The sequence below is a fragment of the Chiloscyllium plagiosum genome, chromosome 17, assembly GCF_004010195.1.
Source record: "Chiloscyllium plagiosum isolate BGI_BamShark_2017 chromosome 17, ASM401019v2, whole genome shotgun sequence".
In the NCBI taxonomy this organism is placed as follows: Eukaryota; Metazoa; Chordata; class Chondrichthyes; order Orectolobiformes; family Hemiscylliidae; genus Chiloscyllium; species Chiloscyllium plagiosum.
This window is the reverse complement of record NC_057726.1, coordinates 42968113-43093585: the sequence shown is the minus strand read 5'-3', so window position 1 is coordinate 43093585 and position 125473 is coordinate 42968113. Positions and strand designations below refer to the sequence as shown.

Sequence of the window (125473 nt, the reverse complement as noted above, 5' to 3'; positions counted from 1 at the left end):
GTGGCAGGGTGGAATGTGATGAGGATGTTAGGAGATTACAGGGTGACATGGACAGGTTAGGTGAGTGGTCAGATGCATGGCAGATGCAGTTTAATGTGGATAAATGTATGGTTATCCACTTTGGTGGCAAGAACAGGAAGGCAGATTACTACCTAAATGGAATCAATTTAGGTAAAGGGGCAGTACAAAGAGATCTGGGTGTTCTTGTACACCAGTCAATGAAGGTAAGCATGCAGGTATAGCAGGTAGTGAAGAAGGTTAATAGCATGCTGGCCTTCATAACAAGAGGGAATGAGTATAGAAGCAAAGAGGTGCTTCTGCAGCTGTACAGGGCCCTGGTGAGACCACACCTGGAGTAGTGTGTGCTGTTCTGGTCTCCAAATTTGAGGAAAGACATGCTGGCTATTGAGGGACTGCAGCGTAGGTTCACGAGGTCAATTCCTGGAATGGCGGGACTACCTTACACTGAAAGACTGGAGCGACTGGGCTTGTATACCCTTGAGTTTAGAAGACTGAAAGGGGATCTGATTGAGACATAAGATTATTAAAGGATTGGACACTCTGGAGGCAGGAAACATGTTTCCGCTGATGGGTGAGTGCCGAACCAGAGGACACAGCTTAAAAATGCGGGGTAGACCATTTAGGACAGAGATGAGGAGAAACTTCTTCACCCAGAGAGTGGTGGCTGTGTGGAATGTTCTGCCCCAGAGGGCAGTGGAGGCCTAGTCTCTGGATTCATTTAAGAAAGAGTTGGATAGAGCTCTCAAGGATAGTGGAATCAAGGGTTATGGAGAAAAGGCAGGACCAGAATACTGAATAAGGATGATCAGCCATGATCATATTGAATGGTGGTGCAGGCTCGAAGGGCAGAATGGCCTACTCCTGCACCTATTGTCTATTCTCTGATATCAACAGCTGCCATTAACACTCATCCAGATCCCATCCCTATTGCCATCAGCATTCCTTTTACCATTTGCTTTTGGTAACATTCACCATCTGTTTCACTTGCTGCTCCCCTTCCTTTCTTCAACAGTATGAAACTCATCTGTTTTCCAGCTCCTTCTAAAGAAGTCATATTGGGCTCAAAACATTAACACACAGTTTCGTAAGCGCTGCCAAACCTGCTGAAATTTTTCTAGCAGCATTTTTTTTTAAATTTCAGTTTTCCAGCATCTGCAATCCTTTGCTTTTCTGTCAGTTTTAAATTGAGTTGAGAGACCCAGGGAACACTCAATATCTGAAAAACTTTGGATGTACACCTGTGTGAATACAGCCAAAAGCTAGGAGGACAAATAGATATATTTAGTAATATTTTGATAATAATTAACATATTCAACATATTTAAGAATAGGGAACAATGCCCAGCTGTGGCACAGTGGTTGCCTTTGCCAGTGCTCAGAAGCATGAGGCAAGAATTTGAGAGTGACCTGAGGCTAATGGCATCACTGAGGCTGCAGAGATTGGCAGGGGAATCCCTGGTGAACACACCAACATCAATTTAGGGCCGGAAATGGGAGAAGGCCACTCTGGATAGAGGAGCTCTGCACAGGGATCCTCTTTCTTTCTCTTTAGTCTTTCAAGTGACGTTTGTGTCACTGTCATGAGGGTTCATCAATAATGAGAGCAGTGGACCACATGCCTTGGTGAGGGGTAGGTGAGTAAAATAGTAGAGTTAGAGTGTGTGAGTGGGAGTTAGCAGTGAGAAGGAGGTGGCATTTATATCTGCCACATCTTGGTCAATCCCTCCTTTGGAAGTTGAAATGTGCTTAAAAAAAAAATAAATAAAAACTTTAAAAAAAACAACGCACAGCAAGCAGCTTTCACTTGAACTCAGGCATCAATTATTATTGCAGATTTGTCCCAATGATGCCGCTGGGGTTTGACCTCCCAGTGACAGAAGAACTTCTGTAGTTCTGAGGCTCAAAATGGCTCTGGTCACATTTGGATTATTGTACACAGTTCTGGGCCTCATATCTCAGGAGGGAAATACTGGCCCTACAGCCAGTGTTTAGAGGAGGTTCACGAGAATGGTCCCAGGAATGAAAAGCTTAACTAATGGAGTTTTGAAGGATGGGGGGGGGGGGGGGGGGGGGGTGATTGAAACTTACAGAGTACGGAATGGCCTGGACTGAGACTAGGACCAGAGGGCAGAATCTTAGATTAAGAGAAGACCTTTTAGAATGGAGAGGAGGAGAAACTTCTTCGGCTAGAGAATGGTGAATCTATGGAATTTATTGCCACAGAAGGCAGTGGAGGCCAGCTCATTGAGTATATTTAAGACCGAGATAGATAAGTTCTTGATTGTAAAGGGGATCAAGGGTTATGGGGAGAATAGTGGTGCAGACTCCATGGCTGAATGGCCTAATTTCTGCTCCTATATCTATGGACATTTCTGGCATGGTATAGGATCCAATATGCTTGACAAAGGGGCAGAAGAAGATACCCAAAATGCCAACTGAACCATCCTAAACCTCAACCATAGAATCAGACTGCACTTCATTGATTTTGAAAAAAGCAAGAATGTATGGCTTACCTTTTTACCTCGCTGCTGTACAAATGCCCAGCTGGGAAATTCTCAGCTACTGAAAGTCTCGCCTAACAGGCAAGCTAAAAATATTCATTCCAAGCCCAGAATTTTGACAGACGCCTTCAAGCTAAATGCTTCTTAAAGAAACAAATGGCAATTTAGTTGATCAAATTAAACCCTTAGTCTGAATAATAGAAATTTCAGTTAAAATAAAAAATGACGGCTGAAGGTTTCTCTGAACACACTTGGGAGATGGATGAGAATCCAATGATCAGACTGCATATCTTCTGTATTGCAACAAAATTGTGTTACACATCACAAAGCATAACACCTTGAATGTTAAAAATATGGCAAAAGAAACAGGTAGTTAGAAAGAGTGTTAATTAAACATGTGCCCTACGAACTGAATGCAATATATAGGAACATAGGAAAACACTGGAACAGAAGTAAGCTATTCAACCCCTCAAGCCATTCAATTAGATAATGGCTGATCTGTATCTTAACTCCATCAACTTGGATTGGTTCTGCTATGTTTAATATCCTTGTCTTATTATTAATCACAGTCTGAAATTTTCAATTAAATCACCTGAATTGCTTTTTTGGGGATTAGTTTCAGAATTCCTGGACCCTTTTTGCAAATAGGTTTGAGTATGAATTCTAAGATAATGTCTATTATTTTGGATTCTACAGGCAGATGATATAGTTTCTCTATGTTTATCAGATAAAGTCTTTCAATCATCTTTTTAAAAAAAAAAGTCAAGTGGATCAGCTATTAATCTTCAAGGGTCTGCAAGGTAATGCAAGTCTAATCTTTGCAACTTATCCTTGTAACTTAAACAAATTAGCTCTAGTAGCAATCTGGTGAATATGCCCCCTCAAAAGACCAATCTATTTTTTGAGCCCGGAACGGAATTCAATCTAATCAAAGCACCAAAGAACAACAACATACATCCCTTTGTATCCCAGCATTTAAGACAAAAGCTAACCTGCCATTATCCTTTACAATTTTTGAAAATCTATTCAGTGTCTTTAAGTGACTTCTGCACTTGCATCTCTAAATCTCACAGGTGTCATATTCCACCTAATATTAAGCATTTTACAATGTGTAGGGGTCTAATTAGCTTTAGTTTCCAAAGTGCTTCTCAATCCAAGGTGCTTCCATTAAACCTCTTTACTTAAGAGCAAAGAAGTTATACACAAATGTTTAAACTCTGGTAGAGTTTTTGGCTCCTTCCATATCTCTTAACATAAATTATGTATCACAGTCTTAGCCATTATACGAGCTGGGAATTTGTGTTGTAGACGTTTCGTCCCCTGTCTAGGTGACATCCTCAGTGCTTGGGAGCCTCCTGTGAAGCACTTCTGTGATCTTTCCTCTGGCATTTGTAGTGGTTTGAATCTGCCGCTTCCAGTTGTCAGTTCCAGCTGTCCGCTGCAGTGGTCGGTACATTGGGTCCAGGTCGATGTGCTTATTGATTGAATCTGTGGATGAGTGCCATGCCTCTAGGAATTCCCTGGCTGTTCTCTGTTTGGCTTATCCTATAATAGTCGTGTTGTCCCAGTCGAATTCATGTTGCTTGTCATCAGAGTGTGTGGCTACTAAGGATAGCTGATCAGGCTGTTTTGTGGCTAGTTGGTGTTCATGGAGGCGGACCATTAGCTGTCTTCCTGTTTGTCCTATGTAGTGTTTTGTGCAGTCCTTGCATGGGACTTTGTACACTACGTTGGTTTTGCTCATGCTGGTGAGTTGTTGTCTGAGAGTGGCTGTTGGTTTGTGTGCTGTTATGAGTCTTAGTGGTCGTAGTAGTCTGGCTGTCAGTTCAGAATGTTTTTGATGTATGGTAGTGTGGCTAGTCCTTTGGGGTTGTGGCATGTCCTCATTCCATTGTCTTTCCCTTAGGCATCTGTTGATGAAATTGCGCGGGTATCCGTTTTTGGCGAATACATTGTAGAGGTGTTCTTCTTCCTCTTTTTGCAGTTCTGGTGTGCTGCAGTGTGTTGTGGCCCTTTTGAACAGTGTCTTGATGCAACTTCTTTTGTGTGTTGGAGTGGTTGCTTTTGTAGTTTAGGAGTTTGTCTGTGTGTGTGGCTTTCCTGTATACCTTTGTGGTGAATTCTCCGTTTGGTGTTCTCTGTACCATCACGTCTAGGAATGGGAGTTGGTTGTCCTTTTCTTCCTCTCTAGTGAATCGGATTCCTGTGAGTGTGGCATTGATGATCCGGTGTGTTTTTAACAAGGATAAGACAAACATAACCTCAACACCAAGGAGAGGGAAGCACTAAAAGCACTAAGAAACGATAAGAACATAATCATACTACCAGTAGACAAAGGCAGAAAGACGGTCATCCTGGACAAAGCAGAGTACATCCAAAAAGTACAACTACTTGCAGATACCAACACCTACCAAAAGAGGGAGTTTGACCCCATCCCACAGCTCACCAATAGGATAAACAACACACTGAGGAACCTACAAAAAAAATGGACAGATAATCAGGTTTGACCTACAGAGAATGAAACCTGAAAGCAACAACACCCCCAGATTCTATGGACTACCTAAAGTACACAAACCAAACATCCCACTCAGACCCATAGTCTCACTACCAGGGACACCATCACACAAACTGGCTAAAGAAATACAGCAGAAACTGAAATACCCGATCAGCGGATCCAGACACTCTATACCGTCGACATCATCAGAAATATACACATAGACAAGGAAGAAACTATGGTCTCATTCAATGTAACGGCACTGTTCACCTCCATCGACAAAATCCTAGCCAGAGAAACAATAGCCAACCTGCTGGACGTACAGAACAGACAACAGTACGGGGAACCTATCAACAAAGACTGCATACTCAAACTACTGGACCTGTGCCTCACAACATACTTCACATTCAACAACCAAATATATGAACAAATCAATGGCATATCCATGGGCTCACCCATCTCTGGGCTCATAGCAGAAGCAGTAATGCAAAGATTAGAACAAACAGTCTTACCGCAAATTCAACCCAAACTCTGGGTCAGATATATAGATGATACCTTTGTAATCATTAAAAACACAGAAATAGAGAGAACACACACCGGATCATCAACACCACACTCACAGGAATCCGATTCACTAGAGTGGAAGAAAAGGACAACCAACTCCCATGCCTAGATGTGATGGTACAGAGAACACCAAACGGAGAATTCACCACAAAAGGTATACAGGAAAGCCACACACACAGACCAAATCCTAAACTACGAAAGCAACCACCCCAACACACACAAAAGAAGTTGCATCAAGACACTGTTCAAAAGGGCCACAACACACTGCAGCACACTAGAACTGCAAAAAGAGGAAGAAGAACACCTCTACAATGTATTCGCCAGAAACGGATACCCGCGCAATTTCATCAACAGATGCCTAAGGGAAAGACAACAGAATGAGGACATGCCACAACCCAAAGGACTAGCCACTTTACCATACATCAAAAACATTTCTGAACTGACAGCCAGACTACTACAACCACTAGGACTCCTAACAGCACACAAACCAACAGCCACTCTCAGACAACAACTCACAAGGACGAAGGACCCAATACCCAGCATGAGCAAAACCAACGTAGTGTACAAAATCCCATGCAAGGACTGCACAAAGCACTACATAGGACAAACAGGAAGACAGCTAACAGTCTGCATCCATGAACACCAACTAGCCACGAAACAACATGACCAGCTATCCTTAGTAACCACACACTCCGATGACAAGCAACATGAGTTCGACTGGGACAATACTATTATTATAGGACAAGCCAAACAGAGAACAGCCAGGGAATTCCTAGAGGCATGGCACTCATCCACAGATTCAATCAATAAGCACATCGACCTGGACCCAATATACCGACCACTGCAACGGACAGCTGGAACTGACAACCGGAAGCGGCAGATTCAAACCACTACAAATGCCGGAGGAAAGATCACAGAAGCACTTCAAAGGAGGCTCCCAAGCACTAAGGATGTCACCTAGACAAGAGACGAAACGTCTGCAACACAAATTCCCAGCTCGGCGAACAGAACCACAACAATGAGCACCCGAGCTACTAATGTTCTCCCCAACTTTAGTCATTATACATTCTATGTCTCATTATTCTACATGCAGTTCTTCTGCCCAGTGTACAGTGGCTAGGTTAGTGCTCATGACGTAGTGGTAGTGCTCTTACTGCTGGGCAGAAGGTCAGAGTTCAAGCCCTATCTGCCACAGACATACGTGTTATAATACATTTGAACAAGTTGATTAAAGATATCTACAGTGGTTAATTTGCACTGCAACACTCCAAAGTCAACCCTATTTAAAAGCTAAATCTCATCTTTCTCGTACCCAACCCTATGTTAAATTCTATATTAAGGTCACTGTTTGCTGGTTACTTCCTTTTTGTTATATCATTCGCAAATTTAGGTTCATTGCTCTTTATTAAATCTAACTGGCCTGTTCTTCTTTTGGCTCAAGGACGTCCTATTACAAAAGCCAATTTGAAATAAACATTAGAGAATTTTGTTGCTTTTAGGATTCAAGATTTCCTGATTTTCTTAGACTATGAGAACACTAAGGTCTCCGAGTGTGCTTTGTCTTTACAACTAGCTCCCCTCACCTCCATGCTTTAGTATCCCACCACTTTATAATTGCTATGTGGAGCTTTATAACTGCTGAATTGGTGTCCTTTTTCCATTCCTCAATCCTATGCATAATCTTTCCATTGCTTGTCCCTGCAATGGGTCTGGCTCCGGCACTACCATACTCCATTGTGGGCACTGCCAGGACAGCAGCCAGACTCACAAATGAGGCTGACCACTACAGAACGATGGGTTTTGCGCAGGGTTTACATGGTATACTACCGAGAGGTATGAAGCAAGGAATAAAGCCAAGACATTGAGCAAGCACTTGCCGTCACCTGATACTATGTCTTTCAAAGTTGATGTTGATGCCTTAGAAAATTCATATGGTGCTACATACATAAGGAAGAAGGCCGCAAAGGTGGTAGGTGAAAGCCAACTGGAAGAACGTGGGTATGTAGAAAAGAATTGAAATTACTTTTTTTTTTATTTAATGTAAAAATTTTGATTTTGAGCGAGAGCCATCTTGAAATCTATCCAAAACGCTGGTGCGGCCACACTGGGAATATTAGAGTTCTGGTCCCCATATTTCAGGAAGGATGTGGAAGCATTGGAAAAGGTGCAGAGGAGATTTACCAGGATGTTGCCTGGTCTGGAGGGAAGGTCTTATAAGCAAAGGCTGAGAGACTTAAACCTGTTCTCATTGGCAAGAAGGCGGCTAAGAGAGGAATTGATAGAGACATACAAGATGATCAGAGGATTAGATAGGGTAGACAGTGGAAGTCTTTTTCCTTGAATGATGACGTCAGCTTATACGAGGGGGCATAACTACAAATTGAGGGGTGATAGATTTAGGACAGATGTCAGAGGCAGGTTCTTTATGCCGAGAGTGGTAAGACGCATGGAATGCGCTACCTGCTAATGTAGTCAACTCAGCCACATTAGGGAGATTTAAACAATCCTTAGAGGAGCACATGGATGATTTTGGGATAGTGTAGGGGGATGAGCTGAGAATAGTTTACAGGTCAGTGCAACATTGAGGGCCGAAGGGCCTGTTCTGCACTGTATTGTTCTATGTTAAAACACGTGGAGTTAGGAAGGGGGTTTGTCCCTGGTGAGCAAAGGGGTTTCAAACACACTTTCCAAAAAAAAAAAGGGAATCTCACTTGCATCCCTCCATACTTTAAAATCCTTTCCATGCACTTGGTTAAAATATATCTACCAGATGAAAGGATAAGGATATTGAGAGTGGTAGAATTATGCATTAAAGTTTTCAAATAAATTCAGTTCATAGTAAACTAGGCTGCAAAAAGACGGTGGACATGGTGGCAAACCAATCTGTAGAATTTTAGTGGGGTCTGAGAGTTATACTAGTTTAGTTTCTTTACACCAAAAGGAAATGTGGGTCCAGCAGGGTATACAATTATTGTCAGGTCAGTTAACATATCAGTTAATGGGCTTACAACCCAGAGATCATGAGTCCAAAATAAAATGTCACAGTTTGAGAAACCAAACTCAACTCTCAAAATTTGGAAATAAGAAGCTGGCAGATGACCAGAATACATTCAAATTGCCATGAAAGCTCAGCTGATTCAATTAAGTCTTTTACAGCCTTTGAATGAAAAAATAGGTTAGAAATCTATCTTACCACACCTGAGGAAAGAGCAGAGCTCTGAGAGTTTGCAATTTCAAGTAAACCATTTGGACTATAACCTGGTGACGTTTACTTTTTTAACCTTGTCCACCCCAGTCCAAATCCAACATCTTCACATCAAAATAGGTTTGAAGAGACTAGGACCAAGGGCACAGTTTCAGGGTGAAGAGATGACCCTTTAGAACTGAGGTAAAGAGGAATTTCTTCAGCCAAAGGGTAGTAAATTTGTGGAACTCATTGCCACAGAAAGCTGTGGAGGGCAAGTCATTGAGTGCATTTATTATGGCGATAGGTTCTTGGTTAGCAAGGGGATCAAAGGTTATGGGGAGAAGACAGGAGAATGGGATTGAGAAACACATCAGCCACGATCAAATAGTTGAGTGGACTCAATGAGCCAAATTCAGCTCCTACACCTTACAGCTTTAAGGTCCAATGTTTATGGCCTATTTCAGTTGCCACATAATATTCTGTGCACACAGGGCTTAACTCTGTATCTGAAAAAAAATGAGAGTAGCATAACCTGACCAATGTGACTTCCAATTCAGAAGACAAAGCTAGCTTTCACATGACACATATTTATAGGAATTCAAAATAAACGCAGAGTTGGATTCTGCATGTTCATGCATTGCAAAAGTAAATACTCACACTGGCCTCCAAAGTCTAGATCCTGTTTTGATGATACATTTTATTATTGTCACTGGAATAAGGAAGTTTATCTTTTCCTATCATATTGTTGTTAATAAGTTCATCTGATGCAGTTTGAAGGAAATACAATCCAACCTCTCAGTGAATTCAAGGGATTAGCAGATTGTAAAAACATTCTTATAAACATGGACACACCTGATGCTTCTGATAAATTATTTATATTCTTCATCTTCCTTTCTTAATCCAGAAATCGGAGTGCTCTGCATTCGAGAGTGTGAATAAACTATCTCCCCAAGCATCTAACACTATTCTGTTCCTTAATCAGATAAATTGCTTGTATATCCATTACATAGAAAGCGAGCCTCAGAAAGGAAATTAGCTTTATCTTTGAGTGGCTCAACTTAAGTTATCAGGTAACAATTAAATATGTTTCATGATCATTACACATATCTCCTCCAGCCACATGCCATAGACTAATTTCTAGACATTAGGAATATTAAAAAGAATATTTAGAGCAATTTATTGACAATAAATGAGACAATTTAAATAGTCAAAACTAACTATTTGATGAGAATAACTTGTAACTACCATACTTTTAAAAAAGAAGTGTCAGGAGATCAATACAATGGAGTGATGATGACACATTCCTCACAAATTGTCTCAATGCCTTTTATGCTCACTTCAAGCAGAATTTCGGCGTAGAGGTAACATCTTTTCCGACAAGTCCTGATGAATCTATCCCAACAATCACTGCATCAGAGGTCAGATCAGTTTTCCTCGTGAGAATCCAAGGAAAGCAATGGGACCAGACGGAATACCAGGCCGTGCACTCAGAGCGTGCACACTTCAACTGGCAGAGGTCTTCTCGGACATCTTCAATCTCTTGTTGCAACAGGTCACTGTCCCTGCCTGTTTCAAGAGGGCCAACATCATCCCTGTGCCTAAGGCGGCTCAGGCAGCATGTCTCAATGACTACTGCCCAGTGGCCCCAACTTCGTTGGTCATGAAGCACTTTGAAAGGCTGGTTAAGGAACTAATCAACTCCAGCCTCCCCACTACTCTTGACCCACTCCAATTTGCCTATCGGATCAACAGATCCACATCAGAGGTCATATCACTTGCCCTTCACTCCTCCCTAAAACATCTTGTCACCAAGAACAGCTACGTAAGAATCCTCATTGAAGGCTGAACTGTAGTCAACACTATTATCCCCTCGAGATGGATTACTAAACTTAGTGATCTCAGACTAAGCCCCACTCTCTGCAACTGGATCCTCAGTTTCCTGATCCACAGGCCACAATCAGTGAAGACTGGGGATGATATTTCATCCTCACTAACACTCAACACTGGAGCCCCCCAGGAGTGTGTACTCAGCCCCCTACTGTACTCATTGTATACCCATGACTGCATCACCAAATACTAGACTATTGCCATTTACAAATCCGCTGATGACACCGCCACAGTTGGTCGAATCTCAGATGGCAACAAAACAGACTATAGATGGGAGATGGAAGACCTGGAAAATGGTGCACTGAGAACAACCTAGCTCTCAATGCCAGCAAAACCTAGGAACTCAATGACTTTCAGCAGGATGTTACTCATCCCCCCCTACACATTAACAGCACAGAGCTGGAATGAGTGGAGAGAGTGTCAAGCTCCTAGGAGTGGTCATGCACAAGTTTTCTTGGACTCTTCACGTGGACATACTGATTATAAAGGCCCAACAGCGTTTCTGCTTCCTCAGACAGCAGAGGAAATTTGACATAACAGCGAATAGCCTTGCCAACTTTTATATGTGCGTCATCAAGAGCATTCTGTCTGGATGTATCACTACCTGGTATGGCAACTGTTACATTCAAGATCGGAGATGGTTATATAGAGTGGTGAACTCAGCCTGGACAATCACAAAGGCCAACCTCCCATCTGTAGAATCCATCTACCAGGCCCGCTATCAAGGAAAGGCCACCAGCATTCTCAAAGATCCATCCCACCCTGGTAATGTTTTTCAACAACCTCTACCATTGAGGAGAAGGTACAGAAGCCGGAACACCTGCACCAGCCTGTTTTAAAACAGTTTCTACCCTACTGTTGTTAGAATACTGAATGGACTCTCAAACTCTTAACATTCGCCTGTACCTGGGTTTTTGTTTTTGCTGCTGTTTACCTATTATTTACTTATCTATGATACTTAACTATATGATCTGCCTGTATTGCTCACAAGACAAACCTTTCACTGTGCCTCGGTACCTGTGACAATAAATTCAATTCAATTTGGCCGATATTCAAATAGCCAGAAAGTGAAATATACTCTAGATGCATTATAGTACACCTCAGAAATTCGCCATACCAATTGCATGGTAACTGCCTATGAAATTTAAACTTCTAATGATTATCCCCATGTTTGGAAGCCTCTGGAAAAGTCCCAAATTCTGAGCTATAGATTGAGCTTTCAGAGAGATTTGACTTATTAATTGCAACCCAGGAAAGGTTAAGAAGGATTAAACCCTGTTCTAACTCCTGGTTAACCACATCTCTGACCCCCAATAACTCTCACACTGGCACCATCACCCAATACCCAAACCAACACCTAACCTGATCTATATCCTCTTAACCACCTGTAACACCTCATTTATTTATCTGGCACTCTATCCCATACTCCTCAAACTAATGCCCTACTCTCACCAACTTATCATCTCTGTAGCTTGTCAAAGTGTTTCTGAAACATTTAAATAGCAGAATACAGACATTACTGCTGTAAAAAGAGGGCATGATTTGGCCTCGGCACTGATTCTGTGCTGGAAGGCTTCCCAAACAGGTGCATTCCTGCTTGCAACCAGAGTTGGAAGCTTGAGTCCGAAACATGGAGCTGCAGGCAGGATTACTAAAGGGGAACAGAGTGGCAATATAATTTGCATCACTGAGTGATTGTTACTCCTTGGAAGATTTTGACTTCTATCGGTCATCATTACAAACAATTCTGATTTTGTACTTTGTGAAAAATTGCTTTTAGCAGACTTTTAGTATTTGTTAAAGCATTTCCAGTTAAAATATACGATTTGCTTGGCTTGGCTACTATGAGGAAGAGAATTTAAATTAATTCCAATGTTTAATCTTTCCTTCCAATCTTTACATTTCTCGTTGGTACATTAATGAATTACAAGTAATTTGTCATGCCATGGACAACTTCATCTCTTTTCTAAAAGTACAATTTTAAAAGTGCAAATAATTCACAATTGAATGTGTTTTTCTATTTTGGATACCAAATCAAAATAGACTAGCCTTCAGTAGTGCTGAAAGTACTGGAGTAATGACACAACAATTCCCAAAACTACTTGTGTTTAATGCCAATTCTGCCATTAAAAATTAGTGTGTGTGTTTTGAGACAGGTATTGGTTAAAGTCCAACCTGCACTTGAAAATGCACCGAATAATTTGCTTTAGAAAGTACATCTCTTCAAAATATCATGCCCTGTGTCATTAAAAAAGCATGGAGACGTTGTCATAATCCCCACTGAAACTGAGTGTTAAAATAGATACTTGAAATTGCATTTAAAATGTGAACAGATTACATCAGATTTTAAACTGTTTGCTGTAACAAAAGACTCAAAGCACCATTGACTAAACACCATCTTTAGGCAAATAAAACTTTAAATCACAAAACTTCTTTTAGGACTAATGAAAACATACTTCACAGATAATCTTTACACTACTCTATAAATTGACATTTCATTCTCCCAGACAGAATCCAAGGTGATTCTTAGCTCCCTAATGTTGACTTCTCCATTTTCATTATTTTTAATTTCTTAATGGGATATAGACTTTGCTGGCTAGGCTAGCACTTATTGCCCATCTCCAATTGTGCAGAGAGCAGTTCAGATTTTGGTGGATCTGCAATCACATATGATAAGGACTGTAGATTTCTTTCCCTAAAGGACATTAGTATCCCAAATAGGCTTTATGGTTACATGATTGAAATCAGGCTAGCTTTTCGTTCCAGATGTTTGTTGAATTCAAATATCACATGAACACATGTCCCCAAAACCTGGGATTCTGGATGTTAATGCCCAGTGACATTAACAACACCACAACCTCTCCATGTAAAAGCGTTTTTCAGTCAGGTTTTCCCCCCTGTAGATTCCTCCTATTCAGGAAGCTAGGGAAATCTTCCAGTGTTGTTTTGGCTTCTAGAGAATTTAATCCCCTCAATTGGAGAGTAAACTCTCAGCCATACCTTTAAGTGGGTGGAACAAATCAAATCATACTGCTGTCTTTAATTGCTTATCCTCTCAGTTCCTGGCTGAGTGTTGTCAAGGATATGTGAGATTTTCATCCTTGCATAACCCATCTCTTTGGCAACATATGCGTTATATCCAGGTAGAAATGTTGATTATACATCCTTGAGATCCCAACTCCTTTGTGCTGGAAGTAAATAGATAGTTCTCAGTGCCAGAGACCCAGGTTCAATTCCCGCCTCAGGCGACTGTCTGTGTGGAGTTTGCATATTCTTCCCGTGTCTGCGTGGGTTTCCTCCGGGTTCTCTGGTTTCCTCCCACAGTCAAAAAATGTGCAGGTTAGGTGAATTGGCCATGCTAAATTGCCCATAGTGTTAGGTGAAGGGGTAAATGTAGGGGGATGGGTTGCTCTTCGGAAGGTCGGTGTGGACTTGTTGGGCCGAAGGGCCTATTTCCACACTAAGTAATCTAATCTAAAAAAATTGATTGCAACCCACCATTCTGGAGATTCTGTCTGTCCACTATTAGTGCACAAACCTTTGCCATTTCCTGCAAAAGTAAACACCTTGCTACTTCTTCCCAGCAAAGCACCAGAATCCCCTTTAATCTCCCACCAAGACTTGCTGATAGATAGATTTCAGACTGAATTACATTAGCACCCCAGCATTTGTAGCCTAAATTATAAACACAAAACAGATATATGAAACTTATAATACTATTTTTCTTAACAACATACAGAAAGTCTTTACTGATAGAAACACTTACACAAAAATAGTTCACAATGAAGGTTCTTAGAATAGTTGGTTACTCATCAGTCACTAAGATAAATCTTCAAGGAAAAGAACTGGTATGCGATCAAGGAAAATAATTGGTATTGCATCCACTCAGCAGGTGATATAATTTGGACAATCTTAATGGATTTCAAAATAAATAACAAAACCATAAATTATAAGTCAAGATTTCTGTACTGGTATGATCTTCACAATCCTGGTGAGAAAAGAACACAAGAAAATAGAAAGGTCATGCATAGATTTACTCATGCAATCAGACATCATTGGTTACATTGATTGCAAGAGATTTGACATCAAGCTGTGGAAGTCTCACGCTGTAAATAAGTCGATAGCACAAAGTGAATTGTGTATTTGGAGAGTCAATGAAGAGATGATGGGTTGAATGGCCACCTACACTGTTGTAACAATCATTTTAATATTGTTAGTGATTAAAATGGAGGGTAAACTAGTTTAATCATTGAGATGATTGCCCATTGTGAGAGATGCATAGAGAGAGAGAGAGAGAGAGAGAGATGACAACGAACGACAGAAGAATTAAACAGGTCCGATAGGGATCAAGGGTGTCAGGTACAGGGTCAGGAGGAGTGCAGTTGGGGGGAGTACTGTTCGTGGAGGGGTCAGTTTAATAATTATTCAGAAGTTAGACTGGATTTTCATTTGCATTTTTTTCTCTGTAATTGTTTATTTAATTCCTCTGGAAACTTAAATTCTCAGATTTGAATGGATGCTTTTGGAGGTTCGGAGCACAGGGGAATTGCCAATCAGAATCTTCAACATCCTGGACAATTCCCCTGAAGTCTACTACTTTAGGAATTCTGCAAGCTTGATACGTTACTCTTACCTACACTACAAAACAACAAACTGCAGACCAGACAATCTGGGCCATAAACACATTTCCTCTCTCAAGTGTCATTTACATCTGGAGAATTTCCTATATCTTCTGATTATGCTTCAGAAATGAGAAATAAGCCACTGGGGCAAATTACAATAGTTGCTGTCTGCAGTGGTTCGGAGGGGGTATTTGTTATAAGAATCCCAAGTACTATGACAGGTCTTTCTTTGCCTTGTGAGAAACTGCCTGCAACTAGTAGACATTGTGACAACTCATACCTTTACATGTAAAATTTTCAAAGATTCGATCCTTTTTACCACCCCTATTCTTGTTCATGATGCTACCCATTGGAATGACATGGAGGTGCCGGTGTTGGACTATATTGCTTATACAAATGCTGATGACATCCAGCTCTACCATCTGTGTTGTGAAATTGCTTTTCTGACATCCTGTCTGGAATGAATTGAAATGTCTCATCAATTTCAAATGTTTTAATAAAAACACACAATTTTTAATATAAATATAATTGATTTCGGGCAGTGAATGCAAAAAGCCACAGACAAAGATGGACACTTTCACCATATATATTACTAACTATACAGGGACAATAATTTATGGATCATTGCATTACTAACTTGATCAGTGTAGAGCAGTATTAAAGTCTAAATAGTCAGAATCTAAAGTAAAGAGCACAAGTGAGCAACCCAAGACAACAATGTAAAAATGTACTCACTGCTCTATGCTTTAAATGGAGTACAAATTTCAATAATAAATTTATACCACGAAATGCAGTGTATGCTTAAAGTAAAACAATTTGGTTCTTACATTATATTTGAAGCCTATTTGTTGTTTATTTCCTGTAACCATTATTGACTGGTACAGTAACCAGGTGTCTATTGAACACTTTGAATTTCATATCTCCATATAGATCCTGATTGCTGTTATTCTTATAAAACAGTTTACATCCTTATCTTTAGACCAAAAAAAACAAAAATAGAATTAAAGCAGGTAGTTAGTTCTCCATTAAAACATAATATGATAGAATAAAGAGGGGTTTGGATCAAATAGCTTTGTAGCAATATGAAATCTGGACCAAAACAATTCAAATAAGTGCAATGTTATTATGCAGCACAATTGGAGATGGGCAATAAGTTAGCATAATAACATTGCACTTATTTGAATCCTTCACTTTTTTTCCCCACTTAAACAGAGTCTGGTATTCATTCATTTCATCCAGAAAGGAACACTAAAAGGTCTTCTTAGGAGCTGAAGAAGATTTAGTGGCATCAGATGAAAGCACAGTTTTCCAATCAGCTTTTTAAGATGCAAATTAATTTTACTTTCCATAAAATGTATCACTGAGCATCAGTTTCCTCAGATTCTCCAATAGTCATAACGCCATAATGGTGTCGTGAACTGTAACCATTGGAGTGACTGGCACTTGAATTACATCATACTCCTCTCATTGGAATAACAGACTTTGAAGTGCCACAGAAGAGCTATTAAACTTTTGACAGATTTGATTCTGCGGAATGCTAATTATCAAGATGTTTAAATTAGATTCTATGCTGCTTCTTGTTTTATATATTTAACATTATAAAGGCAAGCAGAAAATAAAAGAACAAAGTGAAATATTTACCCCAATTAAGTACAGGACAATTTCTAATATTCACAGAAATTAAATAATGAGATGTTTAGAAATCACATATACACACACATACATATATGTATTTCCAAACAGGCAGATGACAGTTTTAAGGGCAATTATTAACAAGAAATATTGTTTAACTTCAGCTAATCACAGCTGCAAGAGTTGGAGAGTACCATATTTGCATTGAGTGGATTCTATTAGTGAAAAATATTTGTTGCTGAGGATGGGGATGTAGTAAACAGGGAATGGCACTATTGAAAGTGCCATGTCAACACCTGCAAAATGAAACTGGGTCACAATAAAAAACAAATCTTTTTGCTTCAGAAAATAATGTACAAGCTGTGCATTTTCTTATTTCAGACTCCAAAAGAGGCTGCCTAAAATCTGAAACAATAGGAAATAAATTTACATGGATTGAATGTCAAAGAGCTGGCAATACATTTATGATCAGCATTTCTAAGCTTCACTTTCATCGGATCACAGAGGATGCACCTTCTCACAGTTTGCTCCCCACTAACCCCATGGTTGTGTTTGGAACCAGCTGGATCTTAATGACTCAGAGATCCTTGATTGGGGTTGTTAACCTGGACCAGTCAGGAAAGCCCTGGCTGACCAAAGTAACCAGGAGAGAGAGAAAAAATGTAACCAGGAGATTAGAATCTCCTCAGTTCAGAGATACACGCCTCAGCGCTTACTTTCACAATCAGGACTCCCGCCCACCTTCCGAGGACACCTTCGCCCACCTCCAACACACTGCATACACCTGGACACCCCGCGCTGGCCTATTACCTGCCCTCGACCTCTTCATTTCCAACTGCCGCTGGGACATTAACCGCCTCAACCTGTCCATCCCCCTCCCCCACTCCAACCTCTCACCCTCCATGCGCAGCCCTCCAATCCCTCTGCTCCCCCAACCTCACCATCAAGCCAGCAGATAAAGGGGGCACAGTGGTAGTCTGGCACACTGACCTCTACACCGCTGAAGCCAAACGCCAACTCGAAGACACCTCTTCCTACCGCTCCCTCGACCATGACCCCACCCCCCATCACCAAACTATCATCTCCCAGACCATACAGAACCTCATCACCTCAGGAGATCTCCCACCCACAGCTTCCAACCTCATAGTCCGGGAACCCCGCACTGCCCGGTTCTACCCCCTTCCCAAGATCCACAAGCCTGACCACCCTGGCCGACCCATTGTCTCAGCATGCTCCTGCCCCCAACGCCTCATCTTCACCATGGATATCCAATCCCTCTACACCTCCATCTGCCATGACCAGGGTCACCAAGCCCTCCATTGTTTCCTCTCCCGATGTCCCCAACAGTACTCTTCCACCGACACTCATTTGTTTGGCCAAACTGGTCTTCACCCTTAACAATTTCTCCTTCAAATCCTCCCACTTCTTCCAGACCAAAGGGCACACGTCTGGGTCCCAGCTATGCCAGTCTCTGTTGGTTACACAGGACAGTCGATTTTCTGTAATTACACTGGCACCACTCCCCACCTCTTCCTCCGCTACATTGATGACTGCATTGGCACCACCTCGTGCTCCCGTGAGGAGGTTGAGCAATTCATCAACTTCAACACATTCCACGCTGACCTTAAATTTACCTAGACCATCTCTGACACCTCCCTCCCCTTCCTGGACCTCTACATCTCCAGTAATGACGACTGACTTGACACTGACATTTTTTTTTTTACAAACCCACCGACTCCCACAGCTACCTGGATTACACCTCTTCCCACCCTACTTCTTGCAAAAAATGCCAACCTGTATTCCCTATTCCTCCGCCTCTGCCATATTTGCTCCCAGGAGGACCAGTTCCACCACAGAACACACCAGATGGCCTCCATTTTTAGAGACCACCACGTGGTTAAAGAGGCCCTCCAATGCATCTCATCCACATCCCATACCTCCGACCTCAGACCCCACCCCTCCAACCATAACAAGGACAGAATGTCCTTGGTGCTCACCTTCCACCCTACCAACCTTCGCATAAACCAAATCATCTGTCGACATTTCCGCCACCTCCAAAAAGACCCCACCACCAGGGATATATTTCCCTCCCCACCCCTTTCCGCCTTCCGCAAAGACCGTTCCCTCCGTGACTACCTGGTCAAGTCCACGCCCCCCTACAACCCACCTCCCATCCTGGCACCTTCCCCTGCACCCACAGGATCTGCAAAAGTTGCGCCCACACCTCCTCCCTCACCTCCATCCAAGGCCCTAAAGGAGCCTTCCACATCCAAAGTTTTACTTGTACATCCACCAATATCATTTATTGTATCCGTTGCTCCTGATGTGTTCTCCACTACATTGGGGAGACTGGATACCTCCTAGCAGAGCGCTTTAGGGAACATCTCCGGGACACCCACACCAATCAACCACACCGCCCTGTGGCCCAACATTTTAACTCCCCCTCCCACTCTGCCGAGGACATGGAGGTCCTGGGCCTCCTTCACCGCCGGTCCCTCACCACCATACGCCTGGAGGAAGAACGCCTCATTTTGCGCCTCGGAACACTTCAACCCCAGGGTATCAGTGTGGACTTCAACTGTTTCCTGATTTCCCCTTCCCCCACCTCACCCTAGTTCCAAACTTCCAGCTCAGCACTGTCCCCATGACTTGTCCTACCTGCCTATCTTCTTTTCCACCTATCCACTCCACCCTTCTCCCTGCCCTATCACCTCCTTCCTCTCCGCCACTCACCCATTGTACTCTATGCTACTTTCTCCCCACCCCCATCTAGCTTATCTCTCCACGCTTCAGGCTCTCTGCCTTTATTCCTGATGAAGGGCTTTTGCCCGAAACGTCGATTTTACTGCTCCTCGGATGCTGCCTGAACTGCTGTGCTCTTCCAGCACCACTAATCCAGAAGCTGATTTCCAGCACCTGCAGTCATTGTTTTTACCTCAGAATTCTGAGCCCAGTGTACTTTGCACAATAAAGAATGACTTGGTGATAGGATACCAACCTCTGCTGTTATTTCACCCACCTTTAACAATATTTGATTTGAATCAGTCATTAACCACAAAAAAAGTTAAAACACAGTATAAAAGGTGTACAATGCAATCATAGTATCTCATCCTTGACTTGTTACAGTATGGGACATTAGGGGCAGGGTTTTAAGGACACTAATGTCAGGACCACACTTACTAGGAACAAGACTGGTAATGTTGCTATTCCAGATATAGTCCTCTAATTGGCCATTGCCCTCCTCATGGAACTGGGGTGTACAAAATAAATATTCAAGAGCTTGTGAAAGCATAGACCTGATGGATTATTAGGGGAATATCTGCTTGGAGTGTTGTGGGATGGGAACATGCTTAGGCATCCCTTTAGGGGACATCTCCTTCCTCCTTCCACTGGCCCCCATGCCTCCACATATACTCACAAAGACCCTAGAGGAGTTGCCTCCGTTAAGCTGCTAGCAAGCCCTCAAAATTACCCTGTTTTGGGGCCTAAGTGTGCAAATTCATTAGCAGGATGTCAAACAATTTCCAGGCTTCCTTTGGGGAATGTCCTAAGGGACTAAACCGAAAACTGACCATATCTATCTTGCAGTCTCGAATCTGGAAACATAGTTCAGGGAGAACTAGGTCCCAATAATCAAGACTTGGAGATAAAGAGAATTGCAGATGCTGGAGAGTCACAGTGGATAGAATGTGGAGCTAAAAAAAGCACAGGTAAAGCAGCACCAGAGCAGGAAGGAAGTCAATGTTTCAGGTCAGAACCTTTCACCAGGACCGCTTGAGCTGCTGTGCTTTTTCCAGCTCAACTCTCTATCCACCATAGTAATCAAGATTCCTAATGTCCATAGAGCTCTTATTTTAATTATAGAGCAAAAATACCAGTCATAAATTGGGGTATTAGACTGTTCATCTTATATTTGTCTTGGAAATAAACATTAGCATTTGAAAATGAAACATTTCTTGAAGGTATCAGGCTCATAACTAAATGCAAGTGCTCAGTTCTGTTCCAGTTTATGTTAATCTCAGAAGCAGATAATCTCCCAATTCCATTCATGCAATTGTTGCTGAATTTCAAGCAGCTTGCTGTTACAAGTTGTGGGGAAGTGTCACACAAGATCTTTACTAGAATCAGTTGAAAGATTTACAACCAATCTTATGTACTTGAACTTATTTTCAGAGATGATGGGCCATCCTTTCTGGTGCATTGTACTATTCCCTCCGGGAGAGGGGGAGGGGGTGGGGGGGAAATTCACAGCACAATTTTTTTTTTGTCACAAAATGTTAAATGCCAAATTGAAAAGTAGCTTATGAACAATTGAAAACTGAAAGTGTATATGACCACCTTCTGGAATTCCACACTCAGCATTCTGAACGACATTGATCAAAATTCAACCCGAGCTAAATACGGGCAGAAGTAAGTTTATGTTCTTTCAGAGATCGAGGGAAATAATATTTAACATAGTTAGTTCAGATATTTCAGTGGAAGGGAACTTTATCCAGGAACATAGGATCCAGACATCATCACTTGCACTGAATGAGATCAGTGACTCAAGTCTCTGAAATCTGATAAGGCAAATACCAGAGGAAGTCAAAGTAATAAGTAACTCCCAACAGCTGAGATAGGAGGTTCTAGCAAATTCTGTAAATTTTAATCATAAACAAATTGGAAATGGAGTTGGAAGTGAATGAATATCATGTCATGGGTGCCATTTCTACAAAACATCTTTCTGCAGAGTTAAAAAGTGTGGAGGGCGTTGCCGGTTTTTTACCCTGGGCCCAGTGTCAAACAGGATTGGTGGATGCAGATGCAGAAATTGTGTAAAAGAGATTTTTGTTGTGTTGTCTCTGATCCTTTTGGCAATCACCACATTTTTATAGGACTATTGTCATGTTCATGGAATCACCCCCGAAGTGGCCACCTTCGTCACATGACATGTGCTGCACTGGTTCAAGATGGCAGATCAGCATCCCCTGAAGGGCAATTGAAAATGGGCAACAAATTCTGACTAAACCAGCAAGCTTAAAACCCAAAAATGAATTTTAAAATGTTTCCCAGATGACATATCAAATAGGGGGAGTGCTCTTCCCCCTGTTGTGCCATAGTTTGTCCCTAAATAGCAAAATATGAAAATGGAGCAGCCTTCAGTGTATTGCTGCAACTTTGTTTTTATAAGCACTGCATTTTTTTTTAAATAGAAGGCTGTCTAGAACACAGTTCTACATGAGAACTGAGTGCCCAGGGCTGCACAGGGGCCATGTAGGGACATCCTACAAATCATAGAAATGAGGCAAGTGTGAAACATTATTTGCCCATCTCATGTTCAACAAATGTGGGCATATCACAAATAGTAACCTCTGTATCCAAAGATCAGGGCCAATGAACTCCATGTCCCTAGATTTTAAAGATATTCAACAAGTTAACAGAATTAGATAGCTAAGTATCCTAGGAAGTAAAATCTAAACCAATTTCACAACTTTCATATCATATAGCCATAATTGTAAACATTAATTCAGCACTGTTATCTGTATTGTAACAAAACTGCTTCTATAAACTTTTGTTTTAAAACCAACCACACTAATTGTTTAAATACTTGTTTAAGTGCTACTTTAATTCAGAGATCATTAAGAGTTTATTGACTGACTTTACTAAATTTGTCAAAAAAGTAAAATGCATTCATTCAAGTTGTATGTAGATCCTAATGTGAGTTTAAAACAATAAATTGATAGAATTGAATTAATTTGTACAAGATTCCTTTAGGCATAATTTACACCAATAATGAAAAGAGGTGGTAAATTTAAGGTGATTACTTAATGAACGGATAGAATTGAGAATTGAAGATTTGTCTGGTGCTTTAATGAACTCTTAGTTAACAATCCTAGGTGTGCATATAATATTCTGCTTGCACAAGCAAATTGACAATTGCATAATTATAGAACACTTGTATGTAGGTCCAAGCTGTACATCTAATACCACTAAAAATATAAGCTTAAAAAGCTCATAACAAAATCTACCAAACTCCAAGTATTGAAAGATGCAATTCAAATAATACCCTGTAGGTGGAGGTATCATTCAAACCATTATTACATGAAAATTTACAAATTTGGCAAACTTTTATGCACACCATTTAATGATGGAATCAATTCCGTCAAATTTTTCAATCAAGTGAGAGTCAATTACAATTTTTTTGTACAATGTTTTTGGAAACGGTTACACAATGTGTAAAGTTAATTCATATTTCATAGTTCTTAAAATTAATGTGAATAAATAGTCTCAAATTAATAAGCAGTTTCAAAATAAGTTGCTGCATCCTTAATCAAAAGCTAGTAAAAACACAATGCAAGCAAAATCATTCACATTCACAATTCAGTGTGAATTGCCAAAAAAAAATCACATTCTCTTTCTCAGTAATTCAAACAGTTTAATGTTTAAATCTGAACACTTGGTACAGAAAAGAATCGGATAAACAAAATGAAAAATTCAACTTCGTTCCAAATAGACTGCAATTAGAATAGTGCAAGGATCATTTAAAATTGTCCAACTTATCAGAATTCAGTGCTCTTGTAATATGGCTGCAAAATACCAGGCAAACATTCAAGTGATCTCTTATAAAAACTGGAATGCCACCTCTCATGTGCATTGACCTTGCGTTTTCAACCTTAACTCGGCATCAAATGCTATTTTGCTTCAAAAATATTCAAAGTTCAAGTGCTCATAATAATCGAAACCCATTGAAAATAAGTTAACCAGGATCTGTCACTCAAGTTTAGTTTTGGAAAAAAGCTTATAATCTTAATTCATGGTATTTAGTTATTTGATAAAGGAGCAAATTGATACATTCTCAACAGCTAAAGACAACACTCAAACAAAAAGAAACATGCTATTACAGATCCATTACAGATGTAGCCAGTTTATTTTTCTAAAAGTCACATTGAGTGCAGCAATTGAGAATGCAATAGATTTACACTACCAAAGAAAAATGAACTGATGCAATGAGATTGAAAAATGACAGTATGCATGTTATGTATTTACATAGCTATTATATACATGCTGTGTGCACTCACCATGCAAATTCACTAAAACACACCAATGTAATAAACAAATCATCAGGTTTAGCACGAGGACCGAGGTACAATATAAATGCAAATTATTTAAGTTGTATGTAAAATACAGCCAAATATTTCATGTAATTAAACAAAATTCAGTTTCACCTCATTAGCAGCTTCATTTTCCAACAGTACAGCATTCATGTGTCATGATTCTGACCCTTGCTATTTGAAAAGAAATGCAAGGTCTGAATGCTCTCCAACGCCAACTATACCATGTTACCAGTCCAAGATTGAAACTACAAAATCAATTCACAGCCAGCAACACCTGATTTATACTGACTGACTCATCTTCCGCATAGGAACCCTCCAACCACAAGGGATGAATGCAGATTTCTCCAGCTTTCTCATTTCCCCTCCCCCCACCTTTTCTCAGTCCCAACCCGCAGACTCAGCACCGTCTTCCTGACCTGCAATCTTCTTCCCGACCTCTCCGACCCCACCCCCTCTCCGGCCTATCACCCTCACCTTAACCTCCACCTATCGTATTCCCAATGCCCCTCCCCCAAGTCCCTCCTCCCTACCTTTTATCTTGGCCTGCTTGGCACACCCTCCTCATTCCTGAAGAAGGGCTTATGCCCGAAACGTCAATTCTCCTGTTCCTTTGATGCTGCCTGACCTGTTGTGCTTTTCCAGCAACACATTAAGCTCTGATCTCCAGCATCTGCAGTCCTCACTTTCTCCTACTGGAATCATTCATGCAGAGCACCCTGCACACAGTCTCAAAACAACCCATCAATTTATAAAGTGCCTATGAGATCACTTTTTTTAAATGCAGATTGGCACAACACTGGAATTACACATCAGTGTCAAGGCCAAGTGATGAGAGAAAGTTTCTCCAAGATTTCTCATAGAACCGTTAAGACTGGGACCTGGTTCCAATTAGGCTGTCACTTGAGTTACTGCGAAAAGATTACTTCACAATGACAGACTAAACTGTGCCCCAGGAAGTGTGGTGCTTCTACAAAGAAAACAAAGTAGGTCACTCTCTTTGCTCTTTGTTTTTGTTTGTATTTTTTTTCATGATTGTAATGAAACATTTTATCTTTTTATCCCCCAGTTTCAATAGGAGGCACCTCCTTCAGGAAAAAGCTTTTTATTTTGTCTCAAACTGTGCAAGCCACTCTTTATTGGACTGGTAGAGTTCCATTTCCCCTAACTAGTATCAATTCATTTAACATGTGCCTCATGAGCGAGGTTGCCAATTTGTGAACAGTTTGGTGGTTGTGGGTCTGATAAGACCGATCAGAAACAGGTCGGAGATTTTAGTGTGAAAGGACAATGTGCTGACCCTAACCCTATCGCCACACACCCAATTTCCATGGCAAACTAGTTTGAACACTGATGTTTAGAGAATGTAAAATGAAAAGAAACTGGATTTGTTCAAAACAACAAATGTAAAAAAAAACAGTACACAGAAGGAGCTGTGAAGCATCACAGAGGGAATAAATGAGTCAATGTTAGGAAGCTGAGCTGATTCCCAGTACATTTGCATCTCCTACATTGATCATTGTTGAACTCCTGTTAATTTGCTCTGATCTGGTTGGATGGTGTGATCAATTTGATCAAGGCTTGTAGGACTCATGGAAGACCCTGGATTGTGACCAACTAAAACAGAGAAAGCTCATTTAGGAAGACATCAAACACATAGGATGTTCATTTGAAATGTGCAAAGTCACAGGAGGTAATGCACATATCTCCAAATGACCCTTCTACCCAACCTTTCCAACAATCGCCTGCCACACATGTAGCAGAGTCTGCTGACCACGGTGAAAGATCAGCCATCTCAGAACCCATTGAACTGAAATGGAAATTAGTCATCTTCAATCCTAAAAAGGGACTGTAAGTGAAAGACACAGTTTGAGAGAGAGTTAATGAGTGAAGTCCATAGGGAAAATCTGGTCCTGACCTGAGCCTGGTCATGTTCTCCCTTCTTCATAACTGATACATTCATTTTAAAAACTGTGCTTTAAACAGCTCAACTCACAAAAGACAATGCTGAATCAGAACCTCAATCAAATTAAGAGTGCAATTATCTTGTTTGACAAAATGCAAACTAAAGAAACAACTCCTGTCAATTCTCCTCGAAGCAGAAACAAATAGTATCCATCATTATCTTTTCTGATGTGCTGACTGCAAAGAAACTGATTTTATAACTAAATCAAGAATTATTGCAACTCCAGTTATGAAGCCCATGGATGTGAACCCATAACTTAAAAAAAACACAATAAACTTAAAAGGTTCTTTAGATAAAATAAAAGAAAATGACCTACACATCTACCAATCTCGGAGAGAAAAACAGTTAATGTTTCACATAAACAACTTGCATCGGGTGCTCCATATTGGTACCAGATAATATTAGTACTATGGTAATTTACTGATGCCAGTTATTTCTTTTTAAGTACTAGATCAATGCACAAAATTCTGATAAAATATAATTATACATGCTTATCCACAACCAAATTGAAGATCTTTTAATATGATAGAGACTCCATGCATATAACACTGTACTTTACAATGTAGCTGAGAATGTATACAATTAGATTTTCAAACCTAATTGTGCAATGGTCTATCAGGATAAACCTGATTTTTTTGCTTCAAGTCCATGCTATGACAAATGACATCCTGTGGAAAAGGAAGGGGCAAATGCTAATACAGTTTGTTAACTGGTTGCAGGAAAAGGTTCTGCATGTTTTACACAATTGTATTTTCCTTACTACTTTAAAGTAGTAATTTCCCTTTGATCATTGTCTCCTTCAGAAAGAGAAGATTTCAGTGTGTAAGAATAAACATGGATAGCTTTGCTTCCCCTACAGTACACATTGTGATGATCAATTTGAAGATCCAGAATACCTTTCTCATCACAACATTTTATCTGTATTACCAGATACAAGGATCTGACTGGTCAGGCCTTATCACAACCCAACAGCACGATACAGACAAAAAAACACAAATACTAAAAAATATTTAATTCAGTGCTGTTGTGCCCCTGTTTCTCTTGACAAGTATTTCTCCTTCAAGGCTCAAATCATGAAATTATGAACTTTCAAAGACAAAGCTCTATGTCAGTGTAATTAACATTCCTGGGAATTACCAGAAAACTGCAGTAATATTCATAGGTCCACAAAAATATATAATGGCTCACAAGTTCATAACAAAATGGAAAACATCAAGAAATACATTAATCAAGATCTACTGGCAACAGCTAGGACCCATGTAAAATAGTACCAACAGGTGGGGGCTGACAATAAAAATCACAATCTTTGGAACACAGGAATGCCAATGAGCAACATGTGTCAAATAGTTAGCATGAGTTAGGAATGTGCACATTGCAATTGGTTAATTCTACTCCAATGATGCACAGGATGATAAATAAATCAGTCTGTAATGATAAACCAATTAAAGCTATAAAGGTATAGGATGAAAGAACAAATCAGTACCTTCACATTTTCGAAGTTAAATGAAGAAAAATTAATCGTTTACACATAAAAAAGTCTGTTCCAGGATGAATTTTTAAAAAATGCACACCTGTCAGTCAATTAGCAAACACTTAAGAAATACTAGACATATTCTACAGTGCAAAACGTGTTACAGCAATACTTTCACTTTATTTAATGTAATCAGACATTCTTTGAAATGTAATAAATTACTCAAGGTTGCCTCTTCAAGGACCAGAGAGTTTACACAGTCTATTTGTACAAACTCATTATTGGGCTCTGGTACATGCACATGTATGCATCGCACAGCAGTCTTCGTGCAAAGCCTTGGATACTTTTAGGATCCAAACCATGTAGTTCCTCTGGTGACATTTTTAAATATTCTCCTATTTCAGGACATTGAGTCACCTGAGGGATGTTGTAGCCATTCTGCCCACCTACAAAAGGAAAACCAAAGTTAGTCAAACTACAATTATAGTTCTAATGGCTTTTTGTATACGTTGTCACACCACAAATGTGCAGAGTATGCAATAACATTTCCAGAAACAATTTTAGAGCGAGAATTTCTAAAAATGAAAACCATTCAAATGAATTTATCTTAAAATTCCCCACTGCATCCAAGATACCTAATTGGTAAATGTGAAAAAATCTACCAGATTATATATTTGGAAGCAGTTAAAAGATCACACTGATTTACAGACAAGTTAGGCTAAGCCCTCAGACAACAATTCCAGTTTTTAACAATGCTATCATTCTAATTGTACATGTAGCTATGAATTTAACGAAAGAGAAAGAGGTTGGTTGCAACATTCTTTTTTAAGTTATGCCAGAATGATATTTGCAGAATATCAGTTCCTGACATGCCAACATCCATGTAAACCTTGAATTGATTGCTAACTTATAAAGTCAGATGAAAAGACAAGAAAAAAAACCTGAATTTATAGGTCTTCATTTAAAATATCATTATCTGGTGATGTTCAAAAGCTTTCCAGCTATTTCCAGTATTTTTGTTAATTATCCAGAACCGAGTCACTTTTTAGGCTATTTCACATTTTCTTTATTCTAGAGTCACTTGCAGGCCAACCCAGATAAAGATAGCAGACTTCCTTCCCAAAAGGTCATTATTGAACTAGATGGGGTTTTAAGCTGGCAGTTGACTGGTCCAATGACTATCAACCCTCATCTCTTTGAATACAATTTAGTTTGCATTACAACGCTACATCACTCCTTCAGGGAAACACAGGAGACACCATCTTTTGGATGCAATGTTAAACAAAGACCCTATCTTTTCTCTCTAATGTAAATGTAAAGGAATAGAAATGGAGCTCTACTGAAATGCTGCCAAAAGTGATCCCTCAGCCAATGCTACAAATGGTTAGAGTTATTTATCTCATTACTGACTGGAGGATCTTGCTATGTACAAATTTGATGTCACATTTCACTGTATCACAACGAGTTTCAGAAATAATTCATTGCCTGTGAAGTTTTGAAACTTCAAAAGATTTTCACACAGTTCAATACAAGTGCATCCTCTTAAAAAGAAATTATGAACTACAATGTAATTCTTAAGCCAAAAGTGGGAGTCAACCTCATTTCCCAAAAATCACAAATTGTCCACATGCCTACACAAGTGGGGGCGGCACGGTGGCACAGTGGTTAGCACAGCTGCCTTACAGCACCGGGTTTGATTCCAACCTCAAGAGACTGTGTGTGGAGTTTGCACATTCTCCCAGTGTCCGCATGGGTTCCCTGCTGGTGCTCCAGTTTCCTCCCACAATCCAAAGATGTACAGATTAGGTGGACTGGCCAAGCTAAATTGCCCATAATATTCAGGGATGTGTAGGTTAGGTGCATTAGTCAGGGGTATATATAGGATAATAGAGTAAAGGAATGGGTCTGGATGGGTTACTCTTTGGGGGGTCGGTATGGACTTGTCGGGCCAAAGGGCCTGTAGGGATTCTAGATTCGAAGTGCAGATAACAAATGCCATGTTAAATGCATTTGAATTCCTTCTAACGTTCCCTGAAATAAAACATTTTGCAACTGTAATTTGAATCAAACAGAAATTTGCTTTTCCAATCCGCTACCTTGGATTTGTGTAATAGCAGATGCATGAACAATACAAGGCAGATACATCCAGAGTTTCAATTGCTGTGATAAAATGCACATTCTTGGTATATTTACAGTATTGTCTTAGAGATAGATTGGCTGCTAACATACTGAATGCCATAGCTTTTTGTTAACCAGTGCATACCAGAATGTCATTCAGCTTGTTCAGATTGTTTATGGTGATAAAGAATCGTCAACTACTGATGTTTAGTAGTTAACACTCTTCTTCAGTGTATCTAAGTTTCCCATGCAATATAAAAAATAAGTAATACAACTAAAGAGGCAACATACAATAATAGAACAATGAAACTCATTTGTAGATTCTACTTAACGCAAATAAAACTTGTGTTAATTTGCCCAAATACAGTTTGCTACGCAGAAAACCTCTGGGCACAAATCCTGGTTTGACTGACAACACACAAGCAGTACAAAAGATTAAAGAGACAAAGGAAATACAAGTCATGAAAATTTCACTGTACCGTCCCGATCAGCCATGCTGTCAAAAAACAACCAGGCTGAGTCATCTGGGCCATATTTGACAAAAGCCACATAGTGACTAGTCTCTATGCAGAGCACAGCAAACAGTTTCATCTTCTGTCTGGGTACACAACACTGCCTCCAGGCATAGTCAGCCATCTGTTCTGGTAGAGACACTTTTCTCTGTTCATGTCCTTGCCTCTTAGGATGGAGATGTACCTGGAACAGAGAACTGCATCAATGCAAACTGAAGCCACTATTTCAAGCTTCTGCAAGGTACAGATATGAATAGCCTACAGTTCAAATACTCAACTTTTTCTAAACTCATGCAAATGCTGCTAAGGCTAGACTTAATGCCCATTTTTCTTTTCTTAAGGAAAGCTGTGTGGACTGCCAGGCCACTTCAGAGAGGAATTAAAAGACAAATCACATTGGTGTGACAGACTGAATCCATTATAGCCCAAACTAGATATGTTTCCCTCCCCAAAGTGAATCAGTCAAATTTCGATGACAATTTTCTACTCATTGTTAAATTGTTGTTAGGTTAGTACTTTCAAATATAAAAATAGAAGAAAGGAGTAGGCAATTCAGCCTCTTCAGCCTGCTCCGCCATTTATTATGATCATAGCTGATCTCATCTAGTCCTCAGTTTCACGCTCCATAACCCTTCAACCAATTATTAATTAAAAAATTGGTCAATCTCCTCCTTAAATTAACTCAATGTCTCGGCATCCACTGAATTCTGGATTAGTGAATTCCACAGATTACTGATCCTTTGAGAGCAGTAATTCCGCCTCATCTGTTTTAAATCTGCTGTCCCTTATCATAAAACTATGACCTCTCATTCTAGATTTCCCCACATAAGGAAACATCATTTCTATGCCTAATTTGACAATCCTTATTGAGGTATAGAAGATACTAAAGATCTTTCATTCTTCTAAGTTTCAGAAAGTATTGACCTAAACTGCTCTGTTTTCATAACACAAACCCCTCATGTGTGGAATCAATCTGGTGAAACTCCACCCAACTGTCTCCATTACAACTACATCTCTCCTCAAATAAGGGAATCAAAATTATGCCCATGTCACTAATGCCTTAGAGTTGCAGCCATACTTCCCTACTTTTATACTGTATTCCTTCAGCAATAAATGCCAAAAGAAATTCTCGAATAGAGTCACAGAGAGTGACCCTTATACTAATTGTGCCTGTGTCCATTTTTCCCATCTTTTCCTTGGACTCTTGCAATTTTTTTTACTTCAGATAATTATCCAATTTGCTTTTTAAAGCCATGATAAAATCCACCATCATCACACTCCAGGTAATGCAGTCCAAATCTTAACCACACAGAGTAAAATCATTTTCCTTTCTTTATATTGGACAGTGCAGCTAACTGAATTACAGTGCTACACAACCTAGCTCTCATAGCATCTCCAACTGCCTTGACCAGTTTCTTTTCATTCACTATGAGCAAGTGTCTCGAAGGGTTTTATATATAATATATATAAAAAATATATATATATATATATATATATATATTAAAAAAAAAGGTGCTTTTAAAAATTAACTTAACTCTTTTCAAATCAACAGCAAAAGGAGCAAGCACAACAACCACAAACCATCGACAGGAGCATAAGGGGCAAGAGTGTTCTCATTGGCATGGTGTTCTCACAATTGCAGCTGATAGAAGTCCTTACATACATGGAATTACTTCATCTACTAGATTGAAAAATTCTAAACACACATTGCCACTTTCTAACAAAGCTGTGTGTGGAGTGTGCATATTCTCCCAGTGTCTGCGTGGGCTTCCTCAGGGTGCTCCGGTTTCCTCCCACAGTCCAAAGATGTGCAGGTCAGGTGAATTGGCCATGTTAAATTGTCCATAGTGTTAGGTGTATTAGTCAGAGGGAAATGGGTGTGGTGGGTTACTGAGGGTTGGTGTGGACTGGTTGCGCCGAAGGGCCTGTTGTTTCCACACTGTAGGGAATCTAATCTAATCTAGAAGACTCAAATTAGTAATGTAAATTCACAGTCTAATTGTAGTCAACCCAATATCATCCTGAAACAAAGAAACATTCACTGAAGACTCCAGCATACCATTGTGGAGACATTCATTGAATACTAATAAGCCAATATCCTTGCTCAGCTAAGTGTAACTATTGTAGATTTAGAAAAACTATCCAGTTATCTATAATAAATATAACTTCCCCGTATCTGGATACTCAACAAATGTTCATTAAATAATGGTACTAAATCAAATTTAGTTTGCATTTAAAATAACAATGCAGAGAATAATGTTCAAAATAATTCCAAGTTACATCACTGTAAATAAGAGAATTGAAATTTCACCGTTTTACAAACAATCTGCAGAAATCAGTTAGATTCAGAATCTTGCAGCATGGGAAGTAGCAGACATCTGGCCAAGTTAGCCTGTTCTGGCTTTTTAAAAGCTGTACAATCTTTGTTCCAATCCTGAGCTTTTTGTCTTCATAATTCTGCAAATTAGTCAGCTTCAAGTATATATTCAATTGTCTTGTGCAAGTCCCATAGGGTCTGACGCATCATCCTTTAAAGTATTTTGGCTCTTAAATTTTTGTTAACATTTTTAAAAATTTCCCTTCTAGTTCTTTTGTCAATTCCTCTCAATTTATGACATATGGTTACAGAAACTTGTCAGAGGGAACAGTTTCTCCCTACTCGCTCTGTCAAAACACCACAAAGTTCTCTCTCTATTATGTCACGCCTTATTTTTCTTTGTTCTAAGGATAACAACTCTTGCTTCTCAAATATCACCACATCGCTCAAGTTCTTTATTTCAGATATTATTTGAATAGCCCATCCTCTGTTACCTCATCGAAGTCTCGACATCCTTAAAGCAGTGTGCCTAGAATTATACAATGTCTAGTTTAAGATTAAAAGATTTAACATGACTTTCTTACTTTTGTATTTGTGAAGTAACATATCTGATAGGTTTTCTTAACCACTCAACTTGTAGGTTTATCTATTACCCACGAATAAAATAGTAAACTTGAATGCATATTTCAATACATAGACATATTTTTAAAAACACAATCTTCAAATATTTTTGAATATGCATGCCAGATCTATGTGCAATTGCAGCTTGCCAAAATATACTGCTTCTCTCAAAATATACGAACTCAGTCATCTGCCTAAAATCACATTTGCGTTGTCTATCTACTATGTCTGTTTATGTCTTGAAGTCTATTATCCCAACAGTTACTTTATGTATTGGCAAATTTTGTACAGTGTACTCCTTAAACTAAATATGCAAACATAATATATATATAAAAGATGTAATAATTCCTATACCAAAGACTGTACTCAAAGGAAGGTGAATTCAGAAATAATCCATAGAGAAATATTTAAATGAACAAGTGGTCAATCTATGGAGCAGGTTCCCTAGGGAGGTGTTAGCAGTTAGCATGGTTTCAAATGAAAAATTGGATTTGTCCCCGAAAATCACATTTAGTAGTACAATATATGAAGAATTTCAGAAAAACAAGTGGTAAGTGCAATAGTAAGCTTGAAGGAACAGCTGACATTCGAATCACGAATCCCAAAGCTTTTCATCATCATGGTTTGAACGGTCAAAATTTTAAGATGTGATCAACATGTATCTTGGCCTTTTTGTCTTGCAATTTCTATGAAGAATATTCTTAGCCTGAACAAATCATAGCCAATTTTTCAAGTGGTAAGTGAATATATAATTGATAACAGATTTTGGTCAATATAGAGCCTCTCATCTTGGATGATTTCTATAATCCACTAAGAAAAATACCTACTTGAGTAGTACAAGCTTTGCAGAACTGCTTGATTTTTCCAGCAGTTATATCAATATCTTCATAACATTCTTTGCATTCATAAAGTGCAAGACCTCCACAGATCCGGCAATCTCTGGGTGCTAAAATATAAAGACAAAATTGTCAACTAGTTGTACTTTCAACTGTTTATTAATAAACTACTCTTAATAAATAAGAGTATGAATTTTTCATCACACTTCAAAACTATTTGTCATGAGCAACAGATACTCTGAAAAAATTATCTGTCTCTAACAAATTCTTCCAAGTTTTTGAATAAGTGATTAGCCCAACCCCTGACCATACACACTGCACTAGCAACTTATTCATACAAAGTGAGAAAATAATATAAATACCCTCTCAAGATGACAATTACTAAATATCCAAGACACATTACTGAATGATACAATCCAGTTGTCAAGTCTAGATTAATGCAGTTTGCTAAGTGAACCACCTTCACCTGGACTGATGCAAAAACATTAAAACATTTTTCAGTGTACAAGAGCTTGGGTGGGGGTGATTAAAGTCACTGAAGGACATGCATAACGAAAGCAAATGGTGACTTCAAGTCACAACTTTTTTCACTTTAACACAAAATTAAGATCAGTCCTCTGCCTTGTACAAGTAACTGGCACCAATTCTGGTACCAATTCCATTAACCTGCCAGATTAAAGCTACGGCAAGCAAACTTTTCATTCTATTTGAGAAATCTTCTCAATCTCACACCCCCATAAGCATCTTTCATTCTTCTGACTCTAGACTATTTACTCAGTATTTTCTACTTCACTAGAGATTAATGTTGCAGGTGCTTTGGTATTTTAAATTTAATACTGCATTGTTTCAATAGTTTTCTGCTATCACAAGCTTTCTAAAATATCGAGGGCCTTGCGAGCCCACAAAAGGCACACAAAGTGCTAGCTGTTTTATAGAATAGCCTACCAGTAACCTAGGTTTACAGATAAAGAAGACCAACTTTAGAGGCATACCAATCACTGTCAACACCATATTCTTATGAGTAAAAAGTTTACTTCTGCTTCAGTAAATTTTTTCGAAAAATTCAAAAAGGAAATATTCTAGTACTGTAACAAAACTACTGCTTCAGCAGAAAACATATGTCATAACTCAATGACATGGTTGTGAATATGACATTAGTTCTCTCAAAATACTAATGATGGATACCTCGGTAGCCAACTTTGTACATGCAATGTCAGACTTGCAATATTACCCTTTCAGGGAAGTTATTGCAACAGTGATGGTGGTATTTGAGGGATGAGGACTTTGGAGAAAGCCTTTTTTATTTTAAAATCCTAATAGATGTCAAAAAGCCACAATATGTAATATTGAAAGTACAAAATTCTTTGGAAAAAAATCAAATCAATACATTAGCATGACGGGGATGTTGACAACGTATCGACTTTGAATGGTAGCAGGATATGAAGAAAGTAACCAATGGCAGAAATTGACCATCAGATTCTTTAAAAGGTGACAAAATAGGAAAGTGAGAAGAATTCGGAAGCTAGTGGGTAAGCACCCGAAATGATTCCAAGTTTAGGAATTTTCTTTTGAAAAACATCCTCTTTCAAAAAGGAGTCTGTACTGCACTTCCCGGGCTTCTTGCGATGTGGTACTCCCTCAAGTGGCTGCTAGCTATATTACAGACAAAACGAGCAATTACCGAAAAATTCTTAGCTTTGCCAATCTATAAACACTGTCTATATTCAAAGTTTAATCAGTATAATCTTAAAACCGGTCAGACACCATTCATAGATACAAGCCCATCCACAGCCAGAGTCACAAGCAAAAAACTACGACAGGCAAGGACTCAGTATCTCAGAGTTATTGTAAATCAATGGTGTTAAGTAATGAAGTCAATTCAAAAGTTCTTAAAAATTTGTTGCTCAGGAAGATTAGAACCTATGTGAAATGAAAAGTTCAAAAGTAACTATGGCAAATTGTCATTAGTCCAAATAAAAATGTAGGTTGCAGACACACAGGATAATTTGTCCTGTACCCAATAGTTTGATGAGACAAAAACCAGAAATAGCACAAGAAATTGTACATTTTCTATGGTGTGGTTGAGCTACCCAACGAAAATTATTCAACATTCGAGCAATAATCCAGACACCTCACAATAAAATGGACATACAAGGATTATCAATAGAATATGAAAGCTGATTCCTGATACTAGATTTTGTGGAGATACACAACATTCAAGCAGCTTGCAAACTTTGCACCAAGGTAATCAAGTGGCACTCAAGGCTATTCAATTTAAGTGAACAATTTAAAATAACAGTAACAATAATAAAAGTATTTAAAATGATAAAACAAACTATTCAATGAGGATAACAACATACAGCCAAGAAACAATGCCACAGCCCCAAGGTCAGGAGTGTACCAGTTCCCTCCTTGGAATGGCGATATCAAGCAACCAAGTATTTTTCAGAACAAAATAGATAAGTTTAAGCATAATAACTCCTCCAATTAAAAATGCTTTATTAGTTATGTTTGTTCATAGCTTAAAAACTATTGAAATTTTAGCAAATTACATTGACATGATCTATTTCAAAAGGCTTACTGGCTTTTGAGAGAAACAACACAGGGAATAACAAAAACAAAACAAGAGCAGAGTAGACAGACCTAGATTTTATTAAGGAAGTAGTGAATGGGCCAGTCTTCTTTCTCTTGCTAGGTTTCTCATAGTAACACTGAAAGATGCAAATAGTCCTAAAAGTACATAGAAGTACACTAAAAATGTTACTTACTGTCTTCTAATAAATCTGTGATATCCAATTCCAAAGATGGAAATATCTTATTGAACAACTTGAAATCTTTTCCAAATCGAGGCATTTGAATTATTAGACATGAAGGTGCCTTTAAGAAAAAGTGGACAATTGTAGGGATTTTGATTATTTGAATTTAACAAATAATCTAAAATGAGCTACATGCTCAAAACATTCAAAGCTTTACAGTATGCAAATTAAAATTAATGTATTGTAGATCATATGTTGCAAAGAGCTCAGCTATCCAGGTTCTCTAAATACTTCCAATTTCTTCAGTTCAATATCCATTCATTAATTAATACTACTTTCTTTGATACACTTTTGGTAAAAATAAAACTTTTGATTTTACTTGACAATAAAAAAAAACTAATTCAGAGAGGTAAATGTTCAATGCAATTTTCCCCCAACTCTCAGGATGCTTGAGGATTACTTTTAAAAGAAATAATCCTAACCCTAACACTATTTATTTAGAATCAAAAATTTAAAGAAAACTTTGTCCTCCAAGGTGAGCATTACCTGTTTAAAACTCCTATGACATTATACGTGACCTTTGATGACAATGCCAATTCCCCATATTATCTTTGCTGAATTCACTAGGATTAAATTCAAATTCCAGTTGATTGTATGCCACCCTTTTGTCAGTGCATGTGACAGTGACATGAATTTCATACATTTTACAAGCAAATTAAAAATCAGTATCAGTGTTAGTTTAGGCCCCTCCTGGTCTGATAAAAGACAAGTGAGTTCAAGGAGATCTTAAACCTGACTACATAAATAAAAAAATCCCAACACACTACCAAAACTAAGCAAAGCTGGACAGTGTACTCAGAGGATGAACATTTTATTAACTTCCACAATTTCAAAATTAAAATAAACTTTGTCATGCTGTTCTGAGATATTCATTTAAGTATTCCATACCTCAGCAAATTTAAGGTCACTGGTAATAAAGGACCATTCCAGTAACTGTTGAATTGTTGGTACACCAACATTTTCATTTTTATCCATGAATATTTGGTAAAAGAAACAATCTTGTACTTTTTGTCCAGCTGATCTGTGTTGAAATAAATGCAAAAAAGAGATGAATTCTACCCAAGTGTAGAATTTGCCCACCTGATGGTGTAGTCAGTGAATTTGGAATTAAGAAATGCAAACCATGTCAATCCAATTCCTTGTTCTTACTGTTTACCAGATTAATATCTGTATCCAAAAAAAACTGCTGGAGAAACTCAGCAGGTCTGACATCACCTGTGAAGAGAAAGCAAAGTGATCATTTCAGATCCAGTGACCCTTCTTAATATCTGTACCCGAATTATTAATTCTGCTTACTCTCCATAGATGCTGCCCGATGTGCTTAGAAATTACTGGAAAAACTGTTTTTGCTTCAGATTTACAGAATCCACATTTCTTTGTTATGTATTATTGATATCTGTATGTTGAATTAAGCAGTAAAAGATATTCAGAGATTTACAATGAGTTTATTGTAAATCTATAGTTTTTGCTCAAATGCCAGTTTCACCTTTGTCTTTGGGAATTTTTTTTCCCCAATCCAGAAGCCACCTGACCACTCAGGAAAAATTTAGGCCTTCTTTTTATAAAATTCACCCAATCACCTAAATAACAAATTAACAAAACAGCTAATAATATACACCGGGGCAGTGTGACTATAAGCAAAAAAACAAAATCTAAAAACCAGAGAAGGGAAAGGAAGATAGAGAACAGAATCACAACAGTATTGAATAGGGACATGATGTACACCAACCTCTGCAGCACCCACCTATCCCTAAAAGTTTCAAGGCTACCAATGGACACCATGTGCCCACTCTTCACAGACACCCAGGCATAGACATAACCAAAGAAATGTACCAGCTCTTTTTGTTTGAGATTTTAAAAAAGATCAAATTACACACACTTCCCATCAGGGGCAGTGAAACAAAATAAAAGAATAGGAAACTAAGTCAAAATGCAGGCACTGTGCCGATGACGGGTTTGGAATGACGCACTCCAGCTCCAGCAGGTTCCCAAATATCTTTCAAAGCTTTGAAGGTGCTAGTGGACACCATGTGCTTCCTTCCAAAGACATCCCAGCAAGAATGTAGCTGGAGGGGGGTTGGGACTAAGCACTCAGCTCTTTTTAAAAAAAAAAGAAAAAAAAAAATCAACCTGTCCAAACATATCAAGATACCTCTGAGATAATTCTTACCAGGAAGGCAACCTCAGCTAAATATCCCATTACTTTAAAGAACCAAAAGAACTGTGGATGCTGAAAGTCAGAAACAAAATCAGAAATTTCTGGGAAAACTCAGCACCTGTGCAGAGAAAGCAGAGTTAATGTTCCGGGTCAAGTGATGCTTTCTCAGAACTCATTATAGCAATGAGAAAACACACACACACACAGAGGATGGGGGCGAGACAGTGCAAGGGAGGAGAGAAGTAAACGATAGGTGGAGATGGAGTCCAGAGAAAAGAGAATAACAGTTGGACAGATGAAGGAATGGGTAAAGGTCATCCTGGGAAATCAATAGCTGTTAACTGGGACCATTATTAGGACGGTTGTGTTAGCAACCACTGATGACAAATCCTGATATGTGAGGGTTCGGACAGGGACATGATAGGAAGTGCTCAGTCCTAAAATTACTGGCTTGATATTGAATCCCGAGGCTATGGTGTTCCCAAGTGGAAAATGAGATTCTTCAAGCTTGTGCCGAGCTTTGCTGGAACACTGCAGCAAGCTTGAAACAGATATTAGCCAGGGAACGGGGTAGTCTGTTGAAATTGCAGGTAACAGGAAGTTCAGGGTCATTTTTGCAGACAGAATGTAGGTGTGCCACAAAACGGTCGCCTCGTTTGTGTTTCATCTCTTTAGTGCAGAAAAGGCCACATTGCGAGCAGCAAGTATAGTGGACTAGATTGAATGAAGTGCAGGTATATTGTTGCTTCATCTGGAAAGTCTGTCTGGTGCCTTGGATAGGAAGTAAAGAGATGAAGTAAACAGGCATGGATTACACCTTCTCCAATGTGTGGGAAGGTGCGAGGGAGTTTGGGGTGGAGGAGGAGTGGACCAAGATGAGAAGTGTGCATCTGGTGGTAGGTTCCTATTGGAGGTGGTGCAAACGTAACTAATGATCGTTTAGATATGGATGCTGGTGGGATAGTAAGTGAAGACCAGGGGACCCTATCGTAGTTGTGTCAACCATGGTGTTGGGGAATCCTCGGTCGAGGAAAATGGTGACATTTTAGAGGCTCTCATTGGAGAACCTGGCATCATCGGAAAAGAAGTGACAGAGCTGGAGAAACAAAGAATGGAATGCAGTCTTTAGAGGAAGCAGGGTATGAGAACGTGTAATCAAGGTAACCGCGAGCATCAGTAGGTTTGTAGTGGATACTGGTAACCAGCCTATCCCTAGAAATGGAAAAGGAATGTCAAGGAAGAGAAGGGAAGGGAAGGGAAGGAGTCAGATAGACCTGGTGAAGGCGAGTGTGGGGTAGAAATTGGAAATGAAATTGATAAATTTCTCCAACTGCGGGCAAGTGAGGCACTGATGTCATTGAAATAATGTAGAAAGAGTTGTGGCTGGGGTTCCTGAGTAGCAGAGAAACAAGTTCCACATACCCACAAAAAGACAAGCTTAAATGGGGCCACTGAGGATACCCATCGCCATACCTTTGATGTGAAGAGAGATAGAGGAATTAATGGAGAAGTTGCTCAAAAAAGGACAAGCTTGGCCTGGCGGAGGAGGGTGGTGGTGAATGGGGACTTTCTGGTCTTTTTTCAAGAAGAATCAGAGATCCTGGCGTCCATTCTGATGGGAGATGGATAGGTGAAGGGATTGCACGACTGCAAAACATTTTTAGAATTCCTACAGTGTGGAAAAAGGCCCTTCAACCCTCCAAAGAGTAACCCATTTAGACCCATTCCCCTACCCTATATTTACCCCTGACTAATGCGCCTAACCTACACATCCCTGAACACTATGGACAATTTAGCATAGCCAATCCACTCCAACCTGCACATCTTTGGACTGTGGGAGGAAACCAGAACACCTGGAAGAAACCCATGCAGACACAAGGAGAATGGGCAAACTCCACACACAGTTGTCAAGGCTGGAATTGAACCCAGGTCCCTGGCGCTGTCAGGCAGCAATGCTAACCACTGAGCCACTGTGCCACCCCACTGAGCTTCCTGTGCCTGCCACTTCAACATGCCTTGTTCCCTGGCCAACAGCTCGGTCTCGAGTGAAGATCAGTGCAAGTTGGAAGAACAGCATCGCATTTTTCACTTGGGAACAGTGCAGCCTTCAGAACTCAATACAGAGATCAATCATTTTAGAGCCTGAGCACCTCTCCCATTCTCCTTACTCCAACCCCCACACACCTGGCTTTGTCATCCCATGGTCAGCTATTAATGGTCCCAAAGACAGCTACCCATTTCTGTCTGTCCAATTGTTGTTCTCCATCTGAGTTTCATCACCACCTATCATTTACTCCTCCCATCCCTCTTCAGCATATATAAAATCAACGTTTTCCTAGATACAAGCAATTCTGAAGAAATGTTAACTCTGCTTTCTTGCACAAGGTAGAATGGGGCCTTATTGCAAGACACAAAAGACAATGGTGAAGAAATCCAAATGTTTTCGTCCCATTGTAATTTTATAGTGAACATCTTCCCAATGTCATGTGTTAATCAAAAAGGTAAAACAAATAGGATCTGGTAGTAGGTTTTAAAATCAAAACGGCAATAAAGCGTAACACAATAATTGGTTCATAGGTACTGCCTCATCTGAAAGTGGAGTTTTTTCAGGATATGGGAAACACTGACAAAGTTTCATTTTGTTTCTGGGTAGGAATGAGCAAAAACAATGTTGTAGGATGTTAGTGAATTTCTGCAGTCCTTCTACTGATGGGATAGTCACTGTAGTAAGTATAGAATTTCAAGACTCTGACTGGCCACAACAGTGATATGTGCCAAGTCAGGATAATATGAGACTTGGAAGCAACTACAGAGAGCATCAGATGATATTTTAAATCTTACCAACAGTTATTAAAAATGAACTAAAAATAACCAAGCTTCATGTAGTTGATAATTCCTTTAAATAATGCTGATGGCAGGTCTTCTCCATCGCTTAACAAAATTACTGGAGTGTTGAGCTCAAAACTGAAGCATGGTTATCAAATTATTATGCAACATCATGATGCAACTACCCTGCATACTTCGAACATCAGCTTGCCATTTAATTCCTTCAAATCCAGCACGAATTGCCAGAGGAAGTGGTGGAGGCTAGTACAATTGCAACATTTAAAAGGCATCTGGATTGGTAAATGAATAGGAAGGGTTTGGAGGGATATGGGCAGGTAGGACTAGATTGGGTTGGGATATCTGGTTGGCTTGGATGAGTTGGGGTGAAGGGTCTGTTTCTGTGCAGTACATCTCTGACTCCTGACTGAAGAGTCAGGAGGACCTTGAGGAACTCCTGTGGAAATGTTCTACAACAGAGATGATTGACCTCCAACAACCACAACCATCTTCCTCTTTACTAGGTATGACTCTGACCAGTTTTCCCCCCTTAGTGAATCTTCTCTGACTGCCTCCAATGTCACTATGTCTTTTCTTAGGTAAGGGGAACAAAGCTATGCACAGTATTCTTGTTGTGGCTTGACTTGTGCTTTGTGTAGCTTTAGCAAGACCTTTGTATTTTTATACTCTATTCCCTTTGAAATAAAGGCCCAACAATCCATTTGCCTTCCCTATTATCCACTGAACTTGGATGCTAGCTTTTTGATTCATGCATGAAGATCTTCAATGCCTCCATGCCACAACTTTCTGCAGTATTCCCCTATTTAAATCATATTCATTCTTCTATTCCTCCTGCTAAAGCGCATACCCTCATATTTCCCCACAATATATTACACCTGCAAAGTTTAAAGCTGTCTACAGAATATCCTCTGTAGATTTTTTTATGCCAGCTTCTCTACTTGCCTGCTCATCTAATTTGTGTTATTTGTATGCTTTGCAATAATACATTCACGTCTGTCACCAATGTTGTTTTTTCACACACACACACACGGCACTTCTTCAGTTACATTAGGTTGCCATCCTGAAAATGTCATTTTTATCCCAACTCCATCACTTAGCCAATCCTCAATACATGCTAGTATGACCCCAAACACTGTGGGCTTTTATTAAATAGAATTACATGTAGTATCTTACTGAATTTTTTGGGAAAGCAAGACATATTACATCTACTGATCTCCCTTTATCTATCCTGCTCTCTGTCTCCACAGACAACAGTAGTGTGTTGGGCATGATTTCCCCTTCACTAAGCCATGCTGACTCTGCCTGATTATATTACATATTTGTAACTATGCATTCTTTAGAACAGATTCCATTTTCCCAATGACAGACAGCATATATTAACCTGCTTTTAGTTGCCTCCCTTCGTGAACAAGGGTCTTACATTAACAAACAGTTTTCCTATCCTCTGGGACATTGAGAAAATAAAGATTCTTGGAAGAAACCGACCAGTCCAGCCACCATCACTGTAGTTGCTTATTTAAAAATCCTCTGGTGCAACCCATCAGGGCAAGGGGACTTATTGCCTTTACCCAGTTATCTTCACTCATACTTTTTCCTCTGGTTATAGCTATTGTGTTCATTTTCTCTCCTACTCAAGTCATTTGATTATTTAGTATTTTTGAAATGCCCATCACGAAGACTGCTGCAACTTCAACTCATTCGCCATTTCCAAGTCCTACGTAGAGTCAGATGTACAGCATGGAAACAGACCCTTCGGTACAACCTGTCCAGATATTCCAACCCAATCTAGTCCCACCTGCCAGCACTCGGCCCATATCCCTCCAAACCCTGCCGGGACCTATGCTCATCTGACCCCTCTCTAAATTAAATTTAATTTTAGAAAAGTTAAAGAAGCTGTTACTGTGCTTTTTTACTGGTTTGCCTGCATAGTTTATCTTCTCCATCTTTAGTCTTGTTTTGATAATCTTTTGTTGGCTTCTAAAACGTTCCCAAATCTCTGATTTACCACTGATCTTTGCTGCATTCTAAGTTTTTTTTCCAAAATGTGATATTATTCATAACTTCCTTGGTTAACAATGGTCAGTTTATCCCTTTCCCAAAGTCTTTCTTCCTCAATATGTCAATCCTTTGTTCCTCAACTCCTCTTAAGGAGTAAGAAGTTACCCTTATTAAAATTTAGCACAGTTATTTCTGACAAGTTTCTCAAGCTCAGGTTGAAAGTTAAGTTAGGCTTGTAGAGGTTTGCACAAATTAAAGATTTAGACACATTCTTACTCAGCAAATGCATGCACTCAGTCTGTTAACAGTCAAATTTCACTGATTAAGATCAGACCAGACAGGTACTCTCTGGTCAGGATTCCAGTATTCATCCCTTTGACTCGCTGCATTATGCTAAGATGCTCATTCAACTTATGATTGCAAAATATAGAACAGTGTCCAGCAGTCAATTAATTCTGCCACTGGACAAATTTATTAAATAGTTCAGCGTTAAGAATTACACCCAAAACCAACTTAAAATATACTACAAATCTTACAAGTGATCTTAAGTGTCCGAGAATCTATATATAGTCATAGACAAGACCCCATTCTGTATAAGCTAAACATGTGCATATATTATACTTTTTTTTAATGAGAAAGGGTATGGGGACTACTAGTCCACTTTCCATAGCAGTACTCTAACCAAAGTTTATCGGTCTGGGCTGAGATTCGTCAGCGAGCTCACATTGACAATTAACAGATCCAGCTTCATTGCCATGACAACAATGGCTCAAACAATTAGAATTCTCTTCTCGTGTTGGATGAATTGGTGATCCCATTCAAAGTTTGATTTCTTGCATCCCAATCCTGATGAGTGCAAGACAACATGCTTTGACTTTCGCTTTCAACTACAAAGCTATTGTATTAGCCACTTGTAAGTTTCTGGGGTTTTGCATTCTATTTTCATTAAAACAATTTTTTTTCCACCCCAAACACTTTAAATTGTGAGTAAGTACAAACTACGTCTTCAGCAGCATTTGCACTACAAGTCTTCAGTTAGTGGTGACAAAGGTAAGTTTACCTGATTTTCAATAAAGGTTCTACCTTTAATATGTGATGAAACAATATGTTGAGAAATTCTTCTGGATCTATAAAATTAGAAATGGTTGTTAAGTAGACAAGCAAATATGAATACCCAAAGACCTTATTGGCATTATCGAACATTTTCTGCATTTATTAAAATGCTTTCCAAGTTTAAAATATGAACAAAAGATGTTAGACAAATGTTCGAGAAGTAAAACAGAAATTTAGTAAACACCCAGAGCTACACTATACAAGTACATTTAAATCAGGCATTTCATAACAATCAGCACTTGAAATATACTTGGCCATCACCTGAAACCACCACTAGACATAAATTAATATGGATCCCTACTAGGCTGGGTGCAGTAGTCTATAGACTTCTAGGTCTTTGGTTTCAGATTTAAATCTAGTCTCAGATGGAAATTATTCAAATTTGAATGTTTCCAACAACTCTTTTTGAACAAGTCCACAGAATAAAACAAAATTTAAAATTTTAGTATAATGATTGCAATACGTCAATGAGATTGATGCAACACATGCTCCAGAAGCACTACACACTGGCAACAAACTTAGTTGAAAACATGTTGAAATATAATTGTGAATGAGTATCACAGACAGGAAGTAATTTCGAAGATAAGAACATTCAATTCCAGAACCATTATCTGATTTTTAAAATGTTCTCCAACAGTTTACATCAGAATAGCAGTAGAACATTTGGCTCATGGAGCCTGCTCTACCATTCAAAAAAAAAGACAGATTGGCTTGTGCCACTTTACTGCCTGTCTCCCATAAACTTTAACTCCTTAGCTCAGCCTTGAATATACGTGATGGCACAACCGCTACTCTTTTCTAAAAAAAAAGACTTTCAATGTCTAACTACCCTGATAGAAAAAACTTTTCATCTTTGACTTAAATGGGAGAATCATTATTTTTAAAACTCTAGATTTAAAATTTTAAAATTCTAGATTCACCATGAGTGTTTACATTTCCTCAGATTCTTACCTGTTTAAAGATCACTTGTGGTTCTTCTAAACTGCAATGAGTATAGGCCCAACCTGGCCAACATTTCATCATTAGACAATACCTTCATCCCAGGAATCAGTCAAGTGAACCCGTTCAATGCAAGTATATCCCTCCTTAAAAAAGGAGGCCAAAACTGTATGTAGTATTCCATATTGAGGAATACTTCACTACTTTTAAATTAAATTTCCTTTGCAATAAAGTCAACCTTCCTATTTAATTTCATGCTCAAACTTGTGATTTATTTACAAGGACACCCAAATTCCTCTGCATGACGGAATTCTGCAGTCTTCTCTTTTTTATGTTGGTTTTCTATTCTTTAACAGTGAGCAACTCACACTTGCCCACATTATACTCCAACTACCAATGTTTTTTAAAAACTTATTCACTTAATCCATCTATATTCCTATTCAGATATTTTGTATCCTCGTTACAGTTTGGATTCCTATCATGAGCAAATGATTCTGCAATGCAATCAGTCCCTCATTCAAATTATTAAAATATATCTAAATAGTTGATCCATGTTGCACTCCACTAGCTAACCTGTCAACTTGAAAATGGCCATTTATTCTAATTCTCCATTACATGTTCACCATTCCTCTACCTCTGCTAAATGTCAGTCCCAACACAATGAACTCTGACCTTAAGAACCTCTCACATGCCATTCGGAAATCCAAATTCACTAATTCTATTGATCCCCTTTATTGAACTTGCTTGCTACATCCTCAAAAGAACTCTATTAAATTATTCAAATAATATTTCTTTTCCACAAAGCAATAATGCCCTTAACCAACTATTTGAGACATTGAGTTTATCCATATGCAGCTTCATTTCTAAAGGGAAGGTGCTTGTAGAATCCAAAAAGGCTGTAGCATAAAATCAGCCTGTTTAACCCATCAAATCTGTACCAATGATTGTCATTTCTAAAATAAAACTATAGCTTTTATTTTGATATTATCCTTGCATTACAGGAAACATTTCCATTTTACTATTCATCTACATTCCCTGAAGTGGAGAAATTAGGTGTCTCGGCAACAGAATCTAGTGGACTGTTTGATGTGATATATTCTACCGTCTGTAGGTTTTGGCCAGAAATCACTCATTGAAGGCACAGGTGGTCACACTGTCCAACCCCTGTGTGGATTAGGTTGAGCATAATCCACTGTCTATGTGTTTGAGGGAGGCTGAAACCAGGACATCCACTATTGGGTCAGTTAGGAGTTTTTTTTAAAAAATACTGCACATGTCCTATCATTTCAATCCCTCTATCTAACGGGTTGGTACCAGCTACATGAATGTTAGCTGCTGGTTTCCCAAACGGCCAGCAAGGTGGGGAGTCGATGACAATCTACATGCAATCTACATTGGTTTGCTAGTTCCTCAAGTATGAGCCAGTTAACATTATCAAGAGGGCCACTGAATGCCAGAAACTGACCTCCCAGTCTGTAAAGCTTGAAAGCATATAATGTATCAATCAAAGACCAACTATCTACTCAAGACCATTTATCTACTTAACATTGAAGATTTAGTAATAGAATTCTATCAATACTTTCAACAGGAATCTCTTTTCATAATTAAAAACTGAAGTGGCACATTTATTTTAGCAAGGTTAATACGGCCTATAAATAGAAAAAAATAATACAAGAACTGTATTAGGCATTGTGCAATCAATGGGTATAACGAATAAATTGTTTCAGGGACCTATAAAATGTTAAAATACAAACAAAAAAAGTCACCTTTCTCTTCTGAAGTAAATCCTGAAGCTGCCTCAACCTTTTCAAGAATTCTTCGAAGTTTCATTATTTTAGTAGCACATACATACCCATGACTAAAACAGAACAAAAAGGGATAATTTTTCAGTAGCGACTAAGGACAGCAGCACACATTGCAACAAATAAAATGTAGCCTCAAAAGAAACAAAAAGAGTGGTTTTATTCAATTAATCCAAATATATGCAACTTCGCTCACACAATTTTCAATAATGCAGTAATGTATAATTGGTTGTCCCATTCAAAATATCAACAACAATCCCATATCAAGACAAGTACACCAGATCATACAAAACAATCCAAAGTCAACAATCTTTAAAAACTTAAATTCTATATCAATGCAGGATTTTGCTTTACTGTTTTAGCTCTCTTATTTCTAGAGTAAAATATAAAAATGAATAAAAATAATGAAATGTAAAAAGTGTTGTTATAGTTATGAGTTTAAATCATTAATTACATGAAATGTATTATACTTACTTTCTCAAAGGATTAACTATTTCTGTTCGCAACAAATCTTGGGTTTCAGTATAAAATTCAACGTCATCTTTTTCTTTTGGCCTAAGCAATACTGTGTCCAACACAGAGCTAAAAGCAAACATGCTGTGGAGAAAATGTTAAACTATTAATGACAAGGAAGATTTATTTTCTAAATATTAGTCGGAGACATTAATAGTATGTTGAAGAATCCACTACAACAGTCTATTTTGATGTAGCATTGTGCAGTGAGAAAAGCTAATTTAATAGCCATGCAGCTGAAAACAGACCCTTTAGGCCAACTCATCCATGCCAACCAAGTTTCCCAAACTAAACTAGCTCCATTTACTTGCATTTAACCAAAATTCCTTCAAACCTTTCCGATTTGTGTACCTGTTTAAATGGCTTTTAAATGTTGTAACTATACCTGTCTTTACTACCTCCTCTGGCAGCCTGTTCCATATACAAACCACCCGGTGTGGGAAAAAGTTGCCCCTCAGGTCCCTTTTCAATTTTTTTCCTCTCACCATAATCATATGCCCTCTAGTTTTGAAATCCCCTTCCCAATGGCAACTTTTACACTCCAGTGAAAAAAGTCCCAGCATATCTTTATTGCTCAAACCTTCCAGTCTATAAGCATCTTATAAATGTTTTCTGTCAACTCTCCAATTTAATAACATCCTTCCTATAGCAGGGCGACCAGAACTAAACACATTAGTCCAAAGGTGGCCTCATCAACATCATGTACAACTGTAACATGATGTCCTAATTCCTATACTCAAAGATCTGAACAATGAAGGCAAGCTTGTTAAAAGCATTTTTTATCACAGTCTACCAGCAACGCAATTGTACCAGAACGCCTGGGTCACTGTTCAAATACTCTCCCCAGGGTCCTACCATTAACAAAGTCCTGCCCTTGTTTGTCTTACCAAAACGCAACCCCTCACATTAATACCTTCAGGTAAAATCAGCTTTGGCACTTCGTGACCACTAAATGATAACTGAAAGTAATTTGGTGCAATTACAGTCTAAACCTAGATAATGTTATGATTTGAAATGGCAATTAAAAAAATCCTAATTGGCAACAAAAATTCATTCCCTTAAAGAATAAAACTCAATGGGACTAATGTCCAATTGAAAAATGGTCAAAAGAAATCCAAGAAATAAGTGAGTTATGATATTGTCAAAAAAATGAGTAATAAGTACGAGGACTGCTGAGTTACAAAATTGTCGTAAGGATTACCATGAAAATGACAGATAAAAACGTGATTGAGAGTAAATGAGCAAGAGACATAACAATGAAGATTAGCAAAAAAAGTTAATGCAAATTCTTTATTAGCAGAAACAAAAAAGTATAAGGTGAGATAGTGAAATCACTGACTTCGATAAAGAAATGTATTTTTAAATTTTAAAGTAATAATTTGATTTCATAACAGAGTACTGCTCACTTGCTATTGACATCATACTTAGAGTTAATAATTTTAAGTTACTTCCAGACTTGCACGAGGCTAATCAAGTTCTCTGTTCGAGAGAAAGGGAGATCAGCTAATTAGGTAACTGCCCTAAAATTGTTCTGTAATTGCCAGATAAAAGCTCATCTGAACTTCAGCAATAAAAGTAAAGGATGATTAATGCAGTACACAAAGTGCAGTGGGATAGAGTGGAATCACTGAGTTTGGTGTGAAGGGAGGTTATTTCTCTTATCTTTTTTCTATCTTTATCAGTATCCAGAAGAGCAGCAATTCAAAGGCTACATAAACTGGCGGAGTTTGTGGGGAAAAAAAATGACATTACAGGAGAACTGAGTCAAATGAGTGTTTACATTTCATTTTATAGTTAATAATACAAAATTAAGCTTAGGTTATTGCAGGGCAGCTCATCTTGCAGTGACTTTCTTCTCTCACCTTAATGCCCATCTTGTGGCAAGTGGGAGAACACACACACTTCATGTGAATCTGAACCCAGATTTCAGAACTCCAGAGTCAGTGGTGCATCGCAAAGCTGAGAGTTACTTGGACAGAATGTTCAGAGGTGGTCACAACACAAGTTAGGGACATATAGGCAGATTTGGAATGTCTATGGTCACCCATTCCCTGTCAACAGGGCAGGTACTGCAGGAGTCCTCAGCAGTCCTGCTCAAGAACAGGTTTTACATTTGGGGTACTAAATACAGCAATGGTTGTGCAGAGGAGTACAACAAATGTCAGAGCCAGGCAACGAGGGTGGGACTGCTGTACAGAAGGGAAGAATACAGGAAGAGCAACACTAAAAGGGGGCTTATTACTTAGGGGAACAGATAGGCTTTTTTGCATCTATAGATACGAGTCCAGGATAGTACAAGGATTAAGGATGTCACAGAGCAGCTGTAGGACATTCTCTGACAGCTGCGATCAGCCAGATATTGTAGTCCACAATGGTACCAACAATCTAAGAAAGAAGGGGATGATGTGGTGTGTCAAAATTTAGGAAGCTAGATAGAAAATTAACAAGGAGGACTTCTAAAATTATAATATTCTCCAGATCACTCTTAGTATCAGCCAACTGCAAGTACAGAAAAAGAAGAATAAAACAGAAGAATGTGTGGCTGGAAAGATACAGAATGGAGGGCTTCAAATTGCAACTGGCACTAGGATGATGGCACCAGATCTTGGGCGGAGTTCCCTTTGGGGCATCTTGAACACACTGTTGGGAAGGCAATAAACTACGTCTGCAAGGGTGTGGGAATCAGGAAAGAATATTGGAGAATTATACTAGACTGCAGAAAAGATGGGAGAAGCAGATAGCATCAGGAGAAAAAAAACTTGTAAGTTAATAGCTGGAGTCAGACTAAGGGAGAAATTAATAGTTTCTAAATTTAGGTTATGCTGCATTTATATGAATGCCAAGAGAATAGCAAATAAAAGTGGTGATTTAGGATACAGATGGTCATGTGCAGTTATTATGCTATGGTGATAATAGAGACCCTGCTACAGGACTCAGCGTTAAGTATTCTTGGTTACAAGGTATTCATAAAAGCTAGGGCAGGACAGGCCCTAGCAGCATTGGGTAAGGAGGGCATAGTACAGGGCATAGAGGAGATCTGTCTCGGAAGGTTCAACAATAGATTTGGTTTGGCTAAAAGTTCAATTACATGGCTTGGTGCAGTGTACAGACCATCAGCAGGAAGGATATAGAAAAACAAAATCTGCAACAAGGAAATGTGAGAGCGCGCGAGAGCAAGAGAGAGGCAAACATTATAGAGTAGTTACAATGGAGGATGTTAATTACCCATATTTATACTGTGTTGACAGTATGTTGAGGGCAGAGAGGGGCAAATGCTCTTAGATTACGTTCAGGAGATTTTTCTAGAGCAGTACATGTCCAGTCCAAGAAAGAAAGCAATATCAGACCTGGTTCTTACATAGGAGAGAGGCCAATCAGATCAATGTCAGCCGGAGAACATTTAGGGGATGGTGATCATTAGATCATATAGAAATAGAGATGTACACCCCTGTTAAAAGGCATATGGATGAGGATGTGAACAGGAAGGTTTTAGAGGGATATGGGCTACGTGTTGGAGAAATTGGACTAGATTAATTTAGGATATTAGATTAGATGACCTACAGTATGGAAACAAGCCCTTCGGCCCAACAAGGCCACAGTGACCCTCCAAAGAGTAACCCACCCAGATCCATTCCGTTACCCTATATTTACCTCTGACTAATGTACCTGACACTACGGGCAATTTAGCATGGCCAATTCACCTGGTTTGCACAACTTTGGATTGTGGAAGGAAAGCAGAGCACCTGGAGGAAACCCACACAGACATGGAGAGAATGTGCCAACTCCACACCGACAGTTGCCCGAGGCGGGAATTGAATCTGGGACTCTGGTGCTGCGAGGCAGCAGTGTTAACCGCTGAGCCACCGTACCGTCCCGGTATCTGGCTGGTATGGAAGAGTTAGACCAAAGGGTCTATTTCCGTGCTGTATGGTTTAGAATCATGATAGCCCTAATCCTAGTGTTAACCTATCACAGATAATAGACAATCCAAACTAAGAACAATTAAGTGCACACAACCAACTGCAAATGTTCAAGGGCAAAACTGTGCCCAAGAGACTGAAGCTAAAGATTGTTTAGTTACAGTTTTCCAGCCAATGAGCTATTTTCAAAGAAGAGATGGTTTAGATGTAGTCAAAGTACATTCCCTCAAAAGGAAAAAAGTTAGGGCAAACAGTTCTCGGCAATAAAATGGTGACAGAAATTAAGATGGAGAAGAAAATGTGTCTTTATGACCAGTATCAGGTTGAAAACACAATGGAGAACCAAGCTGAATACAAACTGGTTGGACAAGTAATGCGAAAGCAAAAGAGGCAAACAGAGAATATATGAAAAAGAGTGGCAGCCAACGTAACACGGAATCCTAAAGACTTCTAAAGGCCTAATAATTATAGAATCCTTATAGTGTAGAAGCAGGCCATTTGGCCCTTTAAGTCTACACCCAAACCTTCATAGAGCATCCCGCCCAGTTCCATGCACTACCCCTTCCCCCAAACCTATTCCTGTAACCCTGCGTTTCCTACGACTAATCCACCTAGCCTGTACATCACTGGACACTATAGCCAATTTAGCATTGCCATTCCATCGAACCTGCATATATTTGGACTGAGAGAAGAAATCCATGCAGACACGGAGAATGTGCAAACTCCACACAGACAGTCATCCAAGGCTGGAATCGAATCCGCATCCCTGGCGCTGAAAGACAGTGCTAACTACTGAGCCACCATGCTGCCCTGAGAATAGTAAAAGGATACTAAAAAGGAGCAGTAGGACCAAAGGGGATAGGGGATTTACATATGGAGGTGGGGACACGAGTTAAATGAATAGCCTGCGTCTGGTCTTTACCTTTGAAGCAGACATTGTCCAGGCCGTTAGATAGATGTCGAAACCCAGTCACTAGAAGGGTTCAAAATTGGAAATGTATTGGATAAGCTATTGGCACTTTAAGTTGACAAGACACCAAATTAGATGCACCCAAGGATACTGAAGCAAGGTAGAGTGGAAATTGCAGCAAGGAGAAAGTGAGGTCTGCAGACGCTGGAGATCAAAGCTGAAACTTTATTGCTGGAACAGCACAGCAGGTCAGGCAGCATCTAGGGAACAGAAGATTCGACGTTTGGGGCACATGCCTGAAGAAGGGCATGTGCCCGAAACGTCGAATCTTCTGTTCCCTAGATGCTGCCTGACCTGCTGTGCTGTTCCAGCAATAAAGTTTCAGCCTGGAAATTGCAGCAAGACTAGCCATAATATTTTAGTCTCCCTTGGACCAGAGTTTTGGAGAATTGCAAAACACAATTTAGATGTTCAAAACAATAAGGAAAAGCCCAGCAATGACAGATAGTCAGTTTAATTTCAGTAGTTGTGAAACTTCTAGAAACAATTATTTTGGGATAGAATTAATAGTCATAGAAAAACATGGGACAATTGTGGACAGCCAACATAGATTTCTAAAGGAAAAATCATGTTAAAATAATTTGCTTGTTTTTTTTTGGAAAGACAACAGAGGGAGTCAATGATATACAGTGCCCCACAAGAGACTTATGAGAAAAGTTACTGGTAATGGATTAAAGGGGATAGATCAACATGGCTACAAAATTGGCTGATAGGAACTGAGAGTAGTGGTTACGGGATGTTTTTTCAGGCTAGAGGAAGATTTGTCATGGGGTTCCTTAAGGGCCTTTATTGAAACTCTTGATTTATTAATAATTGAGCTTTTCATGCGCAGGAGACAATTTCAAAGCATGTAGATGATACAAAATTCAGAAGCATTGTAAGTTGTGAGGAGGACAATGTAAACATTCAAAATGGACATTAGCACATTGACAAAGTGGACAAATAGGTGGCAGATGAAGTTCAATGTGAAGTGTGAGATGACAGATTTTGGTAAAAGAACATGGAAACCGTAGAAGATAAAAGGTACAATTCGATGAGGCTGAGGATGAGGATGAGGATGAGTAATTAAAGGGGGCAGGAGAGTTGGAGAATATAGTTAATAAAGCATGTAGTAACATAGCATTTAACACATTGCATAGAGTTCAACAGCAGGGAGTTTAGGTTGAACTTATACAAGACACTAGCTAGACTTTAGCTGGAATACTGTATGCAGTTCTGAGTGCCACACTTTACGAAGGATAAAAATACATTAGAGTGAAAGGAGGAGGAGGAAGAGAAGAGAACATAGGGGGAAAAAAGACTGGGTGACTGCTTTATGAAACACTTTGTTCTATCCAGAGGAGTGATCCTGATCTCCCAGTTGATAGCCAGTCCAATAAGCCACCTTGTTCTCATGCTAACATTTCAGTCCTGGGCCTGCCTCAATGTTTCAAAGTACAACTTAAACTCAAGGTCTCAATAATAAATTCCATAACTTCTGAAACTGACCATATTATGTGTGCTCTTTATTTTTCTTATATTCTTTCTGACCCCTTCTACAACAACCCTGCTGTGTTTGTGTCTTACTGCCTTTGCAGTTATCAGCATGGACCAATTCTCTCCCTTTTAAATCTTAATTTACATTTTACATCTTTTTTTGCTTCCTACATTAACAAGCCCTTGGTCTTTTACACTGGACGCCTACATCATTTGCCCTCTTACTTTTCACAAGGGCAGAGGAGGAGTATAATAAAGAATCAATTTTCCAACAAGTTTCAGTTCTGCAGAAGCTATATCTGTTTCCCTCTCCACAGATGCGGCCAGACCTGTTGCATTTTCTAGCTTTCTCAGAGTTGGTTTCAGACTTCCAGTATCCACAGTATTTTGTTTTTGTAGGATAGTGAGAAACTGTTTCAGATTGTAATCAGATCAATAACGATAGAGCACAGATTTCAAAGTAGTCCATGTGACGCAAGAACAATCTTTTTCATACAGTGAGTAGTTCAGTTCTGGAATGTCTGGAAGTATGGCAGAGGCAGGTTCAATCAAAAAATTCAAAATGCAATGAGTATCATTTAAAATGAAATAATGTGCAGGGTTATAGGGAAAGGGTGGGAACAAGGCAGTAAGTTATAATATTAAAACCTTTTTTTCTAAACACACATTGAAATTAAGGAACTAACAATGTGGTTGACTCTTAAATGTCCTCTGAAATGACCTAGCAAGATACTCAGTTATTTTCTATGAGGCAGTTTGCCATCATCACCCCAAAGTTAACTTGGCATCAAAAATACATGACGGCCTAGGAAGTGACACTCACATTGTGTGAATAAATTAAAAAAAAAAAGGTCAAGCTCCCAACAGCCTTTCAACAGGAAGATTGGCATACGCACACCTACCAGAACAAAGTGGAATCTAAATAACAGGAATTGTAATGCCCTTGAATACCCTTTTTCTTTCCAACCATTATAGCTAGGCCTTCTTTTTCCATCTTTGGAGGTGTATTTTCTTTAACCACTTCACTTCGATATCCTCCAAATGCTGAAACAAAAACCAAACTGTCAGCAATTCTTTTCTGCTCTATTCATTAACTGAAAAATACAAAGCATAGACTGGCTGGTGTTGATAAAACACATCTCAATACGTGTTTACTCATAACAGCCCAAATTCTGGGAGTTGTAGTGATCAGAAACTGTCATTGCTTACTATCATTACTAGATCCACAAAACTGACAGCAACACGTGCCATCTGCACACATATAATCAAATACAGAAATTCACAATGTACTGCTGGTAATTAGCCAGTGCTTCACAGGATCCCCTCAGATTGAAAACTTTCAGAAGTCACTGAAATGGCATGGAGTTTAATTGTTATCCTCTATTCTTAAATTTTTTTTTGCAATAAGAGTAGTAGATTTCAAGCTTTCTTGACTGAAGCACTCCTTCAGATTTCTTTTCAAACATATAAATAGTGCAGGAGGTCAGAATTACTATAAGCAACCTCACTGGCCCATAAAAGTTACATTTATTTGTAGAATGTCAATCTTCTACAAATGCAATAGACTTTTGCAATTTATTTTAACATTTGTGACATTTCAGCTTCCACCTGTAATCCCATGTGTAGACCCCAATTTGTATTTCATTAACCTGTAATAATTTTACAGGAAATGATAAAACCTGTCTGTTATTCCTGGTGAGCTGTATGTGAGAATTGTATGCTTAGCCTGCTGATGTCATTGTTTCTTGCCATGGAATATATTAATGTTGCAGATGTGAAAATCCACACCACAAAATATTGGTAAATCTTTATCAGCAAGTTATTTAAAGTCAATTGAAAAAGTGTCACACTTTACTACTAATGGCAAAATTCAGAACATTACATGTCATAAATCATACTATAAAGAATGCGCTACCCAATCACAATAAATAATTTGCATTCAAAAAGTCAAGGAATGAGAACAATTTGGCCGAAATCTATAAAGTGAAATTTTTTCTCAGGATTAAAAATCACATTAATGCATTAGAAGATTTGTTTTGTAAATCTTTTTTAAAAATATGTGCCAAATATAAAAGTGAAGAGACTTTGGCATATCAAGACTAAACCTCAAAAACAATAATTCTTTTGAATTAAAAAATCTGGCAACATGGTGGCATCTTTACAAAAAGAAAGAGGCAAAATCAAATGTATTTCAAAGTCCTGCAGACTGAAAAGAAGTAGTCGTAAAGAGGTACAAAATCTCACAATTTTGAGACCTTGACAAGGGATCACACAGGACAGTGAATTTGTTGTAGTCAGCTGGACTGTGAAGCACACAGAACATCACCATATTTAGGGGTCTTTAAAGTTAAGTTACTATATAAACCACACAGATTAAGCTTTTTATGTATTTAGTTTGAAACAAATTAAGAACTCCTGCTCAAAAACATATTTGACCCATCCAGGTTCAGACAGTTTAGTTGGTCAGCAAAACTCAAGATTATGGATCATCCAACCATGTTCAGATACACTGTTAGAAGTTTAATCTAACAAAACTGAGTTTGCCACCATAGTACATTTCTTAATTATCTAGCTAGTAATAAAGTGAATATCTGAAGGATAAGTGAAGGGTTATCTGTCTTTTTGTGACTGGGATGAGAGGGGTTGAAAGGAAATATAGTTTTTCCTCAGACAGTTTGATGAACAAGCAACTTCCCACTGCACCAAATCAGTGACAAAATCAATGAGGGAATACTCTCTTATTCTGTCCCGATCCAACTTTTTGTCCAAGATCCAGAATTTCATCCTGAATCATAGGCATGGGCCAAATGGAGATTTCTCCTGTTGCTGAAGAATTTTGAATAATGAGGTACAATTGTCTGAAAAACTGTTATTCATAAATGAACTTTATTGGCACTTTTCAGTCAAACTGAATGAAGAAAAACTACATTTACTTTCAACCCCTCTCATCCCAGTCACAAAATAAAACAGTACACATGCACCAGCCGACATCAACCAAGATCTTCAGGTTCTGATATGAGTCAAAACTGAAATTTGAAAGTTTCAAGAAATACATTTGAGATTCCATCTTCAGTTCTTCCATGGTACCATTTTCAGGGATGCCCATTATCATAACCTTTTGGCCAAGGTGATGACTAAAACATACCAGAGCAATATTAACTACTGCCAAAAGAATTACCTTAATTCTGGACAGATGGACAGATGAACGGACAGACAAACAATCAATCTTAGGACATCCCTGTCAATGTCACACATGAATGAACTGTAGAAACTAACACGGCAAACAGTAATTTAAATTAATATATTGTACAAAGAAAGTGAAAAGTGGAATGACCAGTAGTTTCCAGCAGATCGTTTAACAAAAAGTAAGTTTGTCTATTTTGTCTGTTGTGCTTTCATCACTTTAAATGTATGCAAGTAAACTTTGACTCAAACTCAAGTGTTTCAAGCTTATGCCAAGATGTAATCCATTTCAAATTTAAAAATGTCAATAAAAAAACAAAAAAAATGAAACACTAGGTGAGAAATTCATCTTGATCACAACCAGGCATTTGGACAGTGCTTGCAAAACGAGATCCAACACACACACACACACACACAATAGTTGAGATGTAAATTACTAATTTAGCAGCCAGAAAAGTTGAAAGTCAGTCCTATTTTTAAAAATAGCTTGTGTCACAGAATAGTTGTTCGTTAATTTCTTGAGGCTTCAAGTTTTTGGTGCTTTCTTTTATTATTTCAAATTGTCAAAGTCGACTTGGAGTGGTGTGGCTTGTGCTGAAGGTTTTAAAAAAGGTTCTACACAAACCAGTTTACTCCCAGACAAAGGTCAACTAGTAGGCATTTTGCTTGGATAAAGCTCGATTCAGAGAGAGAATGAATTGGGCTAGCAGAGCAGAACTAGCAGCTGTTAGGAGGGAAGTACTGAAGGAAAGGATAAGACAACGATAACCTAGGAAGACATCATATGGCTGTGAAGAACCTATCAGAATGCAAAACTAGTAACTATGACTCCTATTCCCCATTCAACAACCACTATAGCTTCAGGCATCCTTATGGCTCCAATACAAAAATTAAAGCTACCACAAAATAATATCGCTAACGAAGCTGATAAATGAAATGTCAAATCATTTTTTAAAAAAGCGAACTAATCATCCTCATGCATTTCCTTACTGTCAATCATCAGTGTGCCTTTTTCTGCCTTGGCATAGTCTTACGCCTGTGGCTACGATATGGTTTGTGGAAGGCTGTTGAGTTTGAGCAGAGAATACTGCAAATGCCCTTGGAGGACTATCGCGAGCAGCTATGAGCCTGAAAGAACTGGCTCTATTTGGCCCCCATCTCAGTCTGGATTAGGGTACAAAAACCAAAGGCAAAGCATAATGGCAGGGTGTTGGTCAGAGGGTGAGGGTGAATAAATGAGGTCCCCCTGAAAGACGATGACAAGATATTCGCAAATGGAGCCAACTGTCACACCCATGGGCTAGCAGCTTGAATAATCCAAACAACTGGTGAATGAGAGAATGCTGAATTGCTGTGAGACAACCTGTAAGCCTCTCTGCACACTGTAGTACACCATCATCCTAGAAGCAGTTAAAGCTTGCAAGATAGAATTCTGAGCTTTCACTGCTGCAGAAATATTCCATGGCTTCTGGTCATACTGCGAAAACTATAAGCACAATTGGAACCATAAACAGACTTGAGTTAGCCACTGTTTCCATTCTAGAAAGGATGGCTCCAAGCTCTGCCCAAATTTGCTGCTGGGGCTTCTCTGCACTGCATGACAGTAACTGCAAGATTTCTGGCAGGTATCTCCAAGCATTTTGCTATGCAAACCCACCAGCAATCATCTGTGACCTGTCCCGACAATGTCCTCATTGGAGCTCTCTCTTACAGGAATGATATCGGAGCATGTCCTCCTGTAGCAAGCCAGCACCACCACTATCCTTGTTCTTTGCTCTGGCTGCAGTTTATTTGTGTTATCTGTTCCACTACGTGTCTCTTGTCTATCTTATACAAATTTCTTATCAATCATGGTTCCAAGCAGCTACTCACGTCAAAACGCACTTTCACTTTAAGTACAATAGTTGAGTTTTAAGTGATACTTGCAAATCAAAACTTGGTCCCACACTGATGTATCAATAAAGAACATATGAACATACGAATTAGAAACAGAGCAAATATCTGGGATTCTGAAGTCTGCTCTGCCATTCAATAAGGTTCCACAACCACTTCCATCTAGAAGGACAAGGGAAGCAGATACATGGGAACACCACCACCAGTAAGTTCTCTTCCAAGTCACTCGCTATCATGACTTGGAAATATATTACCTTTCCTTCAATGTGGCTGGGTCAAGATCCTTGAACCCCCACCCTAAGGGTATTGTCGGTAAACCTACAGCGCATGGACTGAAGTGGTTCAAGATGCAGCTCACCATCACCTTCTCAAGTGCAACTAGGGATGGGCAAAAAATGCTGGTCAACGAGTGACGCCCACATCCCACGAGTTAAATTTTTAAAAAATTATGTCTGATCTAATTATTCCAAACCCTGCCTACAATCAGTAACTTTTCAAGAATCTTGCAAGCAAGGTTAGTGCTCGCTGGACACTAATTATTAAATAAGCCAGTAGCATCAGGTTGACATGCTGCTGCATTGCAATCATCAGACTCAGTTACTTGTGCAGTATGAACCCTGCACTTGTTCTCAGCAGTTTTCCAATTTACCTTCTTAATTTGGAAAAAAAACAAATCAAGAGAAACATTTTTACCTTCAATCAAAATATTTTTGTTAAATAGAGGGAAGTGTTAATTTTAGAAATGTAGTGTTTCTATTTAAAATTATGCTCAAGCATTCATCTATATGCTATGCACAGATCTGTTGTTAACAATCCACATGATGGTGTTCATTCACCTGCTAACATCTTATAGGATCTCCAAAACTGAAACCAAGAGGTACAAGATTTATATTTGAAAGATGTCCACTGCTTTTATTAATAATTAGTTTATTAAAAATGTTATCAAATAGAAACCAGCCCCACATAATTTAAGGATGCTGTTAATAACTGGCTCCAAGGACACATGCATACAATAACTCAGTTCTTATACTGCACTATTGTCTACTTCCAAGCGAGGAGGCCTGGCTCCTCTTCCAGCTTGGTGTAATATCATCTCTCGGTGCAGGTCTTTGGACTCCTCCATCGCCAGACCACAACAACACGACGGTTGGAGGAAGAGCACCTCATCTTCCGCCTAGGAACCCTCCAACCATAAGGGATGAACTCGGATTTCACCAGTTTCCTCATTTCCCCTTCCCCCACCTTCCCTCAGTCAAATCCATCGAACTCAGCACCGCCTTCCTAACCTGCAATCTTCTTCCTGACCTCTCTGCCCCCACCTCACTCTGACCTATCACCCTCACCTTGACCTCTTTCCACCTATCGCATTTCCGACGCCCCTCCCCCAAGTCCCTCCTCCCTGCCTTTTATCTCAGCCTGCTGGACAAACTTTCCTCATTCCTGAAGGGCTTATGCCCGAAACGTCGATTCTCCTGTTCCCTGGATGCAGCCTGACCTGCTGCGCTTTTCCAGCAACACATTTTCAGCTGTAATATCATCTCTGAACAAGCTAAATTAGGAAAACAATGTCTTGGCTCTTGTTGCACAGTGGTGGTATCCCTAGCTCTAAGGCACGATAGTCGCAACTGCTCCTGAAGTTGCAACAATATCTGAACAGATTAAACAAAGAACATAACATGTGCAGACCATGATTTAATTAGAATTATCTATAATCAACACAGGAGGGGCTTTGTCATAGAGTAGGTGTAATGTCCCTGCTACTAGTCAGGAGCCCAAGTCCACTTATCTAGAGTTGTGTAATAATACATCTGAAGAGGTTTTTTCATAATATCTACAATTAACTCAGTTTTTTTAATACTGTAAACAGAGACACATACATGCCAAATGCATTAAGTTGTAATGGCAGAGAAAAGAAATCTCCTTTTTGAAGGTAGTATCTGATCCTGAGATGCATTTCCAAAGGATTAGCAACTCTCAGGTAAATATTGAGGGAAATCTTTCTTTGTTTTGGGAAATGTTTGCCAATGTTTGGTTTATGTTTGTTATATTTGTTCTAAAACACTGTAGAGGGAAAATAGCCCTAATTGTGCAACTGTTTTCATAAAATGTTTTGTTGACCGCCATGGTCATAAGTTTCTGATTCAATTCAACTTGATCTATAATTTTCACACTGGAAACATTTATACACATTTTTAAAAATTCTTTGCAATGCTTAGACTAAGCTTAGAAAGCATTGCTGTTCATCAATCTCAAATCCCTTCTAATAGCTATTTTTATCCTTTACAACTATTTTATTTCTCCACAATTAACACTTCCACTTTAATTGCTTGTTTAGTTTCATTTTGTTCAATGGGTTATTTATCTGTAACTCATTTAATCAAATTTCCCAGTGAACTATAATGAGTGAAGTGGAGAAGAAGAGGTTTATTTTCAGTACCAATGAAGAATCATTGGACTTGAAACATTAACTCTGTTACTCTCTCCAAAGAGGATGTCAAATTGACTGAGTTCTCCAGCATTTTCTGTTTATAGTTCAAAATCTCCAGCATCCACACTATTCTTTCTTGCATTTTTTTCTATATACCTTAACTTAGCGAGTTTTGAGAAGATTTATAGCTCAGGTTGAGGTTTTGGGTGTAGGTTTACTCGCTGAACTCATGCACGTCATTTACAAAATACCGTGCAAGGACTGTAACAAACAATACATTGGACAAACGGGCAGAAAACTAGCCACCAGGATACATGAACACCAACTAGCCACAAAAAGACATGACCCTCTCTCACTAGTATCCTCACGTCCGGATGAGGAAGGACACCACTTCGAATGGGAAAATACATCCATTCGAGGACAAGCCAAACAAAGACATGCACGAGAATTCCTAGAAGTATGGCATTCCAACCAGAACTCTATCAACAAACACATCGATCTCGACCCCGTTTACCACCCCCGGAAATGACATCACCAACCCAAAGAAACCCAAACATATAATTAGAAAGCAGGAAGTTTCAGCATTGCCTCGCATGTAGTCCATTGAAGATGTTACCTAGTAAGGTAATAAAACGTCTGGAAATGAACCTTTCAGCTCAGCGAGCAAACCTACATCCAAAACCTTAACTAAAAAATTGCACCTGCTTAACAACTGATCTACATGGTAAGCAGCACTGCCAAAAATGTAAGTAATCCAGAAGGTTGATCTGAAACTTCAACTTTGAAGGGAAGAACTAGACATTTGATAAAGCATTTTTTAAAAAATTTGCTAATATGCCATAGATTGCACTTCAACAACAAACAAGCAGTGTTCAAAAGGGTGAACTGCATTAAAAACCTACCAATTGAATTGCATCTTTCAATTTGATTGGAGTGATGAGACAATGATACAAATCTCGAATCAGGCCTGCAGCTTTTAAGTTTGACAAATAAAGCCTTCTTCGAAGCACACATAAAGTAACGTACTCCCTTGAAAGTACCATCTGTACAGCCTACGTTTTCTTCTTCCTAAATAAAAGCAAAAATCTTAAACCATTTGAAACTAAGTACCAAACTCTATATTCTTAAATTCATGAGACCATACATAGTAATTGATAAATATAACCAACTCATCTCTCATTAATAAGGTTCATAAAGTTAAGGAACTTTTAGTCATTGTTCAATAAGGCTCTCATCTCTCAAAAGGACGTAGAGTCGAGTCCTGGTCCAGTTTTACAGCACAAAATCTGGTTGACTCCCTAGCACAGAACTGTGCTAGGTATAATTTTTCGGTAATGATGCTGAATTGAAAATCAATCTGCAAATCTCAGAACCATCTTAAAGACCCCACAGAACTAGTGGCCTGGTCAATATTTTTTTCCTCAATTATCTAGTCATTATTGCGTTAGTATTTGTGGGATTTTACTGTGTGCAAATAGACTGCCATCTCTCGTCTGCGAAAGAGCCAATGGCTCAAATTTATTTGTTTAATGTGGCTCTTTATCTGGTTCTCTGCCCAAAGGCAGTTCTGGTCCATAACTCTGATAAACTGTGCTTCCAAATAAACTTGTGGACTATAACCTGGTGTTGTGTGATTTTTAGCTGTGAACTAAGTCCAGTATCCAGCTCAGCCCAAACAGTATTGAACTCCTTGCTGTTGACACCAAACAGATTCACACTAGCTATTCTGCCAAGGAATTGGAATTGCTGTGGGCACAAGCCCTTTTACATACATTTTGTAGCCCAAAGGTATGAACAGGTTCATAGAGGTTCCAATTTTGTTTCCATTACATGGCTGACCAGGAATCTCTCCTGCACTTACTACCTGGTGCTAGCTCATGTTGGAAGGACCAACAGGTTTATATTCAGCTAGTATGGGTACATTATCAATACACATCCTTTTGTGACCAAGTCCTGGATTGGAAATTGAACCCAGACCTTCACGCTGAGCTAAAGGGATAGTACACACTGGGCCTAGATGCAAGTTGGTTGTTTAGGTTTCAGTCCTCTATTAAGCTTGGAAGTTGGTTGGGGGTGAAATTGGAGTCTGATTTCAGAAATTCGAAATTCTTTCCAATCCACCCATTTTGTACATTTAAATTCACACCCAGGTTTCTCCAGGCTAAAATATGCATGTTTTTATTATAAGACAAACAATGTGAAGTTTAGAATGTGCTCCCTAAGAAAAAAAAATCCATTTAGCTTTATTTCCATTATACTTACAAGTTCAAGTCCAGCTATTTGTTCATTAACTCCTAAAGGTTGCCCAATCCACCGAATTACTCCATAGAGAGGATGATTTTCCTTCACTTGCACCAACGATCCTATTTCCAAACTGGGCTGCTCTATCATTGATACTCCTCCTGGTTCAGCATCTTGGTTTGCACCAGGATTCATATCCATCATTACCGACTGGACAGACAAAGAAAGGGTATGACCTATGCTTCCATTTACATTGGGTTTCTTGGTAAGGCTGAAAGGCAACGAATGGAATTTGTTTTCATTTGAAAGGGAAGCTTGAAGAGAAGACGTTGTGGGTGGTGACTGACTCAACTTGGAGTGTGCGTCTACTAGTGATGTTACTGTATCTTCACTTCCTGTAAGTAAATAACATTGAGCTAAAATAAATATTTCCAGTCAAGAATACCAATGCAAAAAGCAACAGCAATATTGTAAGATGGTGATCAGCTTTTTAATGTGACTCAATAAAATGGTCATCAGTTATAGAATTAAAGAACTGTCACAGTCAGGGGGCTGCCATTCAGTCCATCATGTTTATGTACAGATGGTTTATCTCCCTTGTTTAAAATTTTAATTTAGAATAGCACTGGCCTTGACACAGGAAATAAAAATTACCGTGGGAGGACATTGCTGGTTTCTATTTAATACCTGGATCAATTATATATTTGTCCAAATTCTCCTGTGGGAGGTAACTTTGTAGCTCACAAATGATAATCAAATGGAATGATTTATGACGTATATTTATTCAGTAGTTTGTTTTTATATTTTAAAAAAATCACAATATTAGCTAACTAATATTCAGCAACTTCAGCAGCACCAAACAGTAAGACTCAAATGAAGAAAGTTCCACTTCCATTGAATCAGTGCAACTTTATAAGCTTTAATCATTTAAGTACTTGCAGTCAACTTATTAAAATGGCAATGGAAAGTAGCTGTTACAAGATGGCACAATATGAAGAAAAATAACAAGTAAGACTAAAAAGAAAAGTGTTGAACATAAAGCAGAATTGCAGACTTAGGTGTCACATCATCCTACTCAAAGCAATTCAAAATGTAGTTAGTTATTTTGATATGGAGTACAAGTCCACACCTCGGTTAATAAAGCCAAGCATCCCACATGACTTCATGATCACTTTATTTATCTGTCCTGCTACCTTAAGGAACTGATGGGCATGCACTTCAATGCCCCTCTGATCCTCAGTGCTTCCCTGTGTCCTATCATTACCTGGTTTGTCCTGCCCTGGTGCATCACTGGAATGAATTCCATTTGCTACTGTTCAGTCCATCTATATAATCCTGAAATGCAAGGCTATTCTCCTCACTATTTACCACTGACCAATTTTCATATCCACAAACTTCCTGATCAACCCTCATACATCAAAGCCTAATATCATGTACATACATATATGTCAGACCTGATAGAACGTGAGTGTTCTGTTCTTGTACAAGCTCACATTCTAAAGAAAATAGCCGCACCATTTAAACTAAATGGAGCCAGAATAGCATTAAAGCCAAAACTTTGTGTTTTACAAATAACAGTCTAAATTCTTCAATAGCATTAAAGCCAATTCATGTTGAAGAAATGCACATTATAGTTGAACCGACTTTGCTACAAACAGCAAGGACAAACAATAACACCACCACTGATCTACTGGACGCTGACTTCCAGTCACAAAAACACCTCTGGATCATTGTTCTGTTTACTGCCACTCAGCCAATTCTGGATCCAATTATCCAAATTTCTTTGGATCCTATGGGGTCTTACTCTCACTATCAGTTCATTACGATCAAGTTGGTCATACATGACTCCTCTTAAAAACAAAACATGCTTACTATTCTTGATTAATCGTTGTCTCTCCAAGTGCTTGCGATAGTTTGCCCACAACTGAGGTTAGACTGACTGGCCTATAGAATCCTAGATTATCCCTTTCTCCCTTCTTGAATAATGGTATCACGAAGTATTCATTTTGAAGCTTACCTACACAGTCCAGCACCCCACACAAATTTCCACTATGGTCCTTAGTGGGTCCTACTCTTTCCATAGTTATCATTTTAGCCTTAATATACTTTTAAAATAACTGAGGATTTTTCTTTATTTTACTTGCCATTATCCTTTCTTACCTATTTTTTGCTCTGCTAATTTCCTTTCTAAGTTTCCACTTGCATGTACCATACTCCTCTGGGGTTGCTGCTGTTTTGAGACCCTAGTATCTGCCATAAGTTTCCTTTTCTCTTTTTATCCAATCCTGTATATCCCTTGATATCCAGGGTTGACTGAATTTGTTGGTCTTACCCTTTATCTTTAATCAGAATGAGTTAGTCCTGTACCCTTTGTATTTTCTCCTTCCATCCCACTAATGACACAGATTTATGTAAAAATATCTACTCCAAGGCCAAATCATATCTGATCTTACTAAAGTTAGCCTTTCCCTAGTTTAGAATTTTGATTTCAGGTGCATCCTTGTCCTTTTCAAAAACAATCTTTAATCTAATGGAGTTATGATCACGGTTTGCAATGATACTTCAACCACTTGCCTGGTTTCATTAATAAAATGAAGTCCAAGAATGCTCAGTCTCTTCCAGGAGACCTTTTTAACTCCGTACATAGATGAATTTTAAGAATGCAGCTCCCTCTAACCTTTTCAAACAATGGCCAACTTGGGAAAGTTGAAATCTCCCACTACCATTACACTATTACACTTCTCTGAAATTTGTCTGCATATTTTCTCTCAACTTCTGTCCAACTGTTAGGGGACCAATAGTACACTCCCAGCAATGCAACTGCTCCTTTTGGCTTTTAAGTTTTAACCATATGACTTCATTTGAGGAGGCTTCTAAGAGGTCATCCCACCTTACTGCTGCAATGGATTCCTTGAATAATATTGCAACATCCCCTCCTCTTTTACCTTCCCAATTTGTTTCACATTGTAAAATTCAGCGATCTTTGAACTCAAAAATATATATTCAAATCGCAGTGATTCTGAAATAAATGAATGAACCTTATGCTACAATGCTAAGACATTTTAGCTCCAATGCAATCTACATTAGCAGCATTCTTTCCTTTAACATTTGATAAAATTAATTTTAGCTTTGCAAAAGATTTGTAAAGGGTAAATAAAAACAGAATACTGCAGATACTAGCAATCCTAAATTAAAAACAAAGTGCAAAGTGCAAGAAAAACACACCAGGTCTAGCCACATCTATTCTGAAGATGATAGTCATACTGGACTCAGAGGAGCTGTTTCTCTCTCCATAGATGCTGCCAGCCCTGCTGAGTTTCTCCAGCACTTTGTTTTTATTTAAAATGTCAAACTCTGTTTAGGAGCATAGCAACTTGATGAATTACAGGTGTAACAAAAGTTGGCTTTTATGAAAGTAACACCAATATCATGCAAAATTGTAACCAAACTGTTACAAATATAACAGTAGCAATGAGTGAATTGCATTATTCAGAAAACAGATGATGATTGCTGATTTCCAAGTTCATTACCTTCATCAATATACCATGTACTTTTTGATTTTTGTGGATCAGTAGATGCACCATTTAACATGCAACGTAATTCAGATCGGTTCCTATTATGCCCTGGAGATTTTCCCGATTGTGAAACAATTCCTGTTGACAACAAAATTCAACAAAAGTTCAAAGGACAATTCAGTCAAAGCACGACATGGAAGGGCAAGTACAGTTCTTACTAATTTTAATTACAAGACCTAATTTTGGAAACAATCAGCTCTGTAACTGATAAAAGCAAATTGAAGAGGCAAATAATAAACATAATGAAGCAAATCACTGTCTCGTTAACACAGAACAAAAGACAATTATTTATAGTATTTCTAGCTTTGCAAAAGTGCACCGGATTTTATTCATAGGAGGTGACCATCACTATTGCACCTCTCTAGTTGGTCTTCAGAAAGGTGGTACTGAACTGCCTTCTTCAGGTGGTGCAGTCCATTTTGTGTAGGTGGAGTTATGATGCGGTTTTGAGAGGGGATTGCAGTATTTTTACCCACTGACACTGAAGGTATGGCAACAGATCTCCAAGCCAGGACGATGAGTGGCTTCAATGAGAACTTTCAGGTTGTGGTGTTCCCATGTATCAACTGCTGTTTCCTTCTAGATGATATGCATCATGCGTGTGGAAGGTGTAGTCCAAGGAGTCTTGGTAAAGTGGTGCAATTCATCTTGTAGATGGTACACACGATGGCTACAGATTGTCAGTGGTGAAGGGAATGAATACTTCTGGGTGCAATGCCAATCAGGTAGGTTGTATGGTCCTGAATGTTGTCAAGCTTTGTCTCCGTTTGGATCTGCACTCTAAGCAAGTGGAGTGTACTCCATCACACACCTGCTGAGGCCTTATAGATGGTGACCAGGCTTTGTGGAGTCAGGAAGTGAATTATTTGCTGCAGGTAGCCTCGGACTTGCTCACAGCCACAATACTTGTATAGCTAGTCCAGTTCAGTTTCAGGTCAATTGTAACCCTCAGTGTGGAAAATGGAGTATTCTGTGATGGGATTGCTAATAAACGTCAAGGAGTGATGGTTAGATTCTCTCTTGTTAGAGACAGTAACTGCCCTGCACTTGTGTGGGATATATTGATATCAAAACATAACTGCAATCAGATACTGAAAAAAAACACTAGATCAGGAACAAATGTTTCCCTTTTTGGGTTGCTAATTCAGTATGGTTTCTGGATTATAGGAAGTCAAATATTTCTAGATTTAAAAAAAAAAAGACAAATTCAGGTGCCTCTTTAAACAAAATCATGTGTAAAATGTATGAAATTTAACAGAAGCTTTAAAAACAAAAGTCTTTGCATGCTCATCAGTTTTATACAAATTTTAGACAGAATCACAAAATAATTATGACAAAGAATGCCGTTCATCCAACATTAATTGACCCAATATGAATTAATCCATATATAAAGACCATAAGGGTACACAGTGCATCATCTAACTGTTTCATGAATCAAATATGATAATACGATTACAACATAAATTTCGATTGGACTCCAATTCAATTCAGATTAGATTGCCAAGACAGCACAGACCAAAGACTCTTGATTTTGATCCACACGTTGCACAGAGCTACTTACAATCAAAACTGGGATATAGCAATTGGTCCTTGTGCCAGTGGCCTAAAGAAAGGAGACAAAAATAAACTAAAGTGCCTATTCCTACAGGAAGGAGAAAGTGAGGACAGCAGATGCTGGTGATCAGAGTCGAGTGTTGCTAGGAAAGCCCGGCAGGTCAGGCAGCATCCGAGGATCGACAGAATCGACATTTCGGGCATAAGCCCTTCATCAGGAATGAGGCTTGTGGACCGGGGCTGAAATATAAATGGGAGGAGGTTTGGGGTGGTTAGCTGAGAAAGTGAAAGATGGATGAAGGGGAGGCAGGTAGTGATATGTCAGATGGGGGAGTGATGGACAGGTTCAGAGGGCAGTGCCGAGTTGGAGGTTTGGGACTGGGATAATGCGGAGGGAGGTTGTGGGGGGGGGGGAATGTTGAAATCCACATTTATCCTGTGTAGTTGCAGGGTCTCAAGGCAGAATATGAGACATTCCTCCTCCAGACATTGGGTGGTAACGGTTTGGTGGTGGAGGCGGCCCAGGACCTGCATGTTCTTGATGGAGTGGGAGGGGGAGTTGAAGTGTTCAGCCACGGGGCGATGGGATTGATGGGTGTGGGTATCCCAGAGATGTTCTCTGAAACGATCCACAAGGCGGCATCCTGCTTCCCTAATGTAAACAGGAGACCACACGGAGTGCAACGGATGCAGTAAATAACATTGGTAGAGGTACAAATAAATTTCTGACAAATGAGGAACGATCCCTTGGGGCCTTGGACGGAGATGAGGGGAGTGGTGTGTACGCAGGCTTTGCAGGAGTGGGGTTTGGGCTGGTGAGAGGCGTGGACCTGACTAGGGAGTCATGAAGAGAATGGTCTCTCCAGAACGCTGATTGGGGTAAGGAGGGAAATAGATCTTTGGTGGTGGGATCCGTTTGGAGGTGGAAGAGTGGTGGAGGATGATGCGATGTATGCAGAGGTTGATGGGGTGGAAGGTGAGGATCGATGGGTTCTGTCCTTGTTGCATTGGGAAGGGGTGGAGTTCAAGGGCAGTGGTGCATGAAGTAGAGGAAATACATTGGAGGGCATCGTCAACCACGTGGGAAGGGAAGCTGCGATAATGGGAGAAGGAAGCCATCTGCGACTTTGAGGTAGAATCGGTCATCCTGGGATCATGGGCGGCGGAGGCAGAGGAATTGGGGATAAGGAATGGAGTTTTTACAGGAGGTAGGGCAGGAGGAGGTGTAGTCTAGGTAGCTGTGGGAGTTAGTGGGCTTGTAGTAGATGTCTGTTCTTAAGTCAGTCGTCGGAGACAGAGAGGTCCAGGAAGGGGAGGGAGGTGTCAGAGATGGTCCAGGTGAATTTGAGGTCGGAGTGGAAGGCGTTGGTAAAGTTGATGAACTGTTCAACCTCGTGGTAACACAAGGCAGCTCCAATGCAATTATTGATGTAACAGAGAAACAGTGGGAGGGTGATGACGGTGTAACTGAGGATGATGGACTGTTCCACGTATCCGACAAACAGGTAGGCATAGCAGGGTCCCATACGGGTGAGATGGCTATCCCTTTGTTTTTGAGGATGTGACAGGATTGGAAGGCTATGTTGTTGAGAGGGAGGACCAGTTCAGCCAGGTGGAGGAGTGTATAGGTGGAAGGGTACTGGTTGGGACAGCGCGAGAGGAAGAAACCTTCATTGTGGTGGATCAACGTGTCTCCAAGCCCTCAGTTTCTTCCATTCTTTCTGCCTGGCTGTACTAGCCCTCACCCTCAACAACTTCTCCTTTCAAATTTGCACATCAGAGAGACAGGACGCCTTCTTACGGATCGTTTCAGAAAACATCTCTGGGATACCTATGCCCACCAACCCCACTGCCACTCTCACTCAGTCAAGGATATTCAGGCCCTGGGCCTCCTAAACCGCCAAACCGTTACCACCAGACACCTGGAGGAAGAACACCAACTATTCCGCCTTACAACCCTGTAACCACACAGGATAAATGTGGATTTTGACAGCTTCCTCATTTCCCCTCCCCCCACATAATCCCAATCCCAAGCCTCCAACTTGGCACCAGCCTCTGGACCTGTCCATCACTCCCCCCTCCCCCCCCCAAAGAAAGTCCAAGTAGCTCCTTGGATGCTACTTGATCTGCTGTGCTCCTGAAGGAAGTCTCTTTTGTATTTGGTTGTGTCCACTTCAGATACACAAGATTCCATTCTAGAAGATAATATTGTATCAGCATTTCCAGTATCCTACACAGAGGTGATGGTTTACATAAATGTTGGCTTCACAGGGAACGGTTTGATGAAGAATGTATCTTCATATTGTGGGACAGAAATAAACACTGCGTTACCTTTATTCTTTGATCTGCTGCTGACATTTGAAGAGATCTTTTCATTAATACCTCTCGATGCAAAGTTTTGTTTCAGTGGCCGTGTTTCTGAGGTGTCTGCAATATTTGCACAGGATGCAATTAGCATAACAAGTTCTTCTACATAGGCTTGCTTTTTATCAGCAAATATAAATCAGCTCTCAGACCTACAAAGCTGCCCATTCCAGAACAAAATAATATAATATTTCTGTCAGCAATGTGCCCAAGTAATGTCAAAATCTAAGCTTTCTCCCCTCACAGAGTAGCACACTCAGATGTTCAGTTTCTGTTAGACCATAAAAATCTCATTCCAACAAATTCCATTAAGCCCAAAATTTTGTCTGACATTTCAAACTACATAAAAACACTAGGAGGAGGAAAAAAGGTCCTTGGATAGGCATTTGCACCCCAGGGGTAACAGGGGTATTTGAATGACCACCTACCATAGTATAGTCAACCCTACCTGTCCTTTTGTAAGGCCCAAGTCCAGATGGCCCAGCTGGAATAGCTAGTCAGCATGATGGCCAAAAATGGACTCATTCAATTCTGCAGCAGTGAAGATGGGTCTGACTGGAGGTACAATCATAGGAACAGCAGTACTTCAAATCTGTTCCGTTATTCAATTAGATCACAGCCAACCTCTACCTTCATTCCATTTAACCTTCTTGCCTATTAGAATTCTATCAATCTCAGGTATTACAAAACATTCAAATAACCTGACTGCAACAGCTTTTTGAAACTGTCTTCCACAACCCCAAGTGAAGTACTTGCTGATATCATTGCTGAATGGCCTAGTTCAGAATGGTTCTTTGTTCTGGACTCTCTAAGCAGAAGAAATGGTTTTTACCTGACCATATTCTTTAATAGTCCTAAACAATTTACTTATGTCACACCTTAATCTCAATTTCCCAGTGGTAGAATTATTTACAAGACTACCAAGGTTAACATGCTAATTAGACTTTGTTTTAATTTAAGACATGTTATTTCATCTTTCTCTTTGAGAAATGTTTTAGCAAAAACATTACAGTACATACATGACAGTCCCACTGCCTTGAGATATCAGTATCTTCTATTAAACAGATTGGCTGCAAATCGTAATTACTGGGCTAAAAAGGATGAAGCTCTGTGACATCACAAAGAATAAAACGACATGCACCAATACACCAGCAACAGTAATTTTAAATAATGAAATCTGTAAGCAACCATAACTCTCACTGTCAGCCAAATGAATGCAATGGCATACTGCGCAGAATTTAAAGTCTGATGCTCTGCGTTCCTCACCAGAAGCAAGTTCTGAGATGGGAGGGCAAGAGTAAAAAAAAAAGAGTACTGCTTTCTCTTCCCTAATCAGACTCAGGGCAAGAAAGGAAGAAGGTGAACTCCCGACATGAAGGTCAATTGATGACCCCAACTACATAGATACTTAGGGGCCTCACTCCAGGTATGCAACCAACAGCAACCAAGGAACCCATCATACAGAGGAGTTTGCCCAGGAAAACCTGCAGCCTCATGGGGAAAGGGTCCATTGTTTAAAGATACTCTGCGCCCAATCAAGGATGCTGGCATCGGGCATGAGATAGACCAACGAAAGCCATTCCCTTGTCCTTGCTTTCAACATCCCGTCATCCTGTTATAATGGCGGCAGGCCTCAGAGAAGCAACATAAGCTTCCCACAAGTTTCCAGCCAGTGCCAAGGCTCTAAATGTAATTTATTTTTGAGTTTGGATTGTTGAATTTGAACAAGCACTGTATGAGTCTCATTTGGGTCTAAAAGGAGTTAATAATTAAGTCACAAAATATCTGAAGCCACAGTGCACATTAAGCTTTCAGATAAAACATTTGGGAATTTTTTGGAGGGTGCTTATAGGAAATTCACAACTTGGCAAAACCAAAAGGGACCCTTTTAGTTTCAGCCTGGGCAGTTCTGTAGTGTTCTTAGCTGTAGTTGTAGTTGAACATGTAAAATGGTTGCTCCTGAGAAAGGGAGAGGATGGTTTAGAATTGTTTAAAAGTTGGTTACCTCAGTGTAAGTTTTGTTTAAAAGTTTCAGACCAGAAATACTTGGTTCAAACTCAAGGTGTCATTGGAAGCTGGGACAGTTTATGCTCAGTTATAAGACAAATCAAGAATAAATTCATCAGATTCTCATGACTAGGAGTTGAAGCCAAATCTATTTCAAACCATTTGTGGGATACAGAAGGATTTTCTCTCAGGTGTACTGTACTGTAATGGCATGCTGTTGGGAATAATGGGATTGTATTTCTACTGTGTGTTTCAAAATCTTTAAAAGGGTGTTATTTGGAAATAGCAAAATCAGAGTTAGTGCTTTGGTCGAGTGATCCTACCTCAGAGGCATTCTGAGAAAGGGTCACTGGACCAGAAACATTAACTCTGATTTCTCTCCACAGATGCTACCAGACCTGCTGAGCTTTTTCAACAATTTCTATTTGGTGTCTCTGATTTACAGCATCCACAATTCTTTCGGTTTTTATTTTGTCCAGCTATAACATCAGTTTGGATCATAACATAACTGATATTCACATGACAGTTAATCTTCTTTACTTATTTTTAACATTAACTAAATGCAAGAACATATCATTGGAGAATTAATTTTCATAAGAGAAACGTATCTACCTAGCTGTACATCTTCTATCCACAGAAGGGAGATCTTTCCGTGTGAAGTATTGTACAGCACTTTTCCTTCCCATGTGCCATCCCAATCACCTAAGACGTTATCCTGAAAACAGAAATATTAACATTTCAATAAAAGCAAAAGACTGTGGATGTTGGAGAAGCCATAGAAACGCAGGAAGTTTGGCAGCATCTGTGGAGAAAGAAATGGCATTAACATTCCGAGTCCAATAGGAATCTCCTTCAGAACTCGAAACATTAATTCTCTCTCTCTCTCCATTACAGTTAATATCTTAACAGTAAATTTTTATATTAAACAGCACTCTTGCATAGCTCAAGGGTTAAAAGCAATGCACAAGATTATATATTTTGAATTATTAATAAAATGTTATATACACATGCAGTTATGTTTTGGCCATGACTTTAAAAGATTACCCTTTTTTCCCCTCTTCCACCTGTACTCTTGGAGGATCGGTCTTCTCTCTAATTCTATTCCATTATTATTTTGCTATTCGTTCACTGGAGGTGGGCACTGTTGGATAGGCCAACATTTGTTGTCCATTTCAAACTGTGACCATGAAAGAATGGCAATATAATTCCAAGTCAGGATGGTGCACGGCTTAGAGGTGAACTTGCAGATAGTGATGTTCCCATGCATCTGGTGCACCTGTCCTTCTAGGCGGAAGTGGTTCTGGGTTTGAAGGTGTTGAAGAAGGTTCTTTGGCAACTTTCTGCAGCCTGTTGTAGATGGCACACATTGCTAATATTGTATATTTATGGTGGAGGGAATAAATGTCTAAGATAATGAATGGGGCCAAACAAGCAAGCTGATCTTTCCTCGATGGCGTTGTGCTTCTTGAATGTTGTTGGAAATGTAGAATCTTAGAAACCCTACAGTGTGGAAGGCGGCTAATTGGCCCATCGAATCCATACCAACCCTCCGCAAAGCGTCCTATGCCCATATTCTATCACTGTAACTCTGCATTCCTTGTGGCTAATATACCTAGCCTGCACATCCCTGCACACTATGGGCAGTTCAGCATGGACAATCCATCTGACCATCTTTAGATATGGGAGGAAACCCGAGCACCAAGAGGAAACCCATGCTGGGAGAATATCTGTGTGGGGTTTGCACAGAAGCCCAAAGTTGGAATCGAATAGTGGTGCTGTGAGTCGGCAATGCTAACCACTGAGTTATCATGTTGCCCTAAACTGTTCTCGGTTTGTCTCTTAATTCTCACAACTTTCAGTGCATTCCCCTCCTCTATCACTCCCTCACTAACATTCAAAGACTGGGTTTAGTGAAGTGGGAGTGGAGGTGTTATACAGAAGGAAAAAAAGTGCTGATTGAGTGACTCGTGGTTCAGTAATGGATTCAGCATTGCTTCAATTGAACTGAATCAAATCAAATTCAGCAACTCAATGCAAAGTAGTGAAAAATGCTGATAATATCAAACTGTAAACGACATGGAATTGAAAGAGGTGGCTCAAAAATTGGCGAATAAGTTGGACAAGCTATTTAAATAGGCAGACTAATGGCAAATAAAGTTCAATACATGCAAGTATAAAATGAACACTATGGAAAATTGAGTGACATGGATTGTGAATGATTCTGATATAATAAAGGACAAACCTAGGAATCCTGGGTGATTTGTCAATAAACAAGTCTACCAATCCATAGTAGCACACAAATCAGATATGAACTGCAATGTTAAAAACAATATAATACATATCACAGGAGGCAATAATCAAGCTTTACAGTACTGTACACTAGTCAGACTGCAACATGAATTTGCACCTAACTATGGCCGCCAAGCTGAAGCTCTGCAGGCACTACAGAGTTATGAGGTTTATCCTGATAGAGTTATCGGGAAGTGCTGGAGAGACTTGGACTTTTCAGTTTAGAAAGGAAGCATCTGAGAATGCATAATAGTGAAAGTAAATCAATGGATTCTTTTAAAAAATAATGAGATGTCAGAATTGGAAATGGGCAGTCTTTACCATCCTTCTGGATAGACGATCTAGTAATTAAAACTTTTATTTGCCTACAAGTAGACAATTTATAAAATCTAATACTCACATTTACGATCTCTCAAGTTATCAAACTATTTGTTAGAAGACCAGCAAACCAAGTTTTTCAGTTAAAGAGTTACACCAAACATCTTAACGCTTAACAGCTCAAAAATATCTTATTTTAGATTTAATTTAAGTTGCATCAAGAGGAACAAGAAAGTGGATGGTAACAATTTGTTTTCTTTCCACAAGATTAAAAGGGCTTGATTTACACCCAGGGCTCCTTACACTATCTCCAAATATGCCTATACCATGGCAAAGATACAATAAATTTGGGTGGCACGGTGGCTCAGTGGTTAGCACTGCTGCCTCACAGCGCCAGGGACCTGGGTTCAATTCCCACCTCAGGCAACTGTCTGTGCGGAGTTTGCACATTCTCCCAGTGTCTGCGTGGGTTTCCTCCGGGTGCTCCGGTTTCCTCCCACAGTCCAAAGGTTAGGTGAATTAGCCGTTCTAAATTGCCTGGAGGTGTTAGTCAGGGGAATGGGTCTGGGTGGGTTGCTCCTCGGAGGGTCGGTGCGGACTGGTTGGGCCGAAGGACCTGTTTTCACACTGTAGGGAATCTAATCTAATCTAAATCATTGTTGTCATAGATGGAATGCAACGCTTTGTATATACCGTGCATCACTGATATACTTGAGGGCAAACGAAGACAAGTTAAAAGTTTATTGGATGTTGGCATCCATTTGTTGAAAGGATCAAAGCGAGAAGAAATATTTATTAATGGAGAACTTTAACATAAATGCTTACCTCATTAGAGGTGTTCCTCAAAAAAAAAAGAAATATAGTATGTTTTCTCTGCAGAAGCTTGAACAGAGTTGTGAAACAGCGAACTGCTCTTCACTTCCAACCGTTTATTCCGATACAATTCATTTCTACTAACAACCCTTGAGCCCTCAGCCAAGTGAGTTTATGAATGGGCTCATTTGATAACATGGTTAAGTTCTTCTAGCTGAACAGTGGAGTGCTTCACAATTGGTGGCTGATCTCTATGTATCCAATGCTTCTAACATGAGATCACTCATCAGCAATCAGGAGCAAGGGAACCCAACTATTCTTCCTTTTTCATTGTGCAGGGCATGCTGAAGTCATTTGTTCTGATCTGTAACATTTGCTAATACCTTCTGAACACTGGAGAAAGGGACAGAACCTATGACAGACTGACTCTAACAGTACATTTGCATGCTTGTAAGATAGTCAGCATGATCAAGCACTAAATTCAAATATACACCATTATATTTTCCTCCCTGAAACAAGCAGCAGCAAAAATTTTAACAAAGAAGGAAAAGAGGAAGCATGCACACGACCCTCTTGCATACAAAACGTTGTGTTTAGTTGGATTCTCCCTTTTTCTTCACAGTTCCCATTTTCTTTGGGACATTCCTTCAAATTTATCTTCCCATCCAAACTGGTATTTTAAAATACTTCAAGAAACTTCAGTGAATATACATGGCTACCAAAGTTGCTACCACAAGACCATAAACAGCTTTCAAAGAGCAGGGAAGGAAAAAGGTTTTTAAAAATAATTTGTTGCATTGGTCAACATAGAATGCTTACAGTTGGCACCAGGCCATTTGGCCCATTGGATCCATAGCGATCCTCTGAAAACCCACTCCCCTTCCCTATCCCTGCATTTTCCATGGCTAATCTACCTCGTCTGCATATCTCTGGACTGAGAAAACCCACACAGACACAGGGAGATGAGGCCTGAAGGGTTACCGGACCCAAAACTTTAACTCTGATTTCTCTTCACAGATGCTGCCAGACCTGCTGAGTTTTACCAACAATTTCCTTTTTTGTCTTGACTTCCAGCATCTACAGTTCTTTGTTTTTTTTTAAATTGAGAGAAATACAGAGTTCAAAAGGATCCTACATCCCGAATCAAAAAGAAGGAAATACTGTTGAATCCTTGAAGACTTAGCCTTGCATGAACAGCATTTAAAAATGGAATGGAAATCTGCCATCCTTACCTGGTCTAGCCTACACATGACTCCACAGCAACTCTCAACTGCCTTCTAAATGGGCTAGCAAGCTACTCAGTTCAAACATAATTGGGGATGGACAATAAATGCTGACTTTGCCAACGACACCCAGTTATCATGAACAAATTTTAAAAAACGTTAAATTGATGCACCATTCGGCTCACCGGTTCCTAAAATTCAAAAACATTAGTTTATGTTCACCCTCAGAAACAGGCTACAACTAATTGTAAATATAGCAAAGTATATTCCACAGCAGAGACATAAAATGATAATCACTTATAAAAACTCACCATATCAACACCTAGAAAATAGCCATAGTCTTCTTTTCCTGACAGCAGGCCACAGAATACGACTGTTCCATACACAACTTCATCGTCAATCATGGTAGACACCCTCGAGTTAATTTCTATGGCAGACTTGTCACTATACAAAAACATTTCAGTATTGCCAGATTTGAGATCAGTGTCATCTTCCTCTTCAACAAGTTCTAGTTTGTCAAAAGGAACAAAAACTCCACAATCATCATCGCAGCGAAAGAGTTGCTTTCCTTTGTACGAGCCATCTGTATAGCCTTGACCCCTGCCTTCTTCCTGTTAAATAAGAGACATTAATGAGATAGGCTCCAACAGCAAGTAAATGGAGAACCAAAGCTGTTATATTAAAGAAACTGTTATCCATAAACAAATTACAATGATCCTGCTATAATAGGATGTACAGTGGCCTATAATTAAAACATTGAGGGAAAACAGTTGCTTGATTCAGTGTCACAATGTGAGAAAATAATTCTGCATTCCAAACAAGAGACTGCCCACCGTGATAAAAAATAATCAACACGTTCCAGGCATTGATGATGACTTTTAAAGCCAAGTGAGCTCACTTGGGAATGTCAGTTTTTACAACTTTTGACGCAACAAAAATCAACTGGTCTCTTCCCGGGGCGGCTCTCATTCATTTGAGATTAGCAGTTCAAACTTCCTTTATACCCAAGGTATTCATTTTTTTTGACAAGTTTACTGCTGACTTCTCCAAAATGGAAAGAAAGAAAGAAAATGTACCAAGTGTTTCTCAGTTCATGAGAGAGAAATGCACATGAGAAAGACAATACCCAGTTGAGATACCGCACGCATCTTAACATTACATACCTATATTTACTGGAGAGTATAATAGATTTCTGAACACAAGACATTCAGATCATTTAAAAAATATATGTAAAGACCTGAAAGTTGTAATATATGTTTCCTATTCATTCATGCATTTAGTGAAGATCCCCCAATTATGTTTTGCATTTAGCCCACAGAATATTTTAAGCAGTCCTAATATTTTGCCCTGGTTACACCTTTCAAAATGAATCTTTGAAGAGTGATCCTACATATGCAAAAAGTTCAAATATATGTCAACTACTTAGACAAGGATTTCAAAATGTACGGTAAAGATAAAGTAAAAATAGATTCTAAATTTCAAACAAGTTCACTTTTAAGGAAACGTGAAATTAGAGATTACAAATTAATTGGTGTGTAAAACGATGATATTGGGAGTCAGTAATCAGCGTAATAACCACATGCACTCTGTTCATCAGGAAATAGATCTGTGCATTGTGCTTTAAAAAAAATAGCTGTCAGAACCATTTGTTAGCTTCAGTAAAAACAAACAAGATGTGTTGCAGTAACAGAGGATCAGAATACAAATCAAGGTGAAAACAAGTTTAAGTACTGATTAGCCCACACATGGTGTGCTATATCACAATAACACAGCAAGAATAACATTGAGAAAAGAACAAAGTAACACTGACAGGATAATATACGTCAATATTTTGAGGGAAAGTCCAAAGAAGCTCCTTTTAAACACTGCACAAAAACACTTCCTCGATTCTAGGGGATTTTCAAGGTCATTTGATTTATTAATCGTATTACTTCCTAGGGAAGTATACATTGGAAATCAAGGTCTGTTCTGTCTAACCATGTTATCTTGATGCTTCAAAGAATGAGATGACAGACCACCCTAAAACAGTAACTAAAAAATTCTACAATTAAAATATATGGAATTATTTTGAGAACTTAATTCATGGAATATTTATATGGTATCGGAAGAAAATTGTATGTCATTGTTGTTGTGTCACCATAGTCATACCACACCAAAGGGGCTGCTCCCTTAGAGAGAAGCGACTGGTGGTGATTTAACCTGAAAGCTATCAGACCTCAGGCGAGGGAAGAGGCTGAGAAGGAGTGTACTTCGTGGTAACGTCAAACTGGCGATGGGAATTGAACCCATGCTGTTGGCATCACACACTGATCTGCAAACCAACAATCTAACAGATTAGCTAAACCGATTAATAGGAAAACTGAACTCACTATAACCAAATGCATGATGATTGAGAAAAAAAATTAATAAGTCATGTAAACAATGCCACAGAGCAAAGTCGCTAATGGTAACTTAAATAAGAGGAGAGCAATCTGCACAAAATCAAAATGTCGTCAGGACAACAGCAAAAATCAGCAAATGAAAATGGATTACAGTCAGAAAGCAATGGGAGAAATGGGTCTGCCTCTGGCAAACAATATTTAATATTAGTAGACAAAAGTTTTTTTTAGGTAGTACCAATGTCAAGCATTTATGCAAAACAAGATTTGTAGAAATATAAAAATAAAGAAAACTGCAGCAGAAGTAGGCTGTTCAGCCCTTTGAGCCTGCTCAGCCAACTCAGTACTATTCCCACTTTCTCCCCCAACACCCTCTGAATCCCTTTAGCAATAAAAACTATAACTAATTCTTTCTTAATAATATTCAAAAGTTTTGGCCTCAATTGCTTTCTGTTGAACTCTGAAGAAATTTCTGCTTATCTCAGTCGCAAATAGCCTACCCCATATCCTTAAGACTGTGACACTTGGCTCTCAAGCAAGAGAAAGACTTAGGATGTTTTAGTATGTGAATCTTTGACAAGGTTAGGTATTACAAAACTTAGGATAATTAAATACATAACCAAAAGAATTATGCCTCATTTGCATAAGAGTTTGGTTAGGCCTTGTGGAAAATGTGAGATAATTCAAAAAACTAGCATGCCTAAGTATTTAGCCCACCCAGTTTGCTGCACCATTTAAAACATTTATGGCTTATCTATTGGAGGCTTAGTCCCATTTTCATGCTACAAATCCCACTCCTATAATGGTCAAGAACTTTGCAGATCAAAAACAGTGTAACTTAAGTGTTGAATATATTCAATGACTCTCAGGAGGAGGGAATTCCAAAGGCTAACAATGCTTTGAGAGAAGTGATTCCTCTGCATTATTTGTAAACTGCATCCCCTAGATCCAGATTCCATGGGGAGAGAAGAGGTTGTCACCATCTTCCCAGCATCTATACAATCAAATTCCTCAGAATCGAATGTGTTTTAATAACATTACTTCATCCATATTCCAATGAGTACACCCAACTTGCTCAATGTTTCCACATAACTAAACCTAGTTATCTCAGGAATTCAGCTCATGAACTTTCTCTGAACTCCTTTCAATGCACGTTTGTCCCTTGTCAAGTATATACACTCATACACGGTACTCTCGGCGCAATCTCACCAATGCCATCTACAGTGAGAAGGTTTCCCTACCTTTATACTTCATCCCTCTTGCAATAAAAAGAGGAACATTGCCTGCTGTATCTTTCTTCTTGACCTTTTTACATACATGTATAGGGACACTCCAATAGCTCTGCAGAGCAGCATTCCACAGTTTTTCTCTGTTTAAGTATTATTCTGCTCTCCCTACAAAAGTGGACAAACTATTTCCTATATTATACTCCATATGCCAAATTTTAGCCTATTTAATCTGGTAAATCCCCACTGCACACTCTACAGCAAAAGCATCCTTCCTCAGCTGAGGAGACCAAATTCACACACAACATTCCAGGTTTGGCCTCACCAATGACATGTATAATTGCAGCAAGATATTCTTGTTCCTGTACTCGAATCCTCTTGCTACGAAGGCCAGCAAACAGTTTGCCTTCTCTACAGTCTGCTGCATCTACACACTGACTTTCAACGACTGGGGCACAAGGATACCCAAGACTTGTTGAACATCCCTTTTTGATTTACAGCCAAATATTAATCTGCCTTCCTACTTTTGCAACCAAAGTGGATAACCTCATATTCTTCATCTAAATTATGCTACACTTACCATGTAATTGCTTCACACTATCCAAATCACACAGCAACATCTATGTATCCTCCTCTCAGTGCATCCTTCCACTCAGTTTTGTCTCATCTGCAAATTGGGATATTACATTTAATTCCCACATCTAAAACATTAATGTTACTATGAATAGCTGGGATCCTCTTGCTGTATACTCCACAAGTCACTGCCTGCCATGCAAAAAGACCACTTATTCCTACTTTTGTTTCCTGTTTGCAAATCAACTATCTATCTTGATATTCTACTCCCAACCACGTGCTTTAATTTTATGTATTATTCTCATGTGGGACTTTGTCAATAACCTCCCAAAACTCCAAATAAGCCATTTTAGTAGTTACATTCATAAGGAATTCCAATAGATTTGTTAAGCATAACTTCCCTTTTTAATAAACCATACCAACAGTGTCGGATTCTACCACTGTTTTCTATGTGCTTTGCTATATAATCCTTGATAAACTGAAGTATCTTCCCCACTACTGGCATCAGACTCACTGGTCTATAATTCCCTATTTTCTTTTCATCACCCTTACGTAGTGGGGTTACATTAGCTATCCTCCAATCTGCAGGAACTGTTTCAAACTCTAAAGAATCTTGGAAGATGACCACCAACATACCCAGTAATTGCTCTGGGATATAGCTTATCAGACCCTGGCAATTTCAGCCTTCAATCTCACCAATTTCTCCAACACTATTTCTCTACTAATATAGATCTAAATGGTCTTGGTACTTTAAAAAAATTCATTGACAGAATGTGGGCATCACTGACCAGGCCAGCATTTATTGCCCATCCTTAATCGCTCAGAGGGCAGTCAAGTGTCAACCACATTGCTGTGGGTCTGGAGTTACATTTAGGCCAGACCAAATAAGGATGGCTGTTACCTTCCCTAAAAGACATTAGTGAACCAGATAGATTTTTCTCACAATTGACAGTGGTTATTAGACTGAGATCCAGACTTTTATTGAATTCAAACAGGAGTCCACAGAATATGACCCAGATCTCTGGATTAACAGTGTACTGATAATACCACAAGGACATCAATCTCCCAAAATTAAGTCCATACCATGGCCAGGATGGATTCCAAAGTTTTCACAAAGGCAGAAGTTAGGCTAACTAGCTTATCATTTCCTGTCTCTCTGCTTTCTTGAAGTGTTACATTTGCAATTTTTTTCAATCCTTTCCAGAATAGAGGGCATTTTGAAAGATTATAATCAATGTGTCCATAATTTCTGCAGCTACTTCCTTTACGACACTGTGGCCAGTTTTGACCCACTTATTGCGAATAATGTAGAAATCTTTGAAGAGGTACAGAGAAAGAATACCAAACTGACACCCAGTTTAAAAATCCATAATTCCCAAAACAGAAATTAAAATGTGATTTTTATTTTACTCTTTAAATAATATCAGTAAAAAATTTTGACAATCAACATTTCATGTGAATCAGACAACAGACACTGACCAACCTGCTTTCTATTTCCAGCATTTTCTGTTTTTAGTTTATACTAGATATTGGCACCAGATTTTGACCCCATCTGGCCTCCACCCTCTATTTTTCAAGTTTATTTATTCCCCATTTCCTTTCAACTTTGCCCCTCAATTTGTAAAACCACTAAAGGCTGCAGCAATATTTTATAAAATGGTGACTGGTTTGTGGCTGTGTTACCAACATCTGAAAATACTCCTACATAATTGTCAGCTGACTAAACAGGCAGACATACTATGCTAAAATACAGCAAAAATATGAACATAGGAAGTGAAGACATTTGCTGTCAACAATCCTCAATCTGAAATGCTGCTATTGATACAAGATCTATTGTTTTGTGTTGTTCTATGCTCCTAAGTCAGAACATATGTGAGGTATACAGCAGAAAAATATAGTTTTTCACAATACAGCAATATAGATTGTAAGGTGTGCTGGAATTAAGAATCAAGCAAATTAAAAATGCCTGAACTTGTGATGATACTATAGTTTTAAAAGGTGTATTTTGCCCTGTTTGAACAGGTGTAGAACTATCTATTTGGTTCCAATAAAGTAAACGGCTTATGAGGCCTTGAGGTTTCATTTAAAAGTTGGAACAATAAAAGCAGCCTGCAAGGGTGGAGTCAAACTCTCCCAAAGCCAGGATATTTAACTTTTGTTTGTCCGTAGCTGTTGCTGAGATCTTGAAGCTGGATGTGGAAGTTACAGTATGTCTCTGTCTCTTAGTTAAACCATCTATTATTCTCTTAAATGTTCCAATAGAGTCAATTATCCAACTCCTTTCTTTTGTTGTATTTTAACTCTAACGTATGAATAAAGAGGTTTTTTGATTCAAATCTGGTAGTTTGACCAATCGATTTTCATCCAGATCGCAATGCCCAATTCTTGCCTTTAAAAGAAGAAAATGTTATGGTCTAGGATATCATCTTAATATATTTTGAGGGTTTGGTCCTGTCCATAACACTCTCAATGTTCTTATGGTTATTTTTAATTCACAAATGAGATGAATGTATTTGACATGAAAATTATGTAGGTCAAGTACTTCATTTAAAAAAAAATCAAAAAACCTTCAATTATCAATTGTGGATCTTAGCAGGACTTATACACTTAATGGTAAGGTCCTAGGGAGTATTGCTGAACAAAGAGACCTTGGAGCTTAGGTTCATTGCTCCTTGAAAGTGGAGTGACAGATAGGATAATGAAGAAGTCATTTGGTATGCTTTCCTTTATTGGTCAGAGTATTGAGTAGAGGAGGGGGGAGGGCAATTTGCAGCTGTACAGAACATTGGTTAGGCCACTTTTGGAATATTGCATGTAATTCTGGTCTCCTTCCTATCGGAAGCATGCTGTGAAACTTGAAAGCGTTCGGAACTGATTGACAGGGATATTTCCAGGGTTGGAGGATTTGAGCTATAGGGAGTGGTTGAATAGGCGAGGGCTGTTTTCTCTGGAGCAGAGGCTGAGGGGTGACCTTATAGAGGTTTATAAAATCATGAGGAGCATGAATAGGATAAACAGACAAAGTCTCTTCCCTGGTGTGGGGGAGTCCAGAACTAGAGGGCATAAAGTTTAGAGCGAGAGGGGAAAAATACAAAAGAGACCTAATGGCAACGGTTTCATGCAAAGGGTGGTACATGTATGGAATATGCTGCCAAAGGAAGTGGAGGAGGCTAGTACAATAGCAACAGGAAAAAAAAAAGACATCTGGATGGATATATGAATAGGAAGGGTTTGGAGGGATTTGGGCCAGGTCCTGGCAGGTGAGACTAAATTGGGTGGGCTATCTGGTCGGCATGGACAAGTTGGACTAAAGGGTCAGTTTCTGTGCTGTACATCTCTATGACTCTATACTTGGCCCTCATAGCAAAATCAACCTTCTGTCATGTCAGTATGCTCACCAAATTACGATTATAGCCATCATGACACATCATCTTACATAATAATATTACTGTTATTTCTTCCAAAACTGAAGACAGACAAAGAGGGCCACAAAAAGACTGAGTGGGGTGGGGGGGTGGGCTGAGTGCAGATAGAGAACACCAGACAGGGTAAATGAAAGAGAGAAGGCGAGCACGCGCACGAGAGAGAGTAGGTAAGCACACGCGAGAGTGTAAGTACAAAAACAAACAAGAGATCTTCAAAACAGCCATGAGTTAAAAATGACAAGACGCCCACCAAGTAGAACTTGCAACAAATGACAGCTATCTCAAAAGAAAACACTAGCTTCAATTTATTTGAAGAAAAGACTTGAGTAGTTCACTACATTCTTAATTTCCTCCATTCAGGATTATTTCTGATGGGTGCTGAACACCAACCATCAGCATATTCCATTGGACTACACAGAACAAAAACAAACTGTTAGCTTTTTTCAGAGCAGGTATGCAGGATAGTTTTTTTTAAATACAGAAGAGGAGTCAGTTTAAGTATTGTGGATTCTAAATTACTGAATACTTTAATTAAACGGGAAAGATAAAGCTCTTACACCCCTCCATTTTATATTCTACAATCATTTATCTTACTAAACAGAAGAAACAGAAAATAATTCAAGTACTTACCAGTAATTCCACTCCAAAACACAATTCACATAGCAACTTGTTCTGTAACAACGATCCCTTGAATCGTATAATACCAGGCAGTTTTTCTCCTCCAGCCCTCAGCTGAACTTTAACGTTTGAATTGTAATCGATTTGGAGTGCTTCCTGCAGTTTTGGCTTGTTTTTGGACAGAGCATGCCTCTCCTCAGGGGTTGAAACAGCAAAAAGTAGTTCAGCCACTCTTCCCTCAATTTCTTGCAAATCTTTTTCTTCAACATGTATGATGTTATATGGCTGTTCTAAGCATTGCACAGTAACAACCCCTCTTTTATTTTTGTTACTATGAATGTTTGGTAGTTGAGGACCACGATCCTGAAGCATTAATATGCTGCCTCTTACTAGTCTTAATGGCATTTGAGTATGTTTATTAATTGCATTACACTCTTGAGCAACCAAATAATACTTAGGTTCATCCCGAAGCATCACGCTGGATTTCTCTTTGTTCCATGTAGCAGAATTCAACATGATGTAGGTTTTATCTCAAAACGTGATTATTGTATCTCAAAAGTTAACTTATTGTTATCACTGTATAGGCCATGAAAGACATCTACTTTCCATTCTGCTGAACATAATTAATAAATTTTGCAGGTAAAGAGCAGTTGTCACTGGATCATTGTAAACTGGATATCTGGAAAGGGAAATATGAGTATTTTAATAATATTCCAACTATTTTATGACATTTTTGTTTTGACAAAATACAAAAGAAAGGATGAATCATATATACAACTTATTAAGCAAAAATTTAATTACATTTGTTTTAAGTGTAATCTACAGGCAAATATTCCCTTCAGTTATAGTATGAATAATCGAGAGGTCTGGAATATTGATTCCAAAACAATTTAAATACTATCGTGCCAGCTAAAGGAATATACATTTAGTTAATGCAGAGCCTCAGCCCTGACACCCCATGAAAAATTGAGGGCGCTCAGGGGTGCAGTTGACTTCCAGACAGAGACCGCTCTGTCCAGAACCTGACATTGACACCCTTTCGTACCCCACAATCTCAGCTGTCTCAAAACTCCATGTCTTTCAGAAGGGCCTGGTGGCATTCACAAATGGATTGCTGCTGCATACTCTCCACTTCCTCACATTTGTCCACCAGTCAGACACATCTTGGTGTAATGTTTTAGCCTCTGGCAGCTGAGATTCCCAGTGGAAAGACTCCATAAAGGGGCTCTTCTGTTTTCCATAAGTGTGGCGCTGGAAAAGCACAGCAAGTTAGGAGCAACCGAGGAGCAGGAGAGTCGATGTTTCGGGCGTAGGCCCTGCATCAGGAATGTGAAACGGGAAGGGGACTGAGAGATAACTAGGATGGTGGGGATGGAGCTGGGGTTGGGGGGGGGTGGGGGGCATGGGAGGAATTAGTTGGGAACGCAATAGGTGGGCATAGGTGGAGGGTACTAGTCTAGTATTGGTTGGGAGACTGGAGTGGATAGGTGGGAAGGAAGACAGACAGGCAGGACTGGTCATGGGGGCAGTTCCAAGTTGTAGGGTTGGATCTGGAATGAGGTGGGGGGGAGGGGAGATTTGGAAGTTTCCCAAACCCACAACCAACTACCATTCAGAAGAACAAGGACAATTTATACATCAGAACAAAATAACATGCAAGTTTTCCTCTAAGACACCCACCATACAGTCTTGGAAATATATCAGCATTGTTTGATCAAGATTCTGGAACATCCTCCCTAACAACATTATGGGAGCACTTATACCAAATGAAGGCAGCTCACCACTTACTTATCCACTGCAATCAGGAATGGCATTAAATGCTGTCCCAGCCAGCAGAGCCCATATTCCATGAATTTATAACCAAAACTGTTGAATAGAACTGATATTTGTGCCTAGTTAAATAAGTGCATTTACAAAAATGCTTTGAGGCAGAACTCCAACATTATAGTTGAAGTCAATTAAATAGTCAAGTGTAAATCATACTGAAGATCTGTCTATAAGATACTGAAAACACTGTACCCTTGGACAGTAAGAACACTCATTCTGCTGCAGCTATAACAGCAGCTTCAGACAGAAATTCAAGCACAATACTCAATCAAATTCCTGAATGCCAACTTAGAATAAGGGAGAATGTTTTTGTTAAATCTATTGAAAATGTCCTCTGGTGTTAATTAACTCGCAATCCAGTTTTTTAGGTGGAGTAGAGGTACTGTGTAAAATACTGATGGAAAATTCTGCAGATGTTGAATGCAATGAGCAAGTGGTGAAGAGACAGTTTCGCAGGAGGAATGGATAAGGGAGGGGAGAGGAAGGCATGGAGGTATCCTTCAGGAGGTGATGTAAATGGCAGCGAATGATCCTTTAAATGCAAAGGCCAGTGGGATGGAAAGTGAAGATGGGGGAATCCCTATTGTTGCTCCGACAGAGAGAGGGGAAAATCTGAGGGCAAAAGTGTCAAGCACCGCAGGGGGAATTTATGGTTGATGGAAAAGGAAGAGATGTCAGAAGCTCCCTCTCATAACAGATGCAACAGAGCAACTGAAAGAATAGCTGGTGTTCTTAAATGAAGCAGGGTGCGAGGAAGTATAGTCCAGGCAACTATAGCAGTCAGTGGGTTGGTAAAGACATTAGTTTTGCCATTCTGTTCTAAAGGAGCATCATATTGGAACTAAATATTAACCTGATTTCTTTTGCTGTTTTGGGTCCAGCAGTCAAAAGCAGAAGGGCAGTGTGAACTGGCTGCTCCCCTACTCTCATTAGCATTCCCACTACCTAAGGTTTCAACAGTATCATAACCTCCCAACTCCCAGCTGTGGCTTATCTTTACACCTCACAATACTCCATCTGGTCATTCTGGAAAGAATGACAATATAATTCCAAGCAAGATGGTGGGTGGCTTAAAGGAAAATTAAGGTGATGGTGTTCCTTTGCACATGCTCCCTTGTCCAGGTGGTACAGAGCTGTTGAGGGAGGTTTGGTGAGTTGCTACATTGCAAGTTCTGCATATTAAACACTGCTGCCATTCTGCACAGCTGGTGGTGGAGGGAATGAATGCGTGAGGTGGTTAGTGCAACATGGAAATCTGCCAGGGTTGTCCTCTGCAAGACTAACCCCTCAGGATGAAAAGATCACCTCTTGGAGAAGTAATTTTTTTTTAAAAGGCAACGTTTCCTCGAGTGACTCAGTACGTAAATGCACCATGTGCTTCAGTGCTTCCTGCTTCAAAGCAAAGTTTCCAATCTACAGCGAAAACTAGCTCAACCAGTGCCAGGAATGCACAGAATGGTTTCAGTATATCCAAGCTGAAGACTGGAAAATAATAGGGAGATATTCCTCCGCCCACCCCTCCGTTTCGTGTTACTATCGGATTCTGACAGCGTCAACCTCAGCCCTGAAGCCCCAACAGCCAGGGATGGTCTCCGCGTTCCCGCAGGGAGGAGGCAACCCGCATCTTCAACTGCGGTAATGGAAAATAATATATTTACATATAACCATCAGGAAGACCGGGCGTCGGGTGTCCAGCGGCACAAATCACGACTTGGGTCGAGGTGATCGTCGTCAGCAGCAGCAGCCGCCCCGGGGCCAGCTCCTCTGACACTGCAGCTGCCAGGAGAGACCCTTGTCACTGACGGGACGGGAGGCCGGGCATGGCCTGGTCGGGCCAGGGACCCCCTTCCCCCCACTCGCCGGCCCATCTCAGTCACTCACACACACACACAGTCTTTCACTTACAGAGCCGGCGGTCCTCTGCTCTGCCTTTCAGGACTTGGCGACAGGACAACGAATCGAAGCGGATCCCAGATTTTAACGGAAACAACAGCAACCCGGAGCCGATGTAAATAAAAGAACATTCCCGAGCGCACCTCACCGCGCGACAACACAGCCCGCGCCAAGTCCCGCCCCCTTCCCCCGTGATCAACCGGCGCGAGCCTCCAGCTGCTATTGGCCGAACCGCCATCCCACGACCGTCCAATCGGGAACAGGCCCTGTCTACACTCCCCATCCATGGTTGGTTAGTAGAAGTGGCAATCATTGACGTCTACACGCATCCGCGGCTTGGTTTTCTGACGGGGGAGTTGGGGGTAGGGACTGGGCATGCGCACAGTGCGGTCCGGCTGCCGGGGAGGGGGCGCGGTCTGAGTGACAGCGCGTTCCCAGGCATTTTGGAACAATCGCTTCCGCCTCGTGCCAGCAGCAAATGGCAAATTGGTGCAGAGTTATTGACAGGATGGTGTGCAAGAGAAAATCAGATCACCAACTGAATGGTTATTGTTTTGAAACCCATGTTAAAGATTCACCCTGTATTTGAACCATGAACATTATTGCCAAACCACAATTACTCTATCGCTTTCCTGTTAATATTTCCACACGATTATTATTTCCATGCAAAACGTTCGAGATAGGCAATGAAATGTTGGCTAAGGCAGCGAAGCCCATATCCCACGAATGAGCAACAATAAATAAAATGTCCCAACACTTAACTCCACTTCCACCAGGACAAGTGTGACGTTCTTCTGGTTTACGGCTATTTCTGGACTTTTTTTTACATCTTCTGTAGTGAAGATTTAGAGGGAAAATGTTTGTCGATGTCATCTTTAATTGCTGTGGGCCTGGAGTCACATGTCGGGCAGATCAGGTGAGGGTACAAATTTCTTATCTTAAAAGACATGAACCGATCTACTCAGTTATGCTTCTGGATGATCCTTTCAAAGTCACTACTACTTGGACTAACTCTTTATTTCCTGACTTTTATGAAATTATAGTCACGTTTTATCAGATGACCTGCTAAGATTTAAATGTTTAAAGGGGTTGAACTGGCTCCTTAAGAATTCTAGATCATCTCTCCATAGATGCTGCCAGACAGAACTTTGTTTCTAATTAAGATCTCCGCCATTGCTGTATTTTGTCTTTGTACATCTATAGAATATAGAACAATACAGCACAGAACTGGCCCTTCGGCCCACGATGTTGTGCCGAACATTTGTCCTAGCTTAAGCACCTATACATGTACCTATCCAATTGCCGCTTAAAGGTCACCAATGATTCTGACTCTGCCACTCCCACAGGCAGCGCATTCCATGCCCCCACCACTCTCTGGGTAAAGAATCTAGCCCTGACATCCCCCATATACCTTCCACCCTTCACCTTAAATTTATATCCCCTTGTAACACTCTGTTGTACCCGGGGAAAAAGTCTCTGACTGTCTACTCTATCTATTCCCCGATCATCTTAGAAACCTCTCTCAAGTCACCCCTCATCCTTCGCCGTTCCAATGAGAAAAGGCCTAGCACTCTCAACCTATCCTCGTACGACCTATTCTCCATTCCAGGCAACATCCTGGTAAATCTCCTCTGCACCTTCTCCAAAGCTTCCACATCTTTCTTAAAGTGAGGCGACCAGAACTGGACACAGTACTCCAAATGTGGCCTTACCAAGGTCCTATACAGCTGCAACATCACCTCACGACTCTTGAATTCAATCCCTCTGCTAAGACACCATAGGCCTTCTTGCAAGCTCTATCCACCTGAGTGTCAACTTTCAAAGATCTATGAACATAGACCCCAAGATCCCTCTGCTCCTCCACCTTACTAAGAACCCTACCGTTAACCCTGTATTCCGCATTCTTATTTGTCCTTCCAAAATGGACAACCGCACACTTGACAGGGTTGAACTCCATCTGCCACTCCTCAGCCCAGCTCTGCATCATATCTAAGTCCCTTTGCAGCCGACAACAGCTCTCCTCACTATCCACAACTCCACCAATCTGACCCACCCTTTGACTCCCTCTTCTGTCATTAATAAAAATTACAAACAGCAGAGGACCCAGAGCTGATCCTGCGAAATCTATGTTTATACATTTTTAAAAAAAAATCCTAATTCTCACAAAATCCTTTGTTCCCCATAATGGTTTTGAGTTTCTGTTGGAAGAGATTCTGAGATATAGGATTGTCATGCATTTGGAGAGATAAGGATTGATTAGGGATAGTCAGCAAGGCTTTGTGTGTGGTATCTCATAAACTTGATTGAGTTTTTTGACGACATAACCAAAAGGATTGATGAGGGCAGAGCAGTAGACGTTGTCTACATGAACTTCGGTAAAGCCTTCGATAAGGTTCTGTACAGTAGACTGTTTAGTAAAGTTAGATCACGTTGGATTCATGGAGAGCTTGACAATTGAATACAAAATTGTCTTGATGGTAGGGAACAGAAGGTGGAAGTAAAGGCTTTTTTTTGAAACTAGAGGCTTATGACCAGCAGTGTTCTGCAGGGATCAGTGCTGAGTCCACTTTTACGTATCATTTATATAAACAATTTGGATGAGAACTTTGGAGTCGTAGTTAGTACGTTTGCAGATTCCACCAAAAATTGGTGGTGTAGTAGACATTGAAGAAGGTTATTTAAGGTTACAAAAAAATCTTGATCAAATGAACCAATGGGTTGAAGAGTGGCAGATGGAGTTTAATTTGGATAAAAGCATGGTATTCGGGTACATATTCTTTGACATTTGCGTCACAGCTAGACAGGGTGATTAAGAAGACATTTAGCATGCTTGCCTTCTTTGCTCAGACCACTGAGTACAGGAGTTGAATGTCACATTGAGGTTTTACAGCATGTTGGTGATACCACTTCTGGAATTCTCATCCTGCTATAGTAAGGGTACTATTAAATTGGAGAGGAGTCAGAAAAGATTTACCAGGATGCTGTCAGAACTGGAGGGTTTGAGTTATAAGAATAGGTTGTGACTTTTTTCACTGGAGCTTAGGAGGATGACAGGTGAATTTATTGAGGTCTATAAAATCATGAGGGGCATAGATAAGGTGAATAGCAAGGGTCTTTTTTCCCTAGGGTGGGGGAGATCAAAAGTAGGGGGCATATTTTTAAAAGGGACCTGAGGGGCAACTTTTTCACACAGAAGCTGGTTCATATGTGGAATGAATTGTCAGAGGGAGTAGTAGATGCAGGTACAGTTACAACACTTAAAAGACATTTGTATACTTATGTGAATAGGAAAAGTTTGAAGAGATATGGAACAAATGCAGGTAAATGGGACTAGTTTAGTTTGGAAAATTTGGTCGGCATGGAAGAGTTAAACTGAAGTGTCTACTTCCACGCTGTATGACTCTACACCACAAACTGCATAGTTGCCAAACATCCTTGAGTCCAAAGTGACACGACAATTTGAAAATTATATTGGAGATGTGGATTCAAGTTAATAAACATTCAACCAACATAATGTCGGATATTTTGCAGCAGCAACTTGCTATTGGGTTCCTAACATTTTTTGAAGGAAGTTTAAAGGTGTAAATTGATGTGGACCAAGTTGTAAATCTGAAAATAGTGTTGTTAATTCCAAGATGGCGACAGAATAGGAGTGCAACATGTGGTCTCTTCAGCCCAGGAGCCCAGAGCTTGTCTACTCCGTCTGCTTATTTCTCTCTCTCTCTCTCTGCTTTTCTTTTAAATGTTTCTATTTATATTGGTACCTTATCTTTTTTTAATGACTTCAGTGTAAGGTGTCTTCTCCCAATCCAGCTGTCTGGAATGGCGGTATAGGCCTGGCTTGCTGGTCTCGTCCAGGACAGGCATTCTCTGCTTGGCATGGCAGTCTTGTCCGGGTATGGACGTTTCATCCTGGCATAGAGGTCTTCTTAAGGAGCTTTCATGTATTCCAACAGCCCAGCATGAAGATCTAGTCCTGGTGCGGGGGTCTCCTCTTGGCAGGGAGGTTTGTCCGCTTTGAAAGTGGTTTCTGGGTCTTCCAGTGGCCTGGCAGAGAGAGCTTGGCTCAGTTTTCCTGCATACCCCAAATCCAGGAGCTGTTCATTGAACTCTTATAAATTTTTATTTTTTTGTTCTTATTTATGACTCCTGTCATTAATTAGGTGGAGAAAGTGAGGTCTGCAGATGCTGGAGTTCAGAGATGGAAATGTGTTGCTGGAAAAGCGCCAGGCAGCATCTAGGGAACAGGAGAATCGACGTTTCGGGCATTAGCCCTTCTTCAGGAATTAATTTAGGTGCATTGTTATAGCAACTTATAAAACCTTTCTCTGTACTTTTTGTAAAAATACATGTGACAATAAATTGCTATTCTATTCTTATTTTTTTGTTCTTATTTATGACTCCTGTCATTAATTTAGGTGCATTGTTATAGCAACTTATAAAACCTTTCTCTGTACTTTTTGTAAAAATACATGTGACAATAAATTGCTATTCTATTCTAATTAGTTGTCAGTGTCATATGAAATGCGAGTTACTTGATGGTCTATTGTGCTTACTTTAGGACTTACTATTAACTATTTCAGGGAAGATTAACTATTTAACATTAAATACTTCATCCTACCATTGAAAGAAGTAATCACTTATCATATTTTTAGTCAAAAACACAAATAAAAATAAAGTTAAGATTATACAAATGGATAATGTGTATTTCTCTAGGGAGAATATCAAAAATGATGGTAATTATCAAGATATCATCAAAAGTCTTGAGTATAGTATTTATGTTCACAAATCTTACTTCATTGTGTCATGAATTAATTAACAGTTTATGATAGCATTTCCACCATAGTTTAGAAATTGCAGTGGAAGTATAATTTATTTGCTGTTATGTTCCTATTGTGATTTGTCTCAAATTCCAGATATTGGATATATTTAAAAAATAGTGGTGTGAAATGTAAGAAAAGAAGCACAACCTCGTTTCAGCATTCTCTTGAGAAAAGGTAAGAGGTTAATAGAGGTCAACAATTCTCTCTGCTACAGAGATTGACTGGCATTTGCGTTTTTGAATTTTAGGGCTTTATGATCCAGGACAGATCATAAGTCTGTTCTCTCTACAAATATCAAATCAGGTGAGTACAAAATAGATGAACAGAAAAAAGCTGATACACCATGAGGCTTGAACGTTATGACTGCACAAACTAGCTTACCCCGCTTACTCAAGGAACAACTGGTCAGGATGGAAAATGCTGGGAGTGGTGGGGAGGAGGGCGGGGCGGGGGGGAGTGGGGGAAAGGTAATAAGATATGCTTTTGATGTTGAACCATAAGTTGTGGTGCATTTGAGCATTTTGTAAGGCATTTTTTAATCAATTTCCTGTATGGAAATTGATCATTTTCAAGTATTTATATTTCTTTTATTGACTACTGTTTGTGTGATATGTTGTCAATAGCTTACATATATGATTACGTAAAATGAGTTTATTTGTCCTTACAAATCATAACAATAAACTTTTTTTAGATTACTTCCAGTGTGGAAACAGACCCTTCGGCCTAACAAGTCCACACCGACCCTCCGAAGAGCAACCCACCCAGACCCATTCCCCTGCATTTTACCCCTTCACTTAACACTAAGGACAATTTAGCATGGCCAATTCAACTAACCTGTACATATTTGGAATGTGGGAGGAAACCAGAGCATCCGGAGGAAACCCACACAGACACTGGGAGAATGTGCAAACTCCACACAGACAATTGCCCGAGGCAGGAATTGAACCTAGGTTCCTGGCATTGTGAGGCAGCAGTGCTAACCACTGTGCCACCATGCCGCCCAACAGCAAAGAAAGTTAGTTTGTGTAAAAATTCCAGTGGTCATGTTTAAAGGAGGATGTGCTAGAGGAAATAAGAAATACATATCTATAAATATACCTCTGGATTAGTCTGGAAAGTTTCAGTTCCATAATAAATCCATGTGCATTATCCTCTATATCTTAGAGACTGAGGGGGTAAAAAAATGACCTGGATATGTACAGAAATATGTACATGTTGTGGTGGTCGTTCACAATGTTTTTAGTGATGCTGAATTTGAAGAGTTTGAATTACACTTCCCTGCCAATGGAAACATTATTTGTTTATCATCAAGAATTTGCTTTCCCTCAAAACAAAAGACTTACACTTGCGTATTTCTTTTCACAGTCACTGCACACCTCAAAATGCATCGCAAGCAACTGAATACTTTTTGAACTATAGTTAGTAGTGCAATGTAAGAAGTACACAGCAAGCTCCGACAAACAATATAATAATGACCAGATATTCTGTTCTTGAGATTTTGATAGGAGATAAAAAGGACACCAGGAATCTCTCCCTTGCTCTTCAAAGTAATGCCAGAAGATCCTTTAACGTTCACCCAAGAGGGCCTCAGTTAATGTCAAATTGGAAAAACGCAATCTTCAAAAATGCAGTGCTCCCTCAATACTGCACTTGACTATCAACCCTGATTTTTTGTGCTCAAGTTTTATAAGAAATCATGAACTCACACTTGGGAGGAAAGAGTGCTTCAACTGAGCCATGCCTAGGAAAATAACAAAAACCATTGACAACAAAGGGTTGTAAAGGTGAAAGCACCGTATTAAGAATGTAATTTTCAATGTAATTCACTCTGTCTTCTGCAGCCCAATCCTCAGTTTAAATATTTAAGTGGACGAAAAATAAAATATTTCTGTGGAAAATACTGCTATTTGACCAGATCTTTTTTCAGTTGAAATTTGACTATGGACAACAGCATAAACTGGTTTGAATCAAATGGCTTGATTCTGGCTTTTTAATTAGCATATTTCTAGATACGTGGTAATGACATTATGCTGTTGTTGAAAAGATGCTCATGGAAGTAAGTGTAGAAGAGCAATTTCACATTTTTGTATCCTTTCCTGGGATTTGGGTGCCTCTGGTTCAACAAGCATTTAAAGCCCATCCCCAGTTGCCTTTGAGAAGGTGAGATCAGCAGTCTCCATGAACTTCTGCAATCCCACAGTACTGTTGTGAGGGGAGTTCCAGGATTTGTTAAAGAACAGCAATATATTTCCAAGTCACATCGGAGTGCCTGAGAAGGGAATTTTCAATTTGTGGTTTTCCTATGTGCCTTCTGCCCTAGTATTTCTAAGTGGTATGTTTGGGTCGTATAACATCTTGTAGATGATACACACTGCAGCCGTGATGAAAGTAGTGGATGTTGAGGGCGGAGGTGCCAGTCAGTTTGGATGCTTTGACCTGGATAGTGTCAAGCTTCCTCAGGATTTGGAGATACCAGTGTTGGTCTGGGGTGTACAAAGTTAAAAATCACACAACACCAGGTTATAGTACAACAGATTTAATTGGAATCACTAGCTTTTGGAGCACTGCTCCTTCATCAGGTGCTTGTGATGAACCACCTGACCAAGGAGCGCCGCTCCAAAAGCTAGTGCTTCCAATTAATCCTGTTGGATTATAACCTGGTGTTGTGTGATTTTTTAAGCTCCTCAGTGTTGTTTTAGCTGCACCAGTCCAGGTAAGTGGAAGGCAATCTATCGCACACCCAATCTGCCTCTTGTAGATCATAAACAGACACTGGGGAGACAGGAAATCAGTTACACTTAGCCACTGACTTGCTGTTGTAGCCACAATATTTAGTTGGCTGACTTGGTTTAGTGCCTGATCATTAGTAAACCCCAGGATGTTGATCGATTCAATGATGGCAAATACATTGAATGTCAAAGGATGATGGAGATGATCATTGTCAGGCATTTGTGTGGTGTGAACCTTACTTGGTGTCATCTCAAGTCTGCCTGTTGTCCAGGTCTTCCCACAGATGGACATTTTCTATGTTAGTATCTGAACATTTGCAAATGGTGTTGAACATTATGCAACCATCAGAATATGCTACTAGACTGACAGTAACTGAAACTAAATATATCTCCAGAAATAGTGCTCCCAAAAACAGCATAATTACATTTGTTCCAAATGTTAGAGACAGAAATAGTTCCTTCCATCAAAGCCTTAATATATCTTTTCGTTCTTCAGAATGAAGCGTCATGAAGGAGTAAAAATAAATCCTGTATCAGGCCTAGTATACTGACTTTTCTTTTCAATTTAATGAAACATAACTATCATTACAGAACATCATTGATTTCAATGTTCACATAGATTGACCTTTTTTTCAACCTAGATTGATCACAGTCTAGCTGTTGATTTGGAAGGTTACAGGGTCAAGCCTCTTTGCGGATAACCTCTCAACTTTGGTTTATTTTTAATCCTTTTCAATGGATCTATATCTAGTGGAACCATACACGAACTCCAAGTAGATCCTAATCAAGGTTCAATATAAGCTTACCACCACTTCTCTAGTTTTCCATTTTCTCCTTCCTACAACTCCAATTGTTAGTTTTCCAGTTTCAGAATTGTATTAAGACAATTTATTAAGACAACTTCTAATGATTTGTTTACTTCTATTCTCAGAATCCTTTGTTTATGGAACCTATTGGATGCTGCATATTAATGAAGCAAAATATGCAGTTAATAAGTAGTTTAGCAACCAATAATTTACCCTTAATTGGTAACTCAGTGCTGCATTAAGCAAGAAACTCATCTCAATGCCTGGCAGATGCCATTGAGAAAGGTCTCATCAGACTTCCCACACAATTCTGCCAGAACTCTTGGCATAGCTCACATCGGTCAAGCCTCTTTAAGATTTTGCCCATACAGTTTAAAGAGGTGAGGATGCCTAATGCCAAAAGGAAGATCAGGAATATGCAATTTTTAAAAATCCTTAGTTCTTTAGGTGTTAGGTTTAACCTAAGGCCATGGTTGATCATCTGATGACTTGTAGTAATGAGATTTGGATGTAGCTTGGAGTTTTCAATGAATGGATTTTTCTCTAATTTGTTTTTATGAATATTCTCATCTAAGAAGATGAAAGAAAAAGGGAAAGAGAGAAAGCTTTCAAGTTCCATGGTTACAAATTTATTATTTTTCCCTTTCTGCCCAAAAGTGATTGTCTGAAATATAGTTCATTTGTGTCTTCCCATGTCTTTCTTCATTGTTTCTTTCAAGTTGGACAATCTTTGGTGACTTACACTCCAATATGTGAAGCTTTCAGAGATGTAAATCAAATAAAAGATACTAGATCTGAGTATTTGGTTTCAGTAATTCTGATGACATGTTAATATCAGTTTAGACACGATCTTGTTAATTGATGCTTTCATGAGCTAGTTCAATTTGTGCTTAGGTGTACACTCTGGCCACCTTAAAGTATTTTCCCTTTTTAAAACTATTTTAATCCACAAAAGGTCCCTGTTATTTAAAAGGAATAAGCAATAAATACTGACCTATTAATGTGCCCACATTTCACACCCTTTTGATTATACTCATCTATTCTATTCTTATTATCCAATCATAGCCTATAAATAGCCACCACTGTCCATTCTGTTGTCGCCTAGGAAATCAGCTACATCCTGCCTCACTTCCTATTTCTATTACAATCTAATGCTGCTACTACACAGCGTACAAACATTACAACTTCCACATGTATACGAATGATGCCCAACACTACCTTGTTACCAACTCTCCTCTCCCTTTTAAATTGTCAGAATTCTTGTCGAACCTCTAACCCATGAGCAGGAATTTCTTCCAACTAAATATTGCGAAGACCGAAGTCACTATCTTTGTTCCCTAGTTACTAACTTCATCTCTGTCCTTGGCAATGCTTTGAGTCTGAATCAGACCTTTTGCAATGTTGGTGTCATATTGACCTTGAGATGGGTTTCAACTTCATATCCTATATATTCATAAGTCCACTTATTTATATTGTATCACTTAAACACCTCTCAACTTTGACCAACCTCAACTATTAAAACTATCTATTGTACCTTTCGATTTGATATTTAATACAGCGGAAGAGCTAGGAAGCTTGTTACAGCAGGAAACATGCAACAGTCAATCTATCAGTCAAATAGTACAGGACATTGGTTAGGCCACTGTTGGAATATTGCGTGCAATTCTGGTCTCCTTCCTATCGGAAAGATGTTGTGAAACTTGAAAGGGTTCAGAAAAGATTTACAAGGATGTTGCCAGGGTTGGAGGATTTGAGCTACAGGGAGAGGCTGAACAGGCTGGGGCTGTTTTCCCTGGAGCGACAGAGGCTGAGGGGTGACCTTATAGAGGTTTACAAAATTATGAGGGGCATGGATAGTATGAATAGACAAAGTCTTTTCCCTGGGGTCAGGGAGTCCAGAACTAGAGGGCATAGGTTTAGGGTGAGAGGGGAAAGATATAAAAGAGACCTACGGGGTAACGTTTTCACGCAGAGGGTGGTACGTGTATGGAATGAGCTGCCAGAGGATGTGGTGGAGGCTGGTACAATTGCAAAATTTAAGAGGCATTTGGATGGGTATATGAATAGGAAGGGTTTGGAGGGATATGGGTCGGGTGCTGGCAGGTGGGACTAGATTGGGTTGGGATACCTGGTCGGCATGGACAGGTTGGACCAAAGGGTCTGTTTCCATGCTGTACGTCTCTTTGACTATGACTCTATATCACTCTACAGCAGTGATTTTCAATGAGTATGCCACAACAAGTTGAGAAGTGTGCCACGAGATTGGAATCACAGAAGCAGTGCTGCTTTGCCTGAGCATTGAGGCTGCTTCCATGATTCTGATCTCCTCCGGAGTCTCAATGTCTGTTATCAAAGGCAATATCTGCTGACACCACATGCCAGTCAATCACTGTGCACGCGCGAGCCTCCAGAGCTGCGGATATGTAAACTTCCACAGCCACGCATGTGATATGAAGAAAGTGGGTGTGCTGTGAAATTGTTTGTCTCATTCAAGTGTGCCTTGATATTGAAAAGGTCAGGACCCACTATGCTCTATGGCACCATGCTACATCAAAGTCAGAGCTGAAATGTGCGCCAGCAGCTTAAGCAATAACACACCGCATGTGCTTCAAAGAAATGGAGATGTGATTGAAATGTATGAGATCTCCACCAGCTCTGTTCCCTTTAAATATGTGCCACCTTAGAATGTCAGAGCAGATATGTGATCTTAACGTTAGTCCATCAACAATACATCTACCCATTCTACAACAAATTCCATACCACTAAGTTAACATATACCTGGAAACTAGACAGTTTTATCACGATTTCATTCATCCACCACCTTTATCTGACTGCATTTTATCTCATGCTGAGGTCTGTTGTGAATGCTACATATTTGGTGGTTGGTTTCTCCTTTGATAGCACCGCATAGAATGTGACTTTATGAATTGATTAATCATTCAGTACAAATTAATTTGTAAGTAATGAGAGGTACTTTTATAACAATGGTTACTTTAATCAGACACTTGATATTCCATGTTGTAATTCAAAATACCTCAGCAGATTTCTTCATTCTAGCAATCGTCTTCCTGTGCCTATGAATAAGTTTTGATACTCATGTAGTCAGCTCTTTGTGTGGGTAATGAATCACATAATTTCATCCTGCTAGAAGTATAAGAAATTTCCAAACAGTGGCAATTTCTAGGTGTACATCTGTATGAAGTAGCAGGAATATGTTAAATTTGCGGGAATTATTCTATCATATCAAACAACAGAAACAACGGACGTTAAAATAAAATAGACTAAATGCTTTCAGTGCTTCATTCTTGATCCTGAATCAGTAGACCATTCATTTAAGAGGTTTGAGCACACAATTCAGGCAGAAATCTTAAGTGCAATACTGAGGAAGTGCTACACTGCCTTTCAGATAAGGCATTAACCTGAATCCTTGTCTGGCTGATTAAAGAGGATACAAAATGTCGAACTGTATTATTTACTAAACAGCTGGCATTTTCTCAGTGTTCGAGCCAACACTTATCCCACATGACTAAAATATGATCTCATTGCTATGTTTAAATTAATTGTAGTGTTTACCTAAATTATAATAGCAATTACAATTTAAAAATACTTTGTTCACATTGAACACTGACATATCCACAATACCAGAATAAATGTAAAAGCCTTACTTAGTTGTTGAAGCATACAGGACTCAGATACTGAAGATGGTCAGGATTATAATGGGAGACAGGAAAAATAAAAGGAGGGCAATGCTGTAATTAGAATCCAGAGTGCTGTTCATATAAACATCAGAACCATTCCAGTTGAGAACAGAAATAAAAAAAGACATGGATAGATTACAAAATGATAGATTACATAAAAATTATTTTTAAAAAAGAAACATTTGAAAATACAACTCTAGCCAATACAGATTCCTTTCCACTTTAAATATGTTGCACAAGGCAGAGCAGGGTAGGATTTTTTTTTGTGTGAGGGAAGTATCAAAAGGTCACAAGTTTCCTTTTCAGTTTTTGATCAAAATATTAATCTTCTTTCCACTCTGGTCATTTCTTCGATTTCCTCTGCAGTGACAAGATTTCCCCCTAACCTGAATAAAAAAAAAAATTTCTTAAGCGATTCAATTTTGTCTCAGAATTAATTTGTTGTAAGAGACTCCTGTTGCCTGTAAATAGGACATAACACATTACAGAGTTTGATATGGCTTCTTAAATATCCTGCTCTCTTAGCCCCAATTTTTTTAAAAAAAATTATTTATGGAGTGTAGATGTTGCTGGCTGTTGCCCTTCACTATTGCTCTTGAGAAGATCATGGTGAGCTGCCTTCTCTAACCACTGAAGTCCATTTGGTGAGTGCCATTAGAGTTTGAGTTCCAGGACTTTGACCCATTGACATTAAAGAAACAATATATTTCTAAGTCAGGATGGTAAGTGGCCTGGGGAATTTGCAGGTGGCAGTGTTCCTATGTATCTGTTGTTTAATAGATGTTGGTGGTCCTGGGTTTGTAAGGTGCTTTCTAAGGACACTTGATGAATTTATGCAGTGCATCCTGTAGGTGGTGCATACTGCTGCTACTGAGTATTGGTGGTGGAGGAAGTGAATGTTTGTGGATGTGATCAAGTGAGGTACAGTCCCAGATGATGTCAAGCTTCTTCAGTGTTGTTGGAGCTGCACTCACCCAAGTAAATGGGGAGAGTTCAATCAAAGTGACTTGTCGATGATGGACATGTTTTGAAGAGTCATGGTGGCTCAGTGGTTTGCACTGTTATTGGGACTTGGCTTCAATTCCAGGTTTGGGTGATCATGTGGAGTTTGCATATTCTCCCTGTGTCTGTGTGGGTTTCCTCTAGGTGCTCCAGTTTCTTCCCTCAGTCCAAAGATGTGCAGGATAGGTGGTTTGACCATGGTAAATTGTCCCATAATATCTAGCATTGCACAGCCTAGGTGGATTAGCCATGATAAATGTAAGGTTACAGGGATAGGGTGGGGCACTGGGTCTGGGTGGAATGTTGTTTGGAGGAGCAGTGCAGATTCAATGGGTCTAATGGCCTCCTTCCGCACTCTAGAGACTCTATGACTTGCTATTGTAGCTAGTGTATTTATACAATCGATCCAGTTTAATTTCTGGCCAATGATAATCCCCAGGAAGTTGATAATAGTGTATTCAGCAGATAATACCATTGAACATCAAGGGAGTGATGGTTAGGTTCTCTCCTGTTGGAGATGGTCATTCTGTGACACAGATGTTACTTGCTATATTACAGCCCAAACCTAGATATTGTCCAGCTCTTTCTACATTTGGGCATGCACTGCTTCAATATCTAAGGAGTCTTGTTACGTGTGTAATCATCAGTGAATATTTCAATTTCTGGAAAAAAACTGTGGATGCTGGAAATCTGAATCAAAAACAGGAATTGCTGGAGAAATTCAGCAGATCTGGTAGCATCTATGGGGAGAAAGCAGAGTTAACATTTTGGGTACAGGGCTGTTCTGAAGAAGGGTCACTGGACCCAAAATGTTAATTCTGCTTTCTCTTCACAGATGCTGCCAGATCTTCAGAATTTCTCCAGCAATTTCTTTTTGCTTTGTTTTAGATTCCTATTTCTGGCTTGATAATGGAAAGATGGTCTTTCTTTTGAAAGACATGCTTAGATATCCTTCCAAATACATCTGCAAACTTGTCATACTCTGTAAAATAGCATTATTTTTTATCAGCATCTGGAAAACCTATGTCAGCTTTGGAAAAATAGAAATGAGGCCAATCCTGTCTGTGAACAGGAAAACACAACACTGTTGATCAAAATTTTCCAATGAATTAAATTTTAAACCTTTACAACTGACTGATAAGGGAGTCCTAAATGGTCAAATGCATGAAACATGACCACTATCACTTTTAAAAAATGTTTTTCATGGCTTCTATGCTGTGGTGAACTAGGATACTTTATTAAGATATTTAAAACCAAGTTCCCAAAGTATAATCAACCCTGCAATTTAAAATGAGCTGCTGTTATGGAGGTTTTCTAGGAGTTGGGAAAGCTGACAGTGAAAGGGAGAGGGAACAGCTAGCTTCATTTGATAAGTATTTTTCCTGACACTTCCTGGATATCAGCTGAAACAGGTATGCTCCCTCCCTCCCTTCCAAACCTCAGCCTACCTCATCTCCTCAAAATTATCTTCAATCTCATGGCTTACTATTGACACTGCTGACTAGTTATGGTCTGTAATCTGTATAGTCTGAAGAAGCTTCTTATTGCATCATTTGGCAAAAGAGACATGATGTACTGAATGACCGCCTTCTGTGCTGTCCAATTCCACACAATTCTATAAAGATAGAACAGACTCAAGGGGTGATCTATAGTCCACTTCTGTCCCTATAGTATGAGTGAAGTGGTTTCTCAATGAATGAAGTTGCAAAGCCCTTAACGTATTTGACTTGACCATTTTTTAACTCATTACTTACCATACAGACTCAATAGTAACATTGTGTTTGAGAGTATTGACAAAAAACTCCATTCCTTTTCTGCTGATCCTATTATTAGACAATCTGCAGGCAGTGAGAAACAGAAAATCATGGTATGGATATTCTATTTGTGTAGAAGTGAAGATACTCAAGTAAAAGCAAAATACTGTGGATGCTGGCTATCTGAATTAAAAACAAAGTGCTGGGGAAACTCAGCAGGTCACACAACATCGGTAGAGAGAGAAGCAGTGTAAATGTTTCAAGTCTGACAGGATTCTTCTTCAGAAATCTGACTTCTGAGGAATCAGGGTGGAGGGTTGAAAGGCTAAGGGGTGCAGTTGCAAGCGAGGAAAGGTCAGTGCCTTGGGGAGGTGGAGTGTTGGGGGTAAGAAGGATGTTGGGTGTTAGGATCTGGAGAGGGTAAGTGTAAATGGATATTTTCAGAGGGTTCCAGGTAGTGGGGAATTGCTCAGTGCAATCTTCAATTTCCTGAGCAATTCCTTTGGAACCTGCTGCAGAAGGGATTGTACAGGGTCTCCATGTGTAACTTCCATATTTGCTTAGGAAGTGATCATCAATGCATGCAAAAATCTGGATGCATATACTTAGAATCATAGAGATATACAGCACGGAAACAGACCCTTTGGTCCATGCCGACCAGACATCCCAACCCAATCTAGTCCCACTTGCCAGCACCAGGCCCATATCCCTCCAAACCCTTCCTATTCATAACCCATCCAGATGCCTTTTAAATGTTGCAATTGTACTAGCCTCCATCACTTCCTCTGGCAGTTCATTCCATAAACGTACCACCCTCTCAGTGAAAAAGTTGCCCCTTAGGTGTCTTTTATATCTTTCCCCTCTCACCTTAAACCTATGCCCTCTAGTTCTGGACTCCCCCACCCTAAGGAAAAGACTGTCTATATATTCTATCGATGCCCCTCATGATTTTATAAACCTCTATAAGGTCACCCCTCAGCCTCCGACGCTCCAGGGGAAACAGCCCTAGCCTATTCAACCTCTCCCTATAGCTCAAATCCTCCAACCCTGGCAAGATCCATTGTAGATCCTATCTGAACCCTTTGAAGTTTCACAACATTTTTCCAATAGGAAGGAGACCAGAATTGCACACAATTTTCCAACAGTGGCCTAACCAATGTCCTGTACAGCCACAATATGACCTCCCAACTCCTGGACTCAATACTCTGACCAATAAAGGAAAGCTTACGAAGTGCCTTCTCCACTATCCTATCTACCTGCGACTCCACTTTCAAGGAGCTATGAATCTGCACTCCAAGGTCTCTTTGTTCAGCAACACTCCTTCAGACCTTATCATTAAGCGTATAAGTCCTGCGAAGATTTGCTTTCCCAAAATGCAATAACTCTGAAACTGAACAGATCTCTTTCACCATGGTTCATTCCTTTCATAGACCTATTCAGCCTATGTTCACTACTTCTGCAAGTAGCTTACTTCATCTTCCAATTATTTTTGTCATCAAATCAAGTGCAATTCTCTGAACTCTCAAGGTGGTGAATCTATGTGTTGGAAGACTGTGGGGGCCAAGTCTTTGAGTGTCTTTAAGACAGAGATAGATAGGTTCTTGATTAATAAGGGATCAAATGTTATGGGGAGAAGGCAGGAGAACAGGGTTGAGAAACATATCAGCCGTGATCAAATGGCACAGCAAATCACAACATTTCAATTCCCCCTCCACTCTGCCGAGGACATGCAGGTCCTGGGCCTCCTCCACCGCCGCTCCCTCACCACCCGATGCCTGGAGGAAGAACGCCTCATCTTCTGCCTCGGAACACTTCAATCCCAGGGCATCAATGTGGACTTCACCAGTTTCCTCATTTCCCCTCCCCCGACCTTACCCCAGTTCCAACCTTCCAGCTCAGCACAATCCTCATGACCTGTCCTACCTGCCAATCTCCCTTCCCACCTATCCGCTCCACCCTCCTCTCTGACCTATCACCTCCATCCCCACCCCCATCAACCTATTGTACTCTTTGCTACCTTCTCCCCAGCATCATACCCATGTTGATTGAGAATAGTCCTTTTAAAACAATTAAATTAAAATGAATAATCAAATAATTCCCTGAATGAGGAAGAAAATGCATCATTTGATTTTCTTAATATTACCCAGGTCAGGAAAAATAATTTTGCTCATGATTTTGAACAGACTTAAAATTCCTGACAAATTACAGCACAAATAAAATGTTGCAGGGCTGTGACAGAGATCAGGAAGGTAGAATTTAATCAAATAGTTCTTTCAAAGATCTGGAAGTTTCTTTCAAAGTAATGATTTTCTGAATGGCCTGCTTCTGTGCAGTAAGAATGTTTGTACACAATTCGAGTTATTGTGTACATTTATTGACATATCACCACATACTTAAGAACCTTCAAGCTTGTGTTGTTTTGGAGTCCTTCTGCAAAGTGAAGCATATCCTCATCAACTAAACAGTTCTCCTGAAGACTGCAAAAAAAGTTAAAAAGTGGAAGTTAGACTGGACTTCTACTTTCAAATGAAAGTTCATTTTAAATATACTGGCCTGCATTAAGGACTCAAAGTGTGGCGCTGGAAAAGCACAGCAGGTCAGGCAGCATCCAAGGAGCAGGACTATTTGATGTGAGATCATTTTGGTGGAAAAATCACTTGTCAGCTTTAAAATCAGAACAGGCTAACCAACTGATCTACTCACCAGGGTCTGGTTTTAAATATTTTATGTAATGCTCATTTGGCCAAATAGATTCTGAGAGTTTTTTGATCAACATATCAAAGACATCTATAAATCACGCTTTTTTGCTATTGTGCTTATTGTTCAGTTCTAATGACTCTGTAGATTATGGCGATGCTCACTTTACTTTGCCTTGACAATCTTGTACCATGGCCCAACCAATTCCAGCTGGTTCTTTGCATATTCTGTTCCCAAAGCCACCTCTTTGCAACCTTCACCATGCTCGGCCCACTCACCTCATTTCTAGTGCTTGCTAGCACCTCTCTCTCTCTCTCTCTCTCTCTCTCTCCACTCACTTCCACCTTCAGATCTCCCTGCTTCCTCAAGCTGTACTGTCCCCACTGAGACTTCAGGAAGAGGGCTGGAGTCAGTGATGAGAGAATGATAAGTATTCTCTGATTTGTATAGCACTCAGTTTCTCAGTTTGATTGGGCACTAGGTACTTTGTGATCCCTGTCATCAAGTTGTGTTAAAATTAGATCAGGTACTAATCATACCACAGCTGGAATACTGTAAGCAAAGGGTTTTAGTCCCTTTATCTAAGCAAAGATATACTAATTTTGGAGGCAATTCAGAGATGGTTCACTAAGTTGTTTCCAGCTATGGAAGGATTATCCAATGATGAAACGTTGAGTAGTTTGGCTTGTGCTCTTTGGAGTTTAGAAGAATCAGGATAATTGGGATAAGACAGGAAAATCGAGTTGAGTATTATCAGATTCACCATAATCCCATTAAATGGCACAGCAGTTTGGATGGGCCAAATTGCAACTTCTGCTCCCACGTGTTATAGTCTTCTGGAGAAAGTAAAATCAGCCATGCAGCCTAATCTCGGTTGTCAAGAAATTGCTAGAATCCATAAGTAAAAAAAGGCATGACTGGATGTCTTGGAAATTTTCTGCAGCTCAGGGAGAGCCAACAGGGATTTATAAAGGATTCACAATCAGCTGATTGGGCCATGTTCAAACAGTCTGCAGGTACCTTGGACGGGTCTGCCACCACCATCACAGACTTTATCAGCAAGTGTGTGGAGGACTACATACCGAGGAAGTCAATTCAGGTGTTCCCCGAATGGAAACTCTGAATGAATCAGGACATACAGAACCTGCTAAAAACCAGGCATCAGGCCTTCAGATCAGGAGACCCACTCAAATATAAAGAATCCAAGTATGACATTCGCAGAGCCATTAAGACAGCCAAGGACCAATACCAATTCAAGTAGAGAACCAGACAGACACCCGGCGACTATGGCAAGAACTGAATGACATCACAGGTTCTAAAAGGAGACAGTGCAAGATAACAGATGACACATCCCTGACAGATCATCTCAATGCCTTCTATGCTCGCTTTGAGCAGATTTTGGCAGAGAGGTAACATCTATTCCAACAAGTCCTGATCAATGTATCCCAACAGTCACTGCATCAGAGTTCAGGTCAGTTTTCCTTCATGTGAATCCAAGGAAAGTGATGGGACCAGACGGAATACCAGGCCGTGTACTCAGAGCATGCATAGATCAACTGGCAGAGGTCTTCTCGGACATCTTCCACCTCTCCCTTCAGTAGGCCACTGTCCATGCCTGTTTCAAGTGGGCCAGCATCATCCCTGTGACTCAGAAGGCTCATGCAGCATGTCTCAATGACTACCGCCCAGTGGCCCTAATTTCAGTGGTCATGAAGTGCTTTGAAAGGCTGGTCATGACATTAATCAACTCCAGCCTCCACACTACTCTTGACCCACTCCAATTTGCCTATCAGACCAACAGATCCACGTCAGATGCCATATCACTTGCCCCTCACTCCTCCCTAAAACATCTTGTCACCAAGAACAGCTACATAAGAATCCTACTCATTGACTACAGTTCAGCCTTCAACACTATTATCCCCTCGAGACTGATTACTAAACTTAGTGATCTCAGACTAAGCCCCACTCTCTGCAACTGGATCCTCAATTTCCTGATCCACAGGCCACAATCAGTGAAGACTGGGGATGATATTTCATCCTCACTAACACTCAACACTGGAGCCCCCCCCGGGGTGCGTACTCAGCCCCCTACTGTACTCGCTGTATACCCATGACTGCGTCGCCAAATACCAGACTAATGCCATTTACAAGTTCGCTGATGACAGCACCATAGTCGGTCGAATCTCAGATGGTGACGAAACAGACTACAGATGGGAGGTGGAAGACCTGGAAAAATGGTGCACTAAGAACAACCTAGTTTTCAATGCCAGCAAAACCAAGGAACTCATTATTGACTTTTGGCGGGATGTTACTCATGCCCCCCCTACGCATTAACAGCACAAAGCTGGAATGAGTGGAGAGTGTCAATCTCCTGGGAGTGGTCATCCACAACAAGCTTTCTTGGACTCTTCATGTGGATGCACTGGTTACAAAGGCCCAACAACGTGTCTTCTTCCTCTGGCAGCTGGGGAAATTTGGCATGACGGCGAATATCCTTGCCAACTTTTACAGGTGCGCCATCGAGAGCATTCTGTCTGGATGTATCACTACCTGGTTTGGCAACTGCACTATTCAAAATCGGAAACGGTTACACAGAGTGGTGAACTTGGCCCAGACAATCACAAAGGCCAACCTCCCATCTATAGAATCCATCTACCAGGCCCACTGTCAAGGAGAGGCCGCCAGCATTCTCAAAGATCCATCCCACCCTGGCAATGTTTTTCTACAACCTCTACTATCGGGGAGAAGGTACAGAAGCCTGAACACACACACCAGCCAGTATTGAAACAGTTTCTACCCTACTGTTGTTGGAATACTGAATGGACTCACAAACTCTTAACATTCGCCTGTACCTGTGTTTTTGTTTTTGCCGCTGTTTACCTATTATTTACTTATCTATGCTACTTAACTCTGTCATCTGCCTATATTGCTTGCAAGACAAAGCTTTTCACTGTGCCTTGGTACACGTGACAATAAATTCAATTCAAATTCAAATTCAAGGGTAGGTCATACCTGACAACTCCTATAATGTTTTGAAAAGGCGACTATGCCTATGGATGTTTTTGGTTTGGACTTCCAGAAAATATTTGAAAACTTCACAAAACATGTTAATCTATATCCATGGAATCATGGGAAATTATTGACTTGGTTAGGAAATTAGTTAAGGAAGAGGAGTCAGAGACGAGGGAAATGGACAGGTATTCCAATCGCCAAGATTGATGGTGATTGGTAGTGACCCTCAAGGATCTTTGTTGGAGTCTCAAATGCTATAATTAATGACTTAGGATTCAAAGCAAAGTTTCCAATTTTGACAATGACAGAAAGATGGCAGAACTGTAATGGAAACAAAAAGATACAAAAATATATGAACAGCTTGTCTTCTCTTAGTATTCGCTGACAAATGGAATAAAATTTAGTTAATGTGGGATCAACCAAAATGGACCTAAAAAGAATAGAACAGAGTATTTTCTGAAAGATGTAAAGTAAAAATACTGGCAGTCCAAAGTCATTTGTGGTAAATATAAAAACAGCAAAATATTGAGATCAGTGCAGAAAATGAATGCAAAGGCTAATAGAATGCTGGCATTTACATCTGGGGGATTCAAATACAAGAATTTGGAAGCTTTGCTTCAATCAATACAAAGTCTGAGTGAGAGTACTCCCAGCAGTTCTAGTACAAAGTACTTCCAGCAGTTCTAGGCTCCACACTTTAGGAATGAGCAATTGGCTTTGGAGAGAATACAACATTGATTGATCAGAATGTTACCTGGGTTGCAAAAGTTAAATTATGAGGTAGAATTACAGAAACTAGGTGTGTATCCCCTGGAACTTAGAAATTAAGGGCTAATTTTACCAAATATGTTTTTGATATTAAGAACAACAGATTGGGCAAATGAAGTTAAATGGTAGATAGAGATAAACTATGTTCATTAGATGGGAGCCTGGGATTGTGGGGCATATGTTACAAATTGGATTCAGAACTTTCAAGAGTAATATTGGGGAATAACTCTGAACACAAATGAAAGTTGATTTGAGATTAATCATTAAATTCAGATCTGAGGTTGACAGATTTTTGTTACTTTAAATATTCAGTGATATTGACGAAATACATATATATGGAATTAATTCACAGATTAGCAACAATTGCACCGATTGCATAAGAGGGTCAAGGAGCTGACTAGCCTATACTTATTTCTGTGTGTTACACCTGACCTCAAATGAGAAATAAGTTGACCAAAGCCAGCAGGAGTTGGAACAAACAAGGGTAGGGCTTATACAATTAATAGTAGGGCTTGAGTAGTGTTGTAGATCAGAGGGATGCAAATGCATAACTCTTTGAAGTTTGCGTCACATATAGAGGCAGTGGTTAAAAAGGCTTTTGGCATGCTTGCCTCTATTGTTCAACACATTGAATATAGAAATTGGGAAGTCATGTTGAGGTTGTACAGGACATTAGTGAGGCCCCTTTTGGAATACTGTGTCCAGTTCTGGTCACTCAATTATAGGAAGGATATTATTAAGCTGGAGTGGATTCAGAAGAGATTTACCAAGATGTTGCCGGGTATGGAAAGTTTGAGTTATAAAGAAAGGCTGGATAGGCTAGGACTTTTTCACTGGAGCATAGGAAGTTGAGAAGCAATCTGAAAAGTTTATAAAATAATGACAGGTATAGATAGAGTTAATATTAGTTGTCTTTTCCCTAGGATGGGGGATTTCAAGATTAGGATGCACATTTTTAAGACGAGAGGAGAGAGATTTTAAAAAAGACATGAGTGGCAGGTGTTTTTAGATTAGATTAGATTAGATTACTTACAGTGTGGAAACAGGCCCTTCGGCCCAACAAGTCCACACCGACCCACCAATTCCCATACATTTACCCCTTTACCTAACACTACGGGCAATTTAGTATGGCCAATTCACCTGACCTGCACATCTTTGAACTGTGGGAGGAAACCGGAGCACCCGGAGGAAACCCACGCAGACACGGGGAGAATGTGCAAACTCCACACAGTCAGTCGCCTGAGTCGGGAATTGAACCCGGGTCTCTGGCGCTGTGAGGCAGCAGTGCTAACCACTGTGCCTCACTGTGCCACACAGAAGGTGGTTAGCATGTGGAATGAACTTCCTGAGGAAGTGGTAGATGTAGGTATAATTACAATGTTTAAAAGACATTTGGATAACTTATGAATAGGACAGGTTTGGAGGGATATGGGCCAGGAGCAGGCAGGTGGGACTAGTTTATGTTAGGATTATGTTCAGCATGGACTGGTTGGACTGACAGGTCTGTTTCCATGCTCTCTGACACTGACTCTATGAGTCTCCTGCTCACAGACTGATTACTTTTCTCCTGAAGAGCTATCAGCAGCTGGTGTGCAATCACTAAAAGATCTTTATGCAGATATGTGCAATATTCCAAGGGAGGTTGGACTCCATGATATTTTCATTCTGAACTATCTTAATTTATTTGTACATCAAAGCAGACACACTGGCTGGTTTTCAAAAACAATAGATACCCATTTAAAACATGACTGGTAGTACCCATAAGGGACCCAAGCAATCACACCCAGGAGTGACATAATGAAAGCCAGATGATGAGATGTTTCATTGAGCAAACATGTTAAAGACCTGCTTCAGGAGCCTGGACAGATAGAAAGGTATCTTTTGATGCACACCATCCAAGGTCTCCAGAATGCTGGAGTGCTGTACTTTACACAACATCACCAAGCATTGTGATTTGGATTAGCTGAACAAAGAAACTCAGAGTCTCTTCAGACAATTCTGAGGGAAAAGTACAGTCAGTGCGTCAACAGCAGCACTTGTTGCTGTGTAGCATACCTTATAATTATCAAGCTCATTTAGAGTCAGCAAGGACAATTGCATGTGTAATCTATTTCTATCACCTTCCCATGCTGTTAACACAAAACAGACATCCAAACAACCAAAATTTCCTTTCACAATCCTCCACATTGATCAATGTTAATTCAGGTCTTCCAATTCATCATTATACAACTCAAAGGCTGCTAGCTAACTCAGCATCCAACTTGACTCCCGACCAACAGCAATGTGTGAGAGACACATTGAAATGACCTAGCAAGCCATTCAGTTGTACCAAGCCACTAGGATGTTTAAATAAAGGAAGTAAATGAATGGACCACCTCGCATTGATCTAGGCAGTGGAAACAACAACTACAAACCCAGCCTTGTTGACCTGGAAAAGTCCTCCTTACTAACATCCGGGGGCTTGGGCCAAAATTAGGAGAGCTATCTCATAGCTGAGTCAAACAACAACATGACATAGACATACTCACAGGATTATATCTTACAATAGCTCAGACGCCACTGTCACCGGTCCTAGATGTGTCCTGTCCCACAGAGCTGTCAAACGTAGCACAGTCATAAAAAGGTTCTCCAGGAGTTGTCAATATTGACTATAAAACCCATAAAGATTCATGGCATCAAGTCAAACTTTGGCAAAGAAATCTCTCGCTGATTACCACCTCCTGCCTCCCCACCTTGAAAGAAGAATCAGTGCTCCTCAACACTGAGCACTACTTAGAGGAAATGCCAAGAGCAGCAAGTCACAGAATAGACTCTGGGTGGGAAACTTCAATATCCATTACCAAGAATGGCGATTGACCAATCTGACTGAGTCCTATGGGCGTAGCTGATAGACTGAACCTGTGTCAGGTTGTGGTAGGATTTTCTGGAACTCATCCTCATCTACTTGCTCTACCATCACAGATGCATCCATACATGACAATATCGGTAGGAGTGGTCACTGCACGGTCATTGTGAAAGTGACATTGGCACAAAGCAGAGGGCAGATTGGTAAGCGGTGAGCAAGAGCTGTTTATTCTCCACTTCAAATCTGAATTAACAAAAGGGAAACATTCAAACTCTTTTAAAGAAAAGAAACTTACTTCATTTTCTACGTTGATTAAGTTTAGGGTTAAAGTATTTTTAGGAAAAGTATGGCAGGAAAGCTCAGTCTCATGTGTAGCTCAGTCCCAAGTTCAGATTGCAGTATGTGGGATGTCTTGGATGCTCCCGGCAGCCTGGGTGACCACATCTGCAGGAAGTATTGTACCGTTGTAGAGTCATACAGCATGGAAACAGACCGTTCAGTACAACTCTTCCATGCCAACCAAGTTTCACAAACTAAACCCGTCCCACTTTACCTGCATTTGGCCCATATCCCTCTAAACCTTTCCTAATCATGTACCTTTCCAAATGTCTTTTAGATGTTCCACCAGTGCCTTCATTTACCACTTAGTGGAGGAAGGGCAACAGTTGTAGGAAATCCAATGGTGAGGGACATAGATTTTTCTGTGGCCACAGACATGAGTCCAGGATGGAATGTTTCCTCCCTGGGGCCAGGGTCAGGGATGTCAAAATATGGTCGAAAGAATTCTGAAGGAGAATGGCAAACATTCAGACATCATGGCTCACATATATACTCATGACATAGACAGAAAGGGGATGATGTCCTGAAACAGAAAGATGGCAGAACTGTAATGGAAACAAAAAGATACAAAAATATATGAACAGCTTGTCTTCTCTTAGTTTTCGCTGACAAATGGAATAAAATTTAGTTAATGTGGGATCAACCAAAATGGACCTAAAAAGAATAGAACAGAGTATTTTCTGAAAGATGTAAAGTAAAAATACTGGCAGTCCAAAGTCATTTGTGGTAAATATAAAAACAGCAAAATATTGAGATCAGTGCAGAAAATGAATGCAAAGGCTAATAGAATGCTGGCATTTACATCTGGGGGATTCAAATACAAGAATTTGGAAGCTTTGCTTCAATCAATACAAAGTCTGAGTGAGAGCACACCAAGTACTTCCAGCAGTTCTAGGCTCCACACTTTAGGAATGAGCAATTGGCTTTGGAGAGAATACAACATTGATTGATCAGAATGTTACCTGGGTTGCAAAAGTTAAATTATGAGGTAGAATTACAGAAACTGAACAGAGATGGTTAGTGGTGAGCTTAAACTGAGGGACACCACGTCTTAGGTGAGAGGTAAGGTTAAGAGCATGGGACCTACAAGGGAATCTCAGCTGGTGTGGAAATTGAACCTGCACTGTTGGCAACACTCTATAACATAAACTCTATATCGAGCCAACTGAACTAACTGACCCCCACAAGGAAAAACCAAGTCAGTTTGGAAGAGAGTTGAGTTACAGCACAAGGGAGTGGCAAGGTTGGACGGCATTTTTTTTAATGCAAGAAGTCTTATGAGTAAGGCAGATGAGTTGAGAGTGTTGATTAATACATGAGGATATGACATCATTGTAATCATGGAGACATGGTTGAGGGAGAGGCAGGTTCGGCAGATCAATATTCCACGGTATAGAATTGTCATGTGAGAGAGTGACTGCATAACAGGACTGTATAAAGAGAAGGTGGTGTCACAATATTGATTAAGGACTGAATTACCTCAGTAAGAAGGGGTGATAACTTTGTTCCTCAAATTAGGCCGTATGGGTGAACTTCAAAACAAAAAGAGGGCATTCACATTATTGGGAATGTTCTATAGATGGCAGGGAGGCAATGGCCTAGTGGTATTATTACTTGGCTGTTAATCCGGAGACCCAGGTAATGTCCTGGGGATTTGAATCCTACAATGGCAGATGGTGGAATTTAAATTCAATAAACATCTGGAATTAAGAGTCAAAAGATAACCATGAATCCGTTATTGACTAACAGAAAAAATCATCTGGTTTGCTAATGCCCTTTATGGAAGGAAACTGCCACCCTTGTCTGGTCTACTTGTGGCTCCAGACCCACAGCAATTGGGTGACTCTTAACTGCCTTCTAGGCATTTAGGGATGGGTAATAAATGCTGGCCTGGCTAGTGATGTCCTCATCCCATAAGTGAATTTTAAAAATCCTCAAATAATGAGGGCAAGATAGAAGAACAGATATGTAGTGAAATCTCAGAGAAGTGTAAAAGTAATTGGCTAATAATTGTCAGGGACCTCAACTTCTCCAATATTAACTCTCAAAGACAAGAATATGAAAGGCTCAGATTGGGTGAATTTTAAAAAATGTATCCTGGAGACCTCTTTTAGCCAGCACGTAGAAGGAACTTGAAGAAAGGGGGCAGTGGATCTAATTTTAGAGAATGAAGCCAGGTAAGTAGTCGAAGTGTCAGTGAGGGAATATTTCGGTTATAGTGACCATAATGCAGTAAGATTTAAAGCAGTTATGGAAAAGGACAATGATGGACCTGAAGTAAAGATCCTGAATTGGCAGAAGGATGATTTTAATATGATAAGACAGGGTCTGGCCAAAATGGACTGGGAGCAGCTATTTATAGGACAGTCTCACGGTAGTGAGACTAAGTCAAAAAGAAATTGTGAGCATTCAGGGTCAACATGTTCATATAAAGGAGAAAGGTCGAGCCAATAGGTCCACAGAACCTTGAATTGGATCCAGACAAAAAAGGAGAACTTTTGACAGATACTGAGGGCTGAAACAGGGCAAGTCTTAGAAAAGTACAAAAGAAAATTACTCACAGAAGAAATTAGGAGAGTAAAGAGGGGACGTGAAATAATACTGGAGAGTAAAGTAAAGGAAAATTCCAAAGGCATTTTGGAAGTATATTAAGGGTAAGAGGATAATGAGGGAAAGAGTATGGACCATTAGGAGCCAAAGTTAGAAATTTGTGTATGGAGGCGGAAGACATAGCTAAGGATTTACATCAGTACATTGCATCTGTATTCACAATAGAGAAGGAGAATGTAGGTGTAAAAATCAGGGAGGAGGACTGTGATATAGTTGAGCAAATTAGCATTGTGGGAGAGAAGATATTAGCAGTTTATGGGGCTTAAAATGAATAAGTCCCCAAGGCCAGATAAGCTGTATCCAAGGCTGCTGTGGGAGGCAAGGGAAGAGATTGCAGGTCCCTGAGCATTAACAATGAAAATTAGTCTGAATAAAAAAGTGTTGCAGAATTTCCCAGTCTATGCTTGGAGAATTTTACTGTGCACCGTAGCATTGATTCTAGTAACACCTGAAATGGGAAAACCTCTTTCTCATAACATTCCTTCAGCCATGTGTTCACATTCCTGCTCTGCTTATCTGCAAGGGAATTTGTACTTTGATTAGCGAATAAACCAATCAAAAAGGACAATGTATTTTTGAAAGAATTGCAGAATCCCAAGTATCAATAACCAAGATAAAGAATAGCAAGTTCATATGACAATCAGATTCATGATTAATCCCACCCCAGAACGAACTGACTCCAAATATATTTAGTCAGTTTCCCATGAAAACATCATAAAGACACTTACCAGAGCTCCTCTAGGACAGTGTTCTTCTTCAGCATTAAAGCCAAAGCCTTGGCACCATGGCTATCAACGTTGTTACCTACAAGACTAACAGTGAGAAAGAATCCTTTGAAATATTTATCTGAACACAACAGGGCTTTAATAATGACATTAGGATCAAGAAATTTTGCCAGGGGCATTACAACCCCAGTATCCTTACCTTAGCCATAACAAGCTTGTGTTATTCTCAAGAGCTGCTGCCAAAGCACAAGTACCAGCACCTCCAACTTTATTTCCCCAAAGTCTGGATAACCATTAAAGTAAACATTTTATGTATCTCAAAATAAAAGACAAATGACTCTGTGGTCACAATGCAAAACATTATGGGGGTATATACTAGTGAAACAGAGGTCATTGTAATCTAATGTACTTGGTGGGAAGTGATTTGTATAATCGATAGTCACAGGTGAGGTGCCAGAAGACTGGAGGTTGGCTAATGTGGTGCCACTGTTTAAGAAGGGTGGTAAGAACAAGCCAGCGAACTATAGGCAAATGAGCCAAACATCGGTGGTGGGCAAGTTGTTGGAGGGAATCCTGAGGGACAGGATGTACACGTATTTGGAAAGGCAAGGACTGATTAGGGATAGTCAACATGGCTTTGTGCATGGGAAATCACGACTCACAAACTTGATTGAGTTTTTTGAAGAAGTAACAAAGAGGATTGATATGGGCAGAGTGGTAGATGTGATCTATATGGACATCAGTAAGCCGTTCGACAAGGTTCCCCATGCGAGACTGGTTAGCAAGGTTAGATCTCACGGAATACAGGGAGAACTAGCCATTTGGATACAGAACTGGCTCAAAGATAGAAAACAGAGGGTGGTGGTGGAGGATTGTTTTTCAGACTGGAGGCCTGTGACCAGTGGAGTGCCGCAAGGATCGGTGCTGGGCCCTCTACTTTTTGTCATTTATATAAATGATTTGTATGCGAACGTAAGAGGTACAGTTAGTAAGTCTGCAGATTACACCAAAATTGGAGGTGTAGTGGACAGTGAAGAGGGTTACCTCAGATTACAACAGGATCTGGACCAGATGGCCCAATGGGCTGAGAAGTGGCAGATGGAGTTTAATTCAGATAAATGTGAGGTGCTGCAGTTTGGGAAAGCAAATCTTAGCAGGACTTATACACTTAATGGTAAGGTCCTAGGGAGTGTTGCTGAACTAAGAGACCTTAAGTGCAGGTTCATAGCTCCTTGAAAGTGTAGTCGAGAATAGATAGGACAGTGATAAAAGCGTTTGGTATGCTTTCTTGTATTGGTCAGAGTGTTGAGTACAGGAATTGGGAGGTCATGTTGTGGCTGTACAGGACATTGGTTAGGCCACTGTTGGAATATTGCGTGCAATTCTGGTCTCCTTCCAATCGGAAAGATGTTGTGAAACTTGAAAGGGTTCAGAAAAGATTTACAAGGATGTTGCCAGGGTTGGAGGATTTGAGCTATAGGGAGACACTGAACAGGCTGGGGCTGTTTTCCCTGGAGCGTCGGAGGTTGAGTGTTGACCTTATAGAGGTTTACAAAATCATGAGGGGCATGGATAGGATAAATAGGCAAAGTCTTTTCCCTGGGTTCGTGGAGTCCAGAACTAGTCGGCATAGGTTTAGGGTGAGAGGGGAAAAATATAAAAGAGACCCAGGGGGCAACTCTTTCACACAGAGGGTGGTACGTGTATGGAATGAGCTGCCAGAAGAAGTGGCGGAGGCTGGTACAATTGCAACAGTTAAAAAGCATCTGGATGGGTGTATGAATAGGAAGGGTTTGGAGGGATATGGGCTGGGTGCTGGCAGGTGGGACTACATTGGGTTGGGATATGTGGTCAGCATGGACGGTTTGGACCGAATGGTCTGTTTCTATGCTGTACATCTCTGTGACTCTATGACTGGCTGGGATATCTATTTCACACCTGTCAAATTTTACTTTTCATTGATGTTAAAAGTTACCTCCAGAATATAGTATGTGATGAATTTCTGATATTAGAATCAATTTCCAGCTTATGACAGCACCTTTTGGAGTAGAATGATCACAATGTGCCAAGCCCGTCAGACAAGCAATTGTTCTCAATTAAGAATTTTAATGGGCCTTTCCACCCTACGTGCCTGAAATGTGTACAATATTCAACCTCAACACATGATATGCAGAACAATGAAAATAACAGCTACATACCCTAAATATTGGATGGAGTTGTTCTGTTTTAAACCTTCTGCCAGCACCTCTGCCCCAACAGCAGTTAAGTGGTTGTTGCCAAGCCTGGGAATATTAAACGATGATTACTGCCATAAAAGCACCTCTCAGAATGCTTATTATCATCAGAAACTGTAAAGGAATTGCCCATAGTTGCTCCACTTTGAAAAGCACCCAGACCTTTCCTAATTCAAAAATTTGATTTTACCACCTAAAGCTCCTAAGGCAGCCAAAAAGCAATAACCAAACCCATCATCCCATGAGACAAAAATCAGGAGATGTGGCATAAAAACATAGTTCATCTTTTCAAAATAGAACTTAAATTAACTCTTGGTTTATAAATTAGTTAATCCCAAACAAATCTGAATTCTTCACAAAAGCTGAAGCTGGTGCGTGGGCCACAAAGGCTTTACAAAAATCCTTTACTAAGTTCCACATATTCAGCGGAGAGATCCCAGGGTCACTTATAAACACCAACCCTACACTTCAACAAGAGGACCTTCAGCGATTCCTAATTTCCTGAACACCGTGATTCAGACATCTGAGTTTGCAATCCATCCACATTGCCTCAAACCCAAAGTGCAGCACAAGCATCAACTTGCATTTATATTGCATTTTAAACACAGGAAATCCTCCCAAAAAATCTTTCCAAGAACATTATCAGAAAAAATTTAATGCAGAGATATTAGGCAGAGCAACCAAATAATTGATGTAAGTAGTAGGTCTGAGGGAATGTCTTAAAGGAAGAAAGTAGAAACGCAGAGAGGGAACAGGTGTAAAATATAGTCAAGGCGGGTAATGCTGGCCTAGTGTAGGGATTCACATCCTATGTTGTAGTTTTACAAAACTCTTGTTAGACCCCACTCTGAGCAGATTTGGGTGCCACACCTCAGCAGGATGATTTGACCCTGGAGGGAGTTTAACACAGGTTTACAGGGATGATACTTGGACATCAGGAGTTAAGTTATGACGAAAGGTTAGACAAATTCAGCCTTTATTATGTAGAATTTAGAAGGTTACGGGATGATCTAATTGAGGTCTTCAGGATATTAATAGGGAAAGACGGGGTAGATAAAGATAAACTATTTCCACTGGTAGAAGATGCTAGAACCAGGCAGCAGAGTCTAAGAAGTTTTGTCCTGGAGACATGTTAGAAAGCACTTCTACACTCAAAGGGTAGTGGAGGTGTGGAACTCTCTTTCTCAATTCAATTGTTAAATTTAAGTCTGAGATAGACAACGTTTTATTAAGCAAGGGTATCAAGGGATATGGGCTCAAGGAGTTAGACCCTAGATCAGCTATGACCTTAATGAATGGTGAAGCAGGCTTAAGGGGCTGAATGGCCTATTCCTGCTCCTATGATTCTTCTTAGAGAGGGAATTCCAAAGGTTAGGAAGTTGAATGTCTCCAGATTAAAATCAGGAATGCAGACGAGGCCAAAATTCGAGAAGGGCAGGTATCTCAGAAAGTTTCAGAGCTCAAGGAGTTTACAGGGCTGAAGAAGGGGAAACCACAGAAGGTATTCCTGAGCTGTGGGGACAATACTGACCTGTGAGGCTCAGCTGTCATTGGGACAATTTTTCGTTGAGAAACAACAACACAAATGTTTTACAGCTACTCCTTTATTTGTTGAGTTAGGAACCTCAAATTAGATTAGATTCCCTACAGCATGGAAACAGGCCCTTCAGCCCAACAAGTCTACACCGACCCTTCGAACAGTAACCCACCCAAACTCATTTCCCCACATTTACCCCTGACTAATGCACCTCGCACTATGGGCAATTTAGCATGGCCAATTCACCTGACCTGCACATCTTTGGACAGTGGTAGGAAACCCACACAGACACTGGGAGAATGTGCAAACTCCACAATTACCCAAGCTGGGAATCGAACCCTGCTCCCTGGTGCTCCAAGGCAGCAGTGCTAACCATAGAGCCACCATACCGCCCCACAGTGGGGTCTAACAAGAGTTTTGTAAAACTACAATATAAGATGTGAATCCCTACACTCCAGCACTTTAGACATGAAGGCCAGCATTAGCTGCCTTGTCTATTTTCTACACCTGTTCCCTCTCTGCGCTTCTACTTTCCTCCTTTAAGACATTCCCTCAGATCGACTACTTACATCCCAAATATTTTGTTGCTTATCATAATATTTCTTTGCATCAATTTTTTGATGCAATTATGATAACAAAAATTCAAGTGCCATAGTTGACTACATCGAGAAGGAGTAAACATTCTTAATTTAGGAAATCTAAGCAAAGCTGCCACTTTTACAAAATGTTCACCTTCCAGTGAAGGGAGGCGTGGAATGGATTTCTAAACACACATTTTCTTGGGCTTAATTTCAAATTAAAAAGGGTTGTCAATTTTCATAGAAAGGTGCAGGATATTTATGAACTGGTACCCCATTTAATCTTTAGGGATTTGGATATGTTTTAAACATATTCACTAACTCCACATAAGCTGAAGTGAGATATTGGTGTCAGCAAATTTTCAAAAAATTGTTCTTTAAGCCTTCAATGTTTTTACATGTTGTGCAACAAGGACAATAATGGTGGCAAAGGGAAAGGGAACATAATTTGTATCAACATACCAACAAATCGAAGTTTTACTGCCAGTAATTCCTTTGACCTAGGCTTTAATAACATTAGGAAATAAAACATCTGAAAGCAGCCTTAAACATCATAACAAAAATCCTGGCAATCTGAAACCTGCCTGAGTTTCTTCAGCAATTTCTGTTCTGGTTTCATCCAAGTTAAACTCTGACTTTCAAATAGAATTTCAGAATTTTAGCATCTAATGTCTCAATGGTTCTTTTGTTAACATTATTGGTAACTTCCGTCTTACCTTAATGCAAGAAAGTTGTTCTTGTGTTTCAGGAGCTTTGCAAAATCCTGGGCACATGCATCAGTCAAATTATTGTGAAATAACCTTAAAAAAAAGAGATTTGAACAGTAATCTAACTTCCCCAGAATATACTCGAAATCTCATGAAAATTTATGTAACACCTGAATCAGAAATCTGTTGAAATGAGGTATAAGTAGAGATGCAACCATTAGACAGTACTGGTTACAGGACCAGATAGGGTGAACTGGTTGCTGTTTTGGGGAATTAAATGGTGAAGGAAGTGCTGGCTCCCTTCCTCTTTTGGCTCACGTGGATTCCCACAGCATCTCTGCCTTGAATTGCCTTACAATGCACTGCCACTTCATTTAGAACGTAATGGCTCACGGTAGCTCTGACTGGTCTTGCCATTTAGTGCACACAAAAAGCTAGGTGGCTCATCCTGATAATTTAAAGAGCCAATTTGATACAAGTTATATTCCAGTTCATCAAATTTCAGGCCTGCCCCAGGTCTACACCCTCTGCTCTTTACTGATGGCTGCACCTCTGGGAATGAGGCTAGCAGTATCAATATTAACAAAACTACATGTGCATTATCATCTTCCATTCTGTTTTATTACATTTACTTCTTTATTTAGATTAGATTCCTACAGTGCGGAAACAGGCCCTTCGGCTCAACCAGTCCACACCGACCCTCCGAAGAGTAACCCACCCAGACCAATTTCCCTCTGACTAATGCACCTAGCACTATGGTCAATATAGCATGGCCAATAACCTAACCTGCACATATGTGGACTGTGGGAGGAAACCGGAGCACCCGGAGGAAACCCACGCAGACACAGGGAGAATGTGCAAACTCCACACTGACAGTCGCCTGAGGCTGGAATTGAACCCAGGACCCTGGTGCTGTGAGGCAGCAGTGCTAACCACTGAGCTTCTTATCATATTATTTAAAAATCAATAACAACTTTTTGAGACTTTTAATAGTTGCAAATATTAGGACCATTTTTTAATTTAAAAAAAAACTTTCACAGGATGTGGTTGTCACTGCCTAGGTCAGCATTTATTGCACATCCTTAATTGTATTTGTTAAGAGAAACAGGTAGCATTGTTCTTACGCAATCTTTTGCAAATTACAGCTGTCAAGAGCTCGCTCAACCAGTTTGGAGACACCTTGATCAGAAATGTCATTTCCCCGGAGGCTGAAAGATGCAAACATCAAATTATTTACATTTTATAAATCAACATTTAAAAAAAGCTGCTCAGTTTTAATACATTTATTCTATAAAGCACATTTTAAAATCAAAAATGTCTAATTACACTAACAATGTTCAATCCACTTGTAAAATAACCTAAATATATTTGCTTTCTAAAATAGTCATTCCAGACAGCTCTCTTCGAGGTAAAACTGATTAAAGTTCATCCTGCTAAATTTTTAGGAAGCTGCACATCTCTTGGTAGCAGCTCAAACTCCTTGCAACCATGATATTCATGCCATTGTTTTGTTGTCCAAATGGAACAAATACAATTCCCCAAAATACTAATATTTGAAATTTTTTTGTATTTGTTCAAATATAGAGACAGCTTGTGAGTTGTAGCCTAAATAAGAGCTCAAGTGTGGGTTTACACCAGTATAATGTTCTTTGTTTCAATTTAGGTTAACATTTTAAAAATATTAAAAATCACACAACACCAGAACATAGTTTATTTGGAAGCACTACCTTTCAGAGTGCTCCCCCTTCATCAGGTGATTGTGGAGTATCAGATCGCAAGAGACAGAATTTATAGCAAAAGTTTCCAACGTGATGTAACTGAAATGATATATTGAAAAAGACCTGGATTGTTTGTTAAGTCTCTCATCTTTTAAAACTGAAACCAACATGGTCATTCTAAATGATGAGAGACTTAACAAACAATCCAGGTCTTTTTCAATATTTAGTTTCAGTTACATCACACTGTAAACTTTTGCTAAAAATTCTGCATCTTATGATTTTTAACTTCACAATCAACTGATGAAGGAGCAGTGCTCCAAAAGCTAGTGCTTCCAAATAAACCTGTTGGACTATAACCTAGTGTTGTGTGATTTTTAACTTTGTACACCCCAGTCCAACACCAGCACCTCCAAATCATTTTAAAAATAATTATTTCAAACTCTTTTTGTTTCCAATAATACATCAAAGTTTAAAAAAATGTTCTCAGTTATGGTTTGGCTTGCCTACAAATTCTGTCACAATGTTGTGGTTCTGTTCGCCGAGCTGGAAGTTTTTGTTGCAAACGTTTCGTCCCCTGGCTAGGCGACATCATCAGTGCTTGGGAGCCTCGTGCGAAACGCTTCTTTGATGTTTCCTCCAGTGTTTATATTGGTCTGTCCCTGCCGCTTCCGGTTG

At 39.7% G+C, this 125473-nt stretch overlaps 2 protein-coding genes across 9 annotated transcripts in view; both read right to left on the bottom strand.

Annotated features, from left to right (window-relative positions):
- Window positions 1-24622: 24622 nt before the first annotated feature.
- On the bottom strand, window positions 24623-90361 carry cylda (cylindromatosis (turban tumor syndrome), a). The gene is made up of 17 exons (XM_043706967.1): window positions 90229-90361; window positions 86509-87175; window positions 78588-78887; window positions 74246-74348; window positions 71594-71689; window positions 67664-67786; window positions 64155-64528; window positions 62795-62960; window positions 55291-55432; window positions 47984-48106; window positions 47474-47565; window positions 44716-44782; window positions 37544-37676; window positions 36608-36716; window positions 33831-33949; window positions 30033-30249; window positions 24623-27881 (listed from the first exon to the last, which is right to left on the bottom strand). The coding sequence occupies exons 2-17, from the start codon at window positions 87010-87012 to the stop codon at window positions 27697-27699; spliced, it is 2853 nt and encodes a 950-aa protein (XP_043562902.1). The 5' UTR covers window positions 87013-87175; window positions 90229-90361; the 3' UTR covers window positions 24623-27696.
- A 12058-nt stretch (window positions 90362-102419) lies between these two features.
- nod2 (nucleotide-binding oligomerization domain containing 2) overlaps window positions 102420-125473 on the bottom strand; it is a 72544-nt gene continuing 49490 nt past the window's right edge. For 2 of the 8 annotated variants that reach the window (XM_043706961.1, XM_043706962.1), the window contains exons 5-12: window positions 124205-124288; window positions 123090-123173; window positions 120223-120306; window positions 118224-118307; window positions 118028-118111; window positions 107422-107505; window positions 105029-105112; window positions 102420-102658 (exon numbers count right to left, since the gene is read on the bottom strand). In XM_043706961.1, the coding sequence (XP_043562896.1) occupies window positions 102586-102658; window positions 105029-105112; window positions 107422-107505; window positions 118028-118111; window positions 118224-118307; window positions 120223-120306; window positions 123090-123173; window positions 124205-124288 (661 nt within the window). In that variant the 3' untranslated portion in view covers window positions 102420-102585. The other 6 variants (XM_043706963.1, XR_006314121.1, XR_006314123.1 and 3 more) reach the window with 6 other exon arrangements.

Excerpts from the sequence above, each read along its gene's own strand:
- cylda (XM_043706967.1), bottom strand. The coding sequence starts at position 87,012 with ATGTTGAATTCTGCTACATGGAACAAAGAGAAATCCAGCGTGATGCTT. Across the intron at positions 71,690-74,245 it reads GATAGAAGATGTACAGCTAG|ACACCTCAGAAACACGGCCA; the intron begins GTAGATACGTTT and ends CAAATATTGCAG. Across the intron at positions 33,950-36,607 it reads CACAGATTTATTAGAAGACA|CACCCAGAGATTGCCGGATC; the intron begins GTAAGTAACATT and ends TTTATATTTTAG.